The sequence below is a fragment of the Tamandua tetradactyla genome, chromosome 6, assembly GCF_023851605.1.
Source record: "Tamandua tetradactyla isolate mTamTet1 chromosome 6, mTamTet1.pri, whole genome shotgun sequence".
Lineage (NCBI taxonomy): Eukaryota > Metazoa > Chordata > Mammalia > Pilosa > Myrmecophagidae > Tamandua > Tamandua tetradactyla.
The window spans coordinates 115859883-116004061 of record NC_135332.1 but is presented as its reverse complement, the minus strand read 5'-3'; the positions used below and the strand labels follow the sequence as shown (position 1 = coordinate 116004061).

The 144179-nt window shown below is 37.8% G+C and overlaps 1 protein-coding gene, 1 long non-coding RNA gene and 1 other non-coding gene across 3 annotated transcripts; 2 read left to right on the top strand and 1 right to left on the bottom strand.

The window, feature by feature from the left end:
• The first annotated feature begins 29891 nt into the window (after window positions 1-29891).
• On the top strand, window positions 29892-105398 carry TRPA1 (transient receptor potential cation channel subfamily A member 1). Its single transcript, XM_077163211.1, has 29 exons — window positions 29892-29961; window positions 41474-41623; window positions 43130-43281; window positions 47117-47276; window positions 48924-49099; window positions 53420-53527; window positions 56953-57061; window positions 57244-57389; window positions 58340-58476; window positions 61252-61300; window positions 62755-62854; window positions 63505-63605; window positions 66976-67145; window positions 67226-67390; window positions 68838-68952; window positions 70195-70361; window positions 72008-72101; window positions 73999-74058; window positions 74598-74696; window positions 78212-78282; window positions 78822-78978; window positions 79518-79607; window positions 81241-81410; window positions 86110-86239; window positions 86673-86855; window positions 88340-88408; window positions 102130-102243; window positions 103761-103858; window positions 104559-105398. Exons 3-29 carry the CDS (start codon window positions 43177-43179, stop codon window positions 104761-104763), a joined length of 3348 nt encoding a protein of 1115 aa, XP_077019326.1. The 5' UTR covers window positions 29892-29961; window positions 41474-41623; window positions 43130-43176; the 3' UTR covers window positions 104764-105398.
• Window positions 105399-114198: 8800 nt separating this feature from the next.
• On the bottom strand, window positions 114199-114308 carry LOC143689239 (U6 spliceosomal RNA). Its single transcript, XR_013178696.1, has one exon. It is a non-coding gene; the product is annotated as a U6 spliceosomal RNA (small nuclear RNA).
• A 2682-nt stretch (window positions 114309-116990) lies between these two features.
• Window positions 116991-136195, top strand: LOC143686304 (uncharacterized). Its single transcript, XR_013177016.1, has 3 exons — window positions 116991-117215; window positions 118233-118298; window positions 136117-136195. It is a non-coding gene; the product is annotated as an uncharacterized LOC143686304 (long non-coding RNA).
• Window positions 136196-144179: the final 7984 nt, after the last annotated feature.

The window sequence follows — 144179 nt, the reverse complement described above, 5'->3', positions numbered from 1 at the left end:
GACTATATACAAGATTATATGAGGAAAAGTATAAAACTCTAATAAATCAGAGAAAACCTAAATAAACAGAAAGATATCCCATGTTCATAGACTGGATAACCCAATATTGTTAAGATGTTGACTCTTCCCAATTGGATTTATAAATTCAATGCAAATCAAAATCCCAGCAAGCTATTTTCTTTTTTTTAGGTATCAACAAACTGATTCTAAAGTTTTTATGAAAAAGTAAAACACCTAGAATAGCTAACAAAATACCAGTGAGTAACAAAGTTGAAAGATACCCACTAATTGACTTCAAGATTTACTATAAAGCTGCAAAAATCAGGACAGCATGTAGTTGGAAAAATAATAAAAGCATAGATCAAAAGAACAGATTAGAAAGCCCAGAAAGAGACCTGCACAAATACAGTCAACTTCTCTTTGACAAAGGAGGAAAAACATTTCAAAAGAGAAATCAGTCTTCTTCATCATTGGTGCTGGAATAGTTGGACATTCATATAAAAAAATATGAATCTAAAATGACCTTATATCTTTCACAAAAATTAACTGAAAATTGATTGATTATAGACATAAATGTAAAACACAAAACTGGAAAAGTACCAGAAGAAAACATAAGAGAAAATCTAGGTGGTCTTGGACTTGACGATGAGCTTTTCGATATAACACCAAAAGAGTGATCCATGAAAGAAAAAATTTATAAGTTGGACTTCATAAAATTAAAAACTTCTGCTCTCTGAATGACATATTAAGAGAATGAAAAGACAAGTCACAGAGAGGGAAAAAATAGTTACAAAACACATATCTGATAAAGGACTTGCATTCAACGTATACCAAGAGACTTAAAACTCAACAAAAGCAACAACAACAAAAAAAACAACCCAATTAAGAAATGGGTAAAAAATCTGAACTGACACCTTACCAAAGAAAATATACAGATAGAAAATAAGAACATGAGAATATGCTCAACATCATTTGTCATAAAGAAATGCAAATTAAAACAACAGTAAGATACTACTACACACCTTTTAGAATGACCCAAATCCAAAAAACTGACAATGCCAGCTGCCAGCTGGAAAGGATGCAGAACAACAGGAACACACATTTATTGCCGGAGGGAATGAAAAAATTGTAGAGTCAATCTGGAAGACATTTTGGAACGTCTTTAAAAGTTAGACATAGTCTTATCATGTGATTCAGCAATCACACTCCTAGGTATTTGGCAAACTGATGTGAAAACTTATGCACAAAAATCTGAGTGGTTTATAGCAACTTGATTTATGGTTGCCAAATGCTAGCAGCAACAAAGATGCCCTTTAATAGATGAATAGATAAGCAAATTCTTACTATCTGTTTTGATTTGCTAAAGCTTCTGGAATGCAATTTAACAGAAATGGGTTGGCTTTTGCAATGGGGATTTATTACTTTATTAAAAAATACAGTTCTAAGGCCATGACAATATCCAGGAAAGGCTGCTGGCATCCAGGGTTCCTCTGTCACAGGGGAAGGCACATGACCAGCATCTGCTTGTCCTTTGCTGCTAGGTTCCATTGCTTTCAGCTTTTGATTCCAGTGGCTTTCTCTCTGAGCATCAGTGGGTCCTCTCCTTGCATCCCTGGGGTGTTACTTTCTGTTACTCTCTCTGTCTTTTTATCCTCTTACAAAGGACTACAGTACAGAGATTAAGACCCACCTTGAATGGGCTGGGTCATATGTCAACTGATCCTAAAGGTCCCACCCACAATAGGTCTGCATCCACAGGGATGGCTTAAAAGAACATGATATTTTCTGGGGCACATAACAGCTTCAAGCCAGCACACCATCATACTATGAAATATTATTCAGTGATAAAAAGAAATAAGCTATGATACCACAAAAAGACATAGAGGAAACTTAAATGCATTTTACTAAGTGAAAAAGTCAGTCTTAAAAGCCCACATGCTTTGTGATTCCAACTACATCATATTCCAGAAAAGGCAAAAAATACAGAGAATAAAAAGATCAGTAGTTGCAAGGTGTTCAATGGCAGGGAGGAGGGGTTGAAGAGGTAAAACAAGGGGGATACTTTAGGGAACTGAAACTATTTTGCATGATGTTGCAAAGGTAGTTACATGACATATGTATTTTTCAAAACCCATAGGATTTTACAGCATAAAGAATTAGTGTATGAAAATTCAAAGAAATGCATTTAAGAAATTAAGGGAAACCAGAATGGCATATCAACTCTAACAAAAGAATCTAACTGTATTACGAATACATGAAACAACCTTACTGAAGCAGATGTAAGGAAAAGGTGCTGACCTAGTAACTTTGGAAATGAGTAAAGTCTCTCAAAGTAAAGGTAAAAGGAACTTCACATAAGTACTGTATTCCAATTGATAAAACCATTTGCCACAGGGGTGGGGGTTATCAATTCTCATATTAATATACATGTATACTAGAATTGAACAAATAAATCAATGGCAGATAATGGGAGGCAACCTTATCACTGCTGAGAAGGAGTTTACAAGTAAGTAGAAGAGAATAGAATGATTCACATGGGGATATATTAGTGCTGGAAATATTAATTCAAATTTAGCTAAATATAGATATGGATGGCTCCATACAGAAATATTTTTAGATATGTGTACACACATCTCTATTCCCTTGCTTGGTGAGCCACTAAGACCTAGAAGTAATGATAACTTAGAAGCAATGAGCATGCCTAGTGCCAAATCTTGGTTTCTAATACCATTCTCCAATAAAAAGAAGCAGGGATTCTTGGAGAAATGGTTGATTCTAGGAATGGGCAAGGAAATACACAAGATGAGGTGCCCAAAGCATGTAACAGTACAAGAATATAAGAAAGTGCTAAGAAAACAACAACAAAAACCCAAATCCCTACATTGTTGGGAGCATTTCAAAAGGTACAGGAGTCAACTCCTGTGGCCCAAGCTATAGCAATTTGAGCAGATAAAGTAATAAATAAATAATTTGGATTACAACCCAAAGAATAAAATAAATATCCATGAATCCAAACTGACAAATGATTAAATAAATACATATATAAGGGAGAAGTGACAAAGCTTCCATACGGAATTCCAAATAACTTAAGTAGATAATTCAGCCTCCTTAATTGTGGGATGTGCATAGTGACTTTCTTCTGAAGAAATAGAAATCAACCTTGGTAGCCCATAAACTATCACGTGTGGCCCTTGACCCAACAAGGAGAGCTAAAGACACTCCTATCCCTGGAAATACTGAAGATTCAGAGGTTGCTTCTCCAGGAACTAGGGACAAAGACCAGCCAGGTTTTGCATTACCTTATACTTACCTGGTGGCTGCACAGCTGGAATCTTTCAAGAACCAACTTTTTTTTTATCTTCTATACTATCTACTGTAATCCCTTCCTCCACAAAATTCCTCTAACATTTTTTAAGTAACAATGCTCTATGTTAATAATTTCCTTTCATTTACAAATCTTGTATCTCCAAATTGACTGGAATTCACAGGGGCATGATTTGTCTCCAATACTAGGCTTTCCTTCAATTGGTTTAGCAATGTGTTGCCCTGCATGATAAATAAATGACTAAGAAATGATTATTTATTGATTTAGTGATCACTGAATATTAGCTACAAGAGTTGCCCACATTATATGTTTAAGAGTATAAATTATAATAAAACATTTTTGTTGGTGTTCCAGTTTCACTAAAAATGAATAATTAGGGGCTGGGAAGATAACAGAGTGGGGTGGACTGATTTCACTCTTGCTCCATGGGACAAGATAGGGAATAGGGAGAGAATGACTGGGACGATGGTCCTTGGGGGTGACTGATCTAAGAGGGTCTCTAGGGTTTCTTGGGGAGGAGTGAGGTAGGGGGATCAGGGCGGGGAGAGCAGGTGGGTCTGATCATCCATGATCCCCCTCAGGGGCTGGCTGCAGTGCTAGGGAAAGGGCAGATATGAGGGAGCTGATCATCTCTCCGCTCCAGCCTGTCCCAGCTGCTATCTGGGGAAAGCTGCCTGAGCAGCTCTGAAGCTGGCAGTGCCCATGGAGCGTCTGGAGGTGGGCCTGACCATGTGTTGCAAAAAATGCCCCTTGGGGTGCTGCAAATAGCCATCTGAGATGGTGAGCAATGGATCTGCCAGGCTCTATGGCACTGTAGCTCAGCTGCTCCCCAGATGCTGCTATCAGTATCTCCATCCTGATACCACAGGCAGGGAGCAGCCCCTCTGCTGCCATGCCTGCCATCTTCCTGGCCACCACTGCAGACAGGGAGGGGTAGGCCTAAGGGAAGGAGGTGCCTCAGGAGAATCACCCACTGGGAAGAAGCAGACATGAAATCTAGACTCCAGTCACTTGCTGGGAAGAAGCAGTAATCATAGTCTGGCAAACTCCCTATCTACTTAAGTTTTCTATCTAAAATATGTTTTACCTATATTTTACTGTCTTTTACTTTTATGTATATTTTCATGTATTTATAGTATATTTATTACTTTTTTTCTTATTTTTTATTAATTTTTAAAATTTTCTCTCCCTTCTGTGGACACCAGTCTGATTTCATTCCCAATACATCTTGTGGTGCCTCCTTCTGACTCTGGGGCCTACTCCTGTTGAGGTGTGTTTATTATTTTAGTTACTTATTTTTTCTCATATTTTATTCTTATTATTATTTTCAGGGGTGCATGGGCTGGGAATTGAGCCCAGGTTTCCCAAGTGGCAGGCAGGCAGTCTTCCATTGTAATACTCATATACCCTTTCCTAACTTAATAGACCTTCAAGTAGAATTTTACCCCCTACATGAGATCTGGCCCTTGTTTGGTGGGGAATTACAGACAAACCAAGTGCAAAAGTGAAACATAAATGTAAAACCAAGTAGACACAAAATTTTAGATGAGTGAAGGAAAATAACTTGCAAAGTAAGCACATTAAGATAATCAAATGCCCCAAACACAACAGAAAATAAAATGTGAAGATTCAAGCAGAAATGTCCCAGTCTAATGACCAAATCAAAATACCAGAGGGGACACAGAATACAGAACAACTACTTAAGGATATTTATAAAGAAATAAAGGATATCAGGAAGGCACTAGAAGAGCATAAAGAAAAATTTGAAAGATTAAATAGAAAAATGGCAGATTTCACAGACATGAAAGATACAGTAGATCAAATTAGAAATATACTAGAGACACATGGTGGCAGATTCAAAAAAAGAAGAAAGAATACGCGAGTTCAAAGACAGAACAATTGAACTGGAGCGCACAAAAGAACAAATGGCCAGAAAGATGTAAAAAAAGGAATTGGATCTTAGAGAAATAATGGACAAGAGGCACACAAATGTAAGAATCATTGTTGCCTCAGAAGGAAAAGAGAAGAGTAAAGGGCTGGGAAGCTTAACTGAAGATATAATTGGGGAAAAGGCCCCAACCTTTATAAAAGACATAAGTATGCAAATCAAAGGGGTCCAACAAACCCCGAATAGAATAAGTTCATAGGGCTTCTGCAAGACACATACTAATCAAGCTGTCAAATGATGACGAGAAGCAGAAAGTCCTAAAAGCAGCACAAGAAAAGCAATCTAATATATAGAAGCGAAAACATATAAGACTGAGTTCTGACTATTCGGTTGGCATCATGGAGGCCAGAAGGCAGTGGTATGATACACTTAAGATACCGAATTAGAAAATCTCTTAGCCAAGAACTCTTGATCCAGCCAAGTTGACCTTCAAAACTGAGAGGGAGATTAAAATCTTCAAAGACAAGCAAAGATTGAGAGAACTAGTCAAAGAGACCTGCCCTACAAGAAATACTCAAAGGAGTCCTGTTGGCTGAAAAAAATAGACAAGAGAGGGAGGTCTAGAGGAAGACAGAACTGAAGAGTACCAGCAAAGGTAATTTAAAGGATAACAAAAGAGAGAGGGCAAAGAATATACAAATTTGACAAATAAAAACTAAAGGATAAGGGCAGGCCACGATGGCTCAGCAGGCAGAGTTCTTGTCTGCCATGCTGGAGACCTGGGTTTGCTTCCTGGTGTCTGCCCATGCTAAAACAAAACAAAACAAAACAAAACAAAACAAAACCTAAAGACTAAGATGATAGATTCAAGAACTGTTTTAACTGTAACAATTTACTAATAGACTGAAAATAGATTAGCAGAATTGGCAGAATTTTTAAAAATATAATCCATCTATATGCTATTTGCAAGAGATGCAGCTTAGACACAAGGATTGAAAGTGAAAAGTTGGAAAAAGAGGGTCTATGAAAGTTGTAACCAAATGAAAGCAGGAGCAGCTATACTAGTATCAGAAAAAATAGACTTTAAATGTAAAGACATCATAAGAGAAAAAGAAAGACACTACATATTAATAAAGGGGACAATTCACCAAGAGGAAATATTAATCACAAATGCTTATGTTCCCAATCAAGGGTTCTAAAGTACATAAGGCAAACATTGGCAAAACTGAAGGGAGTTATAGATGTTTCAACAATAATAATGGGAAAATTCAATATATGAATCTCTTCTATAAGTAGAACAATTAGACAAGGGATCAACAAGGAAATAGAGAATCTAAACAATGTGATAAATGAATTAGACCTAATAGACATATATAGATTGTTACACCCCAAACACCAGGATATATATTCTTCTCTAGTGCACATGAAACATTCTCCAGGAAAGATCATATGCTGGGGCACAAAATAGGTCTTAACAAATTTAATAAGATTGAAATTATCCAAAGCACTTTCTCTGACCAACAACAGAATGAAGTTGGAAATTAATAACCACCAAAGAACAAGAGCTTTCACAAATATATGGAGATTAAACAACACACTCTTAATTGGTCAGTGGGTCAAAGAAGTTGCTAAAGAAATCAGTAAATATCTGGCGACAAATATAAATGAGAATACAGCATATCAGAATTTATGGGATACAGCAAAAACAGTACTGAGAGAGAACTGTATTGTCCTAAATACCTATATTAAAAAACAAGAAAGTGTAAAAAATCAAGCACTTCACTGTTCACCTGGAGAAAGAGAAAGAACAGCAAACTAACCCCAAAGCATATAGAAAAAGAGAAATAAAGATTAAAGCAGAAATAAATGAAATGGAGAACAAGAACAAAAAAAAAATAGAATGAATGAAGAAAATCAAAAGTTGGTTCTTTGAGAAAAAAAAAAATCAATAAAATTTATGGACCCCTAGCTAGACTGACAAAGAAAACAAGAGAGAGGGTGCAAATAAAAAAATCAGAAATGAGAGTGGTATCTTTACCATGGATCCTGAACAAATTTTTAAAATTCATAAGAAAGGTATTGCAATAATGGAATACTAACATAGGAAAAGAATGAAATGTGACCCCCCACCATACAGCATACAAAAAATAAATCATAAGAGAATACTATGAACAACTATAGTCTAACAAACTAGACCACTTAAGTGAAACGGACAGATTTCTACACCCTCAAACTCCCTATACTGACTCTAGAAGAAACAGAAGATCTCAACAAACCAATCACAAGTAAAGAGATTCAATCAGTCATCAAAAATTTTCCTACAAAGAAAAGCCCACGACCAGACAGCTTCACACGGGAACTTTATCAAACATTCGAAAAAGAATTAACACCAATCCTGTTCAAACTCTTACAAAAAATTCAGGAAAAGAATACTACATAACTCATTTTATGAAGCTATGAAGCTAACATCACTGTAATACTAAAACTGGATAAGGATGCTACAGAAAGTAAAACTACAGACCAATCTCACTAATGAACACAGATGTAAAAATTCTCAACAACATACTAGCAAATCCAATCCAATGAAACATTAAAACAATTATACATCATGACCAAGTGGGGTTTATACCAGGAATGTTAGGGTGGGTTAAGACAAGAAAATCAATCAGTGTAATACAGCATATTAACAAATCCAAAGGGAAAAATCACATGATACTGATTGATGCTGAAAAAGTATTCAACAAAATTCAGCACCCTATTTCTGATAAAAACATTTCTAAAGGAAGGAGTTGAAGGAAACTCCCTCAATATCAGAAAGGACATACTGAAAAGCCCACAGCCAGCAACATACTTAGCAGTGACAGATTGAAAGCATTTCTCCCTAAGATCAGGAATGAGATAAGAATGCCCACTGTCACCTCTATTATTCAATATTGTACCAGAAGTCCTAGTTGATGTGATTAGAAAGGAAGAAATAAAACTGCCATTATTTGCATATGACATGATACTATACTTAGAAAACCATGAGAAATCTGCAACAAACCTATTTGGGTTGATAAATTCAGCAAAGTGGCAGGATACAAGATTAATATACAAAATTCAGTAAAGTTTGTGTATACAAGTAATGATCTACCTGAAGGGACAATTAAAGAAAAAATTCCATTCAAAATAGTGAACAAAAGAATCAGGTATCTAGGAATAAGTGTAAATAGGGATGTCAAGGACTTATATACAGAAAACTATGAAACATTGCAAAAATAAATTGAAAATGACCTAAATAGATGGAAAGATATTCCATGCTCATGAATAGTAAGGTTAAATGTCATTAAGATGTCAATTTTATTTAAATTGGTCTACAGATTCAATGCAATGCCAATCAAAATCCAGCAAACTACTTTGGAGACTTGGAAAAGCTAGTTATCAGATTTATTTGGAAAGGAAAGAGACCCTGAATAGCTAAAGCTATCCTAAAAAAGAAGAGCAAGGTTAGTAGACTAATGCTTCCTGATTTTAAAGCTTACTATAAAGCCACAGTGGTCAAAATAGCGTGATACAAAGATAGAATTATACACCAAAGGAATTGAATTGAGAGTACAGAGATAGACCACCAAATCTACAGGAAACTGATCTTCAATAAGGCCACCAAATTCACTAAACTGGGACAGAATAGTCTTTTCAGTAAGTGGGCATGGGAGAATTAAATATCAGTAGCTAAAATAATGAATGAGGACCCCTACCTTATACTGTAAACAAAATTTAATTCAAAGTAGATTATGGACCTAAATGTAAGCACTGATACCACAAAACCTTTGGAAGAAAATGCAGGGAAACATCTTCAAGATCTAGAAATAAGATGTATCTTCCTAAACTTTACACCTAAAACACAAGCAGTGAAAGGAAAAAACAAATATCTAAATGGGATCTCTTTAAGATCAGGCTTCTGTGCCTCAAAGGACTTTTTCAAAAAGGTAAATAGAAAATATTTGGAAACCACATATCAGATAAAGGCTTGATATCCTGTGTACATAAAGAAATTATACACCTTAACAACAAAAGAACAAACATCCCAATTATACAATGGGCAGAGGATACGAACAATCACTTTTCTGAAGCTTGTGGCTAAAAAGTACATGAAGAGATGCTCATTTTCATTAGGTATGAGGGAAATGCAATCAAGATGACAATGAGATATCACCTCACACCTAAAAGAATGGCTGCTATTAAACAAACAGAAAACTACAAATGTTGGAGAGGATGTGAAGAAACTGGAACCCTTATTCACTGTTGCTGGGAATGTATAATGGTGCAACCACTGTGGAAAACAGTTTGGCAATTTCTAAGAAAACTAAATATGGAGCTGTCATATGACCCAGCAATACAAATGCTCGGTATATACTCGGAAGAACTGAAAGCAGGGACACAAACAGACATTTTCACATTGATGTTCATAGCAGCAGTATTCACAATTGCCGAAGGATGGAAGCAATCCAAGTATCCATCAAGAGATGAGTAGATAAATAAAATGTGGTACATACATTCTATGGAATATTATGCAACAGTAAGATAAAACGAGGTTCGAAAGCATATGATAATGTAGATGAACCTTGAAAACTTAATGCTAAGTGAAATAAATCAGACACAAAAGTACAGATACTGTATGATTTCACTATTATGACTCTGGTAAAGTTAATCTCAGAGGTTGCATAGTAGAAAATAGCAGACCTAGAGGTACATAGAAGCTAGACATGGGGGAAAGGCTACCCAATGAGGCCGACTTAAATGCAAGGAAATGGATAGAAGTGATGGTAAAGAAATTTAGTGAGGTTATAAGTAACACTGCCATGTTGAAGGTGAATATGATTGAAAGGGGATGTATAGTGCCATGTATCCCACTGATTAAATCTACAATTACAAATAAGTTCTTGTATGAATTCTTTCAAAGATTTGATATTGGATAAAGAGTCCATAATACAGGAGTATGGGGGGCGGGATAAAAATGCATGCTATGGCATAATCCTCAGCCTATTGAGATGACTGTAAAAATACCTTGTCCAAGTTCTGAAGGATGCACCATGACAACTGGCAAGAACATAAACAGCAATTCACAGATGACCAGCTACTTGTTCTCACTGATCTCCTTGTGTCATCATGCTATTATGCATAGAAGAATGAGTAGTCCTAACTTTGGGCTCTTTTCATCAAAAGATCCTCAGGTACTGTTTTAGTTTGCTAGCTGCCGGAATGTGATATTCCAGAAACAGAATGGCTTTTAAAAGGAGAATTTACTATGTTGCAAATTTACATGTTCTAAGGCCGTGAAAATGTCCAAATTAAAGCAACTCTATAGATATGTCCAATCTAAGGCATCCAGGGAAAGATGCCTTGGTTCAAGAAGGTTGAACTAAGGTTTCTCTCTCCACTGGAAAGACATGTTGCAAACATGGTGGCATCTGCTAGCTTTCTCTCCTGGCTTCTAGTTTCATGAAGCTCCCCCAGGGGCATTTTCCAAAAAGTCTCTGGCTGCGCAGGCTCTGTATTTCTCGTGGATCCCGTCATTCTAAAGCTTTCTCCAAAATGCTTCCTCTTTTAAAGGATTCCAGTAAACTAATCAAGATCCACCTGGAATTGGTGACATCTCCCTCTAATTAACCCATACCTGGACAAGTCACACCTCCATGGAGGTAATCTAATCAAGTCTCCAACCTAAAGTGAATAGGGATTAAGAGAAAATGCTGCTTCCACATGATGGGATCAGGATTAAACCATGGCTTTTCTAGGGCATATAATCCATTCAAACCAGCACAGGTACCATCTGTGGTGGTTCTCTGCAGGTTATAAACTCTGCCCCTTTTGAGCTCTCTGCCTGTTTGGTGGTTTCTGTGTTCAATCTCATTAGTCTGCATTCCATAATTTCTCAAACTTCTATTTGATTTCTTAACTTGTCTGGAAGTGTTTGCTGAATATTGATCACTTTTTCTTTGAGGCATCTGGCAAGCCACAAAGTCTATGACAAGAAATAATTACCCACTATAATTTTAGTATTCAAGACCAGATTGTCTAGGAGCTCATTAAGAAAGAGTTTACATGGAGTGAGGACACTCACCAGTACCCTCCAGTAGTTCAGGTCCTGTCATTTCATTCATCTCAGATTATTTTCAGTTCTTTCCAAATGGCTTTTGGGTTTAGATGGTAGTGGGGCTGTGGACCATAATTCTGAAGACTTGAGAGAGCCTTGGGTTTGGAGAATCATGAAGAGAGAAGGAGAAAAAGGCAAGTTTGAACCTAAACAAGGACCTGATGTGATGAAGCACTCAGTCAAAACACAGGATTAAAAGTCTATGCCCACGTGCTTCCTACAGACTGGAGTTTTTTGTGTTGAATAGAGTTAGCTGCTGAAAAATCAGGGGGTTGGTGAATAAATTTTTAATTGATTAACAAAATGCATGCTATCACCCACATTTAACGGGAAGACATCAACAGCACTACTGGGGGAGGGAATGGGGGTGAGGGATAAGCAATAAGAGGTAGTGTTGATTTGATATTTGATCATGCTGGGTTTGTCAGTTCTTTGTCACTATGGACCAGTGAAAATTGCATAAAATTGAGAGTGCTGCTGGTCGCACAATCAAGTAAGGATACTGTAAGACATGGTTTGTATAGTTTGGACATTATCCATGATGCCGAACAGAAAGGGAGCCAAAGGGTACAGCGACTGAGATGCAGAATGGCCAACTCTGATGATTTATATAATGGAATATGGTGCAGTTACAAAAAGGGAGGACATCAAGAGGCACACAATGAACTGAAGAAATCTTAGGGACAATGTGCTGTGTTAAAATATGCCAGAAACAAAAGAACAAATATGCTAAGGCCTCTTTCAGAAACTACTTATAAGAAAATTGAAGCCCAGATGTAAGTCCTCATAGCAGCCACACTTAGTATGATTCTAGATTCTGAGGCACTGAGCTGTATGTTTATCAGCTGGAACTTTGAGTAACTCTGTGACACCTAAAACCTAGTAATGGAGTGCTGCAACAGTGAAGGATAGCATAGCTATATACAATAACAACTAAAGTAATTGAATAAAGAGATCAGGCCTCAATCAGAGATAAGAACAAAGCCAGCCTGGCTGGGACTAAGGTAAAGCAAGATATTTACAGGTTATATTTTCTAGGGCATATAATACATTCAGACCAGCACAGGTACCATCTGTGGTGGTTCTCGGCAGGTTGTTAAACTCTGCCCCTGTTGAGCTTTCACCCATTTGGCGATTTCTGTGTTTAATCTCATTAGTCTGCATTCCACAGTTTCTCAAGCTGCTATTTGATTTCATAACTTGTATACAGGGTATATAATATATACAGTGTAAGAGATGATAGTGTATGTACTCTAGACATTCACCTACTTTATGAGACCAAAGGCAGAGAAATTTATTATGTCTAGAACCTAAATTTTCAGAAACACACAATTTAAATCAACCTGTCTGGATAGGTCATTTACACTTTTTTTTCTTGTATGCTGTATGGCGGGGGTCACATTTCATGCTTTTTCCATCCTGTTATTGCAGGACCATTTGTTGAATTTTTTTCTTTCTTTCTTTTGTTTGCTTGTTTTGGGGAAGTGCATGGGCCAGGAATCGAACCAGGTCTCCGGCATGGCAGACGAGAATTCTACCACTGAACTACCCTTGCACCCCCACCCCCAGATAGCTCATTGAACTACTCTTGCACCCCCCTGGATAGCTCATTTAAACAACTCAAGTTCCTGGACTCCAGAATGAGAACCAGTCCTTGTAATTCTGCATAGTTTACTCTAATACCAGGATACAACTCAGATTATGGTGGGCTGATAATTAAAAAGTATTGGTAGAATACCTTGAGGGTCCAAAGGAAAAAATAATGGAACTATTGAACTTTCCCATCTGGGAACCCCCCCGGGTACCCTCTCAATCATTGGGGACTCACAAGAAAGTAGGCTAAACCCTAGATTTTGAAGCTTGCCATCATGAAACTTATTTCTGGAGTAGAGAAGATAAGACTACCTATAACATGGCCTAAGAGCTGCTTCCAGGAATCCTTTGTTGTTGCTCAGATGTGATCTCTCTCTCTCTAAGTCTAACTCTGCAAGGAAAATCATTACTCCTCCCCTACATAGGACATGACATTCCAGGGTGAAAGTCTCCCTGACAACGTGGGGTACAGCTCCCAGGGATGAGTCTGGCCCTGGCACTGTGGTATCAACAATGCCTTCCTGACCAAAAATGGGGAGAGAAGTGAAATAAAGCATCTTTCTTAAGGGTAAGAGAGATCAAATAGTCAAGAGATTATTCTGGAAGCTACTCTTACACACGCTTCAGTTAGGCAGTGTTAAGACAGTTAGTGTTAAAAAAATAAAAGAATAAAGAAGTACCAAGTTAAAATGAATAATTATATGAATTATGCAGAAAACTAGAAAAGGTTTCGCAACAGTTTTAAGTAAAACACAAGCAAATGCTAAATTGAATCCATGTTTTGCTGCAGCTAGGTAAAAATATTTGGTTAAGAATAAGCATGGGATATATTATAGCTTTAAGTATATATTAAGAGAGAGATATTTTGGATGACTTAAAATATTTCCTTCGTTATTCCAATGCAATAGCTAAAACTGGAAGAAAAAAATAGCTAATATTTGTTAACCACTTCCTTATCTAAGTACTATGTATGCTATCAAATGATTTTAATTTTGTCCATTTTTTTAGATGAGGTGAACAGAATGATTATGTCACTTGCCCAAGGTCTGCAGCTAGGAAGCAGCAGCTGCAGTGTATACCCAGGCATTCAGGCTTCAGAACCCACGTTTGTCACCTCTGAGCCATCCAGTCTCCCTCTGATAGTAATCCTTATGCTCTCATGATAAATAAGATGAGCTTTAATGTTCTCAGATGTTGTAGAGAACAGGAACACATGTCAAATGTCGCTCTGCTTTCTCTCCTTTCCTTCTATTTTTTTTTTTCACACGGGCAGGCACCGGGAATAGAGCCCCGGTCTCCAGCATGGCAGGCGAGAACTCTGCCTGCTGAGCCACCGTGGCCCAATCTCCTTCCCTTCTATTTTATAATGAAAATAATCATGGCAAGGGCAGTATCCTAGTGACATACCACTATATAGTCAGCATCTAGCAAAAGGCCTAGCACACAGCTGACATCACTGATTTTGGTTAAATAAATTAATGAATGGGCAAATTATAATAATAGTATATTCTTCATAACACTAATAATACATTATATGTAACCTTTAATCAAATTGCTCATAAGTTTGCAAAAGGCTAGAGTAATGGGCATAATGAGAATGAAATAGCTTAGTAAATACAAATATTTGAACCAGGGAATAAGATAAAGAAAGAAATCTGTTCTCATTTTATAACACAGAAAACCACTCAAATCACTGAAAGCATTCAGATTAAAAAAAAAAAAAGCAAATTGAATTGTGTTTTAGGATATTCTTGGATTGGAAGTGAAGCAGGAATAGAAAACCAGCGAGAATCTGAGTTCTCAAGAGAAGAGAAAGGCCCTCTCAGGAATCTCCTGGGCCACTCAAGGGGTTCTCACATGTCTTGGCCTCATGCTCAGCATTGTCTTCATTCTCTAAGACTCTCTCAGCAATGAGTAGCAGGAAAATTTTTCTGCCCTTTTTACCCCGCCACCTCAATAGTGTCCAAAATGTTGTTTTTAAAGCTATACGTTTCCACTAGGAGTTTAGAAGAGGGCTTTGGACCCCCTTCTAAGTAGTTTATGTTCACCCATTATACCTGCTGAGTTTCTGGGCATACTTTTAATCCAAGGAAGAGAGTTTATATATATATATATATATATACACATGCACACACACGCATACACACACACACGCATACACACACGCATACACACACACGCATACACACATGCACATATAAAGTTAAACTTAGATCAGTCTCTATTTAATTCCTCTTTTTGTCTTATCTCTATTTTTCAATAGACCGACAAAGCTTAATCAAATCCCCCACTCACTCACATGGCCTCTCAGATTTTACTTAAGATATTTACTTAAAATATTTTTTTATGCTTCCTCATCCACTGCTCAATAGATCTTGGTATTTATTTTTAATTCACATTCCTGAAAGAAGTAATATACTTATATGTTTTCTACCTTTCAGCTTATGTTTTCTCACTCTTGATTTCTTCTCTCAAGTCCAATCAGCGATGACTGCAGAGGACATTTGTAGGACAAACCGTGGCTATACTGAAAGGACCACTGAAAGGAACACTGGTGCGGCAGGCATCCTAGGCTATGGGGCGTGTGCAGCTGCGTGTCCAAAAGCTAAGTCATAACTTTTATATATATTTAAGTATATTTGCCAATTATTTTCTCCAAATGCAGTAAATTATATTTTGAGGGGAAAAGATAAACATTGTGCACCAAAAAGCCCTTTACAAAGTTAAAAGAACATTAATTGAACTTAGGAAGAGGAGAAATTTTTCATTCAAAAATTCCACTGATACTTTGGGTGATGGTACAATAAACTGTGCTTCATTAATTCCTAAAAATGTTTTAAAAGCTTTCTTACCTTTTTCCTGGAAAAAATGTTAATAAATAAAGTCAAACATTTTCAACAACAGAAAATGTAAGAATGTTACTGTAGATAGATCTTTTATATGCTAAGATGAATGTGAATGGGATTTTTCCTTTTCATTTTTCGAGAGAGAAAGACCATCTAAAGTCCCTAGGAGATAATTTAGTACAGCATACTATGACTGGAATCAAAGATTCTGAGTAAATTCCTCATGAACTGTCCTAGTTACCTTCTTCCCATCTGCAATTTAAAGAGTTACTACCCCATGGTACTAGAGCCACGGATGGATTTCATGCAGTCTGGGCACAACCTAAAATGGCTTGATTTTGTTCATGCTTTTAAGTATAAGAATTTTTCCTAGGAAAAAAGTGATAGTTTTCATCAGATTCTCAAAGGAGTACATGATGGTGAAATTCCAAGCATTGTTCAGTCAAGTCTCTTCTATACATTTTTTGGTGGACATTTGTGATTTGTTTCCCAGCCACCCATCCTCCCCAATTTCATGGGTTACTTGACTTTTATTTGGGGATCCACTGTGTACTCCTCTTAGTCTGTGCCTTAAACCAGTTTACCATTGGATAGACCCAATATATATTGCCTTTTTGCTTAAGCTGAATCCACGATAGGTTGGCTCCCCTGCAACTTGCAATAAAAAGTACCCAATACCTCACTTCATCAGTCATGGGTTCTTTACTTGGCTCAACTTCCCCTTTCCTCACCCTTGCCTCCCATTTGTCTTCCTAAATATTCCTGAAATGGTCCCAGAATTTCAGGTGGCAGGTCATGGCCATACAGGTTACATCAGTCAACAGTATTTCATAGAAACACACCCACATATTCACAGTCTTTGGCATTTTGCAAAAAAGAAAAAGGAAGAAGGAAAGTGTACGGAATTTTCTACACCATTGTTTCAAACAAACAAAAAAAGGTGACTTGCCTGTGTACTTGGGAAATTGTATTATGTATATGCATATGTGTACATACAGGTAAGGAAAAGTTGAGATACTTTTTGTGGATCCAGAAGTCATTCTACATGAAAGAGATCTGATCCCCATTTTTTCATGTTAGTTCAACTCTACAAACATGCAAATATAAGTTTAGTGCCTTAGACACAGCAGTTTGTCAATAATGGTGTATTTAATGAATAATAATGTTCCCTTAGATGTTATACACACACACACACACACACACACACACACACACACACACAAGTTCTATGTTTAAATACCCTCTTTCCTATGGACTTCTATGAGAAAATTTCCTGGTTTTGTTAAATGTTTATACTCTATTTTTGGAGTGATGCATATGAGAAAATACACTTAATGAAATTGCCTATTAAAAATCAATATTTGTATCTTCACAATTAATTACAATAAGGCTTGTAAGATAGTTTAAGTGGCAAAAAATGGAAGTTTGGCTTTTGGTAGCAAAAATTGTAGATTTGTGGAGTTGAGTGGCATATCATAATACACTGGCCAGGTTTACCACTGTGGTTTGGATATTTATATAAAGGAATTATCATGCTTCCTGAACACAGGATGTTTAAACAAATGATACTCTACTTTATGATCCCAAAGGAATTTATATTACCAAATTCTATATTACTCAACCTATCTTCATGTTAGAACCCTTGAGTCATCAGTGAGAAAGTTGGCTTAAGCCCCTGAAATATAATGGTACTTTCCCAGATACATTTTCAATTAATGAAATGTGACAAAAGCAGGAGAGTATACTGCCAAGGCTATCAACATTGATTCTTCCTTCAGTACAACAGGCCTCAGTAGCAGGCAAGCAGGACATAGAAGAAATTCTCTCTAATTGATTCTCTTCTTGAAAACATAGATAATGGGCACCAACCACCTTCAATAAAAAATAAAGTGGAAACTATTGGGGAAATCCCTGATTGATTTTGAGTATTTTGAATGGTTGGTTTTCTTCTTCTTCTAGTACAGAGTTATCTTGCAAAATCATGTCATTTTTAATAAAGGCTTTTTTTTGAATGTGAGATACTAGTATTTTTTTATATCATCATTGGCATTTTAGTAAGAAATTGGAAGAGGCTACCTACTAGAAGCAATGTGTTTTGCTGCAAGGAAAAGAAAGACTATTATTTTACTTACAAAAATACAGAAAAAGTAATTCCAGGGATATCATCACAGACGCTGAATCTATCTACCCCCTTCTAAATATGTCAGCTTCTACTCTTACTCAGGTTGCCTTACGGTGAAAATATATTTGCCACAGTTCCAGCCATTTAATCCTTACATGGCAGTGTTCAAAGGCAAAGAAAGGAGGCATGTAGGAAGTAAAAGGCCTTTCATCACATAGTTCTCTCCAAATCAAGGAGAAAAGTTGTTTCCAAAGCCCACTACCCTATAGCTAACCTCTTCATGTCTCAAATTGTAGGTGTTAGAACCCAGGCCAATAACTGGCATAGGGGAATGAGATTGCCATGATTAGTTTAGATCAATTATAGTTTATCCTCTGGGGCTTGTTTAATGGAACTTAGTATCTATCATTCTAGAAAAAGAAGAAATGGATATAAGGTAGGCAAGGAACAATACCTGCCTCCTGCTACACTCTTCTGGCTGTTGGCCATGCACCATTTTGAACAAAAATACTCACTTGATCTTTCCAGCACTAAGCTCACCAAGGTGTGTTATACACAGAATGCCAGGTGTAGGTCAACAGAAATCAAAATGAAAAGCAAGAAAACCAAGTAAGAACAACTTATTTCTTAATACTTCAGGTGGAAAACATCATAGTACATTATACTTTCTTTTATTTGAATAGGGGGGCACTGGGAATTGAACCTGGGTCTCGCAAATGAGAATTCTGCCACTGAGCCACCATCATGCTGCCCTACACATTTTTAATGGAAGGGTCATAAGTCAGGGCATGTATTAGAATTGAAAACTGCTTTAGCTAAATGAGTAAAGTTGAAATGAGGACAATATTTTCAATCATTGCTCCTATAATAAAAGTACTAAGTGCCAGCAGAAAGAAGAGTTAGCTGATCAATGCAAAGTTATCACCACTATGTAAAAACAGCTAAAAGTATTGCACTTCTGATGACCGTCCATCTGTATACACGCAAATCACCAAGGGACTCCAGTGAAATCAAAATGCAAATAACATTGTGGAAATATATCAAAGAACCAGGAAAGCATAAAAGTCCACTGAAGGAAGGGGAAATCAACACATGAAGATAAAGATGATATCATGGTTACTATTCTGAACAGAAACATCTGAGTTTACCTCTTGCCCAAATATTTATTTCACTTGCTAATACAGTTCTCCTGGTGTTTAAATTTTTCTCATACATTGGTTACGACCTGTCAACAGTACTGTAAAATAGTGATGAGGTAACGTTAGAGAAAATCAGGTAACATTTGCCAATATAAACACCTGTGTTGATCACAATGGAAGATGGACATCTGGACAGTAAGAAAATTAGCTGTTTCAACAGTGTGAGCTGAAGTCTGAGGTGTCCAGTGCATGTTTTGGGCCTGTCCCTGTGGCAGCCCAGGTTGGCCACCATTTTGTGGGACTTTGGTCAATAAGGAGGAAAGAACTTTTACTCTTTGAACAAATAGGTGGAATTGGGATCGGAATCCTTGTTAAGGGAAATGCCAGCATGTAGAAAAGACACAAATCTGAAAATGCATGAAGTATAGTAAGTGGAAGGAAGATTTTTAGTACTTGGAAGCAACAAGAAGATAAATAAAGATAAATAGAGGAGGGCAGCTCCTACCCATGGAGATTCTTCACTGGTTTCTTGGTCTGAGCTCTACCACTTTCTCCTTCCTGATTCAAAATAGCACCACTTAAAAAGGCAATACCTCACAGCTGCACCGTGCGTGCGCCAGGTGGTATTCCTCAGGACTTGACCATTGGCCCTCCTCTTTTTTCTTTTGGTTTGCACAGTATTTCTTATTTCTCTGTCCATCCTTGACCGGCTTAGGTGCTCTGGGAGGAGAGTCCTGTGAACTCCCTTGCAGCTGATGACTGGGTGGGTTTGTCCAACCAGAGGCTCCAGCAAAAATTCAGTGAATGATAACAGGAGAGAAGTCAGGGTGCTTCATTCCTGCTCCCTCCCTCCTTCAGTGCTGTGTCTGGGGCAATAGCCTTCTTCCTATGTGCAGCTTCTCTTCCAGAACTTCGGCTCCCACCGGGATTTGGAAATACCAATGGTCTCCCTTACATGCTAGCAGGGGTTAATGCATTGCATTACCATTGCTAGTCACTAGAAGCCTCACCAGCCCTGGTTTCTTTTCTTAAGCCTAATGCATCTCTGCAAGTAGACTCTTCATTTAAATTCCTAGATTTGAATCACCTGGGGATAATTCTGCTACCTTGTGAGATCCTGGCTAAACAGCTGCAACAATTGGAAAATTGCCTCTTGAACGGTCAAAAGTGCTGACAATATTAAATTCACTCTCCCCCATGGAAACAGTTATGTAGAACCAAGTAATAATTGCAGCCTTTAAACCAGTGCTATCCAAACTTCAGTGTACATCAGAAATCACCCGGGGTCTTGGTAAAATGAGTGTTTGTATTTAGTAGCTCTGTGATTGGGTCTGAGATTCTGCATTTTTAATGAGCTCTTAGTTGATAGCAATGTTGCTGGGTCTGTGGACCCCAGTTTTACTAGCAGGTCTTTAGACAGGACGTGGGCTCACCCATGTGCCACTGATTTATGTACTTGTTTGCACAGTATTTTCTTTTACTTGGCTAATACAGCATTTTCTCTTTCTCTACCAATCCCCACTCATTTATGCTACTCTTCTGGTGTCTGTAGGCATTTGAGTTTGCAACTTTTGCTCTACTCATTCACTGAGATTTCACTTGCTCTGATAGCCTGGACTGTACCTGAAGCTCAAAACTTTCTATTGATTTTCAGATAAATGAGTGACACCATCCACCACTCAGAAACATTTATCACAGAAAGAAGTCCATCTTCACCAGCCACATTGTTGCTTACAATTCCAGCTGTTTCTGCCTCCTAAAACCCATTTCCATACCAGGCCTTGCCAGTCCCACTTCTTGCTCCCATCCTCTCCTACCTGTTAGGACCTCCCAATCGTTCTCCCTGTTCATAGTTTCTCTGTCTTCCATTCCATTCTTCAGGGAAGCCAGGCTGATTTTCCTAAGAAACAAATTGAATCTCTCTCCACCTTTTTTGTCATCTCACCCAGATTATAATGGGAAAAGATAAAGCCTTTAACAATTCTAGCTTCTATCCTCTGTGCAGGTGCTCATCTCTCAGTTTTATGATCAAGAGGATCAGAAAACTTAAACACTGTCGTGCCCTTAGGCCGTTGTCAAGGCTGGAATACCTTCTCCATGATCTCTTGGCTCCTGGGAGCATACCTATGTGCTTTTCCCTCCAGGACAAGGTCTTTTTCATGTCTCCAGCATCTAACCCCAAGGGTGTTCAGCAAATTGTAATTGAATGAATGTATAATTTAAAATAGATTAATGTTTGGTCATGTAGCCATCCTACTATTTTATTTCAATCTGTATATTGGAATTGATTATATATGTTGTTAAGAAGGTAAGGAAACTGTTCTTCATGATCTTGAATTTGGCAATGGAGTCTAAGATATGGCACCAAAACATAAGCAACAAAAAAAATAGATAAATTGGATTTTATCAAAATTAGGAAACATTTGTACATCAAAGGATACTTTCAGGAAAGTGAAAAAACAATGTACAAAATGGGAGAAAATATTTGAAAATCATATCTGATAAGGGATTAGTATCTAGAACATATAAAGAACTCTTGCAAATCAACAGAGGACTTCATTAAAAATAGGCAAAGGAGTGAATAAATATTTCTCCAAAGATATACAAATGACCAACAAACATATGATAAGATGCTTATCATCATCAGTCATCAGGGAAATGCAAATCAAAACCACAATGAGATTCCACTTCACACACAATAGGATGACTATAATAAAAAAGATGTAAAATGCCAAGTTCTGGCAAGGATGTGGAGAAATTGGGAAACTCACGGATTGCTGGTGGGAATGTAAAATAGTTTAGCCACTGTAAAAAACAGTTTGGTGGCTCCTCAAAAAGTTATACATAATATTATCATATCAGCCAGCAATTCTACTCCCAGGTTTATATCCCAAAGATGTGAAAACAGATATTTCAAGCAAAAATTTATACAAACATATTCATCGTAATGGCCAAAAGGTGAAAATAAACCAAATGTCCATCAATTGATGAACAGATAAATAAAATGTGATATAACCATGCAATGGAATATCCTTCAACCATATAAAGAAAGGAAATACTGATACACAGTACAACATGGGAGAACCTTGAATATATGCTCATTGAAGGAAGTCAGACACAGAGGTCACATATTGTATGATTCCATTTGTATAAAATAACCAGACTAGATAGATCAATAGAAACAGAATGCAGCTTGGTGGTTGCCAGAGGATGGAAGAAGTGGAGAAGGAGGAGAGACTCCTTATTGGTTATGGTTTTGAGGTGATGAAAATGTTTCAGAACTAGAGGTGATGGTTATGTGACATAGTAAATGAACTACATGTCATTGAATTGTACACTTTAAAATGGTTAATTTTATGTTATGTGAATTTTACCTAAATACTTAAAAAGGAAAACTCTGATATTTCCCTGGGAGTTTTCAATACTAGTAAAGCGTCTAGAGGATAGAAGATGTTCAAATTCACTCTGGTTCTCAGTTTACCCTTTCTTAGGTGTCAACTTGTTAGGTCCCAGGGGTCTATACTTGGAACCTCCCAATAAAGGTTATATGTGGTTCATTAAATATAAATGCTCATTTGGATATAGTTCCTACTTTAATGTACAAGTGAGTAATTTTAATTTGTTTCATTTGCTTTAGCCACAACTCAGGAAATTTATGTTGGGGAGGATTTCCTCTTGGTTGAACAATTTGGAAGTATTTATTGAGCAGGGTCAGGATGATTCATTCGATTAAAGTTTACAAATGAAAATAATAATCATTAGGTGCGGAAAGCCCTGGAGGGAGTAGGTAAGGCTGATGAACAGAGATTATTAAAAGTCAGACTTAGCAAACAAAGATGTAGAATTTCTATCCCTAACAGTCCTTAAAGGTCAGACACCTTGTCTTTGGGAAGGTCACGATCTTATTCCGTCCTTGGTTTCCTCATCTATAAAATGAGGAAAATAAAGGACCTACTTCACAGGCTGTTTTGAGAATTTTATGAGATAATAAATGTAAAGCACTTCAGTGAGATAATTAGTGTGAAACCTGGCTCACTGTGATCGTCCCATAAATGTTAGCCATCAATGCAGTGAACAGGGTTGAGTAATTACTCTAAGTATTTTGGTTGCTCTGGAATGGAAAGTTCTCAGGAAGCTTAAGGCATCATTTTCCCTTCTATTATAGCAACTCAATTAAAAAAAATCACTCTATATGCATTTCTTCAAAAGTCTGTCTCATTCCCAAGAACCACAATGAAGCACTCTGACTTTACAAGAGTCCAAGAGTTAATGTTTCTCTACGTGAAAGATTCACAAACATTCTGTTTTGACTGTGCTTCTAATGCTTTCTCGTATTACTGAAAATGTTCATTGGCATAATAAATAAGCAATTTGTAACACTGCTCGCAAAGCCCAGATGATTATGCTATACAGCATTTTATAGATTAATAAGTATTTTCTCGTACTTTGTCTAATGTGTTCCTAACATAACCCTAATGACGTTGGTTTTATTGTTTCTATTTTGTGGAGAAGGGATTGGAAATTCAGAGAAATTAATTGACCAATTTAAGGTTATAAAACAGCCAGGTGGCAGAATTGGGACTCAAATTCCATGTCTTTCAGGACCTTTTTGTGTTTTGACCCGGAAAGGTTTGGTTTAGCAGACAATCAGTGGCGTCTCCTGTGGGGAGCTAGCTAATATTTGTGTGAGTTTGCTGATTCCCTGCTGGGGAGATAGATTAATTTTAAAGTGCTGTCTGTATTCACCTACAATTGTTTTAATTCCTCATATGGAAGTATTGTACTTCATTCCTGATAAGTCCACAGAAAGACAAAACCAAACACAAACAAACAAAACGAAAAAAAAAATTAAGGGACCACCAAAAAATGTAAATGACAGGTTATTTCTTTTCTTTTCAGCAAATGACCATATTATAATTTAATATAAATACAAGTGATTATCTACTTAAACTTTTGAGCTTCTCATTTAATAGGTAGTGAACAAGGTACACCATCCCACTTATTAAGGGGACTAATGATTATATAACCAAATAAGTTTAATAGATAAATTTCTGTATCACTTTTAATTCTTTGAAATTCTGTTATTCCAGATATTGCATTGCAATTTTTGAGAGGTTATTTTCTTAGAGAAATGATAATTTTCAATTATATCAATTATAGTTTTGCTAATTTCCTGTAAGCTGTTTCTTACCCTTCAGAGATTTGGGACTACACATGAAATCCTAAAGCATTTATCTCTGACCACTAAATAACAAACAAGCTAGAGTTCAGTGTTAGAGTTGGAAAAAAATCCTTATTGATTAGCATATTTTGAAATTTGTTGTCATAAATTCTGTATTCATTACTCTTGCTGTTATAATGGTTATCATTTTCATATTGAATTTTTTAAAACACGTCAGATTGCAAGACAGCATGATTTTAGTAATAATAATCGTATGCATCATTATTGTCAAATTTCCAACTCACTCAGGTGGAGATGAAAGTCTTCCACAAGGCAAAATAGCAGAGTTAGAACACCAATAATTGTGTATTAAAGTCCGTTTTTTTTTTTTATGTTTAGAGCACAATCAGATTCATTTTAGCCTTTGCCTACCATCATTGTGATAAATATCAAAGCCCTTTCCCATCTATAACTGAATTACTTAAACACTAAGGCAGGCGGTACTATTACTTATTAAAACAAATATTTGGTATGATTGTGATATTTTATTATTTCTAATGTTATTGAAATGTTTACTATATTTTATTGTGAAATATAACATATAAACAAAAAAACAATAAATTTCAAAGTACATTTCAACAAGTGGTTATGGAATGGATTTCAAACTTTGGCATGGGTTACAGTTCCCCAATTTCAGATTTTTCCTTCTCGCTGCTCCAAGACACTGGAGACTAAAAAGAAATAGCAATATAATCATTCAGTAGTCATACTCATTTGTTACATCCTAACTTCTCTGTATAATGCCTCCTTCTCCTTTGATCTTCTCCTTATCTTTAGGGATATTTGGGCTCTGCCTATTCTAACTTTTTTGTGTGTTGAAAAGGGGTGCCAATGATACGGGATAGAAGGGATGGAACTAGCTGATGTTCTTGGAGACACTGGCACCTCTGGAGGTTTTAGGTTTCTGAAAAATAAACTTAGTATGTGCAACTTTTGTAGATTCTCAGATAAAACCCTGGGTGTTAGAGTTCGTAGGAATGATGTTGGTTGAGTTTGGCAAACTGGCAATTAGCAATATCCAATTGAAGTGATCATAAGAGTAGCCTCCAAAATACCCTCTCAACCCTATTTGAATTCTCTTGGTCACTGATAACTGATTTTATTATATTTCTTTTCCCCCTTTTGGTCAGGAAGGCATTGTCAATTCTACCATGCCAGGGCCAGGCTCATCCCTGGGAGTCATGTCCCATGTTGCCAGGGAGACTCATATCCCTGGACGTTATGTCCCACGTAAAGGGGAGGGTAATGATTTTCCTTGCAGAGTTGGGCTTAGAGAGAGAAAGGCCACATCTGAGCAACAAAAGAGGTTTTGTGGAAGTAACTCTTAGGTATAACTATAGGTAAGCTAGACTCTCCATTACAGAAATAAGTTTCATAAGAGCAAGCCTCAAGATCAGGGGTTTGGCCTTTTAACATGGGAGTCCCTAGTGTTTGAAAGAGTATCAGGGGTTTCCCATGTGGGGAAGTTTAATAGTTCCATATTTTTTCTCTAGTCCCTCAAGGGATTTTGCCAATACTTTTTAACTATATGCTCAACATACTCTGGGATGTATCCTGGTATTAAATTAGGCTATACAGCATTACAAGCCCTTGTTCCCATTCTGGGTTCCATGTATTTGGGCTGTTTAAATGAACTATCCAGATAAGTTAAGTTAGATTGTGTGCTACAGAAAAATTAAGTTTTGGATAAAATAAAGCTCTCTCCCTTGGTCTCATATATAGTAGGTGAAGTTCTAAACTGAGATGCTGTCATCCTTTACCCTATATTCTGATTTACCTTAGCCCCAATCAGATAGACTGTGTTCTTATCTCTAATTGAAGCCCGATCTCTTTTTTTTGTTTCTTAAATAGTTGTTTTAAGTAGAAATGTTGACTTTCAGAGCTGAAGAACTCCAATTCTGAGCCTTAGGCATCACATAGTTACCTAAAGCTCCAGGGAAATGTTGGGTTATACACATATAGCACAGTATCTCAGAATCTAGAAATAACAAAGCTCAGGAATAAATATGACTGCTTATAGCAGCTAGATATTGCTAATTGCCACAGTTTGCCAAACTCGACCAACATCAATCCTGCAAATTCTAATACCCAGGGTTTTATCTGAGATTCTACAAAAGTTGCACGTATGAAGTTCATTTTTCAGAAACCTAAAACCTCTAAGGTGCCAATATCTCCAAGAATATCAACTAGTTCCCTCCCCCTATCCCATACTGTTGGCACCCCTTTTCAACACTTATAATCTAGACCTCAATTTTCTTATAAATATTCTCCAAAAGAGACCATATAATATTTGTCCTTTTGCACAATATTTATACACATAATGTCATCAATTTCATTCACCTCATTGTATACTTCATGACTTACTTTCTGTAACTACACAATATTCTATTATATGTATACACCACAGTTTGCCTTTCTGCTTCTCAGTCATTGTACCCTTCAGCCACCTCCATCCATTGAACATCATGGATAATGTACAAAATAAACAATCCATGTCTCATAGTATCCTCACCTAGCTGTGCAATCAGCATCACTCTCAATTTTAGACACTTTTCATTGCTTCAAAGAGAAAAATAACAAATAACCATACCCTCACCAAGTAGGAAATCCAAAAACTTCCCTTAACTCTTGTCTCTCCCCTGCCTCCTGCCCCAGTTATTTACCCCTAGTATTGCTGTGGTACTAGTAATGTCTTCCTGTTTAATATAGGCCATAGCATACAATAGTAATTTTCCCCCTATACCCTTCTCTTATTGACTCTTTGTATAAGATTCATACCTTTGAAGTAGTTCATGCAAAAACGCATTTATATTTGTAGTGTTAATCAGTGAGATACATGGCTCTATACAACCCTTTTCAATCATATTCACCTTCAGTATAGCAATATTACTCATAAACCCATAATGAACTGCCAAGACTTCTATTCATTCCCATACTTTAAAATTCAGCCTCATTAGTTAACTGTTCTTCTATCTTTAGCTTCTGTTCATCTCTAGGTTTCCTATATTTTTCATTACAAGTCTCTGAGATTATCTTTACCAGGTCATATTAGCAAAATCTACAATATTAGATTCTGTTCTTTTGTGTCTGGCTTATTTCATTCAGAATTATGTTCTCAAGGTTTATCCATGTTTCATATACTTCAAGACCTCATTTCATCTTAATGCTGCATAATATTCCATTATATGTATATACTACATTTTGTTTATCCACTTGTCTGTTGATGGGCACTTGTATTGATTCCATCTTTTGGCAACTGTGAATAATGCTGCTATGAACATCAGTGTACAAATGTCTGTTTGTGTCACTGCTTTCGACTCTTCTGGGTATATACTGAGTAGTGGTATTGCCAGGTCATAGGGCAACTAGATATTTCAAAGCAGAAATTTTCTTCCATTTGGAAGCTCTCATCTTAAAGCTGGATGACAGTCAAGGTTTATCTCTTTCTCCTCCCTGAACACATCCCATATTTTCCTTCCTCTGCTATCCCCACAAAGTCAGAACTCTTGGAGTCAGTTTAAACTCTTCTTTTACTCATCCCCCTCCTCAATTTGTCTTCCAGCTTTCATAGTGTTTACGTACCAGAGGTCTAATAAATGCTTCCCTCTATTTCCCCTGCTACAGGTCAGAGCTTCATCCGTTAACTATGCCACCTGATAACTACACCACCTGATAACTATACCACCTGATAACTAACCACCATCCTTAGTAATTTATTGGACCCCACTGATTGTCTGCTTGCATCATACCCTGCAACACTACCATAATGATCTGAAAAAACACGGGATTTAAAACCCTAAAAATGTGTACAATCTTGTTACAAAAGCACCCATAGTCCTTCAGGCTTTCCTCTCCTGCTACTTCTGCAAGAGAACCGTGTTCCAAACAGGCTGCTTTACCTGTAATTCCTTAATTTTGCCATTTTCTCTCATATTCATGATTTATGCATATTATTCCTTATGCCTTCAATAATCTTGTTTGCAGACCCTTTCCCCTATTATGCTCAATTGTCTCCTGCTTAGTGGGTACTCATCAAATAAGATCCAGCATGGGCTTTTCTTTCTTCAGAAAACCTCCTCTGACCAATTCTTTCCCTAGCTGTGTCCCCGCAGCACCTGTGACAGGGACTATGCACAAACGTGGTTCCTTTTGGTCCCAGACACTATGATTCTCAAACTCCTGTGTAGTTATTGTGGCCATGAAGCCATACAAGGCTGGCTGTTGGAAAAGCTCCATGGTCCTCCTTCCAAATGTGGTAACTTGGTGTCTTAGTGTTTCAGGCTGCTATGACAAACAATGGGAAGTTATTGTCTCATGGTTTTGGAGGCTAGGATGATTGCTGTGTCCCAGGTTTGATAGCATTCCCCCGATTGGCTTGCTACAATCCTTGGGGTTCCATATCTTTCCCACTGCTATGACCTTTCCTTTTTCTTCTGGGTTCCATAGATTTGGGGATTCTGGCTCCTCTCCATGGCTTTCTCTGAATTTCTTCTGCTTATAAAAGACCCCAGTAATCCAGATTAAGACTCACCACATTCAGTTGGACCACATCTTAACGAAAAATGCCATCTTCTAGAGAGTCTATTTACAATGGGTTTACACCCATGGGAGTGTGGATTAAGACTAAGAATATGTCTAAATTTAGATACATAATTCAATATACTGCACCTGTGAAGCCAAGAGTTGAGGATGACTGAGCCAATATGTGGTAGGCTCCTTGGTCTCTGAACCACTACTTAAAGAAAAGTTTCTGGCTGATTAAGAGTATCTGTCTTGAACTTTATTTGATTGAGATACCAACTTTTATTACCACAGTTAGCCTATGCTAAAACACTGTATACATTCTTTGGAAAATGCCTACTTTTCTTTCTTTTCCATTAAGCTGGTAGCTCCTTGAGAAAGCCTAACTCACTAACCAGTATACAGTTACTGCTCAATGAACACTTTTGAACTAAGAATTGAATGAGCAGATAAAAATGCTTTAGAGAAAGAAAAATGGAGAACAGAGGACTCAAGCATCCTCAATCAAGTTATCAATCTTGACATTTAAATTTAACTTGATTAACTAGAACATTATACTTCTACAAATTTGTTAATTACTATATTTAGAAATTTGCTTTCCTTTGAGTCACATCTCTAGTAGATACAGACATATGGCTAATGGTATAAGATATTTGTCGTATTTCCTTTCAGATAACTTTTTTCTTGGCTAATTCAGATTGTCTCCAATTTACTGGTGTCTAACAGATTTTAAAAGTGACAACTCAACAATCCTTTATTTTTTTCTTGGCAATCTGTAGGTTATTCAGATTGAGGATGTAAATTAGTTTTCTGCAAAAGTTAGATACTTTCCCAAGGCTGCCACTGTTAACTACTCTGATCTGTGGTTTTGCCTTTTTAAGGAGCCAAGTTTATAAGCAATAATTAAATTAGGTAATTGCTTTTGAGTAGCCAGTGGTCAAATTTCTAAGCTTAAATTATGAAAACTTAGTATTCATCTATTTAGTTATATGAGGAAGTGCAATAAAAAGACATAATATTGACTCTTAGAATGAACTACCCCTTATATAATTATATAGGACTATAAAAGTGGGTGCTGCCCATCAACCGTATGAGAAAGGAGCCATTCTCTACTTGGTTATTTATGCCTGCATAACATAAGAAACAGGATGTCAATTTATGTGAATAAAGGTAAGCATAAGTTTTATTCAATACCTTGTACCTTTCCTATTTTTAAAGGAGAATGCATATTGTCAGATGTTATATGTGTCAAAGTTTCTGATACATGATAAAGTGCAATTGTAATACTAATTATATATCTAAAATTTCAGTTCAACTGTAAACTGTACAGTTGTCTAATTCTCTTCAAGAATTGGTTGAGATAAAATCTTTATTACATTTGAATCGTGGGAGCTACCTTTCTCAGAATTTCCTGAGAGGCTTATGATTTGGGTACCCTGCAGATTTCTACACAGACTGGGATAAATTATTTATTTTTAAAATAGTCAAACTAGAATGTCTTTATATGCTGGAGATAGTCTTTGAACTACAGATATTATTGTGATAGTGCTACTTAAAATAAAGTCACTAAAACATTTTATATAATAACTTTAAATATCTGTGCTCTGGAAGTTCCATATATAATTAAATCATTATGGTAAATAGCAGAGACACTTAAAGCAAAACATGCTTTTATTTTATTCTTATTTTTTCAGTTGAAAATGATTTAGGTCTAAATTAATTAAGTGCATAGTAAATAAGGATTCATAGTGAGGATCTGTATAATTAATAAGTGGGTTCAGTTGTACTTTCAAATTCTATGAAGCATTACTGGTACTAGGCGAAATCAGCCATCTCTCTCTTTCACTGCCAGGTGTTATTGAAATACATTTTAAATTCTGGTTGTTGCTTTGGGTTAAATATTTAGAAATAAAAATTCAAAACACAGAGATTAATTTCATTATCTGAGTAAGTAATAAAATACGTGCAAGTTTAAAACAACTTAATATGAATAAAACAAATTTATGTTTTATTTTCTTCTAAAATATGAATTACTATTTGCTAATATCACACCCTAGGAGGGCAACTTAACTAGCTTTCTGTATATCTCCCATTTTAAATAATCTTACCAGATTTGCATTTTTAATAAGTGCTCCAATAATTGCTCTTATCTGTGGTTGCCAAGGCCCCCGGGAATAGTGCCAGTTTGGATAATCTGCTATGTCAGTTGGCCTTCTGGACAGGGCAGCTTGTGCTCTAGTTGCTCTATAGGAAAGCACACTGCGATTCTCTGATTATCTGGTTGAAAGGAGCATTATCATAGGTGTCCCACAATAATTTGTGCGCTCGCACGCGCGTGTGTGTGTGTGTGTGTGTGTGTGTGTGTGTGCATGAATTTTTTCACCATGTGACCACATCAGTCAGAACTTTCCTTCTGGGACTCAAATGACAATAAATTAAGGTTAGTTGCCTGGTGAGCAGCTGAATCTCAACGAAATTAGTTTCTTCCCTTCCTCCCCAATCCAAATCCTTTTCTACTGTTACTCAAATATTTCTATGCACGGTATGTAAAAATTACTCCTTTCCATACAATTTGGCAGAAACAAAGGTAGATTTTTAACGACACAGAAGCCAAGAGAAAGTGATTGGATAAATAAAGTTGAATAGGACACACCTAAAATCCAATGTTACGGCCAAAAAAATATTTAATACAGAGTAAGTCCAAAACAGGGTGAGAATGACACCAACAAAACTAGAAAAGTTAAATAATTCCTGAAAGGTAGAAGGCAGGCAGGATCAGAGCTACAGAGATGAAAAAATGGAGGAAAGCACAATGTAAACCTAAGTCACAAGTTAAACACAAAAGAACACGGTGGTGGGAAGAGTGGTGGGGAATCTTAAGCACAGAGTCAATAGCCACAAGACTATGGACTTTAAGCATGTAGCACGGTGGTTATTAATTGAGAAGCAACAGTTAGTCCCGCTTCCCTCTCTGACTGTACTAAGCAGAGGGCACCAAAGATGTTTGTCCAGGGGCTAGAGCCGAGTATGGGCAATTGGTCCCTGGAAGCGAAGTGATGGGCCAGAGCAGACAAGCAAGCTGCTGTTCCCAGAAGAGAAGCACAGCTGTGCCGGCCACACATTGGGCTCCTCCCTCGCTATCACCAGAGGCTGAGCTTTATGAGCATAAGGGGCAATTGAATGGAAATGCTAAATCACAAAAGTGGGCAGACAAGGCTTATTCAACATTTGAAGGAAACTAACACCATCATAAAGAGAAAACAATGTTAACAGGACGTGCAGAACATGATTGTAGGATAAAATAAAAATTAAATTAAGTTTTAACTGTGAGAACATATTACATTTACACAGACTCAACCAGGGATCTTATAAATTAAAATTCCTTAATGAAATAAAAAACATTGACAGACATAACTGAAGAACAAAATAGTGAGCTGGAATATCAAGTCAAAGAATTTTCCTGTAATACAGTGTAAAAGGACAAAGGATAAGAGAATGCTTAAGATGCAAATAAAATGGATGCAGAGATTTTAATATATATCCAGAAAAAAAGCTAAAGGATAAAATGGAAATAAGATATATAAACATCAATACCTCTGGCTAGAAAGAGAAACTCGGCATCAATTCCCCCATCTTTTGCCAGTAGTACTCTGAGTACTCTCAGAGTAATGGAAGCTATTCTTCCCCCATTCTCAGTCCATACACTTTGGGCCATGTTCTAGTTTGCTAGCTGCCGGAATGCAACACACCAGAGACGGATTGGCTTTTAATACAAGGGGATTTATTTTGTTGGTTCTTCAGAGGAAAGGCAGCTAACTTTCCACTGAGGTTCTTTCTTATGTGGAAGGCACAGGATGGTCTCTGCTGGTCTTCACTCCAGGCCCCTGGGTTCCAACAACTTTCCCCGGGGTGACTTCTTTCTGCATCTCCAAAGGCCTGGGCTGAGCTGCGAGTGCTGAGATGAGGAATGCCGAGCTGCTTAGGCTGTGCTACATTGAGCTCTCTCATTTAAGCACCAGCCAATTAAATCAAACGTCCTTCATTGCAGCAGGCACGCCTCCTAGCCGACTGCAGATGTAATTGGCAACAGATGAGGTTCATGTACCATTGGCTCATGACCACAGCCACAGAACTAGGTGCCTTCACCTGGCCAAGCTGACAACTGAATCTAACCGCCACAGGCCACATTGACTCCTTGGGTGGCTTCAATGGGGGGTATAATCAGACAATTGATTTTGGGGCCATGGTAACGGGTTAAGAGTTTAAATTTATAACCCAATCAGAGCCATTGACAACATCATGACATTTTTTAGGACTGGTAGAAAACTGATCACATCAATGAACATAAACCAGGAGATGTAAGCCTCGTGCTGCTGCAGCCATGTATGTGAGTCTGCAAAGAAGAAACGAAATTTCTCTCTTGATGGAAAATAGTGACTAAAGGAAATAGAGAAAAAGTGTTGATGACATCGAGATCCTAGATCGAGCTTGTTTTAAGTTAGTACTAACATAGGCCTTTTAGTTCTGTGATCCTATAAATTCCACTTTGGGTTAAGCTAATTTAGGTCGTATTTTTTGTTACTTGCCATGAAAAGCTCGCCTGACCTATACAGCAACAAATGATGCTCATAATAACATGGAAGAAAATTTCACAAAGCCAAAGAAAACCAACAACTAGGTGGAAGCGACCACCGAGTACAGGACAAGATGATCAATCAGAGATCCTTTAGCAGTTGCATAATGCTGAAATTTCAGAACACCAAAATAAAGATAAAAATCCTAAATTATTCCATGGATGAAATGAGATCAAATACCAAGAAATGAATGAGAAACAGATTGATATAAGATAGTCTATTGGCAAAAAGTAGATGATGAAAAGTAGCAGTAAATGTCTTCAAAGTTCTGAGGGGAAATTACTTTGAAAGAGTTTTAGATCTATCTAAACTACCATTCTGGTGGGAAGACAAAAGAAGGACATTTTTGGATATGCAAAGTTTTGGAAATGTTACTGTCAACTAACTTACTTCATTGAGAGAATTATTTGCGTTTAGGATGCAGAAAAAAATAATAGTAAACCACAAAAAAGAATGCCAAAGGATGCCAGAACCAACAATATTAAATTCAACAATATTAGAATTTGGAATCTGTAAAGTATTTCCATGAAGTTTAAAATTCTGAAATATCTGAATAAATTACTGATATTATTTAACATGGATGGGCAAGGGAGGGTCAGGGAATATAGAAGTGAAACATAGTAAGGTTATAAGGTAAAGGGAATAATACAGAAAATCATTAACTCTTGGAATTGACAAAAACCATAATTTTAAGTGTATTTGTTAATATTTTAAAACTAATCATAGAAAAAAATTGTATGCAATGTTCAAATCAATGGAGGTTTAAAAATGCACAATGTAAACTTAATCAGGAAGAGGAAAGTAAAGCAATAAAAAATAGAGCAGGCAAATTTAATAAAGCTTTATAACAAGAACAAATTCAATCTTATTAGTGATCGGAATAAATGTAAATAAGTTAAACATGCCTATTGAAAGAGAGCCTTTCAGACTGGGTTAAAAACAAAACAAAATCTAACTGTAAGCTGTTGTCATGAGACATAGCTACAGGAAAACACAGTGGAAAGGAATGTTGAAAATAAGGAGATGGAGAAAGATACATGAGGAAAATGGTAAAAATAAATAAGACATAGCAGTATTAATACCCATTAAAATGGAATTCAAGTAGAAAAGGTATTAGAGAGGACAAAGATATATTTCATATTGATAAAATTAAAATTCATCAATATATAAATTTGCCAACAATGCAACAAACGTTTATGCACCTAAAAACATGATTAGAAATATATAAATGGAAATCTGGTTGAATACATGACTAAGCGAACATATTCACAACCATTGTGGAATCTTTTAATATATAAGTTGGCATAACAAGAAAACAAAAAATATATAATGATATAGGAGATGAGCAACGATCAACAAAGTTTATCGAATGAATGTATATGAAACTTTGTATACATAAAAGAAAATATACTTTCTTAAATGTAACTTTGCTATGTATCAGTTCACAAAATCACAACAAATTTCAAAAAGACAAAAGAATATCAATCATCAATCAAATTACAAACTAACAAGAAGTATTTAATTTTATTTAAAAAAAATCCCTATCCATTTAAAATTTTAAAGTCTTTTCAATAATTTTTAAGTTGAAAAGGAAATTAAAACCACATTCTAGAATTATTTAGAAATAATTTAAAGAGGACTATATCTCGACATTGTGTAAAACAACTAAATTTGATTCTCAAAGAAAGTGTTTTCACTCTAAATTTATATATTACAATATTTAAAAGAACCTAAATAAACTAGCATACAATTTTTAAAATTTAAAAGGACTACTTGAATAATTTCATAAAAATAATAAGAATGACAAAGAAAATAATTTAAAAGGAACAACATAAAATTAGAAAACATGATCACTAAAACCAAAAGTTTATTCTCTTAAAAGATAATGGAATAGGGCGGGCCGCGGTGGCTCAGCGGGCAAAGTGCTTGCCTGCTATGCCGGAGGACCTCGGTTCGATTCCCGGCCCCAGCCCATGTAACAAAAACGGAGAAACAGAATACAATAAAACAAGAAAATGTTTAAAAATGTTTCCCTTTCTTCCTTCCTTCCTTCCTTCTATCCTTCCTTCCTTCTCTCTGTCTTTCCTTTAAAAAAAAAAAAAAAAAAAAGATAATGGAATAGATAAATGATTGAAATTTACAAATCACACAAAAAATTAGAGATGAAATAAGGGGAACTACAGCTTCAGGGAAGATTTAGAAAGCTATAAAAATACTCTGAATGCCAATTCAAAAAGTGACGATGAAATAGATTATTTCCTAGGAAACTATAAATTGCTGAATTTTACTGAAGAACACAGAAAATCTAAGTAAGCACTAACCAGGCAAAAGCAGAAAATACAATGAAAGATTGAGCCCTAAAATGCCTCAAGCTTTAATGTGTTCAGAGGTGAGTTTTCCCAAAACTTCCAGAGATTGTTACATAAACATTCTTATAGGATGGCAAAATCCCAGATTGAAGTAAAATTCAGAATTTCTGTAAAAACTAGAAACAAGCTGAATTCATCCATAAAATCTGTAACTATGATTATATGTTCAGCTGTTAATAAATAGCCAGTTTTGGAAAATTATTTTATCAGGAAAAGCAATGATTTTCCTTAAGCAATACATATTCAAGAGGTAATTCTGACAAAAAAAAAATCTGGCTTTGATAGTATGTAGAGATTGGCAAGTCCTCTCCATAAAATTTTGGGTCTCTTGAAATTGCCCAAAAGTAGATGACAAATTGAGAAGTGTTTATTCTTGAAAAACTTTAAGGACTTCAGGTAAGGAGTAGGAGCTGTGGTCTTCTCATTAGGGGTTACTTCAATCCCCACACTGCATCCCCCTGGTTTGATCAGTAAAAATCGTTGTTTTACCAGTACAGGAATGACCAAGAAAACCGATGGACTCTTATGGGGCCAGAAGAAGGGGGTGAATAGTGTAAAAAAGCACAGATTTATCAGCATTTGTTTATCAATAGGAAATAAATGAAAACCTACAATTCACAGCTTTGTAAGCCTTCAGTCACAGTTCTAGCTGTGACAAGCAGTTAAAAAGCTAGAAATTTGATCAATTAAATCCTAGAAATTTGAGAGCCATTGAAGGGCTAAATAAGCTAACCACACATTCTTGACCAATTGGGAAACTAAAGGCACATGTAGGGGAGGCCCAAGAGAGCTAGTTCTGTGGAAAGTAAAAATCGAAGGAAATTTGAGAATTAGCTAACTCTGGGAGGGCTACACAGACCATATATATACTGATGAGGAGGCGATGGAAGCCACACAGGTAGACGTGGTTGAACAAACTTCTACTCAAATCATTGGCTGGCCACTAAGTTATGGAGAAAGTGATGACCCATGATGAAAATTAAAATAAGAATTTAAAGCACTGAGCTGATATAGCAATAGCCACAAATGACACAGGAGACAGATTCTGCAGTAAAGTTACAAGAATAGTCCCTCAGGAAAATTAATTCAAATCCAGACCTTCTAAAATTTATTGTCTAAAATATCCAATTTTAAACAAAAAAACTACAAGACAAGCAAAGAAATAAGAATGTGTGGCCCATACTCAGGGGGAAAAAACATGAATAGAAACGGATTCTATTTGGGTACAGATGCTAGATTTAGCAGCCAAAGATTTCAAAAAAGCATTATATATATGTTTTTAAAAATTAAAGAAAATATGATCAAATAATTTAAAACATATGATGACAATATAAAACAGCTAAGGAATCTTAATAGAAAAACAGAAATCATTAGGAAAAAGTAAAGATTATTGAAAAGACAATAATGTAAATAATCTAAAGACAAGCTCACCAACGTACATAAATGGAAATCCAAAAAAGGAAAGAAGATAAAGGGGCAGAACAAAATATTTGAAGACTCAGTGGTTGAAAACATTCCCAATTTGATGAAAATTAATATATAAATCCATAAAGCTCAACGAACCCCAAGTAGGATGAACAGAAAGATATCCACACCTGGACACACTACAGTTAAACTGCAGAATGCCAAAATAAAGAGGAAAAACCTTAAAAGCAAGAAGAGAAAAAGTACTCATCTCATGGAGAGGAACGATGATAATATAGTTGGCTAACTTCTCACTGAAAATGAGGGAAGCGGAAAGACAGTGGAACGACCTTCCATGTGTTGATAAAAATATCTATCAAACAAAACTCTTACATCCGGCAAAATTTATCCCTCAACATTTTGTGTAAGCAGAAATGAGCAGACCTGCTTTATAAGAAAATGCAAATGGATATCTTCAGGTTGAAAGGAAATGGCACCAGATAGTAATTCAAATATGCAAGAAGTGAAGAGCACTGGGTACTGCAAATATGTGAGCAAGTATAAAATACTTGTGTGTGTATATGTATTTTCTTTCTCCTTTTAATTTCTTTTTAAAAGGGGAGATCATTTAAAGCAATAATTATAGCACTGTATTTTGGAGCTTAAAATAATAATTTTAAGTAATAGCATAAAAGGGGGAAAGGAAATGGAGGATCTATGTGAGAGCTAAAACTATAAAACTTTTGGGGAAAAAAAAACATTGCAGAAAATCTTTCTGACCTGGGGTTAGATGAAAATTTTTATACGTGACATCCAAAGTACAATTCATGAAAGCAAAAAAAAAAAACATGAAAACCTAGAATTTTATCAAAATTTAAAAGCTGTACTTTCCAAAGACACCATTGAGAAAATGAAGGCAAGCCACAGACTCTGAGAAAATACTTGCAAATCATACATCTAATAAAATATTTGTGTCCAGAATATATAAAGTTCTCTTATGTGATGTTTAGGTTCAGGTATCAACTTGACCAGGTGACAGTGCCCAGTTGCCTGGTCAGGCAAGCACTGGCCTAACCTGTATTGCCAGGATATTTCATGGCTGGATGATAAACCAGAAGGCTGGTGTATTAAATCATCAGTCAGCTGATTATACCTGTGGCTGACTACATCTACAATTTAACTAAAGGTATGTCTTCTTCAAGGAGAGAATCAATCAGTTAGATTTAATCCAATCAGTTGAAGACGTAAAGGGAGAAAAGAGAATTTTCATTTCTTCTTCAGCCAGCCAGCCCTGCTGTGGAGTGCATCAAGGACCTTCACCAGGATTGCCAGCCTCGCAGCCTGCCCTGCGGATTTTGGACTCTTGCATCCACACAGTTGTATGAGACACTTTAATAAATTTCATATTTATATATTTCCTGTTGGTTCTGCTTCTCTAGAGAACCCTGACTAATACATCTTACAACTCAATAAGTTTGGCAGTTTCATAAAAAAACATTTTAACATAAACCTATGATATGACCCAGCAATCCATTCCTAGGTATCCAACCAAGAGAAATGAAAATGTATAACCTTAAGAATATTTGTATGCAAATATTCATAGCAGCATTATTGATAACAATGAAAAACTGGAAATAATCCAAATATCTTTCAACTGGTAAATGGTGTGGTGGCTTAGGGATCTGTACCCAAGAAAAACCTGTCCTTAAAAACTTAATCCAGGGGGTGCAGGGGTAGTTCAGTGCTAGAAATCTCACTTGCCGTGCGGGAAATCCAGATTCGATTCCTGGCCCACTCACGTCCCCAAAAAACAAACAAACACGCAAAGAAACAAACAAACAAAAAACCCAAACAAACCAAAATTTGACAAATGGTGCTGCAATAACGAGAAACTCACTTGGAAAACGAATGAAATGTGACCCCCACCGTACAGCATATCAAAAAAATAAATAAATGAGCAACCTTAACCTATTCTTATGGGTGTGGATGTATTTATTGTAAATAAGATCTCTTCAAGATGTTATTTCAGTTAAGGTGTGGCCCAAATAATCAGGTTGGGCTTGATCTGGATTATCTGAGTCATTTATAATCAAAGTGAAAGAGAGAGATAAAGTCACAGAGGGAGCAGCCAGAAGCTGAAAGTCAACAGAACCTGGGAGAGAAAGGACAAGCCGGGAGAGGCTGCCATGGGCACTGCCATATGACAGAGAAGCCAAGGCAAGGATCACTGGCAGCCAGCCCCAGAATGCAGCATTCTCCTGGGAGAAAGTATTACCTTGATGAGACTTTCATTTGTTTTACTTCTCCTAGCCTCAAAACCATGAGCCATTAAATTCCGATTGTTTGAGCCAATCCATCTCATGGTGTTTGCTTCAGCAAGGAGGAACTTAAATGGATAAAACAAATGAGGCATATCCATAAATAGGGTACAAGGGAGTAACAAAGTGGAACAAACTACGATGCACGCTACAACTTGGATGGACCGCAAATGCAGTTGCTAAGTGAGTAAAGCAAAACACAAAAGACAATCTATTGTTTGACTCCACATATCTGACATTTCTAGGGAATAGAAATGTATTGTCTCACAGTTCTGGAGGCTTGAAGTCCGAAATCCATAGGGGAGAATCCTCCCTGGCCTCTCCCAAGCTTTTGGTGGCTAGCTTGCCGCAGCCATGGCTATCTCTGCCTCAGTTGTCACATGAGGTTCTCCCCTCTGTCTGCCCACGTCCAATGCTTCCCTCCACCCTAAACCAGTTTGGCTTCATCTTAACTTATAACATCTTCAAAGACCCAGTTTTCAAATAAGATCACATCCATGGGACCCAGGAGTTAGGACTTGCACATGCCTTTGGGTTGAACACAACTCAACCCATGGTAACTATAGAGGCAAAAAGCAGATCAAAGTCTGCTTAGACTGGGGGTGGGAGTGAAGACTGACTGCATTTGGGTACGAGGGAACTCTCTGGATTGCTGGAAGTGGTAAAATAGGATTGAGGTGTGGCGATAGTTACACAATCACATAAATTTACTAAAATCCATCACACTCTACACTTCCCATGGGGGGGTGAATTTTATGATATATATATATATTTAATGATGCAATACTAATTTTCCTTGTTACTTCTGAATTTATTGGTCTCCTTTTCATTTTATTATTAAATTAAGGCACTTGAGTTAAGGTGACCAAACATTTTTACCTCCATTATAGGCACTACTACTAATATATTTTCATATACTCTTCATTTGTATAATGAATTTGCAAATGAAAATTTTTTAATTCAAGAAATAAAATTAAAATATTTTAAAATTATTTTTACTTTTTCATAAAAGTTATTGAGTTGATTTAAATATGTAAATGTTTTTATTTTTCAAAATTTAAATACAATCTTATCTATTATTATTATTTTCCACTTTTGAAATAAGATCCTGTGCAAAATTAAGAAAAATGGCTTCTAGGAGTTTCTGTGAAGCCTTATTTTCTCTAAAAATTATCTCTATTTTGAGATAATTTTATATAAACTATTGCACTTTATCACTACCCATCAAGAATTAAACTTCAAGGGGAATAAAATCCTGACTGATATAAATGGCTAGATAACATCTTGCTCCTCTCTAAATTATTTCAAATGCAGTCATTTTACGAAGGAAGCCCTATCTATGAAAGAGATGGGTTTGATGGGTAGGAAATTTAACCATTTTTAAGAAATGTTGATGGTAATTGCTGATAGATCTTAAGAGGACACTCGGATGTCTGAAAAATGCCTAAAATGAATAAGTCAAACAAAAGGTAAAAGGGTAAGTTGATTAATATTTCAAACTCCCTCTTTTCATAAATGAAAAACAAAAAAATTCAGATTTATAAAAACAGGCTCGCGTATCATTCAGTATTTAAGCAGGAGGGGACAAGTTAAAAAGAATAAATGGTTTGGGAACGATTAAATGGGACAGAAGTAAGAATGCAGAAGGCATCAATCTGTTGAGAGTCTCTGCTGACAGCTGACACCAGGGAGTACCAGGTAGAAGAGGGGTTGGTGTGGGCTTCCTCCCAGTGCCAGGCTCCCTACTGCTGCCCCTCCATCTCTCACTCCCAGGGCCAGCTCTGCCATTTAATGCTTACCACTATGACACGTCCTCTGTCCGAGCTTCCAAGATGACCCCTTTGGGATTCCTCTTTATTCCCTTTATGCCTTAATGACCCTTTTCAGTTAAGTGTTAGGAGAAAAGCAACTGATGGAAGAAATTCTTGCTAACAAATAAAATGTCTTATATTCCTAGGAGGCATTTCCATTTTAAGAGGAGGACCTGTTACGTAAAATCCTGGGCAGATAGCGGTGGCTCAAGTAAACTCATCTCCTTTCCCCGCCTCTTGGATGCTTTCCTTTATTGGTTTTTGCAAACACATCACCTACCGCAAATCATAGAAAGGTACGTAGCTAATTCCTGTTCTGTACTCCCTGAACGTGGATGCTGGTGGGACAACTGTGCAGATGGTGAAGCTTGAATGTCTGTATCCTTCATGATCTTTCAGCAAGCCGCATTAGTGAATTGATTAGTCATAATAACTTCACTATTATCCTTGCAAAGAATTCCATTCCAGAAATGGAACTGATGGGAACTTGCCATATTGACTGGAAAACTGGGGGGAACTCTTTCATAGTTTCTCAGTATCATCATGACCATTTGTACATACCCCCAAGTTCAGCCTAGCATAGCCCAAGAGCAGGCCGTCTGCGTACCTTCACTGAAGGCAGCTCCATACTGGGTCTCAGATCCATGCAGGTCTAGCACTAGGTGCTGGAGGTAACAAGGTAAGCATGGCATAATCCAGTGCCTTAAAAGAACACAATTTTGTCAGAACAAAAGACTCTCAAAACTAAGTTCTGTCTTGTGCAAAATACAATCAGCCTTGGAAGTGTTCTTGCTTTCAGACCTTAGCACCTAAATGCAGATGCAACAGTGTCAGAGGCTCCTGTGGTGTCTGTACATAAGTGGCTCCTGTGGTGTCTGTACATAAGTGTAAAGCTAGGGTCTCTATCTTTTTACCACTCTACAATATTTACACCTTATGCCATTGATGAATAAATGCAGTGCAAGCCCATGAAGTCAAGCCTTTCAAACAAAGCAGAGGGTAATCAAGCTTGCACCAGTCAATGATGGCTTATGTTTACCTCAACTGTCATTTTTATTAGCCATTCTTAAACACCAAGCCATGAGGGGGAATTAGTTTGTTATCCACAGGAAATGGATCCTGAGGTTCAAAGAGACTTCAACGGGTCTCTCAAACCAGTGCTAGGATAACGCCATTCTCCCAGATGTCTGAAAAGTGTTTTTTCCCCTAAAAACCTTAGTTCCACATTAAAGAAGGAGGCCTCCAAAAGGAGGCAGACATGGGAAACCCAGACCAGCAGCTTTTAGTGGGGATAAAAAAAATGAAAAAAAAAAAAAGCCTAAAAATAAAAAAAATATTCCTAATGTACCCAGTTATTCTGCCTCCCGCCACCCCCACACCACAGTTGCTAATGGAAGCGGGTGGGGTGGGGTCTCAGTGTTTCTATTACAACAAATTTGCTGGGTTCCACCCTGAAAACTTGATTTGAGAAGGGGGACTGCTGGACGCAAATCCAGCTTTCCACCTTCAAGGGGCCAGCCCTGAGCAGCCGAGGCGTCCCCTTACTGCCCCGGACACGAGTTCTGTCTCTGCCTCCTCGTGGCGCCCCGCCCGGCTCGTGCTCTATAAAGTAGCCTAGGCCAGAGAACTCCTTTAAGAAGGTCCCCCTGCCCCTGGCTGGGGAAGTTGTGTCGGCTCCACAACCACACAGCACCGCGCTCCGGGCGCCGTCTCCGGCTGCGCGCGAGTCCTCAGCCACCGCCCGCATCGCGCTCCCGGCTCGTCCGCCCGGCGCCAGCCGCTCCCCGCGCCCTCTCGCCCAGGTGCCCGCGGCCAGCAGCTGCCCCAGGTGGCGTCTGGGGTGGGGTCCATGAAGCGCAGCCTGAAGAGGACGCTGCGCCCTGGGGAGGAGCCCCGAGGCGTTGCCTACGAGGGCGTGGAGGACGACATGGAGGAAGGCAAAGACTTGTTTAAGGTACCAAGGGCGATTGGCGGGCGGGACGGGCTCTGAGGTCCGGGTAGGGGGTCGGCTCCTAACTTTGCCCTACCTGGTTGGGAGTTTCCTTGAGGACAGCCCCAGGAAAGGAGGACGGGAAAGGTGGAGAGGCGAGGAGGATGCTTGCTTCCGGCGCTGTGCGCAGTAGGAGACTCTTCGAATTTGGGGATCCTGGTAGGACAGGCTTTTAAGACGCCACACTGTGCGTGCTTTGTCCTTTCTGTTTGCTGGCTTGTCGGTTCTCCCTGTTCTTGCTCACGGGTGGGCAACTGCAGTGGGAAGCGACCTACCCAAAAAGTGCCTTTGGCAGTTGGCAGTAGCAGGCAACCGCCTGAAACCAGGACAAGTTCAGAGCGTGTGCTGTTTCACTTGGAACTTTTTATAGATTTTATTTTGAGCCAAACCGTTCATATTAACAATTCCTGTGCATACACATGTATCATAAATATGTGTGTGTATATATTTACAAAATGTCAAGTCACAGTGTTTCAAACTTTACTCTTTAATTCACTCATGAGACATATTCTGGAGTATTTTTCAACTCAGCACCTGGAGGGGTGCAAGGGTAGTTCAGTGGTGGTTGAATTCTCTCCTGCCACGGCGGGAGACCTGGTTTGACTCCCCTGTCCCTATACTTCGCAAAAAACAAACTAGCAAACAAAAATTCAACAAATGTTGCTGCAATAACGGAATACTCACATGGAAAAATAATGAAATGTGACCCCAATATACAGCGTACAAAAAAAAAGGAAGAAAGAAAAATTAGCACCTCACCCTTTTTAGCAGCTTCATAGTATCCCATTGTAGGAATGTATCATGATTTATTTATCTAGTCCTGTATTGATGGGCGTTTAGGTTGTTTCTGTTTTATTTTGCTGTTATAGACAAGATTAAGTGCATCTGTGAGTATAGATGTGGCTTCTTTGTCCACTGACACCTTTGTGGATTTGTCTGTATGTTAAAATCTAATAGAGTCAAGAGGTATGTATGATTTGAATTTTGACAGAGGTTACCAAATTGCCTTCTAAATAAGTTGCACCCATTGACACTGTCAGCAGTCACTTATATCAGTCAAGCATGTGTAATAAATCTCTCAATGAACAAACCAGTACTCCCAAGGTCTGCTTGCACATCCAGGTTGAACATCAATTTTATTCTCTCTTTATAATTATATTTTTAATTGAGGCTTTTTGGATTAATCCAGAAAGAGCTAAGTCATGAGTTTTTTTTCAACTACTATAGAATAGTATCTTGGAATTTATATTACAGGACAACCAGAGATTTTAAAATTTCAAAAACCACACCATAAATGTAGACAGTTCTTTGCTTACCGATGTGGTTTAGTTTCCTACAGATATTTGCTGAAGGATTGCAGTACAGAGCCTCACGCTTGTTTTTCTTCAGGAATGTGTTTATGTAGTTAGTTTTATTGCCTAGGTGAAATAGAGCCATATTATTTAAGGCTGTTAGAAGCTGTACCAGAACTTGGAGATGGAGGGATTTATATATTTTATTTTATTAACTGCAGTAATTCCAGATCATTCTGCAGAAATCCCAGTGGTTGGATTCATTACAAAGCAACATATATTAGCAATGCAGAGAGTTCTGAACCCTGGGGACTTCTTGGTGGCTTCTTGATTAAAATATACAGTATATAATATCTGTTCTCTAGTGCATACATACTATCTTGGGAATACTTTCAAAATCGAAGGATCACAGAAAATTTACAGGTTGAGAAATCATTTGGGAAAAGAACCATTTGACAGATGCCTTTAGCCTTTTCCAATTACATCTCTTTCAAGAGTTAATACTTTAGCATTTGACTTTTCGTTAGTTCTAATTGCTCATTTTAGTTTCTCTCCATTACTATGTATATGCAGTTCATTAAAGCAGCATAAAGAAGATACTATATGATGTCTGTTTTTAAGACTTAGAATTAACTTTTCTAAAAGTCATCAAGTCTATTAGGATCTATATCTAGTTACACAGTGTGGCTTCGGTTTGGCCTTGCCCTTGGCAGCCAAACAGCAGACTGCCTTTTTCAGTGTCATTTCTGACATCTCAGAATGGTGTGTGATAAGTGATGTCATTACATTTAAAATATAAAAATGAAACTAATAGAATAATATGTATCATGCATTTTTATTGATAGTAACTGAATATTCACTTTCCAATATACACTGGGCTTCTAGAAATAACACTGAAAAGAAATTTTATCAGTCAATTGAAATTAAATTAAGTACTACTATAATTATTTTGAAAGTTCTTAATTTTATATTTAAGACAATTAAGAACTTTCAAATAGTTAAAAAAGGAAATAGATTGTCAGTTGACATAAATATTAAGAGAGGTTTATTTGGAAGGACATTATATACTTTTTGAATCAAAATATTTATACAAATTTAAATAATAATGTAAGGCAGGATAATAGAGACAAAGTTACAACAAATTATGAAAGACTGTAGGTTTTGTTTGCTGTAGTTAGATGATAACATTAAACAAAATGATTTTTAAATATTAAATCTTTAGCAATTTAATTTATTTAGAACTTGAGTTCTTCAAGAAAAAATCATTTTGGGGAATGCTTCATATCTTGGGAGAATGGAGCAAAAGTAGAATGTCAACTCTGCCACCTTAAAATTTTACAAGGATGGCATTACATCAACCATGATAAATTATCTTCAGTCCAGATATAATAAAGAATATGAAGTATGAGGTAAAGAAAAAGATGCTAGAGAAAAATGAGGTATCACAAAAGCTCTTGCTCTTCCCCTGTGAAAGTGAGCATCTGTTTAGAACTGCACATTTTCAGGCTAGTGACAGCTATCAACGGTGCTAGAAACTTACTGAGCCTACTCTACAATGTCTGTTTTCTGAAATCTTACTACTAAAAATTTTAATTATCTAAACAGGCTCAGCAGAATTTGATATTTTTTCTTACTTTGCAGTATTCATTCTAGGTTTGTGGTTTTGATCTTGGCTTCAGCTTTGGCAGAATGATAATTTATCATCCATTTTTCAGCCAAAATATATATTCCATGCACCTGTTGCTACCTGCTGTGTGCCTTCGGGCAACGTATGTAACCTCTCAGTGCCCTGAGATCTGGCCCTATGTAAGAGTACAATGATGCCAACCTTTGCTGTGTGCGGAGAGAAAGCAGCAGGTGAACCTCACCTGACCTGGCCTGCTACAGAATCCCAGCAGCCAAAAGAGGAGTTGCTACTTGTTTCAGGGAGTGAGTAAGGCAGCCATTCTAGTTCACTGGCCAAGTGAATTACTTGATGGTCCTTCACAAACATTATTCTAGCTCTGGTATATAAAGATGGGGTAGATGAGTTTAGGCTATAGGCAGGCCGGCAGGCCAGTGAGGGTCAGTAATTTAGATTCCTGGACTTAATAATCTTTGCACTCATGAAAACCTTTCTATCTTACCAATATTCCTTATGCTGTATTTAAAGTACCTTATCTCTTGGCAAAGCAAATTTCTAGTTACATTAGACCTATTCTTTCTCTAATGCATCGCTTAAGTTTACTTCAAAGCTTTTTTTCAAGGTCTTTATTTCTATAGCATTAGGAGTATATCATCAGAAAATTTAAAAATATGTTTCTTGTTCTTATCAGTGTCTAGGCATTTGCTTGTGTCTTCTTCATGTGTGTAAGCATTTTGCATTCTCCAGGAAAAATATTTACCTTATCATAAGCATGGTAATGCTTGTGGATGATAAACCCTTTTAAGGCTATGAAACAATCAGCTTTATATTCATAAGTTTTACTTATGCTTGCTCGAAGTAACAATATTGTATGTACATCTAGGTGGTTTTTGAAGGACGTGCATGTAAATTACAAAACTTTATCAAGAAGCAAAAGAGATTAAGCAGGTATGATTATGAGAACGCCTCCCCTTTGCATCATGCTGCGGTAGAAGGTCAGGTTGAGCTGATGGAGATGATCATCAGTGGATCCTCTTTTGAAGGTAACCAAATACTATAATGACTGTTCCATGAAACCATCCCCATTAGATTTGTTTGGAAGAGTGGTGTCAAGTGGTTCTGAAGGGTGGATTAGTGTCAGATTAATAAAGGGCCTGAATCTCTCACATCAGGGGTGTAGATTTCCCTCCAGGCCAGAGTTCTTCAATTTTTTCTACAGTAATACTGCAAAGAAGAGTGCAGATGTATTCTTGGGGATCCAGGGTATCCCCCCCAGCAAGCACAAACTTTCTCTGAAATATTATAATAGATTGTAAAATTCATATAAATTTTATGCAATGTTCTGTGATATTTTTGTTGAAGTTCTTATACATTTTAAATTACTCATCATTGAATAAAATTGATACTCCAAGAAAATGCAACATTTTCCCTCCACCTCATAGGCTTGATTTGTTTGAGAAACTCAACTGTAGGCAAAGAGGGAGGAGCGTGTGGCATGTTTTTAGGTGGTGAGGCAGGATGGTGAGATTGTTATTATATGTAAGATCATTCTGTCAGTATTGTGGAAGATGAATTGGAAATAGAAGACCAATTAAAAAGGCATTTTGGTACTAACAATAATATGAGAGCTCATCATGGTTCTGACATTAGAAAAAGAAGAAAGGGAGAAATTCAAAAGTTATCTTACAAGTGGATTCAACAGTGCTTAATAACAGATTGAATGTGAGGAGGCAGTGGTGGGGACTCGATGCTGATTTTGAGGTTCCTAATTTAGGAGATTAGGGTAATAGTATAACCATACTGAAAAGGGGACATGCCATAAGACAAAAGAGAAAAGTGTGAGGAGTGTGAAGGTGTGAGGAGACGATGACTTTAGTGTTAGCAATATTGAGCTTTGAAGTGCAGGAAACATTCACTTGAAATATCTAACAGACAACCAGAAATACAGAAGGAAAGGAACCCCCACCCCCTAACCCGTCAAGGTCGTTGTTGCTTAGGAAGTAGATGGAGCCCTGAAATGCATGAAAATCCCTTAGGAGACCATAGAATGGCTAATAAAAGTAGCTAAGGGTAGTGAATCAGCATTAAGGAGCTAAGCTCTTTAAAGACATTTAATATTATCCTCCCAATAACCTTGCAAAGTATATATTTCCCCCCAAATTTGCATTTGAGAAAACTGAGGCTCAAAGAGATAAGGGAATTTAGATAATCCCTTACTAGCTGAGTGACCATGACAAGATTTTTAACCTCTTGTGGTCTTAATGTCGTCTTCTGAAAACTGTCAAGGCATCCAGCAGGGCTGTTGGAAGGGTTGCATGAAATAATGTCACATTGACCCTAGTGGAATGCTTTTATATGTGTTCGTTTTATATAATCTCAATTCCTTGTAACAACCCCCAAATCCATACCACAGATACAAACATACACTAGCAGGATGCTCCATTTCTTACAGATGCTAAAGGTGGACATTTAACTCTGTCCTTTTGAAAAGTCTGTGTCATGTGACTATGCATCCCCTATAGGAACCTAGGAGATGTTTCTTGAGAGCTGAAGCTCAATTTTTATTTCTAATAAAGAAAATACAGTCTATGAAGTAGCACTTGGCCCAGAGCTTTGTACAGAACAGGCAGTCAATAAATACTGGATAGAGTGAAAACAATTTAATCCATCGTTTTGTGGGTTTTTTGTAGTGCTGAATGCAATGGACAGTTATGGAAATACCCCTCTCCACTGGGCCGCAGAAAATAACCAGGTTGAAAGCATTAAGTTTCTTCTCAGTAGAGGAGCAAACCCAAACCTCAGAAATAGCAACATGATGGGGCCGCTCCACATAGCTGTCCAGGGCATGCACCACGAGGTGATGAAGGTAAGGAGGGCTGCGAACAGCTTACCTGGCGGGGAACGTTGGGTGGGAGCTGAGACTCAAGTCTAGCTCTCTCTGCTTAGACTGGGATGGCCATCAACCTGCCAGGGCAAATGAGATGCAATGATTACAGCATCTTCACTGCCAACCGAGTGGTGATGCTGATGATACGTGATGATGATGATGATGTAGCATGTACTGTTCTAAGAACTTTAAAAGTTTTAGTTTACTTAATCCTCTTTTAGAAAACCATTATGATCATGATGATGATGTACCAAGCACTATTTAAAGAACTTTATATGTTTTAGTTTATTCAATCATCTTTCTTAAAAAAAAAAACTTATAGAAGTATGACTATAATTGTATAATAATCGCCATTTCATAACTGAGGAAACTGAGGCACAGAGAACATTAAATAGCTTGCTTAATGTCACATACCCACTGAAAGCAAGGATAGGAATTTCGTTCTTAACCTTATGTTTCCAAGTTACAGCTTTATCACTTTTATGTGAATGATTTAAGAACTGAAAGGAGGAAAGTGATGAGGGTGGCAATGAAAAAAGGAAAACATAATCATGACCTGCTGTTTTGTTAAAGAATAGATGTCCTGTCATACTGATTATTTATCAGAAGACATACTGATGCTATTGGTGAATGTCTTGTTTCTTTCAAAGGCTTGAGAGTGAGTTTGGTTAAACAGAGGAAACCCTGGTAAATGCCTAAAGAGTAACATTTAGACCATGACTTTTACATTATATCTCAATTTCACAGACACACTAGAAAGCACACACGCATGCTTAGGGTATTATGCAGTGTGCAAATGGATCATGTTCTAGAAGGTCTTTTCCAAGATGGACTGTTTGGAACATATAATGAGTTTTCCTGTAGAAACAATCTTGCAAATGATGACTTGGCTGTTGTGCTAGGTCACACCAAAACCTACTTTGTCTATAAATCACCAGAAAGATCCTAGAAGTATCCGTTAGTTCCACGTTCCTTTTAATCCAAATTCCTTTCTCTCAGACCACTAAACTCTTTGCTGCTTTAAGCCTACTATAGATGACGTGAGGGCCCACCTACTTAATGCTTTCTCACCGTACCATGCTATATAGCACTACCATAATACTTATCACACAAGAGTGTAATTTTTTGTCCCTGACATAACTGCCCAGTTATGTCCTTGATATGTCTCACTAATCTATGTATCTTCAGACCTTAGCACTGTGCTGATAAATGATGGCTGTTGAAGGAAGGAAGGAAGGAAGGGAGGGAGGAGGGAGGAGGGAGGGAAGAGTATATGGGGGTTGGGGCTGAATGAGCAGAGGAGAGCTGAGCTCTCAGCATCCAGAAAGATAGGTGGGGGCAGTCCCTGAGAAGGTTATGGGCGAACCTCTGCAGTAGGCTGTTCCCGTTTGGTTTGTAGTGCCTGTGCTCTTCATGAGTGGGTGCTGCTTCTGTATCATCTGGGCTGGACCAGGAGTGACTGCAGGGATGCCTGAGAATTTCCGTGGTTCCCTTTGGGGGTCTTTCATTTCAGAAACAAATGCCCATTAACTTAATTAATCTCGGCTATGAAAGTGCTGTTTGGGAACTCAAAGTCAGATAGCAGTTGAAAGCCTGGAGTTAACCAGAAATCCACACACACACACACACAAAGAGTAGTAGAGATTGCATAGAAACAGAAAAGTAGGAAAAAGCCCATCACTGGTTGATAACGTAGATGGTGGATATAACAAAGATCTTCTCGGGTGAATCTAGAAAGAGATGAAACGTCGGGTTATAAGAAAACTGAAATTAATTGCATTATCCCTATTTGGTCTTACCAGCTGTAATTACATTTTAAAATATTTTCAAACCCCTCTGCTTCACCAAAGGATGAAGGGGAGAAGAGAAGGAAAAATGATTGGAAGTGTTTCCTTTATGCTGACAGCCCCCCATTCTGGCAGGTCCCTCTCAGTAACGCCCAGTGGGTCCGGCCTTGCAGGGCTGCCCCGCCCGCCAGGCGCTTGTCATTCTAGGGCGTTCTCACTTGTCTGCTCCACCAACCTTCCCCCAGACCCTCTACAGCTACATATATGGCTTAAAGTTAAAAAACTGATATCTGCGTGTCATCTAAAAGTTCTCACAGAGACAACCGGTAGGCATAGTTCCTTGGGATATATTGGCTTGGGGATTGGGATGAGTCCCTGTTTCTCAGTGGCCTGCAACCTTAGTCCTTGGGGCTTAACTTCAAGGTGTTCTTGGGTTCTCAACAAAGAAACCCCTGGAGAGCTCAACTGCCAGCCTTCCATTCCAGACTTGCCTGGTCCTGCCTGAATTTGAAACAATACGCAGTTTAGTTGCTCTCTCTGGGACCCCTGCCACATATAATTTAACACAGATTTTTAAAGGAATGTGCTGATGGCAGTATATTAATAACACACTAGTAAACACTACAGATCCAGTGAGCCATGATTCTAAAACAGCAATGAGAAAAAAGTCTCTCTCCAGTGCCATCTATAATAAGCTTTGTGGAATATAGATGTGAATCTACAGCTTCTTAAGAACAGAAAGAACATGAATGTGCCTGAAGTCCATAGAACGAAACTTGTGTTCGCATTTCCCTCATCCACCAGTATTTTTCCTGTATGTTTATATATACTGAAATCTCAGTTTAATTTTCCTGTACTAGCAGAACTAATTAGCAACCCTAATTCATTAGCTGCCATACACATCAGGGCGTACGGGCAGCTCAGTTAAGAGGTTGCATGTTCAAAGAAAAAAAGTTGTTTCTAGGTAACAATTTGTTTAAAAAATCTTTTTAAACAGTTTATTTGTAAACACGTGTTATGGTTTTATTATAGTCTTACTGCAAGAGAAAAGACTTCTAGTTAGGCCAAGCCAAATCTTTTTCTCTTGGGAGAGGCAATATATGAGACTATCCAACTGAATATAAAATAAAGACTGCTTAAAGATAGATTCTTGGTCAATAATCAACTGCCAGTCAAACAGGTAAAAGGAGATAACAAGCCATCAATAAAATTATATTGGAAAAAAATACTGTTCTAGTTTGCTGGCTGCCAGAAGGCAATATAACAGAAATGGAATGACTTTTAAAAAGGAGGGTTTAATAAGTTGTTAGTTTACAGTTCTAGGACTATGAAAATGCCCCAATTAAAGCAAGTCTATAAAAATGTTCAATCTAAGGCATCAGGGAAAGATACCTTGGTTCAAGAAGGCGGATGATGTTCAGGGTTTCTCTCTCCACTGGGAAGACACACGGTGAACATGGCAATGTCTGCGAGCTTCCTCTCCAGGCCTCTCGCTTCATGAAGCTCCCCTGTGGCTTCTCCTTCTTCATCTCCAAGGTCGCTGGCTGGTGGACTCGGTGGTTCTCTCGTCCTTCTGTTGTAGTTCTGGAGCTCTCTCCTCCGCCTCAAAAAGAAGTCTCTCCAAAATGTCTCCTCTATTTTAGGATTTCAGTAAACTAATCAAGAGCCACGTAGAATGGGTGGAGACATATCTCCATCTAATCAAGTTTAATACCCACAATTGATTGAGTCACACCTCCCTGGAGATAACCTGTTCAAGTTTCCAACCTATAGTACTGAATAGGGATTAGAAGAAACCATTGCTCCCGTAAGATTGATTACGATTAAAACATGGCTTTTCTAGGGTATGTAAGTCCTTTCAAACTGGCACAAGTACCTAACCATTTTATCAGAAATGCTAGTTTCTTACATCGTAGGAAAAGTTCTGTTCCAGACCAAGTTTGAGTTACTTGAGTTAAGCAATACCAAAGTGTCACATGAAATTCTATCTTCTTTACAGAAGGGAATAGAGTTTCCACTCACGTTACTAGAATACTTGCAATCTAGGTAAAAGGAAACTGATCAGGGGTGATGAATTGAGGCCGGGACAGGGGCGTGTGTATGTCATTTTCTCTCTTCTTTTCTCTCTTTCATAATTCTTCCTCCCCACCTCCTGACATTCCAAAGGGCCCCATGAATTTATTTGGTTAGCAGAGCGCACGTAATACAAGTGAGAAGTATTAATTGAGCTGCGTTATCTAATATCTTCAATTCTTAACCAGCTTCCACTTCTACAATTCAGTATTTCATTAATTGATGTGATATAGAAGTCAATATTATTTCATCATTTGGGAAATTTAATTAATACTCTTTATCTATAAGGTTTTGTGGCAGATGATTTTTAATTGAGTGGGAGAGGAAGGGATATGAATGGCCCTTGGCATCAGAGAGTTTCTAATCTAGTGGAAGACATAATACCTTATTTGAAAATCTGCAGTTTAGCTTTTTGACAGCTATGCCCCTTTCTGTGTAGGTCTTGGCCGAGCACTGTGGTACTAATCTTAATTTGGAAGGAGAAAATGGAAACACAGCTGTGATAATCGCATGCTCCAAAGATAATAGTGAAGCACTACAATTGTTGGTTTGTATATTAATTGTAGTTTTCTACTTTATATTTTTGTTAGTGAAACATGTCTTATTATTGATACTTACAAAAACTGTTCATTTATGCTCCTTAGCAAAATATAAAATATAGAAAATAGGTCAGAAAAAAACAGTTCTATATGTTTTTTGTATGTACACAACCCTTAATTCCTAAAAGGATCTGAGAATACTTACAGAAAACTAATTAACATTAAATCTCTAAAGAAAATGTGAGACAACCAAAGTGAAGAAGAGAAATACAGGTAGGAAAAAATAAGATTAAGCTGTTGGTCAGTCCAGGTTACAAAACTCAAAGTATCATGGCCTGCATATAAATAAAGGTGGATCATGTATTTTACTCTAAGCTTCCGAGTAGTTAAAGGAAAGGTGAATATAGTCAACTTCAGATTCATTGAGCCCATAAAATAAAAGTTGAGAGAGACAAGGCCATCCCTGCTGCCAAGACCAGAAGAAGTTGCTGCCATATGTTCTCAAAAAGGGAGTCCTGTGTGAGAAAATGATTAAGGTCCTTTGCAACAAGCTGGAAAGCAAACAGCCCCCCTTCTCTCTGGGGATTTCCTAGGGTCCTCCATAAAACCCTGAAGATGCGTATGTAAATGCCTCGCTCCTACTTCAGATAGTGCCCCTTTTGAGTGTGGTACTAGAATCCTGCTACCTAGCTATTTTTCAAATATTCCTGTAACACATGTACGCTCTTTAAGCCAATATCTTTACTTTTACCATTTCATTTGGCCACTCCCACCCTAGAGAACAGGAGGATACAATAAAAGAATTTACAAATTATCTGCTGGAAATTTAAATGCATAAATATTTTCTAGCATATTTATTAGATGTGCTCAGAGACAAGTACATTTACTTATAAGCTGTCATTATTGGACCGAGAAAAGAATAAAAATAAATTAACATTCAAACCAAGAATTTAGAAAAAGAGCTTCAAATAAACCGAAAGAAAATTGGAATAAACAGTAAAGTTGAAAGTGGAAAATGATAATTTCAGAAAGTTTAAAGAGATCAAGTGTTATTTCTTTGAAAAAAGATAATCAAATAGATATTTTGTTGGCAAGTCTAAGACAGAAAAAGAGAGAGCAAAATCAACAAAATTAGAAATAGCAAACCCATTACTATATACAAAGGAGGAATGAAAAATGAAAAGTACACAGTTCTATGCTAAAAAATCTGAAAATCCTTTTTTTAATGGAAAAAAATCACTGAAAAAAATAAACTCATTTTAAAAAGTCACAGGCCTAGAGGGAACATAAAAAATGGAGGAACTGAATAAATTGTTAAAACCCCAAATCCAGATAATATTACATACTTTTATAGCTCTTTCAAGGAAACTGTTTCCATTCTAGACAAACTTTTCATAGCACAGGAAAAAGTGAAAATATCCAACGTAATTTTTTGAAGCAAACATAATGATAATTCTAAAACTAGAAAATAAAAAGAGTAGCACACAAGACCATGCTGGCCTTATCCAAGGAATATATGTGAGTTCAGTATTAGAAATTGCATGATTATAGATTATTGATTATTATCATTGATCTATCTATGAAGTCTTCTTACAAATCTATAAGAAAAAGAAAATACTCTTACAAATGGTGAAGGGCACACAAAGTTTAAGTTCTCTACATATCAAAGATAAACAAGGATGAAAAATAATTGTTGATAGTCAGCGTTAGAGAAATTTTGATGAGTCAGGGAAATGGCATTAACTGCTGTTTTTGTTTGCAAGCCGCTGGAATGCAATATACCAGAAACAGAACGGCTTTTTAAAAGGGGAATGACTTAAGCTGTAAGTTTCTAAGGCCATGAAAATGTCCAAATTAAGGCACCAACAAAAGGTTACTTTCACTCAAGAAAGGCTGATGAAGTTTGGGGTTTCAGTCTCAGCTGGAAGAGCATGTGGTAATGTCTGCTAGCTTTCTCGCCCAGCTTCTTGTTTCATGAAGCTCTCCTCCCCGTGTCCTCCCCATCCCGGGCATTCTCCTTCTTCATCTCCAAAGGTTCTGGTTGCTCTGGTGGCTCTAGAGCTTTTTCTGAAACGGTTCCCCCTTAAAGGACTCCAGTAAGCAACCCCACCTTGAATGGGTGGAGAAACACTTCCACGGAAACCGTCTAATCAGAAGTTACCATAGCAAGGGTAGCTTAGTGGTAGAATTCTCGTCTGACATATGGAAGACCCAGGTTCGATTCCTCAGGCGTGCTCATGCCAAAAAACAAGCAGAAACCTCGAAGCCCGCCCATACAAAAAAAAAAAATTTTCCACCCACAGTTGGGTAGGCCACATATCCATGGGAAAAATAAAAAAGATTCCACCCAGCAATATTGAATAGTGATTAAAGGAATGGCTTTTCTGGGGTACACCACAGATTCAAACTGGCACAGCTGTTAATGCACAATAACCTTTGGCTCAGCAATTTCCAATTCTTGGAATATTTACCAAAGAGAGAATCAAAGATATAAAAATCCCATGATTAAGGATATTGAGATTGACATTATGTATATGCAAATGAGAAAATTGAAAAAAGAAACTAAAAAAATTTGAAGCTCAATAATGGGAATTGATTATTTAAAGTTTTGTATATGCAGAAAAGGAACAAAATGTATTTGATGAAATCATATTATTGAAGAATATTAAGTAAAAGCTTTTATGTACAATTGGTCATACAATATGATAAAAATTATGTATTCAGAGAAACAAAACTTAAAACATATACTGTCATAAAATACTTCCACGTTTTATACCACAGATGGCATTTGCTTCTTTACACTTTTCTTTTGTGATAAAAGATGTTCAAAATAACACTGAAGTCCAATGATTTATGGAAAATGGTATTTGGAAATGATTGGCTAGATAAAAAAGATGACGCAATATTCAGTTTTTCTAACATCTTTTTAATAGAGGACTTTAGTGAAAATATCTGATTCTTACAGTTTATCAGAGGGCTAGTCTATAATCATTTATTAATTTTATATATGAAGGGAAAGGTCTGGGAAATATCACTCTATTTGCATTAGAAAGTCAGAATGAGTTTAGGAGGAGCCATGATAATGTCTTTAAAATTTTATTAATCCCATTGAAAATATGTTAAATTCAGTTTGCTGGCGTATCAAAATTGATATTTTTGTGTCTATCTCCTTGCTTCATCTTTGGAAAATATTAAGTGTCTCTATTTCAGAATTTTAGCCTAGTTCCCAAATTACCTTCTTACCTAGATTTTATATGTTAAGAAGCCTTTCTCTGTATTATAAAGTTAATTGCAAAGTTAAAAATACATTGGAATCAAAGGCACAGAATAGTGAAATGGTTTTGGAGAAGCATGCAGATTCTTGTCAAACCTTTTTGATTTGGGATTTCCTCATATCATTTGACTTTTTGTTGTTGTTTTTTCCCTCCACCAGCTTAATAAAGGAGCTAAGCCATGTATAGCAAATAAATGTGGATCTTTCCCTATTCATCAAGCTGCATTTTCTGGTGCCAAAAAATGCATGGAAATAATATTAAGGTTTGGTGAGTAGAGGCTTTCTTACACTCTATGCTTTAGAGTAGCTATGATTCTCTTGTGGATACTATTAATTCGAAATATCTTTAATAGAATTGACACCAGGCTTTTATGTAAGTCTAATTGTTCTTTTAAAATATTCCTATCCCTTATTTTAAAAATTCGCTGTCTTGAATTTTGCTCTGGACAGGTGAAGAACATGGCTACAGCAGACAGTCTCACATTAACTTCGTCAATAACTGTAAAGCCAGTCCTCTCCACATGGCAGTTCAAAGTGGCAACTTAGAAATGGTTAAAATGTGCCTGGACAATGGGGCGCAGATAGACCTGATGGAGGTAACTGCTCTTATTCTCCATAATGCTGTTCTCTTTAAACTGTCACATACACTATTTCCCAGGCTGCTTTTTAGCTCTTTTCTAATTAATTTAGATGGAAAATGCATATAGCATTTCCCCTAAGGGAAGGAGAACAAGAATATATCCCAAGTAACGATCTATGTAAAGAATTTTGATATAAACCAAAAAGAACTGCAGATGCAAAGACAACCACAATAAGAAAAATATCCAATTAAACTGCCATGAAGTAAGTGAAGGCCAACCCTTGGATGATGATAATATATTAATGCTGCCAGCCAAGACCATTAAGCCCAATCATGAATGTTTTTCTTTTTTTATAGTTCTATTCTCAAAGTTATCCTCTTTTAAATTGACGATTTCAACTCATTTATAAGGATCTGTATGTGAAAGCATTGACTGAGTTCAGGTCATTAACTCATGCCGGACAGTGTCCTCTGATGCAAAGTCTGGAGTTCTGGCCCATTTCCCTTCAGCTGGCCAGGTACCCAATCCTTCGGGGCTTTTGGTTGAGAACATGCTCCCCTCCCCAATACTGCAAAGACCTGTCCTTTCTGGAGTAAGAGGAAATTGGTCATTAATCTCACTCTGAAGTCCCTTCGATGTGTTGTTGCCACTGATGTCATGGGCTTTGGTATCACTTTTTACAATGGGCACTTACAGCGATGAATAAGACATGGTCCTTAAACCACTGGGGAAAGCATGACATCCAGAAGTACATTCCAAGAGCTGTCAGACTGCAAGGAAGCATACTTGATGCTGTGATTTTTGTATAAATGTGTTTGGTAGAGGAAAGCAATCAGTAGTCATCACGTTAAACTCACTGTTCCTTGACTTTTTTTCACCCTGAAAAAGAAACTCACAGTTGCAATGAAGTTAGAACCTTAAATTGAGATTTAAACATTGATTCTGGATATTAAAACTCTTTCCAGGATGGGAAGTGCACAGCTCTTCATTTTGCTGCAACCCAAGGAGCCATTGACGTTGTGAAACTGATGATCTCTTCCTATACCGGTGGCAGCGACATTGTTAATGCAGTGGATGGAAATCAAGAGACACTGCTTCACAGGCAAGTTTCCTGCCTTGAAGGCCGTGTGCAGACTTTTAGTCTTCATGTGCTAAAATTTACCCTGCAAGAAATAGTTAATATTTATACTTGCAAAGATTCTTTAGTTCAAAAGTAAAGGACAAGAACAGCAAAGAACCTGTCGTTCAACTGAAATCCCTGTGTTCCTCTGGAATCCAAGTCAAATGCTGGAAAGATTTTCCTAGAATAAAATCTTTGGTGGCATATTCTGAATCAATTCTTGGTCTAGTGAATATAGGCTCAGAGTTAATTCTTAAATGCTAGGGATGTCAACATAGGAGTTTTTTTTAAGCCCTTTCTACCTGGTCCTAACTCCTCATGTGTCTCAGCCTCATTTTTAGCGTAGACAATGGAGCAGATACATCATATGGAGGTTCTACTTTTCCTACCCTATTCCCATACTACCCATTTCCATAATTATAAAATACTTTCAAAACATATAGTATTAGAAAAACTAAAATCAAGCCCCCCAAAGATAAATATTTCTGTGGAGTGTAACACAAATACACAACAGGGAAAGCATCTGAAATCCTAGCCTCACTAGATGCTGGGAGAGGAAACAGGCATTGTAAACTGACAGTGCAATCCCTGTGGCAAAACAAGGACTAAATGCTCCCTGTGGTGTGAAACAGGTGGCTGAGGTGAGCCTACACACATCTATGCACACACACACCCTCTCACCACCCCCGCATATACACACACACACTCACACACGCATGTGCATAGGTGGGACAATGTTGGAAGTCGAGAATGACAGAAAGAGCTGAGATATTCCCAGTAGGGAACTGGACCATAAATCTATAATATTCCTAAGGGGAAAACAACTTCCAGTATAAGGGGACAGAGGGTATATAGATATTAACAAAACCACCAGTCTTAATGGGATAAGCCTGAGTAGGAAAGAATGTCTAGGAACTTACATTTATAATCCATTTGAAAGCTACTATGTCATAGCATAAAGAAAAACTAATAAAAGAGAGTGAAACCCACAAAAGGATTAATTTTCGTTGGAAGCAGTTCCAAGGAAATAGAAATCATAGACTGATTAAATTTTAAAATAAGATTTAAGATATGCAAAATTTTAACATCTATGAAAAATAAATATATTAAAGTAACAGCAATTATGAAAAACAAATAGGCAAATATGAATCAAGCAGAAACCTTACAAAGATAAAAAAAAGCTATTGAAATAAAAAACTAAATGGATACACTAACCTTTTAGACAAGAAAATCTCAAACCACTGTATGTTAGAATCATGTGGGGAGCTTTTAAAAATCCCAATGCCAGTTCTTACCCCAATTATACCAGAATTTGAGGAATTCGTCTCAGGAATCAAGGTTTTAAAAAATTCCTTATGTGATTCCAGTTTTCAACCAATTATGAAACCCAGTACTCTAAGAATAGTTAGAATAACTTTATCCATTTAGAACACAGCCTTAATATACAAATACATGTAAAAATTAATTGTTTTAAGAAAATGGGCCCTACCACCTGAGGCATAAGTATCCTTAGTCTGAGACTCCCCCAGCTGGACATTCTCAACCTGGGTTAGCTGAAGATTTCTTGGGCCAGCTAAGTCTGATTCAGATGAATCTGATACTTCTCTAGATCCTGGAATGCCCTTTTAATAATGTTGGAACTTTATTGAGCTACAGAGTCTAGAATTCCTTGTGTTTCTGAAGTACAAAGATCTCAGTATCTCATTCTAGCTGAAACCAGGAGTTTTGGAAGGAGATCCTGGGGTTCTAGCTGCTACTCTGGTCCTTCCTTGGCTGTGTAACCTTTGGGGAGTTATTTAACTTGTCAAAGCCTCATTGTCCAAATCTATGCAGATTCTGCATTTCTCATGAGCTCCCAAGTGGTGCTGACACTGCTGTTCTGCAGACCACAATTTGAGTAACAAGGGTCTAGACTAGAGCAATAAAAGGACAAAAGTATTATTTTTTAAAGGAATGGGGCCTTCATGCCATTATTTATTTCCTTGAATATGTTATATTTTATATAATTTAAACATAATGCAACCCCTTGTGAATTTGTGGTGAAAATTGACAAGCTGTTTCTGAAATGTATATACGAAAGGCCAAGCAGAGCTGAGAAAGTTTTGAGTAGGGACAAAGAAATAAGATTTGCAATAGGAAACATGAAGTTTTAAATCATTAGTATCAACATGTGTTATGGTGGTACTTTAATAGAGATTGAAAACTTTAATTTCCTTAATTAGTTTCATGTTATTGTTATGATAGGCAGGAAATGATACTAAATGACTTCAGTTCTCTCATAGTTTTTTTTTTTGGAGGGGGGTGCATCATAAATACTTAGGAAAGCATCATTGCTTTGGCAGCTTTTGCCAAAGAGGAGATTTTTCCATTAGGGGCAAAGTGAATCTTACGTGCCACTTGATGGTGGCTATTTTTATTCCCCATGATCACAGTGATATCAGAGCCATTTCTTTTGACTTGTAATACCAGCTGATGGAGCAGATACTACTATCACTTCAAAATAACCTTCATGATTTTCACATGGAAAAAATAGGTTTACTAAGACACTGAAGAAAATATTGTATTGGATTTTTCTCTATTACTATTACTTTGAAATGTTGCCTTGATCAGAATCAGTTATAGCTTTTGAAAGATTTCTAATTTGGCAATATCTTATCTGTTATTAAATGACGTGAAATTCACTTCCTGAATATAGTAGGTTTATTTTATTTATTTACATCAGCAGTACCATAATAGCTTGTAATTCTCTTTTTGCAGAACCTCCTTATTTGATCACCACGAATTAGCAGACTACTTAATTTCAGTGGTAAATATCCAATTGACAAGTTTATTTTCTTTATTACTATGTGCATTACATACATGGATCTTCAAAAACAAGCCAAGTCTTAATTTCCTGTTTAGCAGCAAGATTTACAAAAGGATGATTGACACATTTGCAAATAGAATATATTGTATATTATTACTATGCAACACCCAAACTTCATAACCATGAAACTTGAGGTAGATGTTTTTAATGCTGGAAGTTTGTGGACACATTGCAAGGAGCTCTTAGGCTTGGGGTCTTTAATAATCCATCTTCAGCACAGCTAGCTTTGTGATGGGGGCAGGCAGCACAGTCAGCTTCGCCTTCCTTTATAAACTTTTATGACAGCTGCCTCAATGCTGTCTTTCAAAAATGAAACATTGGTGAACAATATTTTCCGATGTGTGTTACAATAAAAACAAGAGATCATTTTCACTCTTAAAAAGTGGAATCAGCTTTTAAGTTATATTTTGAGAACCCCATATATAGATAGATAATATGGTTGATTTAAAGCCCCTTTATATCAGCAATGAATTAAGTTCTACCTGTAGTACTTAACCTTTGTTGTCAATGGCAACTATTGAAATCATGGCATTTACATGGTAGAGCTCTCGGGAAGAGATTTGTCTTGGACCGTCATTTTATGTCTCACATGATTTCATACAAATGCAGCCATCTTTGATGGGCAAGAGAACTGTAGCAGAACCTTGCAAATCACCAACATGCATTCTAGCAGATAGTGCTACCATTTTTATATACATTCAGTGGGTCCCAAAAGAAGAGAGAAATATCCACAGTCAGAGTTTTAGCTATTTTTGTTACCCTTTCCAAAATACATAATTTGTACCAAGAAATTTTTAAAAGCTTTGTTTGCTTATCTTATCAAATATCCTAACCTTTACACAAAAAAGGTATATATTGACTTACTCATTTGTTAAAAAAAAACCTGTGAGGTGATTCTTAAGTATAAATTTTCTCAAATAGTTGGCAGAAAATATTTGTCTAGGATTTCAGTTGAAATAGATGAAGTGAATTTTTTAAAAAGTGAATGATTTCATGTGAATGTTTTTATCCATCACATGTATACATTTGAAAGATTTTTTTTTTAATTTGGATATTTAAAAATCATTTCTTACAGTGGAAACTGAACTATAATAATTGGTCAGAAGCATTTATTTTTGTGGTTAAGATAATGACAGTAAGCTGTTCCCAGATGTCAGTCAAAAGATTAACATTTGAAGATAATTTTATTGTTCAAATTATGAAAAAGGCCTTTATTTCTGATGTTATATATAATATATAAAGTATAGGGAAGTTTCAAGCAATTCTATGGTTTATTATTGCTTAAATGCTAGCCAGATATAGGTATATATCCCAATAAATAAATATTTAGAGATTGCAACATAAACTGATTTATCTGTTCATAAATTCTTTGTTCATGGTTTGTTTTGCTTTAGGGAGCAGATATTAATAGCATTGATTCTGAAGGACGTTCTCCACTTCTACTAGCAACTGCTTCTGCATCTTGGAATATAGTGAACCTGCTACTCTCTAAAGGTACCAGGAGGGACCAAGCCAGGCTTGTAGAATTACTCTTCAGTTTGGTTAAATCTATTGATCATCTATTGTGTGCCGAGCACTAGGCCAGGTGCTATGAATTCAAGGCTAAATAGAACACTTGCCACATCTGGAATACTTTCAAGCCAGCAAGGGAGAGATACATAGAAAAATAATTTCAGAACAGTAGTAGACAATGTTTATAAAGCAATTATATTGTCCCAAGCAATTTGCTGGATAGTTTGTCAACATCCTTTCAATGAATCTATCCTATGTGGTACAGGCAATATTACTTCCCATTTTAGATACTTAGTGCCATGAGAACATAAAAAAGAGGCACTCTTCTCTTCTCCCTTCTTCCTTCTTGATAACCAGTCTCTCCATGTTTAAATTTTATGCTTTAAAAGATAAGACCTCATATGTTAAGGTTACATCACATATTCTCTCCTCCCCTCTTACACAAAAACACCCACTATAAGGTAAACTCTTTTAAAAGTATGTTTAGTTTTCTCAACTAAATAAATATTCCTGTAAGTTAAATGTTGGCAAAGTTTTAAATAAAACATCTTTAATTTTTTTAAACTAAAAATCTATCACAGGCCATATTTAAATAAGTGAGTAGAAGTTATACTTAAATTGTGCTTTTTTAGGTGCCCAGGTAGACATAAAAGATCACCTTGGACGTAATTTTTTACATTTGACTGTCCAACAACCCCATGGACTGAAAAATTTACTACCTGAATTTATGCAGGTAATGTATGTGTGTGTGTGTGTGTGTGTGTAATATGTAGGGATTTCTGTAAACTGAGTTGGGTTCAACAGAAAAGAATAATTTTGTTTATCATAATTTTTATTATTATGAAGCCTGACTCTAGAGTTAAATGTTTTAAATTGATTAGCATGGTTGGATTCAGGATAGTGGTTACTTCTTGTGGAGAAGAAAGACTGGATAGGGCCCTCAGCAGCCATCTGGGGGTGGGAGCAGTCAACATTTTGACTTGGGTGGTAGGGATTTGGCTCTGCATTATTAGTGATAACCCAATGATCTGTATATATAAGATCTGCGTACTTTATTATTTGAATATAGTACTTTAATAAAACATATAATAAACAGAAAATGTATAAGCAAACAGTCTTAAAGATGCCATATTCACAACACAGTCCTAAAATAGTTATTGTATATCACAGTCAGTTTTCTAAGTTACAGAGAGCTTCCAGATCGCCTCATCTAAAGTAGGGATATGTGCTTATTCAGTCAGGATTACTTCAGTGTTTACATATTATGAATTGCATATCAGTGAAATAATGGTAGCCAAGTATGTGAATGAATTAGTAATACTCCATCATCCACTAAGTAAAACTATTCAACTTAGTTGACTTGCTGACATATCGAAAGTATTATTTCCATATTTAGATTCATCAGTTGATACTTGTTGAGTGTCTATTATGTAGAAAGCATTATTTTTATAGTAAATAGATTTTACTTGTTCTTGATTTTTTATATAGGCATTTAGGGCCATAAATTTCCCTCTCGGCACTGCCTTTGCCACATCCCATAAATTCTGGTATGTTGTATTCTCATTATCATTCGTCTCCAGATATTGACTGATTTCTCTAGCAATTTTTTCCTTGACTCACTGATTATTTAAGAGTGTGTTGTCCACTCTCCATATATTTGTGAAGGCTCTGGTTCTTTGCTGATTATTAATTTCCAACTTTATTCCACTGTGATCAAAGAAAGTGTTTTGGATAATTTCAATCTTATTAAATTTGTAAAGACTCAGTTTGTGTCCCAGCATATGCTCTATCCTGGAGAATGTTCCATGTGCCCTAGAGAAGAATGTAAATCCTGGTGTTTTGGGGTGTAACAATCTCTATATATCTATGAGATCTAATTCATTTGTCCCACTGTTTTAGGTTCTTTATTTCCTTGTTGCTCTTCTGTGTGGTTGTTCTATATATAGCGGAGAGTGGCGTATTGAAGTTTCCTACTATTACTGTTGATATGTCTATAGCTCCCTTCAGTTTTTCCAATATGTGCCTCATGTACTTTGGAGCTCCTTGATTGAAAGCATACACATTTATGATTGTTACTTCTTCCTGATGAATTATCCTTTTTATTAATAGTGTAGTGTCCTTCTTTGTCTCTTATGATATCTTTACATTTAAGGTCTATCTTTTCTGATATTAGTATAGCTACTCCGGCTTTCTTTTGGTTACAGCTTGCATAGAAGATCTTTTTCCATCCTTTTACTTTCAATCTAACCATGTCCTTGAGTCTAAGATGCATCTCTTGTAAACAACATATAGACAGATTATGTTTTTTGATCCATTCTGCTGGTCTGTATCTTTTAATTGGTGAATTTAGGCCATTAACGTTCAAAGTAATTACTGTAAAAGCAGTTCTTGGCTCTACCATCTTGTCCTTTAGTTTTTATTTGTCAGATCTATATGTTATTTTTCCTTCTCTCTCTCTTTTCCTTTAAATTACCTTACTCATATTCTTCAAATCCCTGCCCTCCTCCAGGCCTCCCTCTCCCATCTTTTTTTGTCAGTTGACTGGCTCCCTTTAGTATTTCTTGTAGGGCAGGTCTCTTGTTGACTAGTTCACACAATCTTTCTTTGTCTTTGAAGATTTTAATCTCTCCCTCAATTTTGAAGGATAATTTGGCTGGATAAAGAATTCTTGGTTGAAAGCCTTTCTCATTCAGGATCTTAACTATATCATACCACTGACTTCTTGCTTCCATGGTGCCTGTTGAGTATTCTGAAGTCTTATGTGTTTTCCCTTGTACATGGTAAATTGCTTTTCTCCTGCTTACATATTCTAATGACTTACATATTCATGTCTTTTTAAGGGTTGGGAAATTTTGTCTAATTATATTCTCAATTAACTTTCCCAACTCTTTTGACTCTTTCCTTTTCCTTCTAGGATACCAATGATTCTTATATTTGTGTGCTTCTTGATGTCCATCATTTCCTTACGATCCAGTTGCATTTTTTTCCCATCGTTCTTGCCATTTGTTCTTTTGTGCACTCTAGTTCAATTACTCTATCTTCTAGCTCATTCATTCTTCCTTCTGCTTCTTTAAATCTGCTATCATGTGTCTCCAGTATATTTTTAATTTGGTCTACTATGTCTTTCATTTCTGTGAGCCCTGCCATTTTTCTATTTAATCTCCTGAATTCTTCTTAATGCTCTTCTAAGGATATCTTCCTGATAGCCTTTATTTCCTTATAAATATCCTTGAGTAGTTGTTCCATATTCTGTGTTCCCTCTGGAATTCTGATTTGATCATTTGGCTGGGCCATTTCTGCTTGGCTCTTCATGTGCTTTGTGATTTTCTATTGTATTTGGAGGCATTTGATTATCTTGATATGTTATTCTGCAAGTTGGCTTCCTTCACTCTTCTAAAGTTTTCTATTTACTTGGTTTTTGTTGAATGTTTCATTTTGCACTTTTTGGTAATTCTCCACCAAATCCAGGTCCAATCTTGTGTAAGGGATACAGTTCAACTTAAGGGTCTGTTAGAAGCTAGGCCAGGGTGCACAGGTACTCCAATGGCAGAATGCCTGCCCACCTCCCAGGAGATCCAAGCTCAACTCCAAGCCTTCATGCCCAGGCTACACCCCTATAGTAAATAGATTTTAATGTTGCCAATCCCTCCTATAAAGAATTACGAATATATATGCATTCATACATTTTATACAAAAAAACAACAACAAAAAAAGTAACTTAATTTTTATATCCCATCTCTTTCACCTAACAAAACACGTGTAAAGCTCTTACAATATTATTTTGGGAAAAGAGAAGAACAAAAGGGGGTCCAACGTCAAATACCTTTGGAAAATGCTGGGTTAAAAACGTTAAGTACATTTCCTAATTGTAGGAATTCTCAGAGCCTTTCAAATGTTAATATGGTAAAATACTTTATAGGGAAAATAGAATATGCAGCATTATCCATGCTTTGTTCTAGCATCCTCTAGATTATTTGCATTTTCACCCTCAAGGAACACATACTGACTTAGTTAGAAAATGCTATCCTATAGTATAATTTGAAAAAACCCTCAAGATTAGCATAATAGCATATTTGTATGTAAACTATTCATTTTTCCTGTAGATGCAACATATTAAAGAGCTGGTCATGGATGAAGACAATGATGGGTGTACTCCTCTACATTATGCATGTAGACAGGGGGTGCCTGTCTCTGTAAATAACCTACTTCACTTTAATGTGTCCATTCATTCCAAAAGCAAAGATAAGAAATCACCCCTGCATTTTGCAGCCAGGTAAGTCTATGCGATATAAGAACATGTCTGATTTCTGTTTAATATTTGCTTTGAAAATACGAAACCTAATTTTTTTCAAGTTATGGGCGTATCAATACCTGTCAGAGGCTCCTACAAGACATAACAGACACAAGGCTTTTGAATGAAGGTGACCTTCATGGAATGACTCCTCTCCACTTGGCAGCAAAAAATGGACATGAAAAAGTAGTTCAACTTCTCCTGAAAAAGGGCGCATTATTTCTCAGGTGAGGATATAGGATTGGAACATTTACGTTTTCTTTTTAATTTGCCTGTTATTTTTAAGTATGATGCTTAACATTATAGCTCACTAAGCACATTTATCTTATTTAACTCTTAAAGCATATGTGAATTCTCATATATTGAAAACACAGTTATATTAGTCCCAATTGATAAATGAAGATATCAAGGTATGTAGAGTTGAGGATGTTGTTCAAAGCCACAATGCAAGTGGCTTTATGCAGAGTAGTTCTCAGATTTTGAAATACAGGTCTTCATTTTTCACTTCATACTGCCATCTTTTTATGCAGATACAAGACCTTCTTTTGTGTATGCATGTGTGTGTGTGTGTGTGTGTGTGTATATATATATATATAAACATATAAATGCAAAAGCATACAAGTTCAAAGATACTACTTTTTATTACATCTGGTAAATGATGGACATACAAAACTCCTTTAAGATGTAACAGGAGACATTAAAAATTGTTGAACTTTGTTATAGTTAAGAAGAAATCTAACAGAAGGTGTGAAGCCAAATTAAAATATGTAAGTATAATTAAATGACCACTTTAAAAAAAAACTGGAAAAAAACAATAGAGGTATGATGAATCTTCTCAATTTGCCAAGATTAGAGTGAAGAACTCATCAGGCTGATGTTCAGAAACACATTCTCTTTCAGGGAACCAAAGCCAGTAAAGCAGTGGTGCCCCTGAGCAATGACTGCTTGCCCAGTTGGGTTCTGCTTACCAGGCAGCACCAGGAAGCAGACCAGCAAAGGGCCGCAGGGTGGACCCAGGCTAAAGATATGATGCTTAATTACATCATTCTTGAAACAGCAAGATGGCTCTTGTTCCCTAAAATAACTACTCACTAGCACTGAAATTAAATTGCATTTTTCTATGCCTGATTTGGAAAAATATTACCAATAAGACAAGCCTCATTGTATTTACCTCTGAATTGCTGTGAGAAAGGACAAACATTTTTCAAAGGATCTGAGTAAGCATATTTGAGAGTACAAGATGAAAGATCTCTTCAGACCTGAACTTGTTGTATCTGTGACTCTAAATGTTTTATGCTATAAATTATTATTATTATTTGCAGTAACTATTGGCCATTACGAAAAATACCATTGTGAGAAAAATTCTGGTACGCTAAGTGAAAGAATAAAATGAGATTTAAAGTAGTGCTTGTAAGTACATTACAGCTTTGAAAAAACATGTAATCCACTACATTTAAAAATGTGTGAGTCACATTTCAGGTAGACCATTTGAGACAATGGAGTTGAAATTAGTTCAGTTATAAATGAGTAGTAAATATTTCGTTGCTAGATTGCAATTACACATTTTTTGTTGTTGTTATCAGACCCACCTCCCACATGATAAGCCATGGGGGATGCCTTCCCACATTTCATCTGTAAACTCTATGCACCCATCTTTTCGTGACTCTTTAACAGTGACCACAATGGCTGGACTGCTTTGCACCACGCCTCCTTGGGCGGCTACACACAGACAATGAAGGTCATTCTTGATACCAATTTGAAGTGCACAGATCAGCTTGATGAAGAAGGGGTATGTACTGTTCCTCACACCTGCCTAAAGTCTCGACTTAAAAGGCGCCTTCAGAACTGCAAGGGAGCCTTCCTCTTAATCATCTCCCCTTCCTTGCCCCATTCCTGACCTTCTGTTTGGTTCTTAACCCCCAGATTTTTGGAGAGGAGAACAAGAAAAAGGGAAAGAGTCAGAAGACCAAAGGTTGGGTGTGTGTTGCAAAGTCTCGCAGGGTCCACAGACCTGTAGGGATCGATGATAAAGTTTACACCACTCCCTGGTGAACTAAGAATAATAAAACTAAATGTATTTGATTAGAAGGATATGTCCTTCATCCGCTAGTATTACCTTCCTCTTGTTTTTAAGAGAGCGGGATTACTGAAATATGCTTCCTTTCATGAAATGATGGAAGTAGAAGATTGCAGCTGGTTTTTTTTCAAACTTTTTTTTATTGTATAATATATATAAAAAGCAAAAAAAGAAAAAAAAAGCCATGATTTTCAAAGCACACTTCAACAAGTAGTTACAGAACAGATCCCAGAGTTTGTCATGGGCTATCATACCATCATCTCAGATTTTTCCTTCTAGCTGCTCCAGAACACTGGAGGGCTAGAAGAAATTTTTTTGTTTTTAATCATCGCAACAGACTTTGTTTTCTTTTTTGTGAAAAATCAGTAAATTTCAAAGCACATCACAACAATTAGTTGTAAAACAGATTTCAGAGTTTGGGATGGGTTACAATTCCACAATTTTAGGTTTTTACTTCTAGTGAGGCTACTTATTTTTTTAATGTTATTTGGCAAGACTAAAAATTGGCAGTCTTCAAACAAGCTCCAATTTTTAAAAAAATTTTATTTGCCTGTGAAACTTAAAATCGGGAAACCACGGCTCTACTGGACGATACATCTGGTGGGAGTATTCTCTCAGCATCCCCACCATGGAAGCTTATCCTTTGTCCTAGCAAAATCATGCCACTGCAAAAGCAAAGCAAAATAAAACCAAACACTTGATATTAACAAACACACGCAGACTGCCCTCCTTGCACCCCCCCGAAGCTCCCCACCGCCATGTTTTAAACCATATGCTCATCATTTTGAACCTTGATTGTGTAGGTTTAATCGAAAATATGTAATTTTTATATATTTTGGTGTTAGTTTTATACATAATCTCTTTTAAGCAGTTCAACAATGAAACAAGGCAGCAAAAGATCCAAATAGTGATTAGTCATTGCCACTGTATTTTGTTTCCTGTTTTTTCCAAAAGAACACCGCGCTTCACTTTGCTGCAAGGGAAGGTCACGCCAAAGCCGTCGCACTTCTTCTGAGCTACAATGCTGACATACTCCTAAACAAGCAGCTGGCCTCCTTTTTGCACGTTGCAATTCACAATAAAAGGAAGGAAGTGGTTCTGACAACCATCAGGAACAAAAGGTGCACTTTCTTAACTGTCCAATTGTCATGTAGTACCCTCTCATGTGAGAAATGATTCACAACCTGTGGGCAAACAAGAAAGAGGAAAGGAATAATTTTCAGCCATGTATCATGTCATTTGTTTACATCAATCTTTTTTTTTTTTTTTTTTTTTTTTTTTTTTTAAGAGAGAGGGAGGAAAGGAAGGAAAGACAGAGAAGGAAGGAAGGATGGAAGGAAGGAAGGAAGGATGGAAGGAAGGAAGGGAAACATCTTTAAACATTTTCTTGTTTTATTATATTTTGTTTGTTTGTTTGTTTTTTACATGGGCTGGGGCCGGGAATCGAACCGGGGTCCTCCGGCATGGCAGGCAAGCACTCTTGCCCGCTGAGCCACCGCGGCCCGCCCTACATCAATCTTTTAATGAACTTTTTGGGTGACCACAGACAGATTGCTTAATTTCCCTGCCCTTCAGTGTCCCTTTCTAAATCCCCGGAGCACAGGGCTGCCTTGCTAGTGCTTTTGTGATACTCAAAGGGTTCTGGCAGGATGGTCATTGCTCAGTAGACTCTTTCCTGCCAGAACTTGCCTAATCCTATCTTGCCAACAGAAACCCCCAAACTGGATAATGGTGAAATATTTTCCAAGGTAAATCCATGTTGTCATCAGGGCCATCTAATGGAATTTCCTTTAACATGTAATCTTTGGTGGTTGTGGGTTTTTAAACCATACTCTAAGGAGCTTTAATGGTGGAGCTGGAGGGTAGTTTGTCTACTTCTGGTACATAAACACTTTTTTATAGCATCACAGATACATATACCCAAGGGTCGAACATCACCTAATATAGACACAACGCTGAACAACCTCACGTTCAAGCCAGAAAGAGCCTGTGAATTTTGGGTGTGAGCAGACTCCAGAAGTCCTTCTTGATCATTACTTTGAAACATCAGTCCATGCGAGTGTGCAACTGGAAGTTTTCTTTTGATAATGCGATATTCTAGATAGCGATCACTAATAAGATTAATGGAAAATTAAAATTAATGTCTGGTTGTTTTAGAACCGGTCTCCTATCACATAGTCAGGATGTTGCTTCCTGTTGCAGATTTAACCTCTCTTTGATTTCGAGGGCACCTTCTTATCTTGTCCAACTGGATAGGGGTGACAGGAAGGGGCAAGCATGGCAATTTTCTAAGAAGAGCTCGTATTTATTATTGGGGGACACACTGTTTTTTCATTTAATCAAATGTGTGATCTATACAATGATTACATATTAAGTGTCAGGTGCCCTGTATCATGCTGCTGATGCACGGGTGTAGTTATGGAGATCTCTGCTCGCCGTGGTCAGCTCTGCATACCATTTCATGACTGCAGGAGGAAAATGAGATCACAAGGCTTCCTTCTTTGGAAGTCAATTAAGGAAAAGGAAAAATGATTGTAACAGCCATCCCAGAATTTGCCCTCATTCCTAATTTCCATAAATAAGCAAAGATCCCATTAATGGATTGCTCTTGCTTGGAACCAGTGGATGAACACAACATGCCATGAGTAAACTGAAATTCAGGTTTCTCCTGAAGATATAATCTTGAGTTTCATGTGGTTGGTTGGCCATTGTGCAGAATGGAATGATTAAGATTGTATTTGTTTGTTTGTTTATTTATTTATTACAGATGGGAAGACTGTTTTAAGGTTTTCAGTCATTATTCTCAAACCAATAGGTGTCCAGTTATAGAAATGGTTGAATACCTCCCTGAGTGCATGAAAGTAAGTTCTTCAAACTAAACAGCTTCTGGATATATGCCTGGCATATTATATAATGTAAGAATTTATTGTTGTAATCACAGTCTACATAGTAATTCCCATCTTTAAGTAAAATCTAGCCTTCCATTGGCTATAATGGAAATTAACCAAAAAATATTTACTCAGGAACTACTTGATTTAAAAAATCTTTTTATTTGTAAATTGGAATATATGAAAATATGGGGAAAGATTTTTATTCAAACAATTTATGTCTAGAATAAGGATTACAAACTGGTGGTTGTTGGCTGAATCAATTCTCTAAAGGTGTTTTGTTTTGGCAGGTTTGTTGTCGTTTTTTTAAATTTGTATTAGTTACTACATTCAAAACCAGAGACTTCCTTGAAGGAACCAGATATCTGGCTTCCTGTAAAAATCAGAAGCTCTTGCAATTGGGCCTGTGTTCACCCAGATAGACTTATATACAATGATATTCCCTGCAGCATTATTTATAATGGTAAAAAAAATAGAATTATTCACAAATACAAAACAGAGAAGACATGAAGAAATTACCAAAATGTTAGTAAGAGTCATCTCAGTTGTGGGTTTATGGACTGAATTTTCTTTTCTTTTTTTATCCTACTATGTATTTTCTAGTTAGTTTCCTCTAATGACTTGCATTATTTTACTACTGTGATAAATTTTTCAATAAAATAGGGGTACCTAAAAGTATCTCTATTTAGGAGTAGTTTAGGCTCACATCACAAATTCGAATTACTTATATATCATTTCTACAAAGAATTTGTTGGGTTGCTTTTGCAAAACCTCCTTTATTTTGCCTGTGCCCATCATTTATTTTGCCTATGCTGACTGTTACGGAGTTCTCAAACCATAGCCACCAGACCTGCTTCTCTGGTTCTGTCTTGCAAAGCACTCCCAACTAGTGTAGTCTTTATTTTTCATGATGGACCTTTAAGTCATAATGATGCTTACAATGACCCACCCACTGACTGTACAGTAGACCCAGCCACCAACAGAGCCTTCCTTGAAATTTTCTAAGTGTCTTTGCTGCCTGGGACAAGCCATGGCAGCAGAGCCTTCCTGATGGGGGACAGGTCCCTGTTTTTCCCCTTCTACTCCTGCATCCTGTGGGGGAGGAGGGACAGAGAACTGAGGGCCCAGGAGCTCGGGGACCTCTATTCCTGGTCCTTGAAGGGTGACGTGGCTGGTTGGTGTTTATTTCTCAGGATCGTGAATGTTTACACCACCAGAATGGTGCTGACACACAAATGTAGGTGACTCAAATTGTTTATGTAGCCAGGAACACCACGAATATTTTCCCAGGGACCCACATACCTTAGGAATGGATTTAATGACTCCATAATAGTTCCCTTCCTGAGTTAAGCATCTAGTGGACCTCTGGTTATTTCTCCTTGTGACATCTATCTGCCAGTAACTTGCCCACTCCCCACTCCCCTCTGGACACATCCTTGATCAATGCTGCTCAGCAAGTGAGGTGCAAACACAGCAGTGCAGAAGCTGGAGCTGCACCATGGAAACACCCCCTGCTGGTGGAAAAGTCTCAGCGAGGGTCAATCAGTTGTCACTGTAAGATTCTGAAGAAAGGAATCCTTTATAATCGTTATCTTCTCTAGAAGCCCAGAAAGATAGCAAATCTTAGGTGAAAATAATGTAATATCTCTTACCCAAATTTTAGTAACTACAATTTTGTTCTGAAGTCCATGCTGTTTTTTGAATACGCTTTGTATTTTAAACTTCGTCTCTAAATTACTTGGATCATAACTTATCCTTAAGGTGAAAGTAGCAAAGGAAGGGGAACATTTTGTGTTTTATTTTACAAGTTGGATAAAATACTATCTCATATCCAGCCAACTGCCCATGAACTAATTTCTGTTTCTTAAAGGTACTCTTAGATTTCTGCATGATGTACTCCACAGAAGACAAGTCATGCCACGACTACCATGTGAGTTTACTTTATCATAATCCTTTGAAGTTTGTTTTATAATAATTTTTTGAGGAATATTACAAATAATTAGTTCTGCAATTTCAAAAGATGACAATTATTGACTTCATTTGTCCTATTATTTTAATATTGTATGCTCATGAGAGAAATTTTCACCTGGAGTCTCAGTTTGCTCCCAGTATATTAAGATTTCTAACAGCATTCTTTAACTTTGTTTCTAGTCTTTCTATCTTCTTAGGTAGATTTGTCTGAAGAATGAAGTTCTAAAAGATCTAAGTGATCTCTTGAGAATTCATCATTTTTTCCCATGAAGATGAGTTATAAGCCAATAGAATAACAGTTTCTCAGGATATTTATTTATTGAAACTAATATGCAATAACTTAGTTTATTTTTCTCCTGATGAAATGGCTCAACTATTTGAATCACTTAATTTTCAACAAAATTGTAGTCTGTTTAATTTTGATTTATCAGGAATTACTTTGGGGGTTTATCCTGTACTAACTGTAATTTTTTAAAAATTCATTCATATCTTCTACAGATTGAGTATAATTTCAGATATCTCCAATGTCCATTAGATTTCACCAGAAAAGGAACAGTTCCACAGGATGTTACATATGAACCTCTTTCAATACTCAATGTAAGTTCAGTGTTCTCATTATTCAGGTAGTTTTAATGTGAATTCTGTAATGTTTTGGTACCATTGTCCCATAATATGATAGAAAATGGATGGCATTTAGAGAGAGTTCTGGTTTTATCGTTCTATGTCTATGTCTGCCATGTGGTCCAACTCGTTATTTTTGGTAAAGGAAGTAATCAGTTTTTACACATGTTGTAATTTGATCCCTTAAAGTCCCATGCTCTTGATCACTTCACTCCTTTTCAAATGTAGGGGGTGACATTTTATAGCCATGGCTTCCAAGCTCAGCCAGCCATTGGGCTCCAAGATAAATTTTGACCTTACAGATGATTCTGGAGACATGAACTCAATCTGAAGCAGGCTCTGAAAACAGTGTGGACCAGAACTTCTCAAGAGACTGGCTCTAAAACTGCTTCTTTCTAAAGAGTGCTCTCAGATCTCTAGCCAATGAGGCAATGAAAGCCATGCAAATGATTCACTTCCATCTGGAGGGATCTCAAGCTCAAATTACTGCAGAGGAAAGAGATAACAGATAAATGACATGGGCCCCTGGTCTAAAAAGATAGCAGTCATTCCATTTCAACAGATTGTTGCCATGTGCAAAGGGGAGCCCAGACTTGTGTAAATATTGGCAACAAATGAAAGGTTTATGTACACAAAACCTAACATACATGAAGGTTAGTTTTGTAAATTTTGGTCTAGATTTGGTCTAGATAGACCTCTTCTGTCAGATAAGGTCACCACTAACAACCTGTGGCTGTTTAAATTACAATAAATTAGAATAAGTAAAATTAAAAATTCAGTTCTTCAGTAGCACTAGCCACATTTCAAGAGTTTAACAGCCCCTGAGGCCAATGGTTCTCATATTGGGCAGCACAGGCATAGGACATTTCCATCATTGCAGAAAGTTTCTCTGGAAAATACTGTTCTGGGCCAGTAAGGAGTTTTAATTCATTACTCTACATGCAAGCCCTTGGTATAGGCATGCTATCACCTGTCACCAAAAGTGAAATCCAGAAGGCTGAGTGAGCACTTCGGAGTCCAAAGGATGCAGACTTGTGTAGATTTTATGTCCGCAAGGCTGGCAATTTAGCATCTGTCCCTCACATTCGCTTTATGCTAAATATTTTAGCTCTGCTGGAATATATATTTTAGTTTTTATTATTGTTGAGAATCCATGGTCAAATAATTTAGAAGTTTTACTTAGAATTTTTGCATGTGTATGTTTTTTTTAAAAAATGTAATTTAAAGAATAGGCAAGACTCTGACCAGAAAGAAAAATGTGTTCATCGTTTCCACCAGCATAATGAATGAGAATAGGAGAAAATAAAATCTTTATAAAATCTAAAAGAAATAGACTGTGTATAAAAATAGGCTCAGTATAATTTATATGAAATGGGCTCTCTGGAATAAAAACGCTGTACTGGGGCATCATATCAATATATAATTGTAGAGTGCTTAATAACATAGCAAGCCTCAGCTTGGTTGTAATTGAGCTGAGGGGGGTTCTGTCTGTCTGGTGTGTGGAATCATTGTGCACAGAAGTCTGAAAGTCTGCAGGGACCAAATAGGAGTACTTAAGAAATGTTTAATGTGGTAGCTATTCCCCATTTGTCATTGATTTTTAAAGTATATTTACAAAATTTCAGAAACGTAATAATAGGATTTTCATCCTTAATTGTTATTAACAGAAACAAAGTGGGAAACAAATATTTGTATTTGTCTTTAGTAGAGTGCTTTTTAACATTAGTCACATTTTAATTAAGTGAATTACCCTCAGAAATAATTTTTCTCCAGATTTTTCACTTGAGCTTGAAAAACTACAAATTTAATTTTTTTCATCATCTCAGACTTCTTTATTAGATAATAAATTAATCATACTAGAGAATACAAGAGGAAATGAAAACTAATCTTGCAATTCTAGAATACAAAATTAAATTATATGGTAAGGGATTCTTAAATATTCAAAGAGAGGAAAAAGAAAAAAGAATAATGGAGAATCATTTAGGACAGAATTTCTCAAATTTAGCTCCTTCCACAGACATATTCTTGAGGAGGGAGCCACAAGATTTCTATGATAATTTTTAAATTTTCATTTAAATTTTGATAACCTAAATCGAAGTGACACACAGTTTTCAGGATTACCTGGACAAGCATCTTACATAAAAATATTGCCACATGATTGTAGCAACTGCACTTGTATCTCTGACCCCGTGGCACAAATTTAATTTTAAATGAAAAAAAAGTTTTTTTCTCAGTTTGCATAGAAGTTTAGATAAAGCCTTAAAAACAAGAGTTAGGTGTGGTCAGTTTTTCTCCACTGTGGATAGCTAAAGATTATGTAGCTTTATAGGGGTTCTCGTGGGCACCCAGTAGATGATGAATATTTGCTACAGGGCTCTTCATTTCCCCCAGAGCTTGTATATACACATGCCAATTCACTTTTCAAATGGTTGGAGTGAAAATAAATGGAGAAGAATAACAAGGAACCTAAAAAGATTGAGCTGCTAGTGTGACAAAAATATTTCTTAACTTGGGATATCTGGCCACCTGCATCAGAATTATTGTGTGAGAGCGTTCACGTGAAGATTCCTGAGGTATATCCTAGACCTGGCGACTTACAGTTTCTGGAGCTGGATCATGGGAATCTAATTTTAAATAAGCCACCCAGGAAATTTGTATGAATACTAAGGATTCTTACAAATACACATACTGATCTATGTGCTGCTGACCACAGTCTTAATAGAAGATTGTTCCAAATGTAGATGGGTGTTCAGTCCAAAACCCTAGGATTTGTTTGGTAGAATAATTTTGGAAAGTACAAACAGATCAAATTCCATATACAGAGGCTAAATTAGAAACTCCAACTTCTATCCAAAGGTTGTTCAAAAAAGATGGGATAGAGAGAGGAAAAATTAGAGATAATGGCTGAGAATTTTCTAGAAATGAAAGATACTACTTAGATTAAAAGAACTCCCCAAGGGCTAAGCAGACCATTATACATGCACTGTTGCTGGGTGTAAAATGCGAAGTAAGGTAAGTGTCCGTCAATAGAGGAAAATGTAAATAAACTGCTTTATTCATACAATGGAATATTAGGCTGCATTAAAAAGTGTGCTTGATGAAAAAATTGTAACCCTGTATAAGATTAAAAAGCTTATGATATCTTAACTAATCAGAGATCAAAAGAGACAAGCTGACTAAATAAGTGCACCTATATAAAATGGTTATCTCTAGCTATGTTTTAAAAATATATTCTTGACATATAATTTTTAATTTTTGAAATTTTCCAAAATAAGCATGTTGCTTTTATAATATCAAAATAAAGTTGTAAAACCAAAAACCAGTGGCTCAGTGGGAAGAATTCTCACCTGCCAAGCTGGAGACCCAGGTTCAATTCCCAGAGCCTGCCCATGCCAAAAAATAAGTAAATAAATAACCAAAACCAAAAAGCTTACTTTATACTCAGTATGTTAATATGATTGTATTTTTATTGCTCTTTCCTTCTTTTTCAGACAATGGTACAGCATAACCGCACAGAGCTTCTCAACCATCCTGTTTGTAAAGAATATTTACTGATGAAATGGTAGATATATCTTTTATAATTATGTTTCTATTAAGCCTATTAAAATTTTTCTAAGCAATTATGTTTTAATGGTATGTTAATGCTTTAGATATTGTTATTTTAATATCATATACTTTGAAAAAGAAGTATCAAGGGCAATTTTCATATTGAAAATGCTGGTATTGTATTTATCTTTGATATTAAATGAAATATTTTGGGAGTAGGTCATTATAGAAGACACAAAGAAGCCTTCCCAAACCCTGCTGATTAGAGGACAATCAAATGTGAGGGAAGTTGTAGGGAGGACACTCGGCTTATAAAGTCTTGGCTTTTTGATTAATTGGCGACACTCTGAGCAAGTACAATTTGTTCTGCAATTGAGATTCCTTTTTTGAAAATGGAAGAGTTGAATTAGAAGATATTCTTGGTTCTCAACTTAAGTTCAGTGAATCTAACAAACAGATTTTTAAGAGAGATTATAATTACTTTTTTTACAGGTACCTTAACTAAATATTTTCGGCTGAAATGTCTCAATTGTGGCTTGCTGATTTTCTCTGCAGGCTGGCCTATGGGTTTAGAGCCCACCTTCTGAACCTCGGAGTTTACTGTCTTGGTCTCATACCTCTGACCTTTCTTGTTATCACTCTAACACCAGGAGTGCCTTTCGGCTCAATCTTCAATGAAACTAGTAATCATCCAGTAATATTAGAAACCAAGGTATTGTCCATTGGTTTTCGTACTTCAGTTTTCAGAATGAAGGATTATCAGAAATGTTTTCTTTATTAGGAATACTAAATTCATAAGAAATCTGAAATACCAGGACTTTGATTATTATTAGGAGCCTATGAGTACAATGTACCAAATTTCTCCTAAAATCCATTGTGGAATACAAGAGAATATAAATGTATAGGTCATTAAATGAGTTTATAAACTAATTGGAAAGGAATTGACATGTGTGAGATGCTATTTGAATGCTGAAGTTTAAATTTTAAAATAGGTCTACAGATTCATGCTCCTTTGGAATTAAATTGTCAATTTTGAACATCTCTTAATGAGGACCTTGTAAAATGGGTGTATGTCATCCCTATATTGACACCACAGTAATTTTCTCTTTAAATCAAAATTGGAAAGTAATGAAAAATGGAAAGAAACAAAGCCGAAGAGTAAATCTTTAATAGTGGAAATTATAAAGTTAAAATGTGGTCTTATTTTATATCCCTAGTAATGACTTGTCTTATCCATTTTTTTTGTTTCAGATATCATATCCTACAAAAGTCTATATGATTTTAGTTCTTTTATCAAGTATATTTGGATATTGCAAAGAAGTGGCCCAAATTTTCCAACAGGTACTCAGCACATTTTATATCTCTAAAGCTGCAAATATTTTAAATATATAGAACATAATTTCTGAACTATTATTTGAAATAATCTTATATCATGACCAAATCATACAGTTTGCTTTGTAAACAGGAAATTTGTAGACTGGAAATACCAAGCAACCAAGCATAATAGTTTCAGAACATAAAAATCACATTATTTTAGGTTAGGTCTCTATACTTGTTGGTGCCTATTTGATATCAGCAGCAGAGATATTATATTTTTATTGGTTAATTATTAGGTCTGTCTGGCTACAGATGTTCATTATGAATGATTTTTAATGTTTTCTCCTACTTTATATTTTACAAACAAAATTATGTTTTGATTTAATAATTTTGAATATAAATATTTATAAAGGACTTACTCAGCTTAAGACTCCATTTCTCTTTCCTTGAATTTATTTCCTAATAGAGATGCTTTTCCTCCTTAGAAAAAATATCAAGTTATAATAAAATTTGGGAACTTTTATAGCATATTTTTTGTTTATACTCGTTTTGAATTGGTTGAACCAAGTTCATATCAGAATCAAGAATTATGTATATCATTTAAAGTCCTTGCTTTGGTTGATAAGTGCCATGAACCCTCTAATTTCCAATGTTACTGTTTAAACTCTTTCCTATTTCTTTTTTGTATATTTTTTTGTGGACATAATTTCATGACATTTACCTTTTTCATAACACCTTATTTTCTGTGAAAATGTTCTGTTATATAAGCACATGGATATTTACATTTAAAAATGTCGATGGGGCGGGCCACGGTGTTTCAGCAGGCAGGGTTCTTGCCTGCCATGCCGGAGACCTGGGTTTGATTCCCAGTGCCTGCCCATGCAAAAAAAAAGAGAGAAAATTTTCATAATAACCATGTGCACTTAATATACATTTCAAGTGCTTTCATATCTATGCTTTCAGTAAACTGTCACAATTATAAGAATTAGCCTGTATTGTTTCATTCAAGGGCATACTATTTAAACCCTCCTGACATTATCATTTTCTTAAAATAAGTACAGATTATGGTCTACATTATAAAGTTATATGATTTCTGTGTTATTTGACCTCCATGTTTTCTTACTGATGTTTAAATGGTCTAGTCTATAGGAAATTTGATGTCCAATATAGGAAATTTTTAACATCACCACTATGATTTCATTCTTTCAGTCTCAGCCCAAGTCTCAAACCTTCTCATAAGTCAGTCAAACCCATAGGTCAGCTTTAGCTCAGCTGTGTATGCGGGAATCCACACAGGATTCTTGTATAGGCAGAGAGGTGCCAGGAATTACCAAGCCAACTTGCAGCCCTCTAGTAGCTTCCTTAAAATGAAGTTGAACTCTCCAGGGAGAGCTGAGAAACTTGTTGGATTTCCTTAAGAATCAAAATTCCATAGTGCCAGGTCAACAGAAGACACCAGGCCCAGAGATGTACAGCCCTGATTGGTACCTAGAGACTGTGAAGTCAGTCCAGAATGGCAGAAGTTACTCCTTGACCCTATAGATTCTCTCTTAGCTAGCTGCAATGCCAGAAAAAGTATTATTACTGGTTATTACAGGCTACTGTTATCACTGCCAGGTCTCTACATGTGGTAATTCTTCATTCTTTTCAACCCCAGAAAGGGAATTATTTTGGGGATCTCAACAATGCAGCTGAATGGATTATCTACACAACCAGCATCATTTTTGTGTTGCCTTTGTTTGTTGGTATACCAGCTTATGTGCAGTGGCAGTGTGGAGCTATTGCTGTGTTCTTCTCTTGGATGAATTTCCTACTGTATCTGCAGAGGTAAAACCACTTTGCATCATTTCTACATCTTTTAGGCATTTTTAATATCAACAGAAAATATACTGTAAGTGGCATAAATTTGTAACTGGCATTCTTTTTCCAATTGCTTTAAAATGTGGAGATATCTTTTATATCCTATTAAGGGAAAGGATGGTTTTGGAGTTGAATCTAGGAAGGGCCAAAAGTAGTTTCAAGCTAAGCTTGAGCCATACATTGGTGTTAAATAACATTTATTAGAAACTATTACAGAAAAAAGAATTATCAGAGACACTCATGACAGATGGAACATGTCTTCAGGAACTGACAGAAAAATCCTTTGAAAATTCTTGCTTGCTTGTCCCTAATTGCCAACAACACGGTGGGTGCTATTATAGAAGCCTATCTGAGCTTGTAAACAGGTTAAAAAGGATTTCAGCTGTAGGCATGAACAAAGAGACATTTAACTTGAAGGAAGTCCTGAATTCTGTTGGTGTTCAGACTTGTGTGGTGGTTAAGACCCTGATGAAGAGAGGTTTATCCACATTAAATGCTGAAGTTCAAGCTAATCTTATAGGTCAATTTTCAGGCACCAAACAGGAGGACAATCCTATCTGGTCCTTAATTGATAAATGAATCCAGTACATGAAAAGCCTACTCTGTCTTCCAAGCCCTCAAAAATCCAGGCCTCCCATACCAGGAAACCCTACTGTCATACAGCAGACGCTGGAAATGCTGGGATCTCAATATGCAACATTGTGAATCTCAACACACAAGTATATGGACCATTTTATGCATATATACTTCAAAAGCTTCTCTTTAGTGTGGAAGCCACAGAAAGCAGAAGCTGCATTTCCTATTAACAAAAAGATAAACTGACACTGGATAAGAAAACTGGAAATCTAACATACAGGTACACTGTCCCTTCCCATCGACAGCGTTACGGATGTGGCACATTCTCAGTACTATCTGTCCAAGGGGTAGTGCTGTCTTGAATCTGTGTAACTCCAGTTATATTAGCATTACAGAAGACATTCACATTATATAAACCCTACTTGTGCATTCTTTTCAGGTTCAAAAGAGATGTTTTTAATGAACAGCATGCAATTTGAAATTATGTTTTGTAAATGTTTTCTTAAGCATTTATATCCGATTTATTCATTTACTCTTCATGGAGTTGAATTTCCTGACTTGTCACTATCAAAATCTAATGATTTTTAATTTTGGTACAACTTCTTAAAGGGTTGCAGTTTGTAAGAATAACTGAAGGGAAGGACATTCTGAATAAATAATGTGAAGTAAGCGTAATTGTATTTGAAATATACAATGACATTTTATTTATGTGTACGAGAAACTTATATAGTAAATCCTTAGATTCCACAAGTGTACCAAATCACATTTTATTATACCAATTCTCAGTATTTGTTTAAAATTTAAATATATTAAGTACATTTTAAAGCTGTGTACAAATTTTAGATAAGATCTCCCTTGTTTGTTTAAACAAATCCCTTCTAAAATTTTATTCTAGAAATTGGTTTCTTCATGCAACTTAACCTGCTCTTGGAGAGAAATTATTTTTACACAGATATTTTAGTAAATGTCCTTGCATTTTTCAGGATATGGATAAAATTTATAGAAGATTTTAATAGTTTTATGTAAGGCAGAACTAGTTTGGATTGGTTTATTTGTAAAAAGCATCAGGGAAGTTAAGAAAACAAGACATCACGAGGAGATCCCTTTCTCAGTGAAGTTCACATATGAAAAACGAAATAGTTGACCTTTGGATTTTTTAAGCATTTAATTTAACTAGCAAATGACTTTTGTGCTGATTACATCCTTACTCCTTTGCGACCAAGATGCTCTTCTAAATGTCATCTTTGCCACACTTGAGAGCATGTCAAGCTTTGCAAAGCTGTGTACGAGTTATTGAGATTTTAGAGAAACCTGGAATGACATGCTACCTTTGAAATGTTAAAGGAAGCAGTACAGTTTTGGTGTATTCAATCAGTGAAGTACTTTATTTGCATAAAATATATTTTTGATTGTTTTGGACTCTAAGGACTCATTGAACCTTAGCATTTGGGGGTGGAGGTCAGGGTTTAGGAAGCAGAAATGTGCTCCTTTCTTCCCCAACTTCATTTTCCTTTCCACTACCTCTACCATTCTTATTTTGTAAAGTTCTAGAAAGTAACTGTATGAATAAATTGTCACCTGACAAAGGCCATGGATTCTTTTGCCCTTTGTGCTCAATTCCTGAAATACTGGGGTTCAAAGAGAGAAAGAGTTTATTACTAGGCGTGTAATAGGAAAGCAGTAGCGGTCCAAAATCTGTCTCCCTGAACTACAGTAATTCAGGTAGCTTCTTTAGAGAAAAGATGGGCAGGGTTTAGGATAATGAACACAGGGGTCCCAGATGATGTAATTAGAGGTGATGTAATTATTGGGCATATACAGGTTAATTACATGTTTAGTCATAGAATGTATGAAAGAAAACGGGGGAATGAGGTACAGGTGACTTATAGGTTAAAGTCTAATCTACTGCGCAAGTCAGGTGGGCCCACTCTGGTTAGATCCAGTCTCTGTCATCAAGATAGGACTTCAGATGGGTTAGTTCTGGGTGGGCCCAAGACCCTTCATTAACAAACCTTAGGGGCTATCTTTAGTGATTACAAGATTCTAAAGTTGAAAAACTGGGTACAGATGAAGGTTAGTCTCAAGGGTTTCACAATCACAGGGGCAGACGATAAGGGCTGTACCACCATTATCAGAGATCAAGGCAGCTGGATTACAATTCAAAGATTTCAGGTATTTCCCTCTGTCTACTCCCATATGCCACAAAGCAAAAAGGAATATCTGTATAATGATTCAGTAATCAGAATCATCCCTTAAATCCTGATATCTTGGTTGCAAAATTATCTCTAATCTTTATGCTTGGAGGACTCTGCCAAACTTTGAGAACATTTTGAATGTTATTATTTTTTTTTTCTCACAATGACCAATCCCTAAATCAGCTCTTCTATTTAAGCATCTGTGTAAGTAGAATCTGAAGTGCACATCATTGGTCTTATCCATTTTTTTCCTCTTCCAGTACTTCCGTTATGTCTATATTTCCCTATTCTTAGAGAACACAAGGTGCTGAAGACTTCTGTTTTCACTTTCTCTTAAACTGAAGGAAGTTGTGTTTCAAGTGAGTTCACTTAGGGGCAAGGGAAGTAGGGAGGGTCTGACAATAGAAAGGTAAAGAATGCATGATTTTTTTCTTGTGTAGGTAACAGGAAGACCAGGTGGTGCATTTTTAAATTATCAGTTTGGAATCTAGCTGGTATTCTTTTATATACTTGTTTATGTTGCACTTGCCGGCAGAAAAACAATGTGCAAATATTTTAAAAATGCATTTAAAATGGAGGGCACTCTGCTTTTTTTTAAGTGGCAAAATAAACCTGAACATCTCAAATGTGGACTTAGGCAACTACATTTATTAAGATTTTTTTAGTCCTACCCCTTAGCATGTTGTTTATTTGGTTTTTAATTAAATATTTACTTCTACTTTTGAGCTTTTCTTAACATGGTCTTGTTTTGTAATATAAATTTTGTTTAACACCATAAACACATTTTCATTCTTATACTGCTAAAACATGTTTTGTGTGCACAAGTTAAATTTTAAAACATTAATGATTATTTCAAAATGAAAGAAAATTAAGTGATAGATGTAGGAAATAAAAGTGACATAATTCAGTGGTAGAAGGCCCGCCTTCTATGCGGGAGATCTGTGTTCGATTCCCGGACCAGGCACTCCCCACAAAAAAGAAAAAAAAATGCGCATGGAATCTAATTCTGAAAGGGAAAAAATAGGCTAATCTCCCATACCCTTCACAACTGCTAAATGTTGAGTTAGATATATTATTTTACATAATCTTTACAATAACAGGAGGTAAATGGTATCATTCACATTATATAAAAGAAGAAAGCGAAGCATCAGGTAATAAGAGCTGTAGCTGGAAATCTAGGAATTCAAGACAGGCCTTGGCATTGTCACTCCCTTGGCTTTGTCATTATCAGTGACCTTGGCATTACTGGATGTCTGTCTGAACCCAATTTCTAAAATCTCTGAAGTCCTTTCAGATTTAAAATCTTGGGACTCCCTCTTTTGGGAGGGACGAATTATCTTTTCTGAAGGAAAAGCAAAAGTTAATGGGAAGATGGCATACCCATTATCTATGGAAGCTGGTTACACTGTAGGCTGCTGGGGGATAGAGGAGAACACTTAGGCAGATTGTGAAGATGGGACAGTAGAAATCATCTGTTGTGTGCATGCAATAGGTGCCTTCAGGCACATGTGTTCATTTAGTCAATCCCAATTCGTGCAACACACAATCCATCCTTCTAATCCTTTTAATGTTTATCAAGCAATGGCTACAATTATCCTTGATATTGGGATGCTAAGATTTTTCTCTCCTACTTCAGTTGAGCAATGTCCAGTGGTCAAGTGGTAAAATAGTTTAAGATAAACATTAACCAGAAGAAAGTTTAGTGAACAGACTAAAAATAAGTCGTAGGATTCACAAATACTCCTTCCTGTCTACTTTTTTCCTATAACTGGGCTCAGTTATCTCATCTGTGAAACCTGGTACCTGATTTAATGCCTAATAAATATTGACACTGAGTAAAATACAGTTTGACCATAAGAGCAAGTAAATATTTTAATATGTATGTATTTTCTTAGATTTGAACATTGTGGAATTTTCATTGTTATGTTGGAGGTAATTATGAGAACTTTGTTGAGGTCTACAGTTGTATTTATTTTCCTTCTCCTGGCCTTTGGACTCAGTTTTTATGTCCTCCTGAGTGTACAGGTGAGATAGTCACATTAGTAGTTGATTATGTTGCTGTGATTATTGTAAATATATATTGATACTTAAATTTTAATGACCTAGAAAATTAATAACATAATTCAAAAGCACTTTAATTCTTTATTTTATCTTTCACCTGACATAGAAGCATAAGAATGCTTTTTATTATGAGAAAAGCTACAGTCTTACCAAATGACTTTAAACTGTCAAAAAGTTTGTTATAGAAAAGTATATGTATAATGCATGATGATTTGTTATGTGTGTAGGAAAGATCTTTTTGATGACTTTAACACCAGTCTCGTTACATATTTCCTAACACTATTTCAGTAGCTCTGGTCTTAACTTTTTGAAAGTGCATTAAATATAATTTTTATAATTATATTTTTTTCATTATTTGTATTTTGCATTTCATGTCTGCATTACTGTCTTTTCTCAGGATGCCTTCTGCTCTCCATTACTTTCTATAATCCAGACCTTCAGCATGATGCTAGGAGATGTCAGTTACCGAGATGCTTTCCTAGAACCGTATTTGAAAAATGAATTGGCGTATCCAGTTCTGTCCTTTATACAATTTATTTCCTTCGCAATGTTTGTTCCGATTGTCCTTATGAATTTACTAGTAAGTAAATTATCCTTTTCTTTTCTGACTTGTTAATCATTTGGGGCATTTAATGTAATAGTTATTATTATTAGCCTCCTTAATCACCCTCCGTAGTAGGAAAAGAGACAACTGCAAAATCCGTTCATTCAGTATTCATTTAGCGCCTGGTCCAGCTTGAGGCCCTGGGGATGCAGAGGTATATTCACTTGGCAAATACTCATCAAGAACCTGCTAACCTCCAGACACTGCCCCAAGTGCTGGGAAATAATGGTGAACAAAATAGACCAATCCAGTCTTTATGTGATACAAACAACTCAGGAAGTTAGATAATCAAATCAATCTGCAGCATAATGTCATGGGGGTGATAAGAACCAGGAAGAACTAGGAAGAAGGATAAGATGATAAAGATGGGCAGTGTGTGCTGCTCTGGGGCTGTGAGGAGGAGGAGTCAAAGGTTAGGCAAAGACCTTATGGAATGAAGGATTAAGACCTTGTCCCTGCATTCAAATTTCTCATTGACTGGAGATTCAAATGGCAAAGAACCTCTCATGTAGAGGATGTCTACAGTATCTGGATGCCACTGCCTAGCCCAGAAGTTAAAGACCAGGCACCCTCACTGGACCTGAGAGTCTTTTCCATGTGGGATTCTCTAGAGAACCTGCTCCAGCCTTGAGCACCTGGGCCATTGAAAGCAGAAGTGCATCCCTCACCCAGGCTGGTGGAATGACTTCATTGGCACTACCTTGCATTTTTATCTTCATTTATATACACATGCATGCATTCAAGGTACTCTTTCTGAGCCTTTTCTGTTTCAGAAACTCTCTCTGGAGAGAAAAAAATAATAAGGTACTTAATGTTTTGATCCATTTACTTGACACAACTCTAGATTTGTGTTCTAGCGTCCAAGACAATAAAATGGCACTAAGAATAATAGAGAATGGCATAAAGCTCACCCTCTTTCTCTATAATATCTTATGGAGATATTGGGAAAAAAATGAATAGGAAAAGGATTTGGCTTATTCACACACCTTGGCACCATGCTCAGGACCACGTCTATCTGCACGTAAATGTGAGCTGATTTAATTTCAAGTATATAGAACGGAGCTAACAGTTTCTCCTCACCTAATTCTATCTGGCTATGGGTTTCAACAGAGGATTTTTCATCAGAGCCTCACCCTCTCCTAAAGTATGCCTTTTTCTGCCAAACCTTTATAAGATACAAATGCTTTCATTTCCTCGGTCTAATGTTTTAACTTTTCAAGTCCCTGAAAAGCTGTCAAGTCATTATTGTCTTCCTTGGATTATAAACACCTGGAGTTCACAATCAATGTGGGCAGCCTAGTTGCAAAACTTTGGAGTTTTCTGTGAAGGGTATTAGCAAAATGTTTTGAGGCCATGCCTGCTCTCCGGCTCCTCTGTCTTACGAGAGCTGGCGAGAATCTAAGTGCCTCAGTGGGTGTGCTGACACGCTGCTAGTGAGGGAATGCTGTGTTGTCCTTCAGATTGGCCTGGCAGTTGGGGACATCGCTGAGGTCCAGAAGCACGCGGCACTGAAGAGGATTGCTATGCAGGTAAGCAGGCACTGAAGAGGATTGCTATGCAGGTAAGCAGGCTGCCTGTTTAAAATGCATGAGCAGTAACACCTCTGTAATTTTCCATAATTAAGAAAAGCTAATTTTCTGTGAATACATTTATTTCATATGGGTATTTTCTCAATTCTGAGGAGTAACATATCACACCTGTTGCATGTTCTCTGGTGAATTTGATGTAATCAAAGTATCAAAAACCATCAAAAAGGTGTTCCAGAACAGTCTCAGCAGGGAAATGGAGAAATACTCTGAGCTTCTTTTATGTTAACATGTGGCCAACCAGATAGCCAGCTGTTAAACCAAGAACAAGCCACAAGTGGGAGATACTAGCTTATCCCAACGCAACTGATTGAGGGAGCTCTTGGATAATCTAGCCATGGAATTATAAGTTCTCCATGGTATATTATATATTATATATATATATATATATATTTTTGTATAGTGTGTGGTGGGGGTCACATTTCATTCTTTTTCTATGTTACTATCCTATTATTGCCGCACCTTTTGTTGAATTTTTTTTTGGGGAGTGGGTACAGTGCACAGGCTGGAAATTGAGCCCTGGTCTCCTGCATGGCAGGTGAGATTTCTACCACTGAACTACACTTGTACCTCAAAAATTGACTTCTAACTGAATCCATCAGTTTTTTACCCCCTTGTGAGAGCTCACTTATTTTTCTAGATAACTTGATTTTAAATATGCTAGGGTAAGAGGCTTCTGGTTAGGCCCTTCGTTATTAAACCTTGTGAAATAGTTTTCTGTCACACTTAGCTTTCTGTGCTCTTAAATGCTTAGTTTCTATATTTCAAATATGAATGGGAATCTTTTATGCTTCAAAAATATCTCATGATCAGATGGATATAAACATACAGGAGGTTAAGCCAGTTTAAGAAAAAGAAAAATTCATGCTGAAATATAGCTTTCTCTTCACTCTTCTCTTCACTTTTCTTTGCCATACTCCTTTCTGTTCAATTATTCTTTCACCTACATTAGCATTTATTTATTGAAATGAAAAAACAATGTTCTAGTACCTGCCATGCACAAAGCACACAACAAATTAATGAGAACCCAGAGGAATTAAAGGGTTGTGATTTTTTTACTTTAACAAGTAAAATAAGTCTAATTTACAAGAGAGCACACCCACCAATTAAACCGAGTAGGAAATATCAAAAATCAACTCAGAACATTCTTTACCAATTTGCTCTGTGACTTGATTGTGTATTTTATAAGGCCCCAGTCCAAACAGCTAATTATATTTAAAGAAAAAATTATACGAATTAAATGGGTAAAATACCAGGTATGAAAAATACATGGAAAAAAAATAAGGAAATGCTACATGGAAGAACTGGGATGTGAGCTGAGCATTGAAAGATGGGGTGGGGTGAGGTGTTAGAAGAGCAGCTATTCCTGAAAGGACGGACCTGGTGGGCAAAGGTCCAAAGGCAGAAGGAGGGAACATGGCTAAGGAGCAGTGAGGTGGCCCCTTGCCGGGGAGGACGGCTCAGGTTAGCTCATGTCAGAGGGGAGTGAGATTGCCCCAGATGATGGAGGGCAGCAGAAAAAGGAAAACCTCAACTTTCAGACAAAGGACATAAATGAAGTGCTTCAAGTTATTTTGTATGTAAGTAGAGAGTTATCAGCCCTTACAAAGAATGGTAACAAAATGAAAACAGTATTTAAGGTGACCTGTTATTACCTTGGTTTAGTGGGGAAAAATTGTAGGAAGGAAGAGCAGACAGCAGGTTATTACAGTAAGAAAGACAGATTGTGGGACTCTGGGTATGGCTAATGAGGAGAGGAGAGGGGAGATATAAATCTTAAGGCAGGCATGTTATCAGTACCTCATAACTATCCTAGGAACCCCTTAAAATACCAAGGAAAATAAACAAAAATAACAAAATGAGCAATAGCCCTAGATAAAATGTCAAGTTGAGAAAGCCTACTAAACTGCAGCATCAGTGGGGTTGATTTGAAAAGCACAATCCTTTATTATGTTCATGAAATGAAATAGCATGAGAGACCTAGAAAGGAGACAGGCAAAGCAAGTCCCTTCATATTATCTGTTCCTTGTTTTTAATCAAGAACAGAATTTGCTAGAAAACCCTGATGCTGTTCTCCTATTTTCCTGAGTCTTTTTACAGCAACTTTCTATATTCTAAATATGGATACGCAACAGAACCAGGGATAAAAGGAGCCAGGTGGTATGCATTTCTTATAGGGATACTTAATCCTGCCACAAAATCATCTCGCACCCAAGTGGAGACACAAAGCTCCTTGGGACAGTACATTCTGGGAGGTGTATTCATTAAATGAAATATAAGTTCCTCAAGGACAGGACTTATGAGTATTTGAGGGGCTGGGAGCTGCTTGGTTGTTTTTCAGCCCTGGTATCCCCAACTTCCAGCAGGAGCCGGCAGTGTAGACATGCTTTATGTTTATATAGTGCTGGCAAATACTGGGCATGAGTAGATCTTTCTCAGTCAAGTTTGAATAAGTGAATAATAACTCTCTTATGACCTCTGAAAAACATATATAGCAGAGGAAAAGGAACGTTACCCTAAAGACCTTAAGGAGAAAAGGAGTCCTGAAGCTTATAGAAATTAAAAAAAACTCCTACTTGACATTGTTAATAAAATACAAGAAAATAAAGTTTTCCTTGAAACTGGAAGTCAAAAGAAGAAAATAATCCTAGAGGAAGAGGAAATGAAAGAATAGAAATGAAAAGAGAGACTAAAGAGAAAAAGAAAATGCATTATCAGATATAAAAATCTACATTTGAGGTGGTGAAAGACAGGATTGACAAAACAGAAATCCAGTGAGAACTGTGGAGGGTAAAATTAAGAACATTCGTAACCCTGAATGAAAAAAAAGATGAGAGATGAATAAAAAAATTACATAAAAATACGGAGGGCAGGATTAAGGCTTTAACTAATAAATGTTCCTAAATTAAAGTTTCAACTAATAAGTGTTCCCAAATAACATGAAAAAGTTCTTGCCAGAAGAACTATAGTGAATTTGCAGATTAAGAATGCTCATTATGGACTTCCGGGAAGATGGCCAACTAGAGCGGCTTGAGATTATCCCTGCTCCAAGGAAAAGTTAGAGAAGGGACAGGAGTGTGACTGAGGCAGCAATTCGGGACTGCGGCTGACCTAGGAGAGTCTTCTGTACCACATGCGGCAGCCTTGGTTGTAGAGGCTGAGGACCTGAGAGGCAGAAAGCTGGAGCCTGGAGCAGGCTCTGCGCCTGCGGGTCTGCACAGACTGGAGCACGGGACTAGGAAGTAAGCCAGGCCACATTCCTTGGGTGCGCGACCCTCACTGGTGCAGCCCCGTGACTGGCAACTCACCCCACACCCCATGCACCCGAATCCTGTCATCCACTCCCATTCTCCACGGTCCAGGTGCCCCCACCCCACCAGCCTCAGTGCACATATCCACCTCTCACCCCCATCCCAAGTGCAGCCCAACGCACCTCTTCTGCACCCTTCCCAAACACTACCTTCCCCTCCCTGTTCCCTGCAGGCTGTTACCAGCACATAAAGGTTGCAGGCACTAACCTCCATACCTAGGGTACCCCACCCATCCCACCCATAGTGTCGCACAGCCTCACCCCACCCTCCCTGAGCTCAGCGCATCCATTTATGGCACTCCCAGACCCATGCATGTGCACGGGCCCCCAATCACGTCATTCAGCTCTGGGAACTGCACATTATTGCAGTCCTAGAACCACGCATGTGCACAGCCCTCAGGCTCACTTCCCTGCTCTGAGAAAGCACCGACCTGCACAACCAAGTCACATCTGCCCCCAATCCATGAAGGCATAATGCTGACCTGCTGCCACAGCTCTACACGTGGGCATAAAGGGCCCTGTGCTTTAGACCAGTGCACACCAGGATTATGTCCCCCAGACCAGGGCACCTTCACAGTTACATCATTCCTGGCCTCTGGGCACCCACATTCACAAGCACCAACATAACACCCACAACCTGAGCCCATACCTGCTCTGAAACAAATCATCATACTGAGTGCTTCACCCCATGCCCTGCTCCCTGATATACAACCATCCTGCAAACACAAGGCCTTAGACTACTGAAAGAAATCAACTCCTAAAGTAAATCAATCAAGATATCTACAAGTGATGAAGACAGCAGAAGATCACTAAGTATGTCACAATGCAGGCAGATATAGCCCTGCCTAATGACCAAATTAAAATACCTGAGGAGATACAGACAACTAATCAAAGATGTTCATACAACTCTACTTAATAAAATAAGTGGAATAGCAAATGACATAAAGGAGATCAAGAAGACAGTAGAAGAACACAAAGAGGAATTTGAAAGTATAAATGGAAAAATAGCAGAAATCACAGAGATTAAAGACTGTTGACCAAATAAAAAATGTACTAGAGGCACACAACACCAGATTTAAAGAGATGGAAGAAAGAATAAGTGATATAGAGGACAGGATAACTGACTTCGAAGACTCAAAACAACAAATGGCAAAAAAGATTGAAAAAATTCAATGGGAACTCAGGGAAATGATAGACAAAACAAAGCACACAAATATAAGAATCATTGATGTTCCAGAAACAGAAGAGAGGAGTAAAGGGCTAGGAAGAGGATATAATGGGGGAAAACTTCTCAACCCTCATAAAGGACATAAATACACAAGTCAAAGAAACCCAAAGAACTCCAAACAGATAAATCCAAATAGGCCTTCCCCAAGGCACATACAAATCAGCCTGTCAAATGTTGAAGTGAAGCAGAAAATCCTGAAAGCAGCAAGAGAAAAACAGTCTGCTGCAATCAAGGGAAATCAAATAAGACTGAGTTCAGACTACTCAACTAGAGGTGAGAATGCAGTGGTATGACATATTCAAGATCCTGAAAGAGAAAGACTTCCAGCCAAGAATTCTTTACCCAGCCAAATTATCCTTTAAAATTGAGGGAGAGATTAAAGCTTTCATAGACAAGTCCTGAAAGAATTTGTCAACAAGAGACTGGCCTTCCAAGAAATACTAAAAGGAGTTCTGCCAGCTGAAAAAAAAAAAGATGGGAGAGGGAGGTCTGGAGCAGGGCACATAATTACATAATTGACGAGTACCACTAAGGGTAATTTAAGGAGTGCAAAGGGTAATAGGAAAAGAATATATAGATCTGACAAATAAAATTAAAAAGATAAGATGCTGGAATCAAGAAATGCCTTTTCAGTAATAACTTTGAATGTTAACAAACTAAATTTACCAATTAAAAGATACAGATTGGTAGAACGGATTAAGAAACATAATCCAGGTATATGCTGCTTACAGGAGACTCATCTTAGACACAATGATACAAATAGATTGAAAGTGAAAGGATGGAAAAAGATCTTCCATGCAAGTTGTAGCCAAAAGAAAGCAGGAGTAGCTATATTAATATCAGACGAAATAGACTTTAAATGTAAAGACATTATAATAGACAAAGAAAGGCACTGTATGCTAATTAAAGGGTCAATTCACCAAGAAGATATAACATTCATAAATGTTATCCCAATCAAGGAGCTCCAAAGTACATGAGACAGACATAGGAAAAATGAAGGGAGTGATAGATGTTTCAACAATAATAGTAGGAGACTTCAATATACCACTCTCCTCTATAGATAGAACAACCAGACAGAAGATGAACAAAAAAATAGAAAAGTTAAATAACTTGATAAATGAATTAGACCTAACAGACATATATAGGTCACTGCACCCCAAAGCACAAGGTTATACATTCTTATCTAGTGCTCATGGAACATTCTCCAGGATAGATCATATGCTGGGGCACAAAACAGGTCTTTATAAGTTTAAAATTATTGACATTATTCACCGCACTTTCTCTGATCAAAATGGGATGAAGCTGGATCTCAATAACCACCAAAGAATGAGAACATTCACAAATACATGGAGATTAAATAACACACTCTTAAACAACCAGTGGGACAAAGAGGAAATTGCTAAAGAAATTAGCAGCTATCTGGAAATGAATGAAAATGAGAATGCAACTTATCAGAACTTATGGGATGCAGAAAGGCTGTGCTAAGAGGGAAATTTATTGCCTTAAATGCCCATATTGAAAAACAAGAAAGAGCAAAACTCTAGGACTTAATAGCAAACCTGGAGGAATTTGAGAAAGAATAGCAAATTAACTCCAAAGCAAATAGGAGAAGAAAAATAACAAAGATTAAAGTAGAGACAAATGAATGGGAGAACAAAAGAATAATAGAAAGAATTAATAAAAACAAAAGTTGGTTCTTTGAGAAAATCAATAAAATTGATGGGCAACTAGCAAGACTGACAAAGAAAAAAAGAGAGAGGATGCAAATAAACAAAATCAGAAATCAGAAGTGGTGCATTACCACAGACCCTGAAGAAATAAAAGAAATCATACTATGAACAATTATATACCAACAAGCTAGACAACTTTAGATGAAATGGACAAATTCCTGAAGATACACAAACAAGCTACACTGACTCAGGAAGACATAGAAGATCTCAACAAACCAATCACAAGTAAAGAGATTCAATCAGTCATCAAAAACCTGCCTATAAAGAAAAGTCCAGGGCCAGATGGCTTCACAGGGGCATTTTACCAAACATTCCAGAAAGAACCAACACCAGTCCTGTCAAACTTTTCCAAAAAAATTGAGGAAAAAGGAACTCTATATAACTCGTTTTATTAAGCTAATAACATTTTAATACCAAAACCAGGTAAAGATGCTTAAAGAAAGAAGACCACAGGCCATCTCCCTAATGAACACAGATGCAAAAATTCTCAATAAAATACTAGCAAATCGAATCTAACAGCACATTAAAAGAATTAGACCCCATGATCAAGTGGGGTTTATACCAGGAATGAAAGTATGGTTCAACACAAGAAAATCAATTAATAATACAGCACATTAACAAATCAAAAGGGAAAAATCACATGATCATCTTGATTGATGCTAAAAAAAAGTATTCAACAAAATTCAGCATCCTTTTCTGATAAAAACACTCCAAAAGAGAGGAATCAAAGGTAACTACCTCAATATGATAAAGGGAACAATAGCCAGCATTGTACTCAGTAGAGAGAGATGAAAGCCTTCCCCCTAAGATCAGGTACAAGACAAGGATGCCCACTGTCACCATTATGATTCAACACTGTGCTAGAAGTTCTAGCTAGAGCAATCAGGCAGGACAAAGAAATAAAAGGCATCCAAATTGGAAAGGAAGAAGTAAAACTCTCATTATTTGTAGATGATATATAATACTATACTTGGAAGATCCTGAGAAATCCACAGCAAAGTTACTTGAGCTAATAAACAGATTCAGCAAGGTGGTGTGATATAAAATTAATGTGCAAAAATTAGTAACATTTCTATATACAAGCAATGAGCTAGCTGAGGAGTTAGCTAAGGAAAAAATTCCATTCAAAATAGCAACCAAAAGAATCAAGTACTTAGGAATGGACCTAACTAGGGATATAAAGGACTTGTACACAGAAAACTACATAACATTGCTAAAAGAAATCAAAGGAGATCTAAATAGGTGGAAAGACATTCCCTGCTCATGGATAGGAAGGTTAAATATAGTTAAGATGTCAATTCTCCCCAAATTGATCTACAGATTCAACACAGTACCAGCCAAAATTCCAAAGACCTACTTTGAAGATTTGGAAGAGCTAACTACCAAATTCATTAGTAAGGGAAAGAGACCCTGAATAGCTAAAAGCATCCTAAAAAAGAAGAACGAAGTGGGAAGATTAACACTCCCTGACTTTAAAACCTATTATAAAGCCACAGTGGTCAAAACAGCATAGTACTGGCACAAAGACAGAAGCATTGACCAATGGAATCAAATTGAGAGTGCAGAAATAGACCACCAAATCTGTGGCCAACTGATTTTTGACAAGGCCCCCAAATCCTCAACTGGGACAAAATACTCTTTTCAATGATTGGTTATCAATAGCCAAGAGAATGAAAGAGGACCCCTATCTTACACCCTACACAAAAAAATTAACTCAAAATGGATCAAACAGCTAAATATAAGAACCAGCACCATAAAGCTTCTAGAAGAAAATGTAGAGAAACATCTTCAAGACCTAGTAATAGGAGGTAGCTTCCTAAACTTTATATCCAAAGCACAAGCAACAAAAGAAAAAATAGATAAATGGAAACTCTTCAAAATCAAATGCTTCTGCACCTCAAAAGACTTTGTCAAAAAGGTAAAGAGGCAGCCAACTCAATATTTGGAAATCACATATCGGACAAAGGTTTGATTTCCTGTATATGCAAGGAAATCATACTACTCAATAACAAAAGAACAAACAATCCAATTATAAAATGGGCTAAAGATTTGAATAGGAATTTTTCTGAAGAGCAAATACAGATGGCTCAAAAGCATATGAAAAGATGCTCATTTTCACTTAGCTATAAGGAAATGCAGATCAAGAGTACAATGAGATACCACCTCAAACCTGTTAAGAATGACTGCTATTAAACAATCAGGAAACTATAAATGTTGGAGAGGATGTGGAGAAACTGGGACACTTATGCACTGTTGGTGGGAATGTATAATGGTGCAGCTACTATGGAAGACTGTTTGGTGGTTCCTTAGGAAACTAAATATAGAGCTGCCCTATGACCCAGCAATAGCACTAACTTGGTATAAACCCAGAAGAGCTGAAAGCAGCAACACAGACATTTGCACACCGATGTTCATAATACCATTATTCACAATCGCCAAAAGATGGAAACAAACCAAATGCCCATCAACAGATGAGTGGATCAACAAAATCTGGTAAATACATATGATAGAATATTATGCAGCAGTAAGACAAAATGACATCCTGAAGCACATGACAGAATGGATGAACCTTGAGGACATAATGCTGAGCAAAATTAGCCAGACTCAAAAGGACAGGTACTATATGATTCCACTTTTATGACCAGCATAAAGTTATAATCAGAGATTTATAATACAGAATACAGGGGACTTAGAGATACATAGAAGCTAGAGATGGGTGAACCCTTAGCTAATGAGGTTGAACTCCAATGTAAGGGAATAGATAGGCACGAAGGTGATTCTCTAGTGGGTCTAGAAGTAATATTTCCATATCGAAGATGAACAAGATTGAAAGGGGTTTTGTAGACCTATGTGTCCTACCGACTCACACTAGAAATATGAATGTGTTCTTGTAAGAATTACTTCAAAGATAAGATTCTTATATAAAGAGTGTTTAAGTCCAGGGTATGGGGGAAAACTGTTATTGCATGTTATGAACTATGTTCAAAAGGAAACCATCAGCACTACTACAGCAACAGCAGAGGTAAATAATGGGGTGAGGGACAAGAGTTAAGAGGAAGTTTAGATTTCCTATTTGGTGAGGGTGTGTTTATTGGTTTTTTTCTCTTGGGAACAGTGAAACTATGTAAAATTGAGAAAGTTGATGGACTGTGGACTTTGGGCCTATTACATGATGCCCGATGAATGCAGGTGGCTGAAGGATGTACTGATGGAGAAGTAGATTGGTGAATGATGGTGTATGCTTATGCGACTACAAAAAGGAACAATGTAGTGAGTCATGTAATGATGTGAATGAACATGTGGGGCATTTGGTGAGATAAAATAAGCCAGAAACAAAAAAACAACAATGAATTAGAAAATGCTTATAAGAAAACAAGGGCCTAGATTGTAAGTTTTGAGAGCAGACACGTTAAGTCCAGAGTGGTGATTATTATTTCTGGATCCTGAGAGGCTGTTTATATATATAACCTGATATTTAGAGATAATAATGAAGCTGAATAGGTTGGGGTTAAAGTAATTCAGAACATACAGGTAAGGAAGACAGGTTCTATATTTTAGAAACACACATACTCTTTGAGACCAATGGAAGAAAGGTTTATTTGATCTGGAACTGAAATTTTCTGCAGTGCATAATCCATTTCAACCTATCAGTATAGCTCATTTGAACAAGTGAAACACAGAGAGCACAGAATAAGAAAGAGGTTCTTTAATCTTGTATAGATTATTGTAATGCCTGGAAACATCCTAGAGTATATTAACCAGATAATCAAAAAGTATTGGCAAAGTCCCCTGAGGGAAAGGAGAAAGACTACGGAACTATTAAACTTTACCATCAGGGAATCCCTGATACTGTGTCAAACTTTAGGGACACCCAAATCAATAGGCCATGCCCTTGATCATGAGGCTTACTCTTGTGAAGCTTATGTAGGTAGCATAGAAGCTTAGACTACCTATAGGCAGGCCTAAGAGTTACTTCTGGAGGACCTCAGTTGTTGCTCAGATGTGGCCTCAGTCTCTCTAAGCCCAACTCTGCAAGTGAAATCATTTCCCTTCCCCCTATGTGGGACATGACATCCAGGGGTGAAAGTCTCCTTGGCGACGTGGGAGAGGACTCCCAGGGATGAATCCAGACCTGGCATCATGGGATCAACAATTAACCAAGTGGGGGAAAAGAAGTGTAATTAAGAAAGTATCAGTGGCAGAGAGAGTTCAAATAGAGTCAAGAGGCTGCTCTGGAGGTTGCTCTTACGCAAGCTTCAGGTAGACCTTGCTACCTATCATAACCTGCCAACCCCCAACTAGGACCATTCCAGCCAATCCTAAAGAACACCTAGGGCAATTCATAAGATTCTATAAGGGTTGCAGGCACTAGAGTAACTTCCAGAAACCTACAACGTCCAGATAAGGTCCCTGGTCCAGATAAGTCCTGAAACCTAGCCCAGCCTCTCCAGAATATCAGATAGTTCCATCTCCCTACCCTATATCAGTGACAGACCCTTCCAATATCAAAAATTTAGAATTGCCATAGCCTAAACAACTACAATAAGAGGTATGGAAATACAAAGTTAATGGTGGAATTATACATAGAAGATAGGACTTAGCAAATGAATATGAATGCTGAACCATTAAATCGATACCTCTTTAGTCTTCAGTATTTTAGAGTAGCCAGAAGTAAAAACCTAAAATTGTGAAATTGTAACCCATGTCAAAGTCTGAAATATGTTCTACAACTAATTGTGGTGCTGTGCTTGGAAATTTATAGCTTTTCTGTATTATGTTATTGTTCACAAAAAAAGAAGGAAAAAAGTCGATTGTGATGATAAAAAAGTATTTAAATCCTCTAGCGTCCTATATTCTGGAGCAGCTAGAACGAAAAATATGAGAGGATTGTATGGTAGCCCATGACAAACTCTGGGATCTGTCTTGTAACCACTTTTTGAAGAGTGCTTTGAAAACTATTGCTTTTTTTATTTCTTTGCTTTGTATATATGCTATATGATACAATAAAAAAAATTTTCTTAAAAAGAACTCTCACTATGTATCAGACAAAATTAATGAAAAGGATCCACTTCTAAGCATATTTTAACAATTCTTTTGACATACGAGGATTAAGGGGAAAATGACAGAAACTCTTAGGTATTCTTTTAGTTTGCTAATGCTGCCAGAATGCAATATACCAGAAATGGAATGGCTTTTATAAAGGGAATTTTTTAAGTTACAAGTTTACATTTCTAGGCCATAAAAATGTCCAAAGTAAGGCATCCAGAAAAAGATACCATGATTTAAGAAAGGTCGATGTCTGTCATATGGAAAGGCACACGGCTGGCATTTCCATCATCTCCTAGCTTCTGGTTTCAAATGGTTCTCTCAGCCGTGTGGATCCTTCTGATTTCTGGCTTGCTTAGCATCTCATGAAAAGGCAAATGGCAACATCTGCTGGGCTCTGCATCTCCAAACATCTGTGTCTAGGTGTCTGCTCTCTGTCGGCACTTCAAGTATCTCCTGCATACCAGGCATTTCCAAATGTCTGCATCTGTGTCATTTCTGGTTCCTGTCTAGCTTCTGTTGACTCTCAGCTCCTGGTGTCTTGTGGGGCTTCTGCATTTCCAGATGTCTGAGTCTGTATCTGCATTGGCTCAGAAGCAACTCCAAAATGTCTCCCTTTTAAATGATGCCAGTAAACTAATTAAGATCCACCTTGAATGGGCGGAGTCACATCTTTAACTAACTAAAAGGTCACACCCACAATTGGGCGCATCACATCTCCATGGAATTAATCTAATCAATAAGTCATATCCACAGTTGAATGGGTTGATCTCCATGGAAACAAACTAATCAAAGGTTTATACCCTGAACAATAGGTTTGCTCCCACAAGAAATGGATTAGGAAAAGAACATGGCTTTTCTGGGGTACATAACAGTGTCAAACTAGCATAGGTATGAAACATAGGATATTTTCAAAGGAACAAAAATCATGACTGCTTCAAAATTCTCCTCTGGAATATTAAAGACTGGGTAGTGATGAGGAAATAGTAACCAATTCTGCAGGTGAAATGTGTGACTCGGCTAAGCCAAGTTGTTATCCATGTGTGAAGGGTAATGTATTATTTAAAGAGCATTAAAACTCTAATTTCTATAGGACAATATTTAAAGTTATTTGCTGTTCTTGGATTTAATATTATAGAATATTGGTTTGAGTATGGTACCAGGTAATAGAATCAGCAATGCGATGTCAACCTTTCAAATCACTATAGAGGCTAAAACCCAGCACAATAAGACTGTGTAAAAATAACCAATATGAACAGCAAGAAAATGAAATAACACAAAAAGAATGACAGAAGTAGGATAGTAATAGTGATGCATTCATTCAATAGGTATTTACTAAGTACTTTTTATGGGCTAGGTAATGTTCTATGTGCTGGGGATTCAACAGAAAAAGTCTTTTAGATTTTATTCTAGTGGGAGACTAAAGATGATAAATAAAATAAAGAAAATATATAGCATGCTACAAGATGGTAGGTGCTATAAAAAGAGCAAGGAAGAGAGATGGGGGAGTGTTATGCTAGGAGTGGGAGTACAATTTTAGACAGTGTGATAAGGGAAGTTCTTACCATCTCATCATTTATGAATCTAAGTTATTTAAATGACCATATTAAAAAGCATATGGTCATATGGTCTCAGATTAGAAAGCAAATCTCCCTGTTTATTGATTGCAATAAACCTATCTAAACAACAGACGTAAAGAGCTATAAAATAAGAGCCAAAGATAAGTTTGGCAAATACAAACATACTATGAGAATTAAGCTCAATACAAATTCAAAGTAAAAACATTAAATGATGAAAATATGTCTCTGAAAATATTAATTGCACTCAAATTATGTCATAGACATACCATTTTGTACCTAATAGCACAGTACCATAAATTTATAAAATACCCCTAGGCATTCTGGTTCAAATTCTTTTACTGGATACATTTGCATTACCGCAATTATTCACTCCCTTCTCTCTCTGGTCACAGGTATTTATTCACATCAGTCATATTTCCCAGTTGTGTACATTTCATGGTATTATAACTGCTCCCAGGAGTACAGACAAAGTCTTTTTTTTTCTTTATATTCCCCAGGGTATATCAGTCTCCAAAATAACTTATACCTGCTGACTTAAATTGAATTCCTCCTTTAAACAACTTGCCCCCAACTTCAGATCGCTGCTGTCTAGTGAGCAGATAAGGTGAGAGGTAGGGACAGGTGATCGTGGGCTGGGGCGCAGGAAACCTCGTCATCCGGCTGCTTGTCCATAAATCAGACGTAGGAGTCAGATTTCATGTTACTGGGCTAATGATTACTTCCAGATGCTAATGAAGGATTCCCATCAATAAACCCAAAATGAATTTTAGGTGGAACTTCATACCAATTTAGAGAAGAAGCTGCCGCTCTGGTTCCTTCGCAAAGTGGATCAACAATCCATCATTGTTTATCCTAACAGATACAGAGACAGTGGGAGCTTAATAGTAAGTGTACATAATAAATACATAGATAATGTGATACTTCTTGGCTTTCATTTGTGCTACCCTTAAGGGTACCCTTTTATAAACTTTGAGTCTGCTCTGCTTATGGGAAAGTAATAGTTGTGCTTTTTCTTTCTTTTTTTTTTTTAAGTGTACAATTAACCCAAGATGGTGAGCCATGGGGAAGGAGACATTTGCTCTCCTCTTCCAGGTGCTCGTACACGCATCTGTGTTAAGTATGTACCAGTAAGAGAAGATGGGCTGGTGGGGGGAGACTTACTCTTTATGCACTTTTTTATAGTTCAGGACACTATATTTGCTTCACCCAGTCACATATCATTTACATTTATGTGCATACATATGCATGTGTAGTGCAGGTGTAGGTGTGTGCACTATAGAAACCATACGAAGTGATCAAAATCTAAGCAGAGACAATTACATCATTATGGAAAAAGGGTGATGCCAAGTGAATGAAACCTGGACCCTAATCCCAAACGATGCCCCAACTCCAGTGACTGCTCCTTCTGAATTCTTTGCAGGCTAATTTTTCTCTGTGAAGTCATAAAAGTTCTTAGATTGAATTCTAAGTCAATCTATGTAGACTTTCAATTAATTTTCTAATTCCATACTCTCTCCCCATCTGATTTCACTTATATCCTTGGTTGTAATAAGTATCTAAACAATATAGAGTGTCCTGCACCTTCTTTTGCCCACTATCCTAGAGCTCTGCTCTGAGCCCCACACTTAGATATCCAAGTGCCTACTTGGCACCTCCACTTTTATGTCTTAAAGTCACCTCAAATTCTGCAGCAGATTCCATACCAGATTCATGAGCTTTGCTCCTCCCATGCCCCCTACCTCTGCACATCCCCTCCAGGAAATGAGTGAAAGTATCTTGGTCCTTCGAACAGTTCCTTATCCCAGTTAACTCCAACACTAGTCATTTGCCTCTGCACTCAGCCACCCAGGAGCCATTCTTGACACCCCTCTCCTCTCTCTTCATTCATATCTCATCAATCCCCATATTTGTCCATTAGACTTCCTGGGTAGCCATGCAAGTCCCACCTTCTTTTCCCTGGAATCCTAGAATTATCTTACTACTGGTCATTACACATCTGCCCTTTATCCTCTCCAGTCCATCCATGTATTAAAGGATATTAAATTAAAACAAAATTTAATAAAATAACATTTAAGAAATTTCCCCATGTGAAATTGTGTTGACTGGCACAAATTGGACAATTTTCTCAAGAAATTATAAAATGATTTGGTTGATCCCATTCTAAACAATCTCCTCTTTCTTTAATATTAGTTCTACAATATGACGTCCTTTTGTATGACTTCATTTTATAGCTTTTCACATGTCTGTTTCAAATAACAGACTGTGAACTCCTTGAGGGCCAAAGCTATATCTTATATTTGTACTAGCATGACTGGCTCAGTGGCTGAATTAATGGCATATATTCAGGAAACATTTCCAGAATTGAATTTAACTTGAGTAAACATTATGTTTTATCCCACAGTGTATAATTCAACGTATCTTTTCTACCCATGAAACAAAACAAGAAATACCAAATGTTGATACATCTTTAGAAACAGAACTATTGAAGCAGAAATATCGGTATGCATTTTTCCTTCTATCTCTACTTGAGAAAATTTAAACTCTTAATTAATGAAACATGGCATAAGATTAGTTTGTATATTTGTGTTGATCAAATATATTAAGTCCTACTTTATTGAATGATGTTGCTAAAATATTGAGAATCATACAACATTTTATAGGCCCCACATCTTGTTTTCCGTGCTATTCCTCTATCAGTTTGCCTTCTAAGCAATAAATGAATGAAAATTAAAATGTTGGTTTCCTTAATTTTGGGGAGCAGTGTCCTAAATTACATTCTTCATGAGACATCTGAATTCATATATCAAACATCTGGAAGCTTTTGAGAATCCCTAGGAGCTATAAAATGTGCAATGGTTAAGCAGGAGAGCTTTAGGACTGGTCTGAGTTCAGCCATTTACTGTGTGATGCTAGGCAACCTGCTTCAAATCTCTGCATGACAGTTTCCTAATTTTTATAATAGGAATGAAAATAAGCCAGTCATTAACTTTTTGTGTAACCTTGTAAAAATTAAACTTTCTGGAGCCTTGGAGATTTTTAGAGATCCTCACAGTTCTAGAATTCTATGATGATTTTATTGGGCAAACTTCAAATATATATATACCTTTGAAGGGTATGTCTGCTACCTAGGGCTTCCAGTACTCAGGAGGACTAAAAGGATAATTTTAAATAAATGCATGAAATGTGTATCTCTTTTTAGGCTGAAAGATCTCACTTCTCTTCTGGAAAAACAGCATGAGCTCATTAAACTCATCATTCAGAAGATGGAGATCATCTCAGAGGCAGAGGATGAAGACAGCCATACTTCCTTTCAAGACAGGTTTAAAAAAGAGCTGTTAGAACAAAGGAATAGCAAATGGAATTTTGTGCTAAGAGCCGTCAAGGAAAAAACACAATGTGCTTAGCCCACTGCCCAAACCTGCACAGAGCTTCCTCTGGGGGGCGCTGCATGACTGACTGGATGTAATCTCGACAGACTGAGCAAGAGGCAGAATTCTGATTTGGGATTTCACCCCATGTGAAATCATGGTTCCTGCATTCTGTATAAAAATTAACAGTGTCTTGCTCTCTATTATTTTCTACGAGTGATGATGTAATTGGGACTATCCTTGCTGACATGTTCAAGGTGGACTTTACCTCTCATTATTTGAATGGTTAGAAAATAGTCTGCTAGAACATACATTAATGATAAGTCATAATAAATGTAACTATTAATCTACAGTACAAATGTCAGTACTGGATTCTTGCTTGTTAATTGCCTTGTATAATATGTAATGCCTTAGACAGTGGTCTCAAGTATTAGATTGGGTTCTGCCATTTAAAGTGGTTTTCTGTGTTGTAAGAACCTGTGTACTCCTATTGTAGTAAATAGTCCCGCCCTTCTTGCTGCTCCCAACACACCTGATGTCACCTTGAGCCATATAGTTGAAGCCCAAAATAATGGACCTTATGATATGCATGAATTTTACTATGTGTAGTTTTTTATTCTTGCCTTTTTGTTTACCCCTGATCATAATAAATGTAAAATGCATATACTCGATCTCAGGGATTATGGTGTGAGCCTTTTACTGTATTTAGTTATTTTGAGATTTTCAAAATTATCTCCATTGCATATGCTGTTTTACTCTTGATATCCAGTACAAAATATGAACTTATCACACGCCTCATCACTGATGTTTTCATGGCTCTTCCCCTAGTTTTATTTTATTTTCTGCTTCATCCTGATTCTCATTCTTACTTCCTCACTACTCCCCGAAGGCACTCGCTCTAATCAATATGGCTCTGGCTATGAATATATCCTTGTGTTATGTTGAATAGTGTTGCTTTAAGGTGTTTTATTTATATAAATAGTATTATGCTGTGGCTCTTGTTCTGCTTCTTTCCACGGAATATTGTGTTTATAAAATATAAGTGTATTACTGTATGTCCATCTAGTGCAGCAGTCCTGACAGCTTCTTACCATTTCATCATGTGCACCGACCACATTGAACTCCTCTGTTCTCCTAGAGGTGGACATCTTGGTTACCTCTCCCTCCCTGCTATCACAGCCATTCCCACACTCACGCACACAGGCAGAGTCCTGGTTGGCAATACATATTATTATAAATCCAGACCTTTTTACATTGGTGGCCCAAAAGAAGACATGGCCTAGACGCAGTGTCGTATGTGCTTCCATCCCTGATACAAAGACAAAGACCTTTGTCTTCATTTTCCTAAAAACAAAGGCTGGAAAATCACAATACAGGAGCAATGCCCAGGGATCTCCTGGTTGCAACCACAAATGGTCTTGTCACAGACTCCAGACTCATCAAGCTCTCCATGTTTGCATACGGAATAGACCTCCATTCAACATTTCTTAATCACGAAGAATATGTGAAACACTGTTCCAACACTGTTGTGGGAATACTGAAATAAATTTTCCCTGATCTTAAGGAGTGTACAATTTTATGAGTCCTCATTTACCTTTTGAAATTCTCTCTCACTTTACTTCCAAACACTGCCTTCTCATGCTTCTGCCACGATTTTCCTGCCTGTTTTTCCTCTGCTTCTTCACAGGCTTCTCTTTCCCACGTGCTAGCTAGAGGTTTACATTCCTTGGGTATGCACTTGACCCTCTTCTCTTGCACATACTCCTCTTTAAAATAATCATTATCACAATTTCAGTCACGCATATAGCAGACATTGATGTAATCTTTTCTGTCCCTTATTCTAATGTCCAGTCCTGCATCTTCATAGTTCTTCAAATTAATACATGCAAATCTTAATGGAGGTGTTGGGGGGTGGGGTCAGGTCCTCCGGATTTCCTATTTCCTATTGATATTTCCTATCAGGCCCTAGACTTGAATGATATGCCATATAATCAGTCTTCCTACAGCTCAGCTCTAAGCCTTCGCATCCATGCTGAAAAGCTTGAAAGGCTCCTCATTTCCTTTGTAAGTAGCCTAATCTCGTGAAATGAATCATATACATAAGTTAATATAATAAAAATCAATGAAAATGGTAAATATAATAGACCTGAAAGAGACTGCTAGGAATCGGGTTCAGCCTACCTCACAAAACTAGTGTAGTAGTCCTATTTATTGATCAAGATCCCGTGTTCTAGAGAAGTCGAATTATTTGCCCCTAAGTGATGGAAAACTCTCTAGAATATAATTTTCCTGCCTTTTCCAACTATTTCACTCTGATTTTTTCTATGATTTGTAACTGTGGTTAGCATGGGAAACAAAGAATTTGTGCTTCACAATATAACCTGATATATAATATAAAGCTTATAATATAGCTTTAGTATTGACTCTAACTCCTACTGGCTAAGTGGCTGGATATGTTTCCTCATGTCTAAAATAGAGATGGCAGTATATATCCTATCAGGTGCCGGTAAGATGGAACAACATTGTGCAGGCAGAGTATCTAGCTGAATTCGTACTACTGAAATGTGTTTAAGTGAACTGATTTACCTGATTAAAGAGGAGCATAAAACATTGGAATTTTCATATTGTACCAGTTACACATGGAACTTCTTTGGAAGTTAATTAATTGGCAGCCTGATATAAACTGAAGCTCCCAGGTATTTCTGTATATCATTAACCAAACAAATCCTGGAGTGTGTGAACTAAAATAAAAGTCTTACATTTGGAGAAGACGTTGATGAAAATAAATATAACATTTTACTTATTTTCTTCTTTTGATTCAAATCACCAAATATCAATGAAACACAAACTCTTTGCTAGTCAGAGCAGATCATTGTAATTGAATATTGTTAACCATTTTAGACTTTTTGATGTGAGCAGATGAAATAGTAGTAATGAGAGGAAGGCTTATAAAGTTTTCCCTATGTTTCAGGAATTGATCTGAGAGCTATGTATGAACTCATTTAATTCTCAAAATAACCATATATGGCTGGTACTATTCATATCATCTTGTTTTATCATTGTTTTGATTTATATTCTTTATCATTACACTTCCAGGGAAAGAAGCTTCCAGGCCAGCAATGCTGAACTTTGATGCTGGGCAGCCTACTTCTGGATTCTCGATTTTTATCACAAAGTTATATTGCCTCTTAAGAGAAATCAGGGAAAAGATAATTCTTTCCTCAGGGACTTTAAGTTTAAAAAGTTACAGAAGGAATATTTGTATTAGAATAGTTGCAGGTAGGGGCATGTGAAGGTTAGAAGACATGGGACACTACAGACATAATGAAAGTAGATGCGTAGACTCTACAGTCAGGCTGCCTGAGTCTGACCCAAGTCATACTACTCATGTCCTAAAATAAGATAGTTAAACTCTGTTAAATAAGGATAATAGGAGCACCTACATGATGGAAGGAGTTAACGCAGGTCCAGTGCTTGGAATAGCCAATTGGCACACAGTCAACACTCAGTAAATAGCAGCCATTGTGGAAGAGGAAATCATTCTTGAAGATCTGGAAGACCAACAATTTATTTCAAACATTTTTTCCCTTTTTATCCAAACAGAAATGCAAGAACGAAACAGACTATCTTAAAAAGTTCAGCCATCCATAGGATATTCCAGGATTTGTTTCCAGTTTGGTTCTGAAATTTCTCAAAAATAGTTTAAATTCACATACTTGATATGACCTCACTTTCTTGGGTGACCCTGTGTGTTATATGCTGAAAAAAAAAAAAAAAATAGCCCAGTTGCTTCTCTTAATATGAGTAAATAGACATTGTATATCTAGATAGTCCTTTATCAGACATCTAAACTCAACTGATGGTGATTTATAAGAGGATGGTGAAAATAAACACATCCTTTGAAAACTAGATATAAATGTTGATACATGAATTTCCCAGATCTTCTTTTATCTGCTAAATGTGTTTAAGCCACAGATTTAGTTTCAAGGCCGATTTTTAAGAGCAATAAGATTATAAAGGCAGCCTGGAAATAGCTGCATCCTACCGAAGTGATTGGTCATTAATCTTGGTAGGAAGTGATTTTAGTTTTTTAAACCCATGGAGGTATGTCGAAGAAGCGTTAAGCCTTAAAAATCATCTAGCCAGCACATCTGGTGTGTGGGCTTGAGCTAATCAGTAGCCCATGTAGCCCAGAAGCCTCAGGTTCCGTGTCCACTGGGGAACCTGAGAGCAGCACCTGCTCAGCTCCGAGGTCCAGAGTGTCATTAAGTGGAAATGGCAGGAACTGGGAGATGAAGAATGTCCTGATGACATCATGGAAATGGTGTGTAATAAGCAAGTCAGAAGAGACATAAGACATGTCTCTGGTTTTAGGGATCGTCACTGTATGGTAGCCCAGGTGGCTTCACGGTGTGTTAGATGGACTTTGCTCTGTTACAACCGAACCCTACACTCCGAGATCTTCGACGACATCTTTGATATACTGCCTTCCAGCAAGAGCAGTTTCAGTGGGGGAGATGAGCGAAGACAGAAGCTACACCCATCCTTTGCGATTTCCAGTTCCAGGTTCCCCAGAGGTGTAGAGAGATGATGATGGGCGAGTTGCAACCTAAGGTCAATAGTGAAACCGCTAAGGTGATGTGAGCGCCCTCAGAGTAGTGATTGATGCAGAGCCCCGACAGAAGGCCTCATTGACGACGACCTCCGTTTTGGGCAGGAGTACACCTTATCCAAGAAAAAAGCTCCAGAGGGATGAATAGGCGCTGCTGGTCCTTCTATTGAAATTAATGGGCCACCTGCATGTACAAAGACAGGCACGAATTTAAACAGGCTTCAGTTTCACCTGCAGCAGACCAGTTTATAAGCTGCCAATAAAAAGATAAACAGAACAGCCAGGTATATTATAAAATGGCACTTTTATATAAATCAAAATACTTAACATAAGGGAATATATCCCCTTTCCAGAACTAATTCTTAAAACTGAATGCCGAGTGCTGTGACCTATAGTTAGTTAACAAGAGGACATCAACAGGACATGGGTGGGGGGGATAAATAATTGGGTTGGGGGTGGTGGGACAAGAGTTAAGGGGAGGTTTAGATGATCTGTTTGGTGAAGGTGTGTTTATATGTTTTTTTTTTTTCTCTTTGGAGCAATGAAAATTGTCTAAAATTGAGAGTATTGATGATTGTAAAACTAACTGAGGATACCGTGAGACATGGATTGTTTATTTTGGACATTACCCATCATGCCCAATGGATGAAGGTGACCACAGGGTACATTAAGAAGCAGAAAGGCAAACTTGTGTACACATATGATGGAACATACTGTGGCTACAGAAAGGAACAAAATTGTATGGCATGCAACAAGGTGAATGAACCTTGAGAACATTATGTTGTGCAAAATAAGCCAGAAACAAAAGAACAAATATTGTATGGTCTCTTTTAGAAAATACTTCTAAGAAAATTGGGGCCTAGATTATAAGCTCTTATAGCAGTCACATTTAGCCCAGAGTTGTAAGTGCTATTTCTAGATTCTAATATGCTGTGCTATATGTGTATAATCTGGTATTTACCTGGAACTTTGGGTACCCGTGGGACACCTCAGACTCAAAGTTCTGTAGCTCTGAAAGTCAGCAGTGCTACATGTAACAATTGTTATTAAAAAAAAAAAGATCAGGCTTTAATTAGAGATGAGAAGGAAACCAATCTGGTTGGAACTAAGGTAAATCAGAATACAGGGTAAAGGATGACAGTATCTGTATTTTAGAATTTTACCTGCTGTATGAGACCAAAGGAAGAGAGCTTTATTTTGTCCAAAACCTAAACTTCCTGCAGCACACAATCTAACTCAACCTGCTTGGATACCTGATTTAAAGAACCCAACCACATGGAGCCTAGAATGGGAACGAGGGCTTGTAATTCTATACAGTTTAATGTAATACCTGGATAAATCCCAATGTATTGGCAAAGTGCCTTGAGGAACTAGAGAAAAAATATGGAACTATTAAACTTTCCCACCTGGAAAACCCCTGATACTCCCTCAAACATTTGGGACTCCCAAGTCAATAGACCAAGCCCCTGATCTTCAGACTTGCTCATATGAAACTTACTTCTGTAGTGGAGAAGCTAAGCCTACCTAAACTGATACCTAAGAGTAACTTCCAGAAAACCTCTTTTGTTGCTCAGATATGGCCTCTCTATCTCTCTCTAAGCCCAATTCTGCAAGGAAAATCATTACCTTCCCCACTACATGGTGCATGACGTCCAGCGGTGAAAGTCTCCCTGGAAACGTGGGGCATGACTTCCAAGCATGAGCCTGGACCTTGCTCCATAAGACTGACAATGCCTTCCTGACAAAAAGGGGGGAAAGAAATGTAAAAAAAATAAGGTATCAGTGGCTAAGAGAATCCAAATAATGTCAAGAGGCTATTCTGGAGGCTACCCTTATGCAGGCTTCAGCTAGACAATGCTAATTGCCAAACTCCAACCAACATCATTCCTGTTAGCCCTAAAGAACGCCTAGGGCGCTATCTGAAATTCTACAAAAATGTCATGCACTGAGTTTACTTACCAGAAACCTGCAACCTCCACATAGTTCCTAGGCCAGATAAGTCCTGAAACCCAGAAGGGCCAGCTTCTCCAAGAACATCAACTAGTTCCATCCCCTTATCCCATATTGTGGACACCCCTTTTCAACATGAAAAGGTTAGAATGGACATAGCCCAAATACCACTAAAGGTTGGGAGAAGGATCAGAGGAGGAGGAGTTATAACAGAGAAGATAGGATTTAACAAATGAGTATGATTGCTGAATCATTATATTGATATTTCTTTTAGTCTCTAGTGCCCTGGAGCAACTAGAAGGAAAAACCTAAAATTGTGGAACTGTAACCCAAAACAAACTCTGAAATCTGTTCCATACTTATTATAATGTACTTTGAAATTTATTGCTTTTTTGTATACATGTCATATTTTACAATAAAAACTGTTTTAAAAAATGAACGCTGAGGAAGGAAACTTTCAGAGGAGAAATTTATCAGTTGTAAGTTCAGTTGTTAAGGTTAAAAAACAAAGATGGAAAAGAGGAGAAGGTGGGTGGTGATTTTAGCTCATGGACAGAAGGGGTCTCTTCAGTGTGTCCACTCCAGGAAAGGCTGGAAAGAAGCCTTCACTTCCTCTTCTAAACAAACTGATGAGAATCTAATTTTGATGCTCTACTGAAGTTCAGAATTTGTTAAAAAACAAAACTACTTGTCTATTGCCCCATAGAAACAGAGGTTTCCATTTACTGTCAGAACATGAATTTCTCACCAAAAACTGCTGCAGGTATAGTCCAGGTCAAAGCAGGATCCTCAGATTAAGCTCCCTTATTAAAGAAGAGGAAACAAATTGGAAACATGGGTTGGGGGGGAGGCAGGGAAATCAAGTAGCTCAACAAACATAATTGTTTTCCAGTCTACAAATTGGTTCAGTGATGGCAAAAACTCTACAAGCCAATCAACACCTGTAGTCCTTGCCATCACAAGATTATTTATTCTGAAAAAGCCAAACATTTCTGAGGAAAGCATCATGGTAACAATGGAGGAGCTGAGGATGAGACTTCACATACGCTTATTCTCAGGACATGACAGGCAGACACGAAATCTTTTACAGCCATACAAACTTGCAAACCCCAAGTTTACTGTGGTGCTGGATGGAGACACTGGGTAGGTCCTGAGAAGGAATGAGACCAGTAAGACAAACTGCGGTCTTCAACAAGGAACTCCAAGTGTCTCCCACTCTAGCATTCATCCACAGTTGACCAGCAGGCTGCGTGGTGACCCAGATGGTTGCCGTTCAAATGCTGAGATGAGAAACCAGGAAACTCCTTGGGAGCTGGAACCTGCCTGTAAAAATGGGTGTGCTTTCCACCTTCCTGTTTCACTTGGCAGAACTCCCCCCCCCCCAGAAAAATCGTTTGAAGGAAAACAAAATGGCCCTTCTCTCATGCAAAACACTGCAGATTTACTACTCTGTGTACAAGGTCAGGTCGTACATATTACCATCCCATAATTACTATACCACTGCACATACCTTGCAATGGATTCACCTCATGCCAGTAAATAACGCTCAAACCCTGAGGATCAGGGACTCTGAAGAGCAGTCCGTAGAATTTATCAAATCCTAGAAACCCAAAACATGTTAATTTCATGATATGAAGTGTACTGCTTATGGAATCTGTCCAGTGTTTCAAACTTTTAAGTTTTTAAATGGCTTTAATATATGCAATTTTAACTGTAAAGAAAAGCCAGTAAGAGAAAAAGCGAAATTCAATGAAAACATTTTGAAGTATGTTCGCACACTGCCATTTCAAGTCCCAGCATTTATAATAAGGATAATCTTGATGTGGCAATTTCCTTGTGATTAAGGGTATCACCACCGAGGAATTCACTCATGCTCTCTGAGTGTAAAGATGTGGCAACAGGAGTATCTTAGCTTGACAGGCTGCTGTGACAACTGCCATACCAATGGGCTGGCTAAAGAGCATGAATATATTGTCCTGTGATTTCAGACACTAGAAGTCCAACTTCAAGGCCCTGTCTGGAGTCGGGAGGGTTCTGGTGATGGCAGCCCTCCACCACATGGTAATGTCCTTGAGCTCAGCTTTGCTATTACAGTTTTCACCATTTTACGGCTTCTTGCTCCTCTTATGTTTCTCTGACTTCTGGCTTCTGGTTTCTTCTCTTTATGAGGGAAATTCTCCAGTATCATGGTTTAAGACGCATTCTGACTCAGCTTAACTAAAAATAATCTGCAGAAGGTCCTATTTTCAATAAGTTCACACCTACAGGAACTTTCCTTTAAGATAATGAACGTCTTTTGAGGAGGCACACAATTCAGTCCACCACAAAGAATATCCCTTAAAAGCTGGATGGCTGGCCTTAGTGCTCCGTGATTGGTACACAATTACCCTAGCACACTTTGAAAACAGAAGAAAACCATGGCCCAAAGTGCTGAGTTGCTGAAAGTAGCCAATGGGTCTACTTTTAATTTTTAAGGTTTGAAAAGCAACATATAGGGTAAGTCTTTCAGGTTAAGTACAACTTTGCTGCATGGGTAAGATATTTCCTCAGATTCAGGTCATTACCTGCCTGGAAAGGACCAGTACAAAAGAAAGTAAGTTTGTTTCTGAGTAAGCCATTTACAAGGCCAATTGCAAAAATAAGTACAATTTTTAAATGTTTGCATTCATTCTTAATATTTGCTTCTAAATAACTGTTTTGGGAAACCATTAGAAAAACATTACAAGTATATTTGTATCATACAAGAAAATTGTAGTTAGCTGCAGAACTTAAGTTCACACAGATATATACATATAGCTTCACATTCTGAAAAATAGCATCCTAGGAAATATTTACAAATGATTATACTGAAAGCTACTATTATAGATAAGGGTTTAAATTTCTTTTTATTAGACAAGATGTAGGTACAGAATAATCATGCACGAATTTTACGAATTTGCATGTCATCCTTGCACAGCAGCCATGTTAATCTTCTCTGCATCATTCCAATTTTTAGTACACGTACTGCCAAAGTAAGCACTGTAGATAATTTTTGAAATGTGAAATCTGGTTGAAACAGTGTATTTCAAATGATGGTATTATATCATTAGCTATAGGAATCTGATGGGTAAACAACAAACTAGCTCTAGACAATGGGGCTGTTGTGTAAAAATACAGAGTTTTATGTGTGCAATTCAAAAATTTTGATTAAGGCAAGAGGTATCAAATGCTTTAGAATTAAACAACTAATGGGTCACTGATAAAATGTAATCACTTAGTCACTAAGCCGCTATCATCACTTCAAAGGAAAAGATTTAAGCAACACAAAAATATGCATCCAACTTAGCCTTATCATGTAAATATTCTGAAAAGTCAGCTTTAGACAGGGGTTTCAGCTTTGCATCATTAATAACACTTTTGACCCATGGTACTCCGGCTGGTTTTAGCCTGTCTGCACTGCTCTTTTAAAACAAGTTAGAAAAAGGCAACGCTCTGTTCTTCCATGTGTATATATTTTGACTATTTGGGGATATAAGTAATGGAAAAATGCACGCTGTGTTTCATTTTTCACCATAACAAGGAGCACCACTTGACATGTGTGACAATTCCCCCCTAGATAAGACAAAAGCAGTAAAATGTAGGGCTGCAACATGAACGTTTCCAAGTTCCTACTGGATAGTTGTTTTGTGATATTTTAAAACTTATTTTTGACTAACCATGCCTGAACCCAAACTTTGGAACAGGAGACACCTATAAAAACTTACTAACCAGCAAATGTTCCAAGAGATCAAGAACTCCATAGCACTGTGTGTGTTATAACACAAGGACATAGGGGCAGATGTTTAGGGGAAAAATGACTAACCCATTCATAAACTATCACTGCTTACATTTCAAAGGCTAAGCCAGCCTCTTTGTAACTGTAGGTTATGCTTTCATTATCGATCACTGACAACTATTAAAAAAAGTCAAACTGTTTGCATTTCACAGTTATGGCTGGTGAACAGGGATGGTAAACAGTCTATATCACTCATTTTTCTTAGCAAGGAGTCAATTCCACAAAACTGAAGCTAAAGATATTTTTTTCAACCTGACATTTGAAACTTAAAAAATATAGGTTAAATAATTTAAAAGAAGTTAGTTAACCAAGAATATGATTTCTGTAGAATAAATGCCTTTCAAAACACCAAAGAAGATGAAAGAAAAGCTAAAAAAAATCAAGAAACAACAAAACTTCAAAAACATAAATAATTCAGAAATAAAATAAGACCTATCAGTTTTTATTTTACAACAAGCCTGAACTTTAATAAAAGATAAGATGCCCTGTTTGGGGTAAGAAATTTAATTACTAGAGAATAACCTAAATCAGTATTGAAGAGAGATGAGCAGGGAAAAATCTAAAAGTACAAAAGCAAGAGTGAAAAAATTAATTTAGCACAAAGAACTCAAGGGAAAAATGCACAAGTTAACAAAATTATTGCCTTCCACTGACAAAAGTTTTGAACAATAAGGAAGTCATAAATTATTAGCCTTTTTGCTTCAAATAAGTTATCAAAATATGTCAAGCTGTAACTGGTAGAAATGAAAGAAAACATTGGTGGAAACACTGTGGGAGAATCTTATCAGAACTCCATTAGCCTAATCCCAGCTCTACATTTATGAATCGTATGACCCACAAAGGTTATTAAAACACAGTTGCCAAGGCACCCAGGAGAGGAGTCAGGTTGCTGGGGGCGAGGTAGCCAGTGGAGATCAGCAGCTGCTAAAGAACACAGGTGCCAAAATTAAGTTCCAGGACTAGAGCAGGGCTGGGTCAGAAAGAAGGGTCTTTATTAGATAGGAGGGCATATGAAGCTTTCCAATATCTAATTGTATTTTGAAATGCCACCTCCTCATCTGACCCAGGTTAAACTCTTCAGTCCAGCCCATTTTTACCCCTCCTGTTTCTGACAGTAACATCCCTTTTTTTTTTTTTTTTTTTGCATGAGCAGGCACCAGGTACATCCCATTTTGAATAACAGATTAAAGAGTTTTTAACTCTTTAACACGTAAACCATGGAACTTAAGATTGTGGGCAGGGAGGGAAAATCATCACTAAATTTGGATCAATATTGGACCTGGTTTTCTTTCCCACTTACATGGGTTTTAGTGACAGATGAAACTACTTGAGTCCATATGCGAACTGAAGGGTCATTTAACCCTTCCTGAAACCCTTCACTGACTTACGGCCTGACCTTAGCTGTGTAAGACCACCTAGTGAAGTACTGAAATTTAGTCCTACCCATGCCTGCCCCATACTTGCCTTTCATGGTTTTGTCCCATCCTCCTTCAGCCCTCTAATCAGCATGCTTATTTACAGACTAGCCTCTGACGGGGAGTTGGGTAAGCTTCAGTGGTATCGTTTGCTCTTTCACGGGGATGTCAAATTCTGCTTCATGACTCTAGCATCTTCTAGTGCCTTGCTACTCAAAGTGTGGTCTGAGACCAGCAACATTGGCTTCACCTCGGAGGTTAGAAATGAAGAATCACAGGCTAAATTAGAATCTGCCTTTTAACAAGATTCCCAGGAGATTCACACACACATTCAAGTTTGAGAAGCCCTGCTTTAATCATCACGAACAAGCCCCTTGAGGCTTCAAAACGCATGCTGACTTCATAAAGGTTCTGGTAAGACCTGCAGTGAATAAGCCAATTCATTTCTTTTTTACTTCACTCTTTCCAGGGATGCTCCTGTCACATAAGATTCATCAACATCCTCAGAACTTAGGATCTGTGGGAGCACACTTTGGGAAATGTTAGTCTAATGGACACAAGATGATGAGAGAAAGCAAATCACTAATTAGGTACTTCTTTAGACTTCAGGTTCCTCACCCATGCAACGAGGATAAAACTGGAGCTATGAACATCGAAGGGTCGTTTGGAGGAAAAGATGTGAAAGCACTTTGAAAATGTAAGAATTGGGAAAATTTTTGTTCATTTACTTATATATTTCAATATTTATGGATGCCTACTCTGTCCTAGGCCTGCACTGGGTGTGGGGAGTTACAGCAATGAGAAAAGCAAACATGAGTCTTACTTTTATAGAGTTAAGACTCAGTTAATATGAATTAAAGATTAGCATCTATGCCAAAAATGTATGCACTGATTCCCATGGGGTAATAAATTGCTAAAGGAATCCCATCAGTGTTATTTTAACTCACAATCTTTTTTTTAGTTAGCATAATGCTTTCTCAAAACCATAGGGGAGGAGGGGTATCTACTGGGCAGTAATAGTAACGTGAACATCTATAGAGAACTTACTAGTTTCATGTGACCGGTGGCGTGCTGGTGAGCCAGGCTTGGAGGGCGGGGCTGAGATACAGAGTTGACCAGTTTCTGTGATGTCAGTACTCCCACATGGCTGATCTCAAACTACCATTGAAAGTGGGGTTGGGAAAGCTTTGCAGAATCAGGAAAGATGTACACTGTCAGTCCTTGTGAGCCAGTACAAACCAGCTCCAGCACATCACGGTATTCACCATTCTAAGTATTTCCCATAAAGTAAATCATAGCTAGCATATGAGAAAGTAATTAGGATATTCCCTATTTTACAGAAGAAGAGATCCCAGGGCTCTTTTCCTTAACCATTTTTGCTACACTAGGGCCCGGTACTTTCCTGGAAAACTCAGTTGTAATTCCTTAAGTTAGTGTCAGCTATTTTTACCTCATTCGTTTATGCAATAATTAACGAGAGAGCAGTCAATAACAGTGAACACACTTTGGCTGAGGAACCCATAGGTGCTCCACAGGAGGGAAAATACTTGCATGGAGACAGGGAGGAAGGGAGGAAGTGAGGAAGGAAGGAAGGAAAACGGAAAGAAGGAAGGAAAGAAGAAACTTTGGGTGTAACTAACACAATCCTGTGCTGGAACTGTACTTTCATATCATATGACAGCCACAACAAAAATCCCTTGCTTTGGCATTCCAGATAAACTGAGATTTGACCAAAACTAGTGATTGGTGAACGGGCTGAGAGAGTACGACAGAAATTCAGGTGAGGATTTAGAAGATAATGTTTGCATGCCCTACTGTAATGTGAATTCATAAGCTAGCAGAAGGATTGCGGAAAACAAAATAATATGGAAAAAAAATTCCTTCATCTGATTAACACTAGATGGCAGTGAATGATAATAGTTATGTGAAACAGAACTTAGGCGTTATTATTAGTTGCGCTAAGGATGCATTTGTGCTGTCTTAAGTCTTGGTATAGAAAAATAATTCACCTGAAGTAGTCTTGCTTCCTTTCACAGTTTTAGCAGTAATCCAAATTAAATATAAAAGGCTTTTGTTTTTTCCTTCTTCAAGGGCAACTAGAATAATCTTGTCTCAATCTTCCGCATTACACCCAATTTCTCTACTCTCCATTTTGGTCCCTTCTTGTGTCATAATCTTTCACATTGATATGCCTTAATGTACACAGCTTCCAAATATATACTTTCTAAGGTTTTTGAGGACAGCTCATCCATTTTTTGTCTTGCCATTGGCACCTAGTCAAATGCTATGCATATGATGGGCTCAATAAATATGGAACTTCTAAATATATATTAGGTGCTTTTTTGATGGTATATGAAAGCAGCCCTCTGCATTTGTTTTCTGAGGGTTGGTCTTGTTCTCAAAGAGTTCAGTGTATCCCTAAGGGAAGAGAAGGTGTTATATTTGCATATTCTCAGGAAGTAGAATTTTAGAATCTCAGAACGTCAGCACTGAAAGGTGCCTTCATGATCACATAGTCCAACTCAGTCATTTTTCAGATGAAGAAACTAAGATCCAGAAAGGTCAATAATTTGCCGAAGGTCACCCAGCCGATTATGACAGCCTTGGGAACTGAACCAAGGTGGCCTGCGGGCTCCTTCCGCTTTAGGGTTCCAGGCCCAGGCACAGAGAAGGTGCTGGACACACGAGCTCAGTCCTTTTCAGGCTGGGGAGTTGGAAAGGGGGTTGGGGAACATCTCCACTGCCTTCATCTTGTCTGGCCAGGCCCCTGGCTTTGAAGCAGAGTGAAACCCGACAGTGGTCCCACACAGACCTTCTGCACCCCATAGTTAGGGGCAGGGCAGTCAGAAAAGTGGGGGTCGAAGGCAGGCTCTCGTGGCGCCCCTGAAGCCATATCCCTGCAAAAGGCGGGTGTGGGCCCCCGAAGGCTGCTGCCCACAGGAGGAAAGGTCAGTCATCAATCCTGCACTCAGAGGGATGGGAGAGGGGACCCTGAACCTGTGAATCCGTGGATCCCAGCCGTGCACTCTCCGCGGCAGGGGGCGGCAGAGGTGGCCGCGCCCCTGACCCGGGGCGGTTGCTGAGAACTAGCTGCGGGCACCGCCAGGGAACGGTCCTCGACCTCCGCCCACCGCTCACGCCGCTCCTCGCGTGGACACCATCCAGCAATCGCTCTCCGGGCGGGGGCGGATCGTAGGACTGAATGCTCCCTAACTTTCCAACGGGTTGGTCTGCCATTCCGGGCTCCCTGAGTCTCAGAGGCAGAATGAAAGCTCGGAGAGTCAGGGGAGCCGAAGTCGGAGCTCGGGGAGCGGGGAGTGGGGAGCATGGGGTTTGCGCTCACTGGGAGAGGGGTGGGACGTGGGAGGCAAGGGCGCTTGCACCAGGGGGACTGAGCCGGTCAGCGCTGCTTTACTTCCTTCCGGCCACAGCTCGTTTTGAAGTTACAGCCATTTACACTGTTCTTTGAAATTATGGGGTCTGCTGCTCATGGTAAGAAAGAGAATATGGGAGTGGTGTGGAGGTGGGGGGACACTTTCCTAAACTTACGAAATCTGCAGGATTTAAGGAAATGGGCCCTTTGGGGAGCTCTATTTACCCTCACATTATCTACTCTTTCAACGTCCAATTCTTGCCCCTGGGACATCTCCTAGGTGGAAGGACTGTGTGAGACACTGGGTTTGCCATGCTGAATAAAGCAGATGTGGTTTCTTCCCTTATGGAGCTTAAACTTTAGGAGGGAAGACAGACCTGGGAGAGAAAAAGAAGGAGCCACATGATCCCACGTTTACAGTAGAGGCGATTGGACATGAGCTCTGATAGGAATATTGACAGCACTGAAATCAGCAAGTGGCACAACCAGATTTCCACCCACCACCCAGGGTGTTAAGCCTTTACCAGCACTCCACTGGAACAAGTGTGGATAAGCCCTGTGGTAGTTAGATTAAGTTGTCAACTTGGCCAGGTGAAGGCACTAGTTTTGTTGCTGCAGACATGAGCCAATGGTACCTGAACCTCATCTGTTGCTGATTACATCTGCTGTCCGCTAGGAGGCGTGCCTGCTGCAATGAAGGACGTTTGACTAATTGGCTGGTGCTTAAATAGAGCCTTCCACGTAAGAAAGAACCTCAGTGGAAAGTTAACTGCCTTTCCTCTGAGGAACTAACAAAATAAATCCCCTTTTATTAAAAGCCAATCCGTCTCTGGTGTGTTGCATTCCGGCAGCTAGCAAACTAGAACAAGCCCCATGTGGCCGGGCTCTACTTTTGCTGTCAAATAGAGTGACTAGATCCACCTACCAACAGAGAGGGGAGCCAAGGCATTTGGCACTAGGATTGTGTAGTCACCACTTGGGTGTCCTCCTCTCCATTATAATCTGTGCAGGAAAGGCTTCAATCCATCACCTGGCCTGTTGAGGGGTGAGGGGTTTGGGAAGGTATGTTCTATGTAGTACCATATCTTTCCTGAGCAGAAACATTTGGACTCCAATGGAGATTTGATCAGTTCAGGTAAATACCCCAAATCAGTTTCCCAAACTTTAGACATATGCCTTCTGCCGTCAGAATTTTTGCCTTATCCTAGCAATAACATTTTCTTTAAATTAACTTGCTTTAGCTACATAAATAAAAACATTTGAAGGAAACTTTAAATACAACCATTAATAAAAAAAATTATCTGTAAGTAAATAGAAAGTGATCATTAAAAAAAAAAAAACATGCAGTGAAAACAATGCTACTAAATTCCAGCTCAAAAGAAGACTGAGGCCAGCTCAAAGATTAAAGTTCTGCTGGTGTGAAAGGCATCTGAGGACCATTCTGCAACATTCTTCCTGAGATCATCAAAATAATTATCTCCACTTAAAATGGAAATAACTTCACCAATGTATCATTTGACAATGTTTATCTGAAATTCACTACAAATGGACTTATCACCAGGAATCATCATCACCATCCTCCTGGCATTTACTGAGCTCATTGGATGGGCCAGGCCCTATTCTAAGTAACTTCCAGTTTTCTATGGTAATTGGATATTAATAGCACTCTCCTTTGTTCAGTCTCTACCAGTTCCCTGGCTCCTTAGGTTGGTGTGGTACAATGCTACTTTGGTCTTTTTTGGCTCCTGATTTTATTTCTATAGAACCTGAAGGCAAACACCATTCACCACTGTGATAAGGATCTTCTAATGAGCACACAGTCAATCCTTCAGAATAACAGATACCCATTTTTCATAACCATATCGTCACCCTTATAACTCATTGTTAGAAGTGCAATGAAAAAAGTATTTCTCTAGAAAATAAAATTAAATTTTTTGATTGAGTCATTTGTTTCAACAGATATTTATTGGACAGAGAGGTGAGCTTCTGTAGCTGATGGCCAAGCCAGAGGCTCTAAAATTATCATGTCACCTCACCTGCAGCATCCGGAATGATCAGATTGACATCAGCTACTTGAAGGGTTTGCTTACAGACCAGAAGGAAGGCTGGGTTCTGAATTTCATCCTTTTAGTCTTCCAGAAGGGGAAGATAAATAAAAAGAAGTCCATTTCCTGCTTGTCCAGTATCAGGAAAGGCAAAATCTTTCTGTGACTAATCCCCACTCATTGTGCTGGCAGAGATTATTCATCTAATTCACTCTTAGGCCCATGCCCTGCCTCTTGCAGAGGCCAAAGCTGGAGGTTATGGGTAGGGGCTGTCCTGAGAACCATAAACAAGGGACTGGAAATGACAATGATAATGAACAGAGATGTTAGAGTTGTCCCCAGCCAGACCCCGTGCCTATTGGGACCCCAAATAGTATCAATAAATGAACTTCAATAAGGACCATTTCCTCTACTGTTCCTTTTACCCAATTTAAGATCTCCCGTGGTATTTTTCTGACAGATGGCCATTCAGTCCTGCTCAGACAAAATCTTCAAAAGATACCTCATGTTTTAACCTTATACCTGCTTTCTATATCCCCATCTGATCTGGTCTTCTGCGTTAGTAGAGAATTCTTCCTTTTAAGGGAAGAATTATCTCATTCTTTCTCTTTGCTCTATACTTATGTTAATTTCCTCCAATATGTTTTTGGGGATGTTCTTTCTAGAACTTTCCATGCTTTGGTTGTTGTCCTTTGGTTACGGTCCCATTTATTAATATGTCCCTTTAGAGACTTGGATGTAGTAAATATAAGAGCTTTTATTGTTATTCCCTCATTACGTCTAGAGAAGAGAGTGGACTGTGCTGTGTCTCATCACTATGGGATATGGGATAAAGACATGGCAAGAAAGAAAATAAGCACAAACATAATACCAAGAAAGTCAATCATTTACTGGGGAGGAAGCCAAGACAGTGTGTAGCTGGGACAATGTTTTGGACATCTCTAGTCAGAAGCCAATATTTTTTCTTTAGAAGAAAACACTATGTTTTCTATGTCAAAATGGCAATTTAAGTGCAGAACGTATATTGTTTTGATTTAGCTGGAAGTTCTCAAAGTTGGTAATGTGTCCTTTATAGTACTGAATAAACCAGACGTGGTAAATTACAAGATGGAATCAATTTTGTTATTTTTAAGTTCAACCCTACAAATCTACCCTGTGGACTCATATCTCTTTAGCCCTTAGGCTGAAACCTTCTAGTCACTTTTCGATAATGAAACTGTCAGTCCAATACTGTCAAAACTAAAGATGCTCATCCAATTTCAAATGTTTTCCTCTCCTAGTCCAGCCCACCTTGGGCTTGGAAGCCCGCAGTGTGGAGAGGAATGCATTATCACTTGCCATCTTTCTTTCAATCCTGTCTTCCATATTCATTATGCTGTCTCTGACCCCTGCGGGATGGGAGGAGGAGATGTCTTATTTGACTAGTGCAGTATCATCCGGCATTGGTATTCCCTGGGTATGGTAGCCACCCAGACCAGGCTCTCGAGGGATACTTTTCTGGGTCCTGAGATTCCTTTGCTGGGGGCCTTTCCCTGTGTTTGCCTGGTGTGGGTGAAGTCTGTTCCACCGGTCACTTTTTCCTCTCTATCACTTATCCATCCATTTTTGGCTTAGGTTGCCTCATCTCTGGTGGGAAGCCCTTTTGGGAGGGGTCCTTTACAAGATCAATAGTAACTGACTGCCTTCTGTAGGGTCTACAACTGGCCCATAAGACATACATACCTTTTCCCACCATTGGTGGAGGTGCAGCTTGTTCACTATCCTGTCTTCTGTGACTTTGGAAGGATTTGAGTTGTGATTCTTGATAGGAGACAGAGTACAGGGGGCAGGGACATTTTGGTTTTCACAACTTGGGTGGGGGGTGGGGTTGTTATTTGCATCTAGTGGGTAGGATCCCCCAAATCCTGCAATGCACAAGACAGTCTCCTACAACAACTAATTATTGACTCCAAATATCAATAGTTCTGAGATTAGGAAACCCTGGATTAGAGGATTAGTATTCAAAATTCCATAAAATTCTGTATTAACTGGTTTAACTATGCTTAGAATTTCCAGAAAATTTAGCCTATTTATCTCCTGCCACACTGTGCATGGGCTCATTCATAGATCTAGCTATAAGATTATAAAATACCCTCAAAAAGTGTTCTAGCTACTCATATCAATGTCCTGCAACACTAAAACAATTCTCATTAAGGCACCTTTGCTAATTCTTAAACTACTTCCTTAGTTTGTATTTCTGAAAGTCCAGCCAGCATCGCATCTGCAAATAGGAAGATTAGTCAGCATTTCATCTGATTAGTCACAAACCAAAAATGACCATTTCTTGGGTATTTGCTTTGAAGGCAAAGGGCTTAATCACTAATCACAGCTGCATTCTGAAAGACGTTTTAGTCAAAAGTAGGGCATAAAGCTACTTTTAGGTAGTTAGTCAGCAATCCTGGAGCCCAGAGCTGTGCTAATAGCAGTGGGGGCACAGAGAAGGTGCAAGGCTGGGCGGCAGGAGTCAAGGTGATCACTCTTTAGCTGGGGAGACTGATACTTCTTTCCGTTTAAGAGAACTTCTAGAAGGGTCAATCATATTTCATAAGTGGGTTTGCAAAGAAGTGTCCTATTATTTTATAAACCTAATCATTGTCAACTTCGCTTTTATTTCAGATGTAACTAGATAATGAACAGACACTGACCAGCAAAACGGGATGGGTTTGGCAATGCCTCATGGCGGCAGTTGCATGATCCGGTATCTGAGGAAGAGGTGTTACAGTAGAGTGTAAAGAAAACGCAGTTTGTGCAGCTGCAGTCATGGACTCAGAGGTCAGAGTAAACAGCTTGTTTAAGAACCAGAGATGGTCCTTCAGCTCTCATGGGTGCAAAAGGCTTGCATATGATTGCAGTTTGTGATAGGAGGGCTCTTCCTTACCTTGATTAAACAGGAAATCACACTCAAAGAATGCCCCATAAGAGAGCAACCCTTATCTGGATTTACATAGATTACATAGAAATGCTTCAAGCTTTAAACAGTAAAATCCTAGATCTGTTTGTGTCAGCCTAGTGTCTTTGGGTATTAAGACAAAATTAAGGAAATAACTTAGGTCACAGTAAAGGCCTTGCGTGTAACATTTGTAATATAAAATTTCCTTCCTCAGAAAATATTGAAAACTGTGTTTCAGTGAACATTTAAAATAACATGGAGATATTTTGCAGATGAAAAGCTGAGTGGCTTGTGTCCTTCCCTAACACCTCTGGCTGGGTGTGTTAGTGCCATGTCAAGCAAATGAAGAATTTGTCTTTATTCAGAAATAGGCTCATTAAACATTTGCCCTGAAACTCTGCTTTGTTTGGGGAAGCTCCAAGACCTCCTTATTAGAGCATTCTTGGAAACTGTGTTTCATGGTCCCCTAAAACTTCAGGAGCAAAAGCTAAAAGGAATCCCAACATATCCTAAGATTTGCTCAGGGCTGAGCAGATAGGAAGGAAGCAGGGCAGCTCTAGCATTAGGGCTTCTGATTCTAGGATCAGGGTTAGGTCCCCTGCACTCAGAATACTGAGAGTCCCAGGAAGCTCTGCTCACAGGCCCACATCAGTCCAAGGTGTTCTCATGGGACAATTTCATCATTAGAACCAGTTTGTACATGTGAATCAGACCTAAGGATATTTAACCTAAAGGAAAAAAATGAAAGACAGCCCACATGTGTGCATTTTTCTGAAAGCCTCAGAAAAGTTACCCAATTTCCCAGAATGTACTCTTCCGTACAGCCGAATATCACTTTAGTCTTTACTATTTGGGTACCTAGTCCAGAGAAAAAATGTTGGTTCCTAAAGAAGTATAAATGATACTCAGACCAACTAAAGTACAATAAGAAAAAAAAAATTAACAAAAACCTACAGGTTGTCCAGTGCCAGCATTTAGTTCTTCTACTTACTATCACTGTAACTTCAGGCTGTCCTCTAACCTTTGTGAAACTCAGTTACCTTGTCTGTGAAAGGGGTAAAAATATCATCTTCTTTGTTAGAAATGCAGATTTCTGAGTTCCATCTTTAAAGATTAAGCAGTTGGGGCTGTGATCCAAAAAATTGTATTTTGGGCAAGTTGGTGGACTGAATTGTGTATCCCAGGTTTGGCATGTTTTTGGTACAGCTCTCTGCATTCCAGTGAGTGTGGACCCGACCCATTGTGTCCAAGGCTTTACTTCAGCTAATTGGGTTGGGCTTTAATCCTTAATTTCAGGAGTCCTTTATAAGCAGAGTGAAAAGTCAGACAGAGAAAGAATGCCAAGGGAAAAAGCCAGATGTCAGCGGAACCCAGAGGAGAGAAAAGATGCTGCCGTGTGCTTTGTCATGTGGCAGAAAAGCCAAGGACCCAAGGATCACCAGCAGTCAGCTCAGAGCAGTAGTTTTTGGGAAGAAAGCATGGCCTTGCTGACACCTTGATTTTGGACTTCTCCTAGCCTCAAATCCATAAACCAATAAATTCCCATTGTTTAAGCCAGTCCACTGTATGGTAGTTGTTTTAGCAGCCAGGAAACCATTACAGCAAACTTCCCAAGTGATTCTGGTGGGCAGCCAGAAGTTGAGAACCATTGATTATTATATTCCAGGGGAAAAATATAAACTCTTAGCTTGGAAAAATAAAAGACCTATTTATAGTTGACCTTAACCCAAAACAGGCCTCATCCTGGAAGAATATTATTTTGATTCAAAAAAAGTTTAAATTCTGCATGTGTAATCTTAGCCTCTGAGATTAAGAAGGAAAAAGGAACAAACTCATCGGTGCTGAGAGGATTTTCACAACTAATTTGTGCAAATATTCAGAACAGTGCTTGGTAGCTAGTGTTTAGTAAATGTTAGTAATTATTTTTACTGTTCAGTAGAAATTGTATTGATTAGGAAAACTGTAAGTCATCTTTAAAGTGGGGAATAATCAACTCTAAATCAGCACAGTATCTTTTAAAAATGATATCTAAATATCAAAGCATATATATGAAACTATGCTAACTTCTCCAATTATCCCACCAAGAAATTTCCAACAGTCCTCTTAATATCTCACACCTTATGTTTTCCTATTTAGAACTGATATTCATTATCCTTTTTCTTTATGAAAAATAGGCATAAAAATTATCTGGAAAAGGCATATGTGCTCCTTCCAAGAAACTGGAAATGTGAAAATACTTTAGATCATTTAGTCCATCTTTTGGCAAATATTAGAGAGCATTTTAAGATGCAGACCAATAAAAACTCCATACCTATAATGAAGTTTCATGAACTTTTCCTGTCTTGCACACGTCTATGGTACATGATGCATCTGAAACATACGAGATGGTTTAAAGGTATAAGATATTTTGTGATTGTTTCATTCCCCTAATTGCATACTTCACTTGCTTTTCTGTGGAGTGCTTGGTCGTCCTTCAAGCATTTGCACCTTGCAGGCATCAACCCACCTCTTCCCTGGGGCAAAGTGACACTTCTCACCAGATGCAAAATGCACATCAATCCCCCTTGATAATGTCAGTCAGGGGCTAGGGCATCAAGACGCAACCACTTTGTGACTCTGCTCAACTATCTCAATTCTTTCTTCTCCCCGTGTCCTTTAGCTAGAGCACTAGCCACTATAACACATTATTATAAATCACAGTTATTTGCCCACTGACCCATATTACAAAACCAAAAAAAAAGGGAAAAGCTGTGAGCTCTGAGGGCTCAGGCCCAGCTTAGCATGTCTGCTGTTGATGAATCTTTATGGAAGCCTTATCTTATATTTTTAACAGCAAAACTTGGGTTCTGTTTTACTGAAGCTGTTTATATATCTAATCAGAGTAGATCAGGAAATGTGGTTGACAGCGCCGGGGCTGCCTAAGAAACATAATATTTGGCGGCCGGCATTAACGCGCCCTTTCGGCTTGGAGGCGTGATCAATGATGTGTGCTTGAGGCTGTGTTTAGATTAAGGGAAATAATGCACTGGTGGCCACATCCATCCTGAACAAATCGCTTTCCCTCACTTGGGCTGCTGTGAAAGGCTTTCCAGTAAAATTCAGGACAGGATTAAACACAGCCCAGGCTTCATGTGCCCCTCATGTGGGAGATTGAACACAGGCTGGGACGCACTTGGCTGCCGGCTTGCCCCATGGAGAATGATCCAGCAAAACAGAGCAACGTGCCCTCAGCCTGCCACTAAGGAGCCATGTCGCCTTCGCCAAATTATCTTAACCCCCTGAGCCTTCGTTTTGTCATTTGTAAAATAGGGAGGATAACACACCCAACTCAGAGAGGTTTTGGGAAAATGAAATGCTAACGTTTCTACAAAATGTTGCACAGCACTTGGCACCAAGGAAGGACTAAAAAACTGACCCTGTGCCCTGTGATTAAAGGTAGATTTGACTAATGATTTAAGGTTAAAATTTTAAAATATTAAAAATGCTTCTCGAGGTAGTTCTTAGATTTCGAGGGCTCAGAGCACGACAAACTGGATGACTTAAAACAACAGACGTTTATTCTCGCACAGTTCTAGAGGCTAGAAGTCTGATATCAAGGTAGGGCAGGGCTGTGCTCCCTCTGGAAGCTCTGGTTGCTGGGGCTGGAGGCCCTTCCCTCCCTCTTCTGGTTTCTGGTGGCCCTGGGCGCTGCTTAGGGTGTGGCAGCAGCACTCCAATCTCGGCCTCCCAGGCTGCCCTCTGTATGCACGCGCGCGTCTCTGTGTCCTCTTCTCTTCATGTAAGGACACCAGTAATTGGATTTAGGGGCCATCCTAATCCAGTGTGACCTCATCTTAATTTAATGACATCTGCAAATATGCTATTTCCAAATAAGGTCACATTCTGAGGTTCCAGGTGGACAAAAATTTGGGGGGAAATACCATGCAAGGTACCTACAGGTATAATTCAGGGATCCCATGTCACAGCTGCAGATTCCCTTCTTGCCATACTTCGATGAACCTCCACCAATAAGCCTCAGTGTCTCTGGAATTTAAGGGACTATCCATTTGTGGCAAAGGCGCGCTTACGGGTTCGTAGACTTACCTTGTGCTCTTGACAAAATATACAGAAACTTTGTGGGTACAATCAACTTTTCATGGATGTTTTCCGACCGTGTGGCCCCAGCCATTTGGAACGTGGAGGAGTAAGTTCCAGGCTCATTTAACATCATTTTACAAAGTGCTTGACCCAGAGTTGGAAAAGGGTGCTTAAGTATGTGGCTTCCTTAGATGGCTTTCTCTCCATGGTATGAAATATGGCCTCAAAGAAAACTTTGCTATTTCCATTTCAAGGTCCTTTTGTGAGAGAAGAAACTGGGCAGTCAATGGTGGAATGCTACCTTTCCGAGATTTATTAGGAGTTTTGAAGGCTCAGTAAACTAGGAAGGTAGCTTTTGTATCCTACGGCACTCCAGATTGATTTAATTTCATGTCAGTTCTGGAACTGCAACCACAATATGAGCTGCAACTTTATAAATTGCTCCTTGGAGTAGCTGACCTTGCAGGTGGGGGAGTTAGAAGGGGTGGAAGCCTAGAGGGAGCTGGAAGATTGAGAACTGGTACCTAATGCAGATACATTTCACCAAAGCACTGCAGTTCTCGTTTGTCCCCAATTTCACCCCCAAAGAGCTCCTCTTTTCTTTGTGATTGTCTCCTGTATAAGATACGCATTTTTTTTTTCCAGAAAGGTGTCAGATGAGTTGATAAGGAGAAACTGAACTATGCTACCATGATGTGTAAGGTCTTTTGGATTTTCAAATGTTTTTTCCTCAAAATTCTTCCCATGAGAGACTCAGAATAAACTAAGGGAAGCCTAATTTGCATCTCTTCCCATAATAGAATACCTGATGTAAATGTTAAAACAAACTGATGTCACTAAGAGTATAAAGCTTATACTCAGAAGCACAGAATTCTTACAGGAGCTAGAAAATTTCATAGCATCTATTAAGTCATGCCTTAAAATGGGCAAGCAACACACAACATTACTGGAAGGAATTTACGAACTGAGCCTCAGGAGATTTATCCTGACAGTTTTTTAGTTCTATGGAAATGGAGGGTCATATATGGGGTGGTGGAAGCCTGTTCCCTTTTGCCATTTAAACTTATACCAGGCCATGCACTGTGGACAATGTGAGGACAATCTTACCTTGGTGATAGGATGGCCATGATAGTGTGAGAGTTATTTCCATGCTTCATCATGCATAAATGGGATTAATTCTCAAAACAAAAAAATCCTTTTAGGGAAAATGTGATGCAAAAACAAAGTCAAAAATAGAAAAATGATCAAATAAAGGAACATGGGTTTTTAGTTGTGATATTCAAATTCGATGTATATCCTCTCAGCCCATTGCATTCGTTCCATTCATTATAATTTATCACCTAATCCATAGACACATAGTGTGATGTTGCGAAGCTATATGTGCTCCAGAAAAACATGTCCTTGAATTTAATCCATTCCAGTGTGTGTGAACCCTTGTAAGTAGCACCTTTTGATGATGCTACTTCAGCTAAGGTGTGGCTCGGCCCAATCAGCATGGGTCTTTCTCCTATTACTGGAGTCATTTATGAGCAGAGGGAAATTCAGACAGACAGAGAAAAAGCCAGGAAAACAAGAAGCTAAAAATTCACCAGAGCCAGGAAGAGAAGAGAGACACCAGGAGACTCGGCCACGTTCCTTGCCACGTGAGAAGTTAAGACTGACCAGCAGCCTGTCTTCGGGAAGAAAGCATCGTCCTGATGATGCTTTGACTTGGACTTTCTTTTAGTCTCAAAACCATGAGCAAATAAATTCCTATTTTTAACCAACCCATTTCATGGTGTTTGCTTGAGCAGCCTAGGAAACAAAAACACGTGGTTTAATATTTTATAAAGAAATATGTTCTTTGTGTTGATCACATTTAAGATATTTAGACAGATGGCTACGCCGTAATTTTTGAATGCTTATCTTTGCCTGAACCAATGTTGGTTAAATGTCTCTGCATAGAACTATCTTGGGTATTTTAACAATTAGAGAGTGTGGAGAAGAAAGAATCATAATGTTAGACGTTTACAAATCTAAGACGTACCAACAAATACTGCCCCTATGAAGAGAGCACACTGGTATCTATCTAATTGCAAATGCATAATACATACCACACACACACACACACACACACACACACACACCCCATTTCTGTGGGAGGCCAAGTGGAAGCTAATCATGCCACAGTCCCACACTACTCACAGGTGTGTGCCTGCTGGTCCCTTAAATAAGGAAATCCCACATATCATCTCTCATCAGAAATCAAACACATGAGGTACAATAAATGTGTTTCTTTTCCTAAACTTCAGAGTAGAATTTTGGGTTTCAGATCTAGTGTCATCCACCTGTTATGAGTTTCTGACCGCCCTGTCAGCATCATACTGTTATATTAGAATTAGATGTAATTCAAGTTTTCAGGCATTTGGACAATCTTCTCACACCTAAGCTTAACAGTTTATGTCAAGATCAAGAGGGAGGGTAAGCATGAAGTCTATTAATTTGCTCAAGGGATGCTGTGTGAAATAAGGGTAGGAAGGAGGTATTAAAAATATGTATTTGTCGGGTGGGCCACGGTGGCTCAGCAGGCAGAGTTCTCTCCTGCCATGCTGGAGACCCGGGTTGAATTCCCAGTGCCTGCCCATGCCCTGCCCCCCAAAAAAAGAATCATATAAATATGTATTTGTCCTGAGTTGTCATTTAAGTGGTCCAAGTGTTCAACAGTATCTCCTTTTTCCCTCCCTCCCTTCCCTTATCTTTGGTTCAGTTTTAAGCTTCCTGGTATTGATGACATTACTCTGGCTTGGTCCTGTCCACTGTGAGGCAGGTGAAGGGTGGCTGATGGCCGGCCTGCTGTCCTCTCCTCTGCTCTATCAGGGTCACAGGGCCCCCGGTGCTCCCATGTTACTGGGCACCTCCAATCTCAGCAAAATGAACCTCGTAAACATATTTGGAGAGAGTGGCTTGATGTTTACCCCTCATGTTGGCATTTACTTGAGACATATATTTGCCAGATGTGTGCTGAGCCCCAACTCTGTGCCAGACACACGATGTGCCATGCCCTGCAATGCATATGCAGATGCATTAGCGACACAGATGAGCGAGGAGTCACCCTGCCCTCAGGGGGCCCAGTCTAGAGGGGTAAAGTTACAAGGTATGCGCTGTGAGAGATGTGCTGGCCAAGAGCAGAGGGGAAGGTCTGGGAGGGCTTCGCAGAGTTGGTGGCATTTGAGATGAATATTGACTGGTGAGTAGGGTATTCTTCAAGACCTAGAAGAAAAGGACAGCCAGGAAGAGAAAGCAATATGGGCAAAGTTGTCGAGTTGTGAAAAGGCCAAAAATGTTTTGGGAAAGGTGAGAATGTAGTGTGGCCAAACCACAGACATGATGGTAATCAGGGTTGCTGGGCTGAGAGAGCGAGCTTAGGACCAGACTTCTAACAGCTGGAGCTGAGATGTTATCCTCAGAGCTACCCGAAATGGCCATAGGAGCAGAGAAGAGGGTTGGAATTCGGACAGTGTTTGTGATCAGTTGGGTGGGGGTGGGATGTTAAGTGAGAGGGAGGGCATCAAGATAAACAGATTTTCTAGTCGGAGAGGCTTGGTGGGTGATCAACCGGTTGTACTAAATCATTGCTTAAAGTAAGGGAAAGATCCATAATGGCAGGTTTTAGGTGCTGTGGCATTTGCCCAGAAGAGAGATCAGGTACAGGAAAGTTTTTCCTAAGACCACTGTAAACCTCCTTTCAAATAAATGAAAACTGTGCTACTCAGAAAGCCATTCTAAAAACATGGGAAAGCAGAGTGAGTGTCAAACTCCACAAGTTGAGTCAATTTTTGAGTAAGAATTTTGAAAATAGTTAAACACTATTTTTCATATTTGGAACCTAAATTCCAAAATAAGCTTCACTTTTTGAAATGTAAAGGGAAAATTCATCTTAAAATTAAACTTTAAAATATGCAGTTTTATTCTTCATTTGGTGGAGTTTTTATTTGACAAGGATCTAACCTCAATGAATGTTGAGATGAACTCATCTAAGTTAAACGATTTTTTTTCTGGGTGAGCTATGCTACAGATAGTCCTCTGAAGGGGGAAAACACAAAACTCTGGAAAACAATTTCTAACTGTGAATATAATAAAATAAAAACATTCATGTAAATCAGCATTTTAAACCTGAGTACTATAAATATCTATACATTATAAAAATAATGATTAAAATGTTAGAAAAGTTCGTGTAAGTTAGCATTTTAATCTGAGGGGTATACAAATTAGCATGTAATAATACTAAGGTGGAAAATTTCTCTCCAACTGTGAACGAAATTATAAGTATCTTAAGCGTGTTATATTGTATGTAATCAATAAAACTAACGCTGTCAACATGATTTCTAACTCTCAAGCAAAGGGTAAAGATTTCATTATAACCTATTAATTAAAAATCAGAATATTTGGACATTTTGAAATGGATTTGAAATTTTGGACCAGTTGTACATTTTCCTTACCTATGCAAAGCCCATTGAACGGGAAAGTATAAAACAAGTATATGGGGCGGGCCGCGGTGGCTCAGCGGGCAAGAGTGCTTGCCTGCCATGCCGGAGGACCCCGGTTCGATTCCCGGCCCCAGCCCATGTAAAAAACAAACAAACAGGGGCGGGCTGCGGTGGCTCAGCGGGCAAAGTGCTTGCCTGCTATGCCGGAGGACCTCGGTTCGATTCCCGGCCCCAGCCCATGTAACAAAAACGGAGAAACAGAATACAATAAAACAAGAAAATGTTTAAAAATGTTTCCCTTTCTTCCTTCCTTCCTTCCTTCTATCCTTCCTTCCTTCTCTCTGTCTTTCCTTTAAAAAAAAAAAAAAAAAAAACAAACAAACAAAATATAATAAAACAAGAAAATGTTTAAAGATGTTTCCCTTTCTTCCTCCCATCCTTCCTTCCTTCTCTCTGTCTTTCCTTCCCTTCCTCCCTCTCTCTAAAAAAAAAACAAGTATAACTCTAATCTAACACAATGAGGAAGGTCAGAAACTCGGCTTTGATTTTTAGGAGGCCAGTACATTGGAATAGAAGTTAAATTTCACTACTTTATGCTCTGCCTCAATTGGCCTCCTCCTAAGTGGATCAGAAAGAAGATTGTACAGTGGAGAATCAAACACAATGGAAATTTTCTTATATCCGTCAGCAATTTTGGAGTTTTACCCATTGGAGCTTAGGGTCAAATATATAAAAGTAGACAGAATATGTAATTTTTGAAAATAAATTTTGAAAGATCTGAATCATCTTGATTTGAAGTCTTACAGAAAAAGAGCTTTCGTGGTTTTTCTTAAGAGTTTAGCTTCTCATGTTGAAGTGCATGTTTCCTGGATTTGTTGGACAATTTCCAATAACGCATCTTCACAGACAATATGTTATTTTTAAGATTAACCTTGAAAATATATTAATGTAATAATAAGACATAAAAACTGATTTTCCTAGTTTAATTTTGTGAATACCATAATAAATTATTAATCAAATATTTTAAAGGAGTTGCTTCTTTTAGCTACTAAGAACTAATTATGGGCTTATTTTATACGAAGTTGGAACCTTATATCAGGTGCCATTCACTGACATTAGAGGAAAATAAGGTTTTATTGTTATAGTAATATATAAATTAATTAAGAATAAACTTTTCCTTTTTTGGTTTTATTTCTTCTATATTTTCAATCATTATGTTTATTTTAATAGTCCCTTTCAAACTGGTCTATTATCTCAACATCGTAGGGTAATAATACTTCTGTTTTTCATAACTGGTGACATCTCTGCCTCATGGAAAATCTCTTTATGTAGTTTATTTGTGATTGTGAGCTCAAATTCAATGGCGGTTTTTTTTTTTTCTGTGAACATTCTTTTTTGCTATGGAGCTATGTCACATTTGTTTCTTCTGGGTGCATCAGAGATTTCAACAACCTCACACTAGTTTAATACAAAATTATTTTGCAATTGTTCTCTTCTCAAGTAAGTAGTGTTATTTCAGATGCCTTAACCTGGATAACATCGGCCCAAACTCCTTTCCCCACCTACAGACCCAAGAGCAGGCAAGTGTCCTTGTCACTTCCCTGGGCCTGGAGCTATTTGTATTTGCTTTGCATGGATTGGGTCATCCTTCAAAGTCCTGTCCTGCTGCCTCACTTAGTCACAGGCCAGATCTCTTGTGCCGCCTTGGTCTATCCCTGGTGCCTAAAACTACTCGATGGCTCCTTAGGAAATAAAATTATCCTGTCATCACCATTCTGGTTTTCTTTCCTCTTTATTTCTGGCAAATAGAGATTTGTCTTTCTTTCAGGCCTAGAATCTTACTTAAATATTTGCTATCATTTATAAACCATGCTATATATGGATCAGGGAGAGACAGAAAAGGTTTCCTAGGAACTTATCCACCATGTTACTAGAGAAACACTCCCATGTCCTTTTCCTTCTTTTCATGATACTGTTAGGTAACATACTATGGTGGAAACAAAGAGGCACCAGTCTCGGCCTCAAAGTTTATAGTCTATAGAGGGTTGACAAAATGTACATGTTTACAGCACTAACTACAAAATAGAACATGTCATAATAAAGTACTTATGGTCATCTTACAGTCATGTAGCTCTAAAAACGGATAAATAGTATGGATTTAGAAGATCTTCCCAACATGACATCTTACCAACAGTATGATAATGTGCATACTGAGACGTGCATAAAATGCATAGATCTGTTTTTATCAGATCTCAAACCATTGGGCATCATTTGGCATCCCCAAGCCCTATAATATCAATTGTTGAAAAACAAATTCTGAATAAATATACCTTTTGTTCAGTTGCTCAGGCCGTGATACCGAGATGCAATGCATTAAGAAAATTGCCTAACTTGAATAAAAAGCTGTGACCTAAGAGAGAAAAAATGGCTAAAACAAGTAGGAGCAAAACACTGGCCAGAGACCTAAGATTTGCTATGGGTCTATTGGAATCTACTTTCAGCCTCCAGGTATTCTCAGTATCTCTATCTTTATCTTACTTAAAACCCCATGTAGCAAGCACATGAAACATAATTTCTATTACTTTAACTGCATTTATCAAAAAGCAGCTGCTCCCTATCTTCTGTATAATAATGGCATATAGAAATTTCATTGTTAAATCATATAAATAATAATCTAGCAGTAAACTATTTTCCTATTTTCTTTATAGAGTGCCTTTGAATGAATGGACATTAGACATCAGTCAATTTCAAATCTAACCTACTACTGAAGAAGAAATACAAATGGCCAGCTAAGTGTTGTTTGTTATACATCAGTCACAAATAACAAAAGGTCAAAATAAATAAATAAAAATAACAAAAGATCATCGATATTTAATGTCAATCAGCATGGTGAGAGAAGACACCAGCAAAAGTTTTGATAAGGGGCATTTGCTCACAGGTGACTGTTCAGCTTCCATGCTTCTCTTTTTACCATCTGCATCCCACTCTGCTTCTGGAGAGGATTCCCCACCATGTATCAGGTTGGTAGAAGTTCCCAGGAGGCAGTGTGGGGTAGAGATTAAGGGCGCGGACTTGGATGTCAATCCGATTTCGAACCTTGGCTTTCCCATCTACTCTATCATCTCAGGAATGTTGCATAACTTCCCTGCAACTCAGTTTTAGTCATTATCAATATTGAAGTGTGCCTCCTTGTTATATTTGTTCCAATGGGATAACTACATGAGATCAGTTTTGAGTTGAAACCAGGGAGAAGAAAAAAGAAGAAAAGGTTGCAGGTGTGGAGAAGAGGCGGGAACTAACATTTATTGAGCTCCCACTACATATAGGCCTGCCTGGGTACTTTACATGTATTGTTTCATTTTAACCCCTGCAGCCATTTCATGAGGTAGAGTGCCTGTTTGTATGTCCATTTTATAGATGAAGAAACAGTCATTACCACTTCATGCTTAAGTAGCAGAACCAAGATTCAAACTGAGGTCGTTCTGAAACAAGAGTCCGTGCTTCTAACCACTGCCCGATGCTGCGCCCAAGGGACAAGGAAACAGTGGGGGGAGTGAAGGGGGGTATACATGAAAGTGCCGGCTGACGGAGGGAATGGGGAGGCTCTGTAGGGGAGGGGCGGGAAGCTGAAACCCTATCATCAGTTGGTCTCTATAGTTGGATATTGGCCCAGTCACCAAGTTCACCACAGAACCACGGTCGTAGATTCCACATCAGCAACCGCTCCAGTGGTTGAAGGACAGTTTCCAGGTGCTCCTGAGAATGGATAAAATCGGGAATAAAAAGTCCTTTCAAAAAAGTAACGGGATTATCTAAAGCAGCCTGTTAGTTTCTGAGAAAGAATCAGAGAGAAATGTCACTAAAAAATGCAATCTAATCATAGGAGACCTGGCCTACCGTTAGGAAATGTTACTAGTCTCCGAAGAGCTTTAGATTATTGCTTACACGAAAAATATTTTAAATCAGGCTTAGAATGATTTGTTATACTTGAAAAACATGCAATGGTAACAATTCATAATATAAATTTGTTCAATGATTAAAGTATTTTATCCAGAGCAGTTTTCTATTTGAGAACAAGAATGAATATCTATGGGGCAATAAGCAGGGCTTCCATTATAATTTAAATTTCTAAAATTTAAATAAATAAATATATATATAAATTTATAAAACAATATCACATATTCTCACTAGAAAATGGCATAGTTTTAATACCTTCAACTTTCATTCACCAGGGAAAATACTAGCTTTGTTTACTGGAAGAACATATACCTATAAGATCTAAAATATCCCCCATTTTATAGCAATTCTTATGATGTCTTCATTGTCATCCTGTCATCCAGATTTTGCGCTACCAGGTGCTGGCAGGTACAAATTATATGGCACAATTACCTGAGTAGTAATGAAAATATATTGCTTAGAAGATTCAGATACCACAACACAATTAGTGAGTGTAGATATGTATAATATACAAATAAAAGAAAGCAATCATTATAAAAAAACTAAAATTATGTAACTATAAGAAAAAATCAATCTACCGTAACAAATCCATAAAATTAATAATTAGTCTAACAATTAATTTTAGAGATTGCATTCTTCAAAAATCTAGTTTCTGATTTCAACCAACTCCCCGAATATTGGTTGCTGAATATTCAAAGTTCTTACTAGCACTAACTATTCTCTTAGTTTCTGTTTCCTGATCTAATCTATAAGTTTATTCCTTCTTAATTAATAATATCCAGTCTTCCCTTAAAGGATGGCCTGTCATTTGTCCTGTCAGTCTGCCACCTTCATTGGCAAAATTAAGGATCATTCTTAAATGAAAATTTTTAAAAGGTATGTCCATATTTCCCTTATTTACACAAAAGAAATGCACATTTTTTGTCAGTTGTTTAAATGACAGCATGTTTAACTCAACTTGGATTTCTCAACCTAAGTCTGTCAAAGGTGGACTTGCCTTCTTAGAGGCTCCAGTGCTCTCCATGAGGGGCCCTCAGCCTCTTCTTGGTGAGTAGGTGCTTCTGACTGCTCCAAAGCCTGCTCATCATCCTCAGAGCAGTGGGTACTGTCTGCAGGTTGGTACCTGGATCTAAGCTGGTGGGGTTAGAAGCTGTCACCAACATCTCAGGAGGCTCTTGGCCAATACCTGGAGATTATGGGCTGTCTGTGGGGGCCTCTGTTCAATACTCAAGGTTTTTACATATTTACAAGATTCCAAGAAAAAAATCCATAGCATTTGTCCACAAAGTCAGTAGAAATTGGAAGTATCTGAAAAAAACATTAAAGTAGGGAAAGCCTGCAGGATACTCAACTCTGATCGCTTTAGCAAATTTGAATTTCTTCACTCTTTTTTGGGCATTAGTGGTCTTATATTCTAAGGACACATCTGTTTTCCATGCGAAGCTACAATTCACATGTACAAAAAGACATTTGTATACACAAATGAGATAAGGGCAGCCAAATCTCCAATTTCCACATGTATACAGGTGTCAATGTTTTAATGGAGAGTTACTGACGAGCACATCTTAAAAATGTCGCATTTCATTAAAACCTGCCCCCATCCAGAGACATAAAAACTTGGCTGGATGTATTGGTGAAACTTAAATTACTCTCAGAGAGATTTAGATCACCTTCCTATGGCAAATTTGGATTTGAAGGAATATAAAATTGCAGAATATCATTTTAAAAATATATTGATGTTGAATAAGACATCAGTGACCAGGGCATTCTTATAAATGTTAGTTGTACATAAGTTGCATCCTGTGGTGGCAGTTTGGACACGTTCCTTCTCTTGGGCAGCAGTAAAAAAAGATCTCTTAAAGATGTGACTTCAGTTGAGATGTGGCCCAACTGAATCACATCGGACTTTTATCTGGGTTACTGGATTTCTTTATAAATAGAGTGAAAGTCGGATGAGAGAAGCCCCTGAGAGCAGCCAGAAGCTGGAAGTTGAAGGAACCTGGAAGAGGAAGGAGAAGATGCCACCATGTGCATTACCATAAGACAGAAAAGTCAAGGAATTCCAAAGATTGCCAGAAGACACCAACCCCAGGAGGGCAAAGCCTTCTAGCTTCTGAAACCATGAGCCCATAAATTCCTGCAGTCATGCCAACCTATATAATGTTTGTTTTAGCAGCCAGGGAACTAAAACACCTCCAGATCTAGTTTGGTATCAAAACCTCTCACATGTGAGATCATATAAGAATCAACATTTAACGCAAATAACAACAATTCCTCTGATTTCTGATTAAATGGGAAAAACTGTTACAATCCCCAACTTAGGATATTTCTAGGCCTCCACAGTTAATTTTTGCTACTAATGAGAAGTAGAGAAAGAAAGTTAGGACCATTCTTCATCGGATTTGGTTCTCCCAATCCCTTAGCCATGGTACAATCATACCATCCTTGTCACATTTCATTTGGAAAAACTCTTTATAGAGGTAGCAAGTTCACAATTGCCTAGAAAACACAATCAAGGGGCGGGGGAGCACTTTGCCTATGTCCTTCATATGTCAGTGTTGTTTCTCATATATCACTAACACAATCAAATCTATCCCCACACCTTAGGTCACTGCTTGGGTTTCCCTGCTAATGCATTCCTGCAGAGCCTGCCTTTAATGTTCTGACTGCTCAAAATACAAACGACTGGGTGTCCCCGCTCTGTATATTCTGAAACTAAAAAGAATCAATTAAACCAGCCATATTTCCATCAGGGGGGCTGCTGCTGTTCCCCAAACAGCTTAAGCTGTCTTCTCATAGTTTATGATGTCAGCAGGCCTTCCCGATTGAAATACGGCCTTGAAATCTCAGCCCACCCCCTCTCTGGCCCTGCGTCTGCAGTATATATTATTCTTGTAGTTTTCAGAGACAGCTGTGTGAATTAATGAACTGATCTGAGAATCAAGGTTGGCCTGGAGCCCCATTTAAAAGTCATGGCGATGACCTCATAAAAACAGCAAAGAATGCTTACAGCTTGCTTGTAAAATAAACCCATTTCTTAATAACTCAGAATGCCCACCTAATTCAGCACATATTTTGACTCAAAATGATTATTTCATAAGAGGATGAAAATTTCCCATGAAAAAGACATTTGGTCAACCCAGGCAACTATAAACTTTAATTGATATTTCACAGATTGTACTAGTGTGCTCTCTAGGGGGTGTAGAATATCATTCTTGCACCTGCACTTTAGCTCCAGCGTTATAGTATTTCAACCATTAAACATTTTTCATTAAAGCACTTCATATAGAATTAGTCTAATCTGATTTTAACGAAAGTATTCTATATTTAGTTTTTCACACTGAATTAGTACAAACCGTTAGAACCAGAGAGGCTGTGCTTTCGTTCACTGGCAAAAGCAAAGGGTGGTCCATGTCCGCTCACTTCAAAGATGGCCCTTTTGTGTCTACTGTCCTTTGAAACAAACAACACGGTGCTTATAAACTAAGTCACTCCCGGGCAAACTGGGCCCTGGAGAAACCGAGACACACTGTAACTTCAACCGATTTTTAGGATCTTTTCCTTGCCCTGTGAACAGTCATATAATCCCAAAGAGAAAAGGCTCTTAAAGAAGAAAGGTAGAGTGAAGAATATTTTTTGCTGGGCATGAACTGAGAAATTGTCCAAAAAGTTGCATCTTATGGTTTTGGTTTTATAGCTTTTATCTTGCTGACAATCAGAGGTGAACAGCTGCAGGATTTTAGGGCGGGTGACTTTCACAACAAGGAAAGGGGCCCTTCTAGGGGCTTCATGTTAGATTTGGAAAGGTACAAACAGTTTAAGATGCTCCCTTGGAATCTGAAGCCGAGTAACATTCGAAGAGAACTACCCATCTCCAAAGAAATTCTTTCCCTGAAGGGGTAAACTCTATTCTCTCTCAAAACTTAAGTTTCCTAGGATTGAGACTATCTAGCGTAAATAAGCTTTTTTGAACAATGATTATTAAGGTTTTCTCAAATGAACAAGTCCATGTATACCTTCCTGAGTTAGTTTCTCTGGGGTTAGCACTTACTTAAGAAAGCTTAATATTATTTCTTTGATTGGCTTTTCAAATCAACATGCAATCAGACTAAATGTGATATATGACCGTTCATAGTTAAGGCTGCTAAACAAACATAGCTGTGATTGATTTTGGGGAAAAATCCCAGTGTGTCTGAAGACAGAACTCAAGGTGTTTGTTTAGAATACAAAAGAAGCTTCATTAGGTTTACTAAAATACTGAAATATTGGGTCTTCTGATATAGTTCTTATAAAAGTACAATGGTTGCCTTCACACAAAGTAAAACCCACTGCATTCTTCCTTTGGTTTGGTAAGTGTGAGGTATCAGGTTAAAATATGCAAACTTGCTGATATTTGATGTTTTGACCTTCAAAAACGCTAGCTCCTATGGTCTACTCTAGCAGTTCCAAGTGCCCTTTGAGTGTTATCAACCATTGGGGTGAAACTGGAAACCAAACCACTGGAGAGAAGTGTGGCAAAGCATGAAGAGAGCGACAAAGGAAGGACCTCATCAAAAGAAGAGTCCTAGGTCAGTAGCCAGAGGTCGAAAAAAAAAGCCACTGAAATGGAAAACCTCTTGCCTGTAACACTAGGGAATGAAATTTGTCTGACTTTGAAAAAAAAAAAAGTCTGCCATGCTGTTGTCAGCAGAATGTCCAACTATCCTTACAACTGGTTCTCCTGTCTGAAAGGTAAAGCTGGGGTGGCCCTGGGTTCCTGGGCAGGGTGTGGCTATGCAGGCCTCAGCTTTCCATGGAGGGGCACAGGGTCAGAAGGTAAATACGCGAGCTCCAAACCTGGAGGAAGGGGTGGGGGGTATGCAAAGCTCGCATCTACTGAATGGACTAATACAGCTTTGAGCTGTAGTGAGACTCCAATGATAAAAAGCAGGTAAAGCACCAGGTGCAGAGATATTTGAGTAGTTTTTCATAAACCACCATTATGCCTAGTTGTGCAGCAGTAGGGAATTAGAGCAGTCCTAGCAGGTGGGTGGACGGCAGCACCTGGGTGGGCGGTGAGAGGTGGTGTGGGTAAAGCCCAGCGCCTGTGGCTGGGTGGTCTCTTTGCAGACACTGTGAGATGCTCTATGAGAGTTTCTTATTTTCCTGGAGTTAACTACCATGGCCCACAGTTGAGGACACAGTGGGCATAGCACCTCCCATTCTAGGTTTAAAGCTTCCTGAGGTACCATTTCAGGAGAACTGGGACAAGAACTCTTCTCCCATCACTAACATAGACCAACAGACAGACAGACAGACAGACAGACACACACACACACACACACACAGACACTAATGCAAGAGGAAAATGCAGAACTATCAAAGTGGCCTCCTGAAGAATGCAGAGTACATGGACCACCAACCAACCCTTTCCAATTTGACTTGGCCACCTAACCCCTCATCCTACAAGACTGAAGCATGCCTGACAGGAAAGCGTTTCTTGTCTGAAAATAACTGGACCATAAAACGAGCACAGTCATTGCTGGGATAAGCAGAAAGGGGCAGGAGAGAGGCAGTGGGGCAGGTAAGTATGGGGGAAGACTATTTTGTCATGAGCAATCAAAGAAAGAGTCATCACCTGCTGTCATATTCTTCTTCTCAAATCCCATATGCGGCAGCTGTTCAGCCTGCAGTCTCAAGTGACTGGGAATTTAAGCATGAAATATGTACTTTTTCCAATACCCACTCTCAACTATGCTCGGTTATTTCTGTTCCTACTGATTTTCATTCTTCCTTAATGATATTTGTCTGAACCCATCATTTTAAGTCACTTTACCTTATCAAAGCAACTAATTTTAGTTCTTAAAGTGTACTCGGGCTTTTGTTGCGTTTTGTTTTTTAACTTGAATCTCACATTCATTTCAAGTTTTTCTCATCCCCAAGCCAGGACAGGCTGGGAGGGGCTGGAGTGGAGGTGGGGTGGGCAAGTGAGGAGGCAAGTGGCTTTATTGCACACAGCTTGGCTGCTCAATGTAGTCAAACAACTTCTCTAAATGTTCTGGGTCTCCTTGAGAGTGGCAGGCACTGCATGTGATCAACCACTTTGGGTAGAAAAGAGTGAAATCTGAGCTAAATTGAGCTATTTCAGAGGAGTGGTCCTTGAAAGACCCCCTCTGTCATTATTACCCCACTGTGTTGTTTTACTGTTCTCATAAAGAAAACCATCCCTGTGGGGAACGATAGGAAGGTGGGACAGAGAGGAAGAGAATGAGGAAGTTAGGAAATTGGAGCATGGAAAATTTAAAACATATATAGTGACTTCTTTGACAATGACTACCTTATTGATAAATTTCCTAACAGCCAACCCTAGGGAAAGCAAAGAGTAGGCATGTAAGTGAATTGGGTTGACCATAATCCTAGCAATCTCTACATATCTGGAATACAGATTTCAGAATGGGTTGAAGATCTCATCAACTAAGATGTCTGTGAAAACAGAATTGGGAGGAAACACTTCCGAGTGAGTACACAGGCACCCTTTTTTTTGCCATGAGTTACAACAAGGAGAGGTCTGTTCCATCCTTGGGTCTCTTGTTTTACTTTACAATTCAACCGGACACTACTTTGAATCACACATATAATGGCTTTCCTTCTAAAAACAGTGAGTTGGTTAGCTATTGCCACAATCATGCTGCATAACGATCAACCCCTCAAATTTTGACTGCAGCAAGGAAGTGCAGGAGGGCAGATTCAGCAAGGTTCAGCTCAGGGTCTCAGCTCTCCATGCAGATTTCACCCTCCTTCTCTGATCGGGGGACTAGCTTGGGCCAGTCTTCCC

Coding starts and splice junctions, on each gene's coding strand:
- TRPA1 (XM_077163211.1), top strand. CDS start 43,177: ATGAAGCGCAGCCTGAAGAGGACGCTGCGCCCTGGGGAGGAGCCCCGA. Junction 67,146..67,225: donor CCCCTGCATTTTGCAGCCAG/GTAAGTCTATGC, acceptor ATTTTTTTCAAG/TTATGGGCGTATCAATACCT. Junction 78,979..79,517: donor CAGTAATATTAGAAACCAAG/GTATTGTCCATT, acceptor TTTTTGTTTCAG/ATATCATATCCTACAAAAGT.